Source organism: Panthera tigris, chromosome C1 (genome assembly GCF_018350195.1).
Source record: "Panthera tigris isolate Pti1 chromosome C1, P.tigris_Pti1_mat1.1, whole genome shotgun sequence".
NCBI lineage: Eukaryota > Metazoa > Chordata > Mammalia > Carnivora > Felidae > Panthera > Panthera tigris.
The window spans coordinates 163,874,364-163,994,024 of NC_056667.1; the positions used below are offsets into that span (position 1 = coordinate 163,874,364).

Consider the following 119,661-nt stretch of genomic DNA (forward strand, 5'->3'; position numbering starts at 1 on the left):
CTGTTAGATGCCTCAAAATCAGCCCAGCCAAACAACTCTCTTTATAGCTTTCTTTATCCCTTCTGACTCCTACCTTACCCTTATAGCCTGAGGAGTTAGTGGTACTGTCATCATCCACTCAGTTTAAGAAACTCAACTCTTACCTTATTCTTTTTTTTTTTTTTAATGTTTATTTTTGAGAGAGTGAATAGAGAGTAAGTGGGGGAGGGGCAGAGAGAGAATCCCAAATAGGTTCCATACTGTCAACGCAGAGCCTGACACGGCACTTGATCTCACAAACCAAGAGATCATGACCTGAGCCGAAACTAAGAGTCAGATGCTTAACTGACTGAACCACCCAGATGTCCCCCTACTTTCTTTCTTTAAGCAGTTACTAAATCTTGTAAACTTCCTCAGAAGGTGTTTGTTTTCCTTACATATATCCAACAACTCTGCCCCATCACTCCTGACTAGTCTATCCCCTCCTCTGCCTTATTCACCCCTAATAACAATACAGTTAGCTGAAATGAAATAATTGATGCATTAAAAACAAAAATCCAATTGAGTAAATGTGAGATCTAATTGGCTTTCTTAAATGATTCATAAATCAGGCAGCATCCCATCTAACAAGTACAAAGGAGCTCTGAAGAGCTATACAAAAAGGAAGGTTTTTATAGGAATGAGGGTGGGGCAAGAAAGTTATCAAGCCAAAAAAAAAAGAAATGATTGTTTCAAGCAAGGTCACTTTTCCTTATGGGGAAGGGGAGTGGGGGGGGGGGTCTTATTATACAGATTACCTCATCTTCCTTTGGGGTATGGAGAGAGCCCATGTGACAGATTACCTCCCTGGTGCTGATCAGAAAATTCCTGACTGACTTTCCTGACTGACTGGTTAAGACTGCATTTCTGGGAAGGTTACAATTAGGCTAAGTATTATGCCCCAGTTTGTTGATGTGGCCTAGTATAATATATGACTCCATTTTGGGCCTGTGGTGTGTTTTTGTTGTTGTTTTTTTAATGTTTATTTTTGAGAGACAGAGACAGAGCATGAGCAGGAGAGGAACAGAGAGAAGGGGACACAGAATCCAAAGCAGGCTCCAGGCTCTGAGCTGCCAGCACAGAGCCTGACGTGGGGCTTGAACTCACAAACCGTGAGATCATGACCTGAGCCAAAGTCGGACACTTAAACAACTGAGACACCAGGTGTCCCTTGGTCTATGGTTTTCTTTTTGACAACGTATATTTATAAACACCTTGAAAAAGAGGAAAAAAATTTAGATTTAATTCCCGCCATTGGGCACCTGGGTGGCTCAGTTGGTTAATCCAACTTTGACTCAGGTCATGATCTCACAGTTCGTGAGTTTGAGCCCCACATCTGGCTCTCTTCTGTCAGCCTGCTTAGGAGCCTCTGTCCCCCTCCCTCTGCCTGTCCCCCACTTGTGCTTTCTCTCCCTCTCTCTCAAAAATAAACATTTTTAAAACAATTTTTAAGATTTAATTCATCAATTGTCATCTGCTGAAAATACATGGATTTTATAAAATAATTCATATTATAAAAATTACAAATACATAGGAGAGAAAGCATAATGAAGCTTGATGACCTGTCACCTCTCATTGTTCCTCCTGTCTGCTCTTCTCCCAACTTTTTTTCTCCTGGAATATTTTGAAGCAAATTTGTTCATCATATTGGCTCACCAGTATGTATTTCATATACTGAATTTTTGAAATTTAAGTATCACTCAAAGAAAGAGAGAGGAGAAATTTGTGGCTAACAGTCGAGAACATAATCTGTCCCCTTAACAAGGGTTTTTCTTTAGGAATTTTTCCTAATTATCTATCTTCCTTTCCTTCATAAATTGCTCTTTAAGTTTAACAATTATATTGAATTCAATTATTTAAATTTAAGTAGGAGTTTTTATGCTGAATTGTGAGTTCTCAACTAACAAACTGTCCTCAAGTAAAATTAAATTCTTGAATTTTACTCCCAGATCAACAACACTTTATAGGTCACATACTTGAATGTTAAATATGGGCCTAGATAATCAATTGTCAATGAGATTAAGTCACTTATTTCCAGGATATCCCATAATTCAATATTAAAGTGAAGTATTATCTATTTTCACTCTTGTATAAACAATCCTATATTCTGACTATTCTATTTAATATGCATGAATTTCTTTTCTTTTTAAAAAATTTTTAATTGAGGGGTGGCTGGGTGGCTCAGTGGGTTAAGCATCCCACTCTTGATCTCAGCTCAGATCTTGATCTCAGGATCATGAGTTCAAGCCCCACATTGGGCTCCATGCAGGGCATAGAGGCTACTTAACATAAAATAACAAAATTTTTAATCAAAGTATAGTTGACATATGTTACGTTAGATTCAGGTATATGACATAGTGATTCAACCTTTATGTACACAGATAAATGCTCACCACAATAAGTATAGTTGCCATCTGTCATCATACACAGTTATTAATTTACCTACTCTTAAACATCTAAGTTATCAGTAAGGGACCCTTCATCAAGAGTGCTTATTTTTATCAACAAAATTGAGAGGGCCCTTTTGAGAATTTGCTTGAAGACCCAGATTTGAAGTTTATTTTATTATTAATTAAAGATTTTATTTTTATGTAATCTCTACACCTGACATGGGGCTCGAACTCACAACTCTGAGATAAAAATCACATGCTCTACCTACTGAGCCAGCCAGGCACCCTCAGATTTGAGGTTTAGACTCAGCTTTGTTTTGTTTGTTGTTGTTTTGAGAAAATTGTCAAACCATTAATTTTTTTATATTATGGATGAATGTGTGTTTCACTGGTAAGATTCAAGCAGTCTACAACGCCCTGGGGTGTTAAAAAGAATGCAGGGATAGTGAGTGCACCCAGAAGCACCTTTCTTTCTCCTCTCTACCCATTCAGATATTATTCATCCTTAACAATGCCATTCAGTGGGGCACCTGGGTGGCTCAGTCAGTTGAGTGTCCAATTCTTTTTTTTAAATGTTTATTTTTATTTGTGAGAGAGAGAGAGAGAGACAGTACACAAGTGGAAGAGAGGCAGAGAGAGACAGAGAAAGAAACAGAGAACCTGAAGCAGGCTCCAGGCTCCAAGCAGTCAGCACAGAGCCCAACACAGGGCTTGAACCTGCAAACTGTGAAATCATGACCTGAGCTGAAGTCGGAGGCTTAACCGACTGAGCCAGGTGCCCCAAGTGTCCAATTCTTGATTTCGGTTCAGGTCATGATTTCAAGGTTCATGAATTCAAGCCTCACATAGGGCTCTGCACTGGCAGCACAGAGCCTGCCTGGGATTCTCTCTCTGCACCTCCCCTGCTTGTTCTCTCTCTCTCTCTCAAAATAAATATTTTTTAAAAATACCATTCAAAAGTTTCATCTTGTGATGTTGTTATTTATCACTAGAGATGTATATTTGGCCTTCATCCCTGTTTCTGTTACACAGATCCTCAAACCCTGGGAATTTCCTAAGTGATGAAAGCAATAAAGATGTCTTATATTAATGAGGTGACTTTTGGAAAGCACTGAAGAATGGGGGCAGGTTGCCAGGAGAGCAACCTTGTGATTAGAGAGTTGGAACTTTCAGTCCCTGACCCTGCCTCTGTGGAGGGGAGAGGGTCTGGAGATTGAGTAAATGGCCAGTGATATAATCAATCATGCCTAATGAAGCCTCCATAAAAACCCGAAAAGATGGGGTTCAGAGAACCTCCATGTTGGTGAACCCATGGAGGTACTGGGAAAACAGCACACCCAGAGGGGGCTTGGAAGCTCCTTAACCTTTCCCCTTTCCCCATGTCTTGCCCTATGCATCTCTTCCATCTGGCTGTTCCTGAGTTTCATCATTTTATAATAAACCACTAATCTGGTAAGCAAAATGTTTCCCTGGGCTCTGGAACCTCTCCGATCTGTAGTTGGCCCATCAGAAGCACAAGTGACAATTTGGGCCTGCAACTCATGTCTAAAGGGAGTGGGAGGCAGTCTTGCAAGACTGAGCTTTTAATCTGTGGAATCTGATGCTGTCTCAGAGTAGATAGTGTCAGCATTGAATTGAATTGTAGCGCAGCTGGTGCCCAAGAATTGCCTGTTGGTGTGGGGAAACCCCTCTTCCACGTTGGAATTGGATGCAGAACCCTTACATCTCCATCATGAAATTTTCCAAGATCCTTGAGACCATCAACAATTTCCTCACTTCTCTGAGGCACTTTAGGCCACACAAATCAGTACTTCTACATTGTCTCCCTGTTCTAACTATATTATGAGGACAAAGAAGGTGTCTTGGGCCCTTTTTAGCATTTCCAAAGCTTTACATAGTGCTGCACATATACATGATTTTCAATAAATTCTTAATTAACTAGGATATAACAAAGAATCTCAGGACTCTGAAAGATGAAATTTACATCCAAGCACTAGAATGCCTCTAAATTCATATTGTAACAATGATTTATTATGTATGCAATTTGAAGATATTAGCATAAAAATAGGTTTTTATCAGTTATTCCTAGAGCCACTTGCTTTTGTACCTTACATACATCCAGAATTTTATTTTTTCTGGTTCATATAGTGGGCTTATGTGTAAGCCCAATTTACTAGACAACAAAGTGTAAAGGAGACTAAGTGCTCTTGCTTTATGTGGTAGGTAGAAACCCAGGGCAGTGAGATGGAGGAGAGGCAGGGAGGAATGGGAAGCAACGTACACGTGGGCTGTATGGGAAAGCAGTGCCACAAGGTAGTCAGCCAATGAGAAGGAATGGTGAGAGTCAGTGTGGGTCGCCCCACACTGCCACTTTGACATATTGATTATTTTTTTAAACTTTATTGTGTTTTTTTTATAATACACAAGTGAGGGAGGAACGGAAAGAAAGGGAAAGAGAGAGAATCCCAGGCAGGCTCTGCACGGCCTGTACAATGTCCGATCGGGGGCTCGAACTCACAAACCATGAGACCATGACCTGAGCTGAAATCAAGAGGTGGACGCTTACCAGACTGAGCCACCTAGGTGCCTCAACATATTATTTTGAACTAAAGTTACTTAAGAAACAGCTGGTACAGGAAGGACCCTTTGTCCCCCTGAAAGTAGGAAATAAAAACTCCAGTGAAGGCTACCCTCCCTGCACCTGAAGGGTAGAAAGCATCCTTATCACCAGAGACAGAGAATTCAGGGCCAAGAAGGCTATATATTGCCCCTCATTTATTTGCCACCCCAAGCCCAAATCCTTTTGTCAGTTCTTCACAAATAATTATTCCTTTGCTTAAAAAGTATAAAGTTTACCTGCTTTGGTCACTTCAGGGAGTCTCATATTTTTATGGGCTCCTTAATGTTTGAAATTAAATCCCTCTCCTGTTCATCTGTCCTGTCAATTTAATTATTAGACCAACCAAAGAACCTAGTGGGGACACCGCAGGCTCTGATGTGTGCTCCAAGCTGTTTGCACAAGCTGTTTCCTGGGAGTCCCAGGAAGCCATAACATGGTCCAGAAGGGGGAGTTGTCCCAAGAAAATCATGAAGGTGCAGATTTTTCTGTAGGTAGTTGAGAGCAGGAGACTGGTTCTGCTGGATTTAGGCCTGGAGGCCATTCCCAAATGTTCCTGTCTGCCATGTCAGCACTGCTCGTTATCTGCAGATGACATACAGGCATTTGGCACAAGTGGCCAAATGAGAGATCAAAGGCTTTGTTTGTTAGGCAGCAATTTTTTGTTTTGTTATTCTATTATGTAATCTACCAAGGAATTGATTATTGACATTCAACAGTTGATACTGCAGCCATTTACTTTGAGCAGAGAATTATCAAAGCAGGATGGTGTGGAGATGTTAGGAATTCTATGATGAGAGATTACTAGGTGATAATTATAGCTTCACTTTAAATTGTGTATTGCAAAATACCTGCTTTGTTTGTCTTGTGGATGAAGAAGTAGGGAGGAGGGGAGGAGTCGAGGATTGAGCCTGTCTCTGAACCTAATTTCTCAGGAGAGTTCTTACAAATCATTCATTTTTCTTGCATGAAAAGGTATCATACACTTTTTTCTTTTTGTTTTTTTCTATTTTTAATTTATATCCAAGTTAGTTGGCATACAGTACAATAATGATTTCAGGAGTAGAATCCAGTGATTCATCCCCTACACATAACACCCAGTACTCATCCCAACAAGTATCCTCCTTAATGCCCCTTGCCCATTTAGCCCATCCCCCCATCCCCAACCTATCCAGCAACCCTCAGTTTGTTCTCTATATTTAAGCGTCTCTTATATATTATCCCCCTCCCTGTTTTTATATTATTTTTGCTTCTCTTCCCTTCTATTCATCTGTTTTGTATCTTAAATTCCACATGAGTGAAGTCATACAGTTGTTTTCCCCTAATTTCACTTAGCATAATACACTCTAGTTCCATCCACATTGTTGCAAATGGCAAAATTTCATTCTTTTTGATTGCTGAGTAATACTCCATTGCATATATATACCACATGTTCTTTATCCATTCATCTGTCGATGGACACTTGGGCTCTTACCATACTTTGGCTATTGTTGATAGTGCTGCTACAAATACTGGGGTGTATGTGCCCCTTTGAAACATCACACTTGTCATACACTAATTTTTTTAAGTAAACTCTACACCCAACATGGGGCTCAAACTCACAACCTGGAGATCAAGAGTTTCATGCTTTACCAACTGAGCCAGCCAGGCACCCCAATATCATACACTATTCTGATTACAATTTATTCTATTTTGCTCTTCAATCTGAGAGATTTATTATATCTTTTGAGAAAGTAGTTAGTGACTTATTTTAACCCCTTAACTCACACATCAAATTAAATAAAACATAATTAGCATCTAAATTTCACACCACTTTGGAAAGCCAATTCTGAGTTTTAAGAAATGAATTGCCTGTAAGTTGAAAGAATCAAATGAGGAAAGATTTGAAAGCACAAAAAATAAGCCTGTAAGGCTTGAGGCCACCAGAAGAGAAAGCTCTGGTACAGGTGTCCCACATCACCATGCATGGTGAGCTGTACTGACTCCTCATGGAGAATTTTCACTACAAAACTGCTAATAAAGGAAGCAACTCAATATTATACCTTCAATGTTTAAGGCATCTTACTACAAATATACTTGGCAGGTTATGGCCTTTATTTCAGAAATTTAAAGCTTCAGGGCCACCAGGGTGGCTCACTCAGTTAAACCTCTGATTTCAGCTCAGGGCATGATCTTGTGGTTTGTGAGTTCAAGACCCTCATTGGGTGAACTCGAGCCCTGCATTGGGTGAACTTGAGCCTCACTTTGGGTGAGCCCCACTTCTCTCTCCCCGTCTTTCTCTCTCTCTCTCTCTGGCCCCTCATGGGATTCTCTCCCCCCCCCTTCCCCGCCCCCCCCCGCCCCTCACTCACTTGCACACTCTTTCTCTCAAAAATTAATTAATTAAAATATAATTTTTGTCACATTAGCTAACATATAGTGTATACAGTGTAGTCTTGGCTTCAGGAGTAGATTCCCATGATTTATCACTTACATACAACACCCAGTGTTCATCCCAACAAGTGCCCTCCTCAATGCCCCTCACCTATTTCCCTGCTCCCCAAGCCCCCACCCCCATCAACCCTTAGTTTGTTCTTTGTATTTAAGAGTCTCTTATGGTTTGCCTCCCTCTCTGTTTGAACTTCTTTTTTCTTCCCTTCCCCTATGGTCTTCTGTTAAGTTTCTCTAAAAAATATTAGAAATTTAAAGCTTCCATGGGATGGCATCTAAATTCTGCACAGAGGCCCAGGGCAGCCAAAGCTATTACTACTTCTACTGTCTGTGCAGAAGAGCCATGAAGAGAGATGAGGGTGAGTGGCTCACCAAATGAGATGTTTATCTCACTCTATCTCTGTTTCTGTTCAGATTCAGAGTCCTCTTCCAGTCTTACTATTAGCCATATGACCTTAGGAAAATTACTTAGCTTCTCTGACCCACAGTGTCCTACTCTCTAAAATGGAGATAATAGACCTACCTATGACCAATAAAAAAGATTAACTGAAACAATTTGCAAACATTTTTGGCAACTAGTGGGCTCTTTAAGCAAGTTTCTAGCCACCTCCTACCTTTTAAATATAGGTGGAAAGGAGAAGTCACACTGCTTCCTATCTTGTTATCTTTGTTGCCTAGAAATTCAAACTCACAGCAGAGGAAATAGAGCAAAATCTAATGTTGAAATCGACAGAGAGCCAAGAATGGAGGAAATGGCTGTATTGTTCTGACCTGAGAATTATTTAACTCCAGTAAAACAGATTCTCAAAGGAATAAGCAAGAATTCTTAAAATGTTTAGATTTTTAAATTTTTTTACTATTTAAGAATTTGACTTTGTGGGGGCACCTGGGTGGCTCAGTCGATTAAGCATCAGAATCCTGCTCAGGTCATGATCTCATGGTTTGTGGGTTCAAGTCCCACATTGGGCTCTGCACTGACAGCTTGGAGCCTGCTTTGGATCCTCTGTCTCTGTCTCTGTCTCTCACAAAAATAAATAAACATAAAAAAAAAAAAAGAATTGGACTTTGTGAATGCTTTTTATTTTATGTTTTTTTAATCCCCCAACCTGCAAAGGTTGAGAGAGCTCTATAAGACTTTTTAAAAAATGTTTATTTATTTATTTAAAAAATTTTTTTTAACGTTTATTTATTTTTGAGACAGAGAGAGACAGAGCATGAACAGGGGAGGGCCAGAGAGAGAGGGAGACACAGAATCTGAAGCAGGCTCCAGGCTCTGAGCTGTCAGCACAGAGCCTGACGCGGGGCTGGAACTCACAGAGCGTGAGATCATGACCTGAGCCAAAGTCGGACACTTAACCGACTGAGCCACCCAGGCGCCCCAAAAATGTTTATTTATTTTGAGAGAGAGAGAGAAAGAGAGAGCGCGCGCACAAGCAGAGGACAGGCAAAGAGAGAGAGGGAGACACAGAATCCAAATCAGGCTCCAGGCTCTGAGCTGTCAGCACAGATGACAGCTATGGCCTTGAACCCACAAACAATGAGATCATGACCTGAGCCGAAGTCAGATGCTCAACCAACCAAGGGACCTAGGAGCCCCCTATGAATGCTTTTTAGAAACAATCGTTGCTCCACATTTTAAGGGATACTTTAATGACACCCTTGGACTTGGCTCACACTACCATGTAAAAAAATGTATTGGCTAGAATGTGTTATTCTTGGCAACTAAAAATAGCCTGCTGTCTGTCCTTTCCATCTCTATGTTGAAAGACTCCTTCCAGTTCTGAAAGGTGTGTGGTCATTAAAGCATGAACAAAACTGAAATGTTTGGGCCTAAGGACTTTAGCTTGAGGACTTCAGAACACATGTTTCTTATAGCTGAGATGGCGCCTTGTCCATCATGGCATTGCAAATATTAATAAATATAGAAATAAGCTTTTTGTTATCAAATAGCATACTGTTCAAAACTTAATTATAAGACTAAAGGAAGTTTTTCAAATTTGTCTCCATAGAAAATCTCAACATTAGTGATGTATTTAATGTCTATTTATATTTTTGAGCCACAACTAATTATGAATATAGGAGAATCACTTAAAAGTTGTTTTTCCTATAACAGAAACCATAAACATGGTCACTTCTTATTTCATATCTGTGAATACTGTGATTCAGATAATACAAATTTAAAAAATCTATCAGGTAATAATTATGGGGTAAATGAACAAAGCTTTATTGATAAAGGTGAGGCCTCATTTGAGTTTTGTTTCCTCTCTAAAAAGTGCTTCATTTTATGTAGTCCCAGATTTTTCTTATTCCTTTTTGTTACCTCAATAGTGTTTTATATCAATAATTAGAAGGGTAAAATATGGTATAAATTAATGAGGGAGTTGGACTACATAATTTCTAATATTTCCTCCAGGTCTAATATTCTATGTTCTATTATAAGAATATTTCACAAAGAAAGTTAGAGGTGAATAACATCATCATAGAAACATGAACTAAGTGAAATGCCTGAGGGGTAGAATCCTTTCTCAAATCCAATCAGGCAATTTCTTTTTGATGGGTTTGAATATATATTTGGAACTTCATTATTATAGATTATAGTAACTCAAAAGAAATGAGGTCCCTAGAGAGTAAGCAACATACTCACAGTTACAAGTCAACTCAGTGCAGTGTTAAAATGATCAAATATGAAAAGAAAAATATTTCAATAACATTTTTAGATTTTATCTGCCTGTCTTCATTTTGGCTACTGCAACAAATACTACACAGTAGGTGACTTGAACAACAACCATTCATTTCTTACAGTTCTGGAGACTGGGGAGTCCAAGATCAAGGTGCCAGCAGATCTGGTATCTGGTGAGAGCCCTCTTCCTCGTTTGCAGATGGCAGCAATATTGCCAGATCCTCACATGGCAGAGAAGAAATCATCTTTTTCATACCAGTATTGCTCCTACAAAGTGTTGAAGCTCCAACTGAACATCATAAAATCTAGCTCGCATACAAAGAGAAAATGTCAAGGAGTATGAAAATGTAGTAATTGTTACTATTTTCAAATGTCATTGATCTCCGGTTTGCTTCACTTGTCATCTCCCATTTTCTTTGCTGTGATGAATAAGACTGATCTTTAACATCCAGGAGCCCTAAGGCCAAGGTTGATGGATCAAAGATAGCTACCTGAGGTAAAATAGTCCACTGGCCTCCCTGTATCACATCATATTCTGTCTCTCTCCCCTCATTCTTACCCCTCTCAAATATTTTGATCAGACACCTAAAGCCTGAAGGTAGCTATGCTGATTAGGTCATACAAACTTGGAGGCTGTCTGCTATTTTGGGAACATGTGCATTAATGTGCTGGCTACATGAAAGAGGAAAATGGAGTAGATGGGCTAAGAGAAAGGTAGAGGAGACACCGCTTGGCCCCAGCGAGACAGAAAAAGGAAGAATATGGATTTCTTGGTTCCTGATAGCTTCAGTTATAGTCTGATTTCCCATGAAGCCTGACTATGATTTTGTGAGGTCTTTACTATTACATGTCCCCACCCCTTTTATTTGAATTAATTAGAGTAGATTTCTCTTCCTTACTTACAAAAAAGAAGCTGAAACAACTGAGGATATACCCCCAGTGACTGCCTGTAGGGCTGGCTTGACCTGGGATAGGGAGTTAAACAGAAAGCAACACTTGGAAGGACTTCATGGACCATCTAAGGTCTTGGTTTACAAAGTTTAATATTGCTAGTTTCCTGGGAACAATGGTATGAGTGCCCCGCCTGGAATTAACTAACCTGAAGTGCTTCCTGAAGGCAGACTGGGTGACCCAGGAAGACTGAGGAAGCAGAGAGCACCCACCAGCTGGAGCTTACCCACCCTATCAGCTACACCATGCTAACAATATTTTACCTTTCAGTAAACAGCAGTACTCACTGAAGGAGAGTCAGTTTTCTAAATTTAGGGATTTAACCCTAATTATCGACAGTTCTAACTTTAACGGTTACACCAGTATGTGGCCAGTTTGTCTTTGTTACGTATTATAAGGTCTAGACTAAGAAATGTGTAATTCCAAAACTGGGAAATCAAGGTCATTTTTTTGGAAAAGAAGAAAAAGCTCAAAATTATTTCAAATTGAGGAATCAAAATATGTGACAATTCTTCCTCAGATACATGGAAGTAAGTGTTCTGAACATGTTAGCACATTCTGAGGTGCTTCATGCCAAATGGTTTATTAAGCTGCTTGGGTCACTGCTTAGGTGTTTTGAACCTTCCTTTCTCCCTTCCCCCAAAATATTTTTATTGCTCTATTATCTAATAACAATAAGTTTCTGATTTTCTTTTTTTTCAGTGTTGATTTATTCTGAGAGAGAGAGACAGCGGGCGAATGTGGCAGAGAGACAGGAAGAGAGGACCCAAAGCAGATCCACACTGACAGCAGACAGCCCACCGTGGGGCTCCAACTCACCAACCATGAGATCATGACCTGAGCTGAAGTTGGATGCTTAACTGATTAACAATCTAGTACATCTGAGAGTATTTAAAATATTATAACTACAGCTTCAAAAGACCACGGTAGTATTTGGACTGAGCAGTATTCACAGTCAATATTGCAAGCCTGAAGTAAACACACAGCATATGTTGGTTAGCACGCTCTGTGAATAAGCTATATGGTATGTAAACAAATCCAGAGCTGTATTATCAGTAGAAAGTCAAAATGGTTAGTCCTACCAGAAGGAGTTTGCTTATGCCTTGCAAAAAGGAAAGGGGGGGGGGGGGCGGGGAAGAAGACGTTCAGGGTTGTATTTACTTTCTCCCTACAAAACTTTGTCCCTAGTGTATTTCTTATAATGTCCAATTTCTTACTTGTGGTCCTGTTTGTTCTCTTATGCTCACTCCCAAAAGCAATCTGAATTGCACCTTGTTTTCTTCTTACAGTTTTGTGACTGTCATAATTGCTACAAGGGACTAACTGAAAGCACAGATCTGTCATATACACTGCAGAATAACATTGTTTGGATTTAATGTTGCTCAACTGTAAACATAACTCATTAACTCAACCTTCATCCCATTTGTGCCTGTCATTTGGTATGGATTTAAGGTCATTTCCATTGCGTGAACTGATAACACAACCGAAAGCATATTTATTCGCCTGCTAACTTTTGAAAGGATTGTAGGTTACCACCATCTAAATCATGCTAGATCAATGCTGATGAAGAATCAATAAATACCTATTTCCTTAGCCTAAGTCAATTCCTTATAGCTCCATTTTTTTAGCAATTTTCTCCATTTTGTTCTGAGACATAATAATAACATCAATATATAATAGCTAACTTTGAGTTTTTCTATATAACATGTTTTAATTAAATTAATCCTTACAAGAAACTTATAAAAACCTTGTAAAAACCCAAAATAGGATCACTTGTAAGAACTCTGAAATAATAGGAGAGACACTAACAGAGCAGTAGGGATTAAGTAGATAGCATCTCAAATGTCGTTGTTGTTATTTGTAAACACAGGCAAATAATCTCAATTTGGTAGGACTAACCATATTGAACTTTACAATGATTACATATCTCTGGTCTTGTTTACATCCTGTAATCTTGTAATATGAAGAAGGTTCTAGTATTTAGTACCTCCTTTCATATAGGAAAGTTACAGAGATAGGAAGGGGTAGTGCTGAGGTTCAAAACTACATAGTCTGGCTCCCAAATCCTTGCTGTAAATCACAAATTAAATGGCAGATCAAAGCAGAGTTCCCTTACAAATTGAAGGGATCATCCATACTTTCTCCTGCTGCTGCTCACCAGAGCCCATTCCCTCAGCGGGCCAGAGGTCCAGGTCCTATATTAGAGGTTCTGATTAAGGTCTTTCCTATTCCCCTTAATCCTACCTCTAGACTCTTGAGGCAGCATGATGAAGAAGGGTATCCACCAGGCTCCCTTCCCTCCTGGGACTCATTTTCTGAAGAAGCCATTTCACATACAATTTACGGTGAAGATGGGACAGGACTAGTCTTAGCCAAAATGCTAAGATAGAGAACTTTTGGTACCTTCTCAGCCAACAAAACCCATTTGCCAGCCTCTCGGTTATTGGAACTATCCTATTTTGACACTCAGTTCCCTCACAAGCGCTGCCTTTGGGCTGCTCAGAGCCCTCACAAAGGCCCTCCACTCAGCACTGCCCTCCATCTTGGAAGTCTCATTCTTCAAACTACCTCTCTTTCTGTTGTAGAAAGTTCTAGTTATTCCTCAATATCTGTGTCTTCCTTCTTCCATAATGACAGAGCTCCTGATTCCTGGCTCCCTTGCAGTTAGTTATGGCCATGTGAGTTTTGCCCAGTAGGGTAAGAACATACATTGTATGTGCAGTTTACAGGAAATGTCCTTAAAGGAAGGTGAAGTACCCTTCATTCCCCCTTTCATTTTGCTGCAAATGAAATTGGCTGCAACGTAGATTAAATTTCTAGGGTGAAGTATAGCAGATAACAAGACTGAAGGAGCCTACATCTCCTAGTCTTATTGAATGCCATGACAGATTTGGACTGACAACCTTGAGAACTAAAAAAAGACTTCTGGAATATGATGGAAAAACAAATTTCTACCTCACTTACTCTTATCTGGAGTATTTTTGTTACTTGCAGGCAACCTTAACATAACTATTCCCCTTTTTTACTACTGAGTACAAAGACTTGTGGCTTTGTTAATATAAACACAAGAGTAGCCTCTCTATACACCACAGAACTTTAGGTGCTGGTTCCTTCCGATTCAGCCAGCGAATACTAAAAGGATTTGGAAAAATCCTTTCTTGAGATAAAAACTCAGCATGCAAGCCTACTGACATGCATACTACTATTTTGCTTTTAGAAGTTGAATATCATGTAGCTTTTTCTTTTGTGTCCTTTCCATCTCAAATCCTAATTTCCCAGTTCTGCCAGCTAGATCCACACTTCTGCCAACTAGAGCAAAGATTGCATTCTAAGGAAAGCAAAAGAGAAGGGCACTATAAATGGTTTTCAAAGTGTTATCCCTTTTAAGTTACTTGAAGGAAAAGAGTTAAGTCTTGTTCCTTTGCATTCCTCATGCCATATTTCCCATCCACATAGCCACCAGAGTTCATCTTTTAAAAATGACATAGGGCACCTGGGTGGCTCAGTTGGTTAATTGTCCCACTCTTAATTTCAGCTCAGGTCATGATCTCACAGTCCTGAGACAGAGCCCCGCGAAGGGCTCCACACTGAGCACGGAGTCTGCTTGGGATTCTCTCTCCCCCTGTCCCTCCTTTGCTCATGCACACAGTGCGCTCTCTCAAAATAAGTAAATGAACTTTTTTTTTTTTTTTTAATGACAGACAAGCTCATAGAGACAGAAAGTAGATTTGAGATTATCAGGGCTGGGAGGAGGGTACAACAGGAAGGGGAGTTATGGTTTAATGGTTCCAGAGTTCCTCTTTACAGTAGTAGATAAATTTTGGAAATAGCAGTGATGGTTATACAACATTGTGAATGTAATTAATGTCACTGAATTGTACACTTAAAAATAGCTAAAATGGGTAGGGGGGGAGTGCCTGGGTGGCTCAGTTGGTTAAGCATCCAACTATAGCTCAGGTCATGATCTCACAATTCTTGAGTTTGAACCCCACATTGGGCTCTGTGCTGATAGCTCAGAGCCTGGAGCCTGCTTCAGATTCTGTGTCTCCCTCTCTCTCTGCTCCCCCACCACTCGCATCCTGTCTTTCTCTCTCTCTCAAAAATAAACATTTTAGAAAATAGCTAAAATGGTATATTTTATGTTGTATATATTTTACTACAGTGAAAATAAAGTGCCAGAAAAAAATGTCTATTAAGGGAATAAAGAGAATGATGCCCACCCTTAAGCCTTATAATAATCTGCCTCTTCCCATACCTACTTCTTTTTATTCTATTTTCTAATTTTTATGTATACTTCTGGAGGTTAAGGAATGTAAGATACACTGCCATGGTAACCAGCATATTTTGTTTGCTTAGCTGAATAATTGTAAATAAAATCACTTCTCTTGGTACATGGTTTTATCTATATTCAATGATGTGGGCACAAGGAGAAGTAACTTTTTTATTAATTTAAATTTTAGTTAGTCAACATACATTGCAATATTGGTTTCAGGAGCAGAATTCAGTGATTCATCACTTACATACGACATAAGTGCCCTCCTTAAGGAGAAGTGACTTCTTAGTAGCCCATACCAAGATTCCGTTTACAGAGAGAGACTTTGAGCAGAACTCTAAGGTGAAAGAGAACCAGAGATTGGGACCAACACCACTTTAGCTACTCCATGTAACAAAGCAGAGAGAGAACACCTGAATTACATGTAAGCCTGTGAAACCTACATCCTTGTTTAGCTTACATATTATTTGTTCTCTAAGAGTATGTATAATTTATATAGTGTATAGGATTAGCAGAATCCCTTTCATATTTTGTCTCCAGGAAATAATTTAACTAAATGAAGAAATCCCAAAGCTCCATTTTAGGAAAACTGAAGTATGAAAATGTTCTTGGTGGGAAGCACATGACACTAGATCCCAGGATATTAACTAAGGCAATGATAGTAAATGGACCAGATGAACCAGAAGAAAGGGAAATACAGGGAAATGAAAATGAGCACATAAAACAAAAGGATTTAAATGCATGTGGGAATCTAAGTAAATAAAATGAAAAGAGATAGGGGGATGACTGAAAAGACTGGCAGTCTTAAGTGTCTTCCATTCTTCAATCCCTCACAGAGAGTTATTTAAATGTCCTCCATCAAATATGTCTTGAGCATTACTACATTTGCAGAAACATGAAAGCATTTTTCCATTCTTCTATAAGACAGGAGATTGCATAACTCAGGGTAATTTAATCTTCTCTACCTTCTACGTGTTCACAGCCGTATACTGATAAGATTGTAGCCAGGGCCAGAGAGATAGGTAGCAGAATAGGAAGTAGCTATTATGGTGGTGACTTATGAAAAGAGCCTCTGTCCAAAACCAATTCCTCCACTGACTTGCCTCCATGACTCAAATTCCCACCCTTGGAAAATGTTTGCTTTAGGTTAAGTATTATTGTCACAAGAAATTTTCTTAAGACGTAGCTTTCCCTTGGGATAGTTACAACAACCCCACACTGTGGGATTTGTTGTCAGCGGGAGCTCAGAAGACCATGGAAGGAACGAGGTGCAGGACAGCTGGATTTCCAAATGTATGCTCTCTCAACATCTCACACAGAAGTCTCTTGTCACTATACATATTACAAGGCATATTTAAAAAAAATTTTTTAGAGATTTATTTTCTTTATGTTTATTTATTTATTTATTGTGAGACAGAGAGAGAGTGTGTGTATGTGTGTGTGTGTGTGCGCACCTGCACACTCATGAGCTGGGGAGGGGCAGAGAGAGAGGGAGAGAATCCCAAGCAGGCTCCACACTGTCAGCACAGGGGCCCAACACGGGGCTAGATCTCATGAACTGTGAGATCATGACCTGAGCCGAAATCAAGAATCGGATGCTTAACACACCAAGCCACCCAGGCACTCCAAGGCATATTAAAATTTTCGTATTTTGAGCAAAAGTCTATTCAAATGGGACAGTGTCCAATCTAGCAAAAAGAAAGGTGCTCCAAAGAGCTGTACAAAATGAAAGACTTTTATATTGGCAGGAGGGAGCAGACATGAGGAAGTTATACCAGGCAAAAGAATGGGTTGGTTATCACAAGGTTACCTTCCTTTAACGGATGGCAGGGGCCTATGTTACCTAAATAGTGCTGATCAGATGATTCCTGATCGACTGGTTTAGGAGTCCATTTCTGCTTGAGTGAAACTGCGATCAAGTCTTGGATTGGTGGGAGAATTTAGCCTAAACAACTCCATTTCAGGTCTATTGTCTTATTTTTAACAACATACTTTCCTCATTTAATGTCCCATATTGCTACTGATAACTATTTCCCTTTAAATTTTTTTAAATTAGTGTTTGTTTGTTTATTTATTCATGTGATCTCTACACTCAATGTGGGGCTTCAATTCACGACCCAGGCGAGATCAAGAGTTGCACGGTCTATTTACTAAGCCAGTCAGGTGCCCCGCACATTTAATTTTAATTAATTATATTTGGGTTATATTCTCTTGACTCTTCCTACACAAACACATAGACAACTCTTAATTTACAAACAAGTAAAACACTCACATACTAATTTCAGCCTCCTGATGCAGATAAATTCTGAAAAGCAATAGAGCTTTTGGTGAATCTTGGGCTGTGAATGTGAAAGAAGGGATGATTCCCCAGTTCAGGATGAGCCTAGGCTGGCTGACTTTAAGGACAATCTTGCTGGCTCACATACATATCAGCCACTTTCTCCCTTTCCTCGTCCCCCAATCTTTCCACATATTGCCTAAAATTCCACCCTCTCCAGTTTGTTTTGATTAATACAATTCAAATGCACCTAAGAGAGAATTCAAGTTAACTCTTTAAGATTAGTGCCAGCCTGGGGCACCTGGCTGGCTCAGTCAATAGAGCATGTGACTTGATTTTGAGGTTGTGAGTTCGAGCCCCAAGTTGGGTATAGAGATTACTTAAAAATAAAAAATCTTTTTTTTAAATGTTTGTTTATATTTGAGAGGGGGAAAGGCAGACAGAAAGGGAGATGGAGGGTCCAAAGCAAGCTCCATAATGACAGCAGAGAGCCATGAGATCATGACCTGAGCTGAAGTTAGACACCCAACTAACTGAGCCACAAGACGCCCCCCAAAATAAAAAATCTTAAGGGAAAAAAAAAAAAAAGACTAGTGGGGCATGACACAAAGGACATAGAAGCCAACTTTGGGGCAATTTACATATCAAAAGGAATAATGACTGCAACTGATTATAAAACATTTAATAAAAAAAAACCAAGGTAATGTGACTATAGAAGAGAATTTCCTTATTTCTAGCTCATGCAGGCTAAAGTACTAAGGGAAAAGTATCATGTTTGTAATCTATTTCCATACAAAAACAAAAAATTATGGCACATGGTCAATTGTTGAATATAGTTGGTAGGTATAAAAGGTGATTTTTGTACGGTTCTTTTGACTTTTCTGTATTTTTTTTAAATTTCTGTAGGAGCACCTGGGTGGCTCAGTCAGTTAAGCATCTGACTTCGGCTCAGATCATAATCTCTCAATTTCCTGAGTTCGAGATCTACATCGGACTCTGCACTGACAGTGTGGAGCCTGCTTGGGATTCTTTCCCTCTCTTTCTGCCCCTCCCCAACCCCCCATTCTCTCTCACACACAAAATAAATAAATAAACTTTCTTTTTGGAAAAGAAGGTGAGAGAGAGAGCACGAGCACGAGCAGCACCTGATATGAGGCTTGAACTCACTAACTGTGAAATCAAGACCTGAGCAGAAACCAAGAGCCGGATGCTTAACCAACTAAGCTATTCAGGCGCCCCCCAAAAGCCTTTAAAAAAATAAATAAAATTTCTATAATAAAAAGATACATAATAAATATATATAAACTCTACCCCCAGTTTATTTCAGTTCATGCTGGGTGGAATGTGAATTGCAGCTGGGTTGTCTCCCTTAAAGACCTGAGGCTTTCCAAATCCCTCCCATGCAGTGGAGTGCCAAATAGGCACTGTGTTCTTTTGTAAGTACACTTGTGCATTTTATCTCATTTAATGCTATCTCATTTAACCCTTTAAAGAATATATCACTATTTCCACAGCTACTAAGTATTAGAAGCTGGATCTGCTGCCTCAAAAGCTCACCTTCCATCTTCTTTCAACTACCTAGCATCAAATCCCACAAAAAGTCTCCTATTTTCTATATTTTATTTCTAGCCAAGGTGTTTTCTCACTTTCCTGTATTAATGTAAGATGTGGCATCTACCACAGTTTCCTTCTTTACGCCAAGTCCTACTGTCATCATGGATAAATCCAGTGTTCATGCCTAACTAACCTAATAGTCTGGTGTCACATTTCCCTGACTGTAACATTTGGCTTCCATTTGGACAATCACAAAGACTTGAAAGACAACCAAGAGCCAGGGCAGGGCTGAATGATAAGGTTCATCTCCTATGTAAGACTATTCCCTCAAGACTGGGAGAGGTGACAAGAGTTAAGAAAACTGAAGAAACAAAAATATGTTAAAAAAAAAAAAAAAAAGGACAAGATAAAACTCCCAAAACAGACCTTAATTAACAAAGGTAAGTGCTTTACCTGACAGAGTTCAGAGCAATCCTGTAAAAATTGAAGCCTCAAAACTATCAAATGGTTTCTCCTGTCACAGTAAAAACCAAAATTCTTAACAATTTCCTACAAGTCCTTCATGATCACATCTCTTACTACCTCTGATCTTACTCCAGTTCTCTTCTCCACACTCACTCTGCTTCTACCCAAGAGCTTCCTTGCTCAAATACTCCAGACAAGAAAGAGAAAACCAGGGGCTCAAGATGGAGTCACTTGCCCCAGGACAGCAAATCAAGACTTAATTGCAGTTTCAACTTCTCCAGGAGTGGAATTTTAAGCCAATCAATCTGGAAATTTTCTGGTAGGCACCAGAGACTGTCACATGGGTCCTCTCCATCTCCCCCTAAAGGAAGATATGGTACTTTACCTAATAAAACACCTTCCCCCATATCCCCAGTCCTTCCTCCTAGGGGAAGGTTACCTTGCCAGAAACAACTCTTTTCTTTTGCTAATAACTTCTTGCCCCATCCTCCTTCCTATAAAAGCCTTCCAGTTTGTACAACTCCTCAAAAGAGGCTCCTCTACTTGCTAGGTGAGAGGCTCCCCAATTCGACCTTTAAAATTTACTCAGTTGAATTTTTCTTTTTAACAAGGGTCTCTGCACTTGCTATTTTCTATTCCTATATAATTTATTTTGTTTGTTGTCTGCTCCCCTCAGTTTGAATGTAAGCTCCATAAATGTTGTCTTCTCTCTCTCTCTCTCTCTCTCTCTTTCGTGTGAGGTATCCCTAGCACCTAAAATATTTTCAGGCATATGGCTGGTGCTCAATAAATATTTGTTGAGTGAACAAATGAACCAATGAAAAGCTCACTTGTCCAATCTTAAACCAATAAATATAGCTTAGAGGTGTCATCAGCAAGACCCCCAATGACCCCCACTACTTCACAAGAACGTTAACCTTATCTTTTACAGGCAAACAACAGGAAGAGCTCCTGCTGGCCCAGACAAGTTTGAGTTCAACCAATGACTCACCTGCACAGATGGACCTCTGCAGAAGAGCCATGGAGTGTTGAACAGTTACTTCTACTTCATTAGCGGAGATAAGTGTTAAAATGTCCACCTAAGGAGGAGCACAAACCTTACATCACATACCATGCATGTATAGTCATGTTTCCTAAGTATGTATGCATGACCTTAGGCTCACCTCTACATAGGATGACAAAACTCTTCTTTCTGAATATTTACCCTAATCCTAAATAAAAGGAACACACTCACCCTTGCTTGGGGAGCACACTTTGGAAGTTATTCCCTGTGATCTCCTTATTTGTTGCAAATAAAGTTTCTTTTGTGTGACAACACCATTTGGTGTAGTCTTTGTAACTCACCAAGGAGCAAACTCCTTAGTTCAGTGACAAAGGGATACAATGTTCCAATTGGCCAGGCCTAAATTACATGCTGCCCCTGTGGTCAGGGATGGTATCAGTTCTTGCTGAACCATGTAGTCTGAGAATGAGAAGTGGGTAGTTCCACAGGAAAATCAGAGTGCTATTACTAGAAGGGAACTGGATGCTAGATAGGTGAAATCACAGATATTCATTCCAGAAGATGTGACAAGGGAAACACAGGGAAGTCGTTTGTGAAAAACCTATTACAAAGATTTTAGCTTTTTCAAATTTCCAAGTTGGGACCTGAGAAAGAACATAATCACTGTGCATGATTCATTAATACTTCTAGTATCAAATTACCTCCTCATACTTTAAATCACCCACCTATGGGGTGTGCCTGGTGTATGTGTGTGTATGTGCGTGTGTGTTGGGGAAGAGGGTGTGATCTATCCTATCATCTCAACACACTCATCAGAACTGGCCACTGGGAGAAGATATTGTCAAATGAGAGATAGGGTAAAGGGTTAGTATCCCAAAATCTATAAAGAACTTATGAAAACTCAACACCCAAAAAACAAATCATCCAGTGAAGAAATGTGCAAAAGACATGAACGGACACTTTCCCAAAGAAGACATCCAGATGGCTAACAGACACATGACAAGATGCTCAACATCGCTCATCATCGGGGAACTACAGATCAAAACCACAATGAGATACACCTCACACCTGTCAGAATGGCTAAAATTAACAACTCAGGAAATAACAGATATTGGCAAGGATGCAGAAAAAGGGGAACAGTTTTGCACTGCTGATGGGAATTGCACTGATGCTGGTGCAGCCATTCTGGAAAACAGTATAGAGGTTCCTCAAAAAACCTGGGTGGCTCAGTCAGTTAAGCATCTGACTTCAGCTCAGGTCATGATCTCACCATTCATGAGTTTTAGCCCCATTTTGGGTGAACTCAAGCCCTACTTCAGATGAGTTTGAGACCCACTTCAAGTAAGCACAAGCCCTGCTTCAGGTGAGTCACACTTTTCTCTCTCTCCCTCTCTCTCTGTGTCTGTCTGCCCCTCATAGGAATCTCTTTCTCTCTCCCTCTCTCTCTGCCCCTTGGTCACTTGTGCCCTCTCTCTCAAAAAAAATTTTTTTTGTTTTAAAATAGAGCTACCCTACAACACAGCAATTGCACTACTAGGTATTTTCCAAAGGATATCAAAAATACTGATGCAAAGGGGCACATGCATCCCAATGTTTATAGCAGCACTATCAACAACAGCCAAATTATGTAAAGAGCCCAAATGTCCATCAACTGACTAATGGATAAAGAAGATGTGGTATATACACAATGGAATATTACTCAGCAATCAAAAATAATGAAATCTTGCCATTTGTAACAACGTGGATGGAACTAGACTGCATTATGCTAAGGAAAATAAGTCAGTGAGAGAAAGATAAATATCATATGATTTCACTCATATGTGGAATTTAAGAAACAAAACAGATGAATAGAGGGGAAGGGAAGGAAAAATAAGATAAAAACAGAGGGAGGCAAACCATAAGAGACTCTTAAATACAGAGAACAAACTGAGGGTTGCTGGAGGGTTGGGTGGGGGGATGGGCTAAATGGGTGATGGGCATTAAGGAGGGCACTTGTTGGGATGAGCACTGGGTGTTATATGTAAGTGATAAATCACTAAATTCTATTCCTGAAATCATTATTACACTATATGTTAACTAACTTGAATTTCAATAAAAATTTAAAAAATTAAAAATTAAAAAAAATTGCTAAATAACAATCATTCCCCCCTCCCCCCACAAAAAAACTAAAAAACCAAAATTGACCACTACTTTAACCTCCCTGGGAAGTATATGCAAATTCCCTGAGGGTTCTCAGTATTACAAATCTTGTGTAAACAGAGGGAGAAGACAATGGAGGAAAGGACCAGAGAGGAGCTGAGAGAACCCTTAAGGGGAGAATCAACGTCCTAAATAAAGACAAGGTAGGAGAACACCAAAAAGGAGGGATAGACAGTAATACCAGTCCCTGGGTTAGGGAGGTATGCTATGGATTGAATGTTTGTGTTGCTTCCAAATTCATATGTTGGAACCCTAATCTCCAATGTGTTGGTAACCCCCAATGTGTTGGGAGATGGGGCCTTTAGGAGACAGTTAAGTCATTAAGGTATAGTCCTCGTGATGGGATGAATGTTCTTATAAAGAAGAAACGCAAGAGCTAGCTCTCTCTCTCTTCCAAGTGAGGACACAGCAAGAAGGCAGCCATCTGCAATCAGCAAGAGGGCTCTTACAAGAACCCACCCATACTGGCAGTCTGATAGACTTCCCAGTCTAAAACTGTGAAAAATAAATGTTTTTAATTCACTCAGTCTGTGGTATTTTGTTAAGCAGCCTAAATTAAGTCAAAGTTATGGTTATCCATACACGTTCATATATTTTTAAGGCATCGATTAAGCCTAGAAGAAAATATAAATGGAGAGACACTAAGTTGTTGACTGTGGTTAAATCTATGTAATAGGATTTGTAGGGGAGAGAATTTTGTTTTGTGTTTTACTTTAAATACTCCTTATTTAAAAACCAAGATTTTAGAGAAATAAAACTATTATCATATTCTGAATATAGTGGTGGATGATAAAGCTTATAGTATGTTACACTTCCTCCTTTCTCAGAATTACATGTCCAAAATATTTTCATTCAATTTCCATTCTCTTTCTGTTCTGACTTTGTCATCATTTCCTGTTAATCTTGGAAAAAATCAATTCCTTGATCTGCATAATAGTTTTCTCATTCACAAAATGAGGCATGCAATCTAGGTAGGGCTTCCCAACTACTGCACTTTGGCCTGCTGGTGTCCTGGATGTGGGTTAAGAAACTGACTTCTCCTGCAACTGGGCAATTAAGAAGGGCCAGGGAGAGCCAGAGTCCTCTGGGCCAGTACTTCTGGCTGTGAGCAGCCTTGTTTAGGTCTCTTTAGGGCAGCCTGTGCAAAGCAGTCTGGGGTGTATCCTAAAGCAGCAGCAAGCACAGTGGACAACAACCAGCACTTACAGTTCTGTCGGATGTGCATGGCCAAGGAGATGCCTATCACTTGGGCATCCATATGCAAAGGCCCTCACTGCCCATCAGTGACTGGAGATTTTGGAGCCAGTGCTCATATTTGTGATCCAGATATCCAAGGGTCACAACACACAGCCTCAGGGGTGGTCTGTTAGAGGGTGAAAGAGGACAGAGTGGGGTTTCTAGTGGGCTCAACTCCAGGCAATGCCCTTCATATCTGTCTTAACATATAGTGGTTATTTCTATCCCTTTGTAACAATGTACTCTTTTTCTGGTGCCCAGGCTAGCTGTTGACAATGCATGCATGTTCTGAAAGCTAGAGTTTCAATATGGAAATCCTGATATAAAAATATATTATTGGGTTCCAAATCCATTTTCATTATCTTATGAAATTGCAATATGACATTTGTCAGTAAAAGGGTTGTTATTCTTTGCATATAATTATAATTGTAAATTTTGAATGGTTGTATAAAATGGTTTTAAACATTCTATCACCCACTTATGTGATCAGAGTCCCTCACTGATAATTACTATTTGGAATATGAGAAGTTTATTATTAAGAAGTCTGGATCAGAAACTGCATAAAGCCACTTTGACCATAAAACCTAATGTCAAAATGTATTCACAGGATGATCTTTAATGATCAAGTTGATCATTAAAAAATGTGGAAAATTTTTATTTGAAAGATTTATTCTAATTTAATTTTTAATATATTCTCTAATGCATTATTACTTATTTTATAATTATATAAAGATAATGCTATGACTTTTTTTTACCATCAGTTAGATGCCTCCAAATCTCTTCTTTTATGTTACTAGTTTGCTGTGCAAAAATTATCCTTTTCTGTGTTATGATATGAAAGATGTTGAGAATCCCTGATATAATTTCTTTATAAAGTGTGTCTGCCATCTCATCTTACCCTAGGACCTTGTCCCCTGCTTCCCACACCATATAGTTTCTTTCTCTCTTTCTCACATTTCAAAGAGTGCCAGGGCTACAGTGTACAGTGGCCAAGGTTTAAGTCTGTATCCAACAGGGTCAAGTACTCCAGCATGGATATTTGTATGAGATACTATGTGGCTCCAGGGCTGGAGGGTAAACTTAGACACAAGCATAACAAATAGCTAATGTCGAAAAATCACTTAACAGCAAACCTGGATAAATCCAAAGAGAGGAATCCATATTTACTCAAGGACAAAAGACGTGAATGAATGTACTGACATATATTCTTGGATGGAAGTACTTAATACCCCATCCCCCATAATTTCTCATATGAATATAAGAATTTAATACAATTAAAAAAAGAATAATAGCAAATTATGATTATCATTACTAATTAGAAGTAACTTGGTTAGCAAACACCTAGACAAACATGCCCTATGGTAAAGCCAAGTGATCAGTTTTTTTTTTTGTTTTTTTCCTAAGTAAGCTCAATGCCCAATGTGGGGCTTGAACTCGTGACCCTGAGATCAATAATCACATGCTGTACCCACTGAGCAGGCCAGGCGCCCCAAGTGATCAGTCTTCTTGATGACCTTTGCAGTGGCTCTTAGGTATCTTGGTGTAGACACTACCTTCCTAAGTGAAGAAGTCTTTAACTTTGTGTTTTTCTTTTTTTTAATTTTTTTTTTTAACGTTTTATTTATTTTTGAGACAGGGAGAGACAGAGCATGAACAGGGGAGGGTCAGAGAGAGGGAGACACAGAATCGGAAACAGGCTCCAGGCTCTGAGCTGTCAGCACAGAGCCCCACGCGGGGCTCGAACTCACAGACCTTGGAGATCATGACCTGAGCCGAAGTTGGCCCCTTAACTGACTGAGCCACCCAGGCGCCCCTGTGTTTTTCTAAGTACTCAGAATTGTCCAAGTTATTCATGACTATTTCACAATAATCAAACTCACAAAGCCTGATGTATTAACCAGACACTAAGGGTATATATTTTCTGAATGTCTTAACTACTTTTGTTGGCTATCAAGAGTACCTGGTAAAAATACATAATGGTTTGCTTGTGATGTGGAGTCATAATAGGAAGAGGCTACTTTGGAGGGTTATTTCATCCAAGTTACATTAAGGCCTGGTGACTGGGTTCTGCCTCAGAACAGAGTACTTTTTGTTCATGCCTCCTAAATAAAACACCTGTTCCACTTGGCAGCGCTAGATAAACATCAACAAACTCTTACTCTTTGTGCTCCCTTTTCCAAACTCCAAGCCCACCATTCCCTATTTAACACAAACTGTTTTTCAAGCGATTTATGTATTTGATTAGATTTCTAATCTTTCCAAAGGAGCGCTTGCTCAATTCTAAAGTGGCTGGCTGCTTCTTTACGGATCGTTACATTAAAATACCGGGCATTTCTTAGCAGGGTAGGAGACTTGCCAATTGTGGCCACTTTTATCAGTACCTTCGTTTAGACACGGATCGGTAGATTATTAATTTACAGCTCCCATAGGTGTTGGAGACTCACCTCCATTTTTCATTTAAAAAACTAAAACTAGAGCTCAGTAAGGTCGAATGATTTAAAATCACTTCACTACATAAAGGATTATTAGATCGGTTTTCTATCTGTCTCGTTCGTTATACTTCAAAATCGAGTTGGAAACATTAAGATAAAGATCACTCGCGTAAAAGAAGCCTAACTGACCACCCTTTTAGAAATCTTGTAAATCATTCCTGAAATTACGTCCACGAGAACAGCTGTTTCAGCTTTCCACGTTAACCTGAAGTTAGAAATCTGTGGCGATAGATTTAAGTTCAGTGAGTACCTAATGAACTGACCTCGACCAGTCCTGCCTCAGCTCATTAAGGGTGAAATTTCACTAGGTCAGCCGCGTTTTGAGGCCTTTCCAAGGTGCCTATGAATCACACATGCCGGGGTCGCAGGGATACCTCACAGTGGGCATCGCAGTCACAGAATCTGGTCTCTGGCATGTGGAAACGTGCGAGATGCCGAGGGGCCCACAGGGCTTTCTTGCAACCTTAAAGCACAGGTGAGAAAGGTGCGGTTTTATTCAGGCACGGGAATGAAATGAATTCGTAAGAGCAAACCGAGAAGCCTACGTGGGGGAGGGGAAAAAAGCGCGAGAAGAAAGAGAAAAGCCTTTTCTCCGGTGACGCGCGGTCACGAGGCATTCTCCCGACGTGGGCGCTCGCTATTGGCTGAGTCCCAGCTGACGTCCCCGCCTGAGCCCCGGCGCGAACGTCGGAAAAGGCGGCACCGCACTGGAAGTTGGCGAGGCGCGCGCGCTCCCGCGAACCGGCCCGCCCCCGCTCCCCGCCCGCCAACCCGCTCGTCCATTCCCTCTTCGCGCCTAGTTGCCCACGCCCCCTTCCGAACTTGCCCCTCCCCCACAGGCCGGTGGCGCGCGGAAAGCGCGTCACGTGATGACTAGCCCCGCCTCTTCCTCTCGGTCCCATATTGAACTCGAGTTGGAAGAGGCGAGTCCGGTCTCAAAATGGAGGTAAAACCGCCGCCCGGTCGCCCCCAGCCCGACTCCGGCCGTCGCCGCCGCCGCCGGGGGGAGGAGGTATTAGGGGGAGAGCGGGGGGTTGACGGGTAGTGGCCGGCGTGGGGGGCCTAGCTCGGTGGGAGCGGGGAGGCCGGGTGGACCGTGTCGACCGTCCCGCGCTCTGCGTTGAGACGGGCGGTGGGAGGGGGAGGGGAGCGGGCCTCGGAGGCCTTCTGGGGGCCCTTCGCTCCCCTTGCCTTCTCCTTCGGCTGCACAGGTGGCCCCTCGGAGGCGTTGCGTGGCTGGGGAGATCTCGGGAGAGGAGCTGGCCGGCAGGCCGCGCGGCCTCGGATCCAAGGCCGAGGGCGGCATGGCGGGCCTCGGCGGGAGCGGTTGGGAGGAGGCGGTGGGGGAGGGGAGGGGACGAGCAGTCACATCCGGGCGAGCGAGCAGCCGGGCGGCGGCCACATTGACATTGATCCGCTGCCGCGTTACGAAATGGCGCATTGGGCCGCAATGGCCGCCGCCTCGCTCCGCCGCCGGGAAAGAGCGCGGGATTGGAAGGAAGCGGGAGGAGGCGGCCCGGCAGAAAATGCCACAAACGTTCTTGGGTCTTGGGGCCTAGTGCTTTCGCTGAAGTTCTGCCCGCGCGTTTCTCGTCCTTTCAGATCTTTTTAAGGCGACGAGAATTTAATTCTCCTGTTTTTTTCTTCGCAGCACCCAGTTGACAATAATGAAATTTTTAAAAAGTTTGCTGCTTTAGAATACTTCCTGATTTACTATTCTTGCTAAAGTACTTAGAATTATACGTATTTTCGCGCCTTGTGGGTTGGCTGTAATGGTTTCTTTGATTTTTGTTGTTGAGGACTGCAACCACAGTTGAATTTTTCCTGTGTTTGAGATAATTTTATGCGGTTTTAAGTTTTTTTTTGGTCATCTTTGTGTTTTGTCGATTAAATGCTGTTAACCAAGATTTGAAAAGATTACGTGAATGGTGCTTTAGGCTATTAATCATTTAACATTTTTTTCTAGCATGTGACAGTCTTTTCATATTAAATGCCTTAACATCTCTACTTTGGAAGACACACGAAGACATTAGAATGTAAATGTGAGCCCCTTTATTTAAGGACTTTGGATGAATTAATTTTAATGCATGCATTAAATGGCAGTTCATGTAACTTTATTAAGGAACCAGTTAAATTGCAAAACAATTCAGTCCATATCACATCTTAATTTTTTTAAATCTCATTTTGTTTTGTTGTGCTCCATTCTTGTCGAACATTACATACTATATTTAATGTAACTTGTCCTTTTTGTGATCCTATGTTTTTGAAATTTTTGCCATGTGATACAAGTGCAAATACAGATTGGTTATAGAAAGCGATCAAGATAAATGGTGGGTTTCTTTTTGTAATTTTTGGAGGAAGAATGCTGGTTTAGCCTGGTATTGAGGAATACCTGTTTTAACATCTTGATTTTCTTGAAATTGATGAATTTTTAAAAGTTTACCACTAAGAACCTTTAAGTTTTTCTTCACGGTTTTGTGGTTTAAAATTAAATGCTTGAAACGTAGACTGAGGAGGGAAGACATGAAAATAAATGGCATGGATGGAATACTGCTTCTACAACACATTGGTTTCTTAAAGAATAGTTTGCCAGTAGCAACTTCTAAACTCTGTCCCCAGATACTTTTAGTTGAAGTCTAAAGTTAAGGGACTTTTGATTCTGAAGTTTTCTTGGACTTCAATGTAGTTGAAGTGATGTTGGCATTTGAAAGACTGACTACAGAATTTTTTGGTGTTGGTACCTTTAATCAGTTGATGCGTGATCTTACTCCAATTTTTAATTGGACAAAGTGTTAATGGTACAGGAATTTGATGTGAGTTTATCATTTGTAGCAGATTAAAGCTTTGTGCACCTTAGCAATTCATCCGCTCAAAAAAATAATTAACATGTATTTGTTTTCTCAGGGCCATGATCCAAAGGAACCAGAGCAGTTGAGAAAACTGTTTATTGGTGGTTTGAGCTTTGAAACTACAGATGATAGTTTAAGAGAACATTTTGAAAAATGGGGCACACTTACAGATTGTGTGGTAAGTTAACTAAAAGAGCAAAAAAAGGTTGTTAAGGGGTGTGGGACCTGTACAGATGTATTTCAGTACTTTAAAACTTCTGTTTTATAGGTGATGAGAGACCCCCAAACAAAACGTTCCAGGGGTTTTGGTTTTGTGACTTACTCTTGTGTGGAGGAGGTGGATGCAGCAATGTGTGCTCGACCACACAAGGTTGATGGGCGTGTAGTGGAACCAAAGAGAGCTGTTTCTAGAGAGGTATTTTGATATTATGCTGCATAATGTGCGGAATTGTTGAAGAATTTGAATTTGGTTTTTGACATGTATTTTTTATACGTAGGATTCTGTAAAGCCTGGTGCCCATCTAACTGTGAAGAAAATTTTTGTCGGTGGTATTAAAGAAGATACAGAAGAATATAATTTGAGAGACTACTTTGAAAAATATGGCAAGATTGAAACCATAGAAGTTATGGAGGACAGGCAGAGTGGAAAAAAGAGAGGATTTGCTTTTGTAACTTTTGATGATCATGATACAGTTGATAAAATTGTTGGTAAGTAGGAATTTATTGGAGCTTGAATGAGAAAACAGAAAAGGTTCCTTTGTGCTATGCTAGATTTGCCAGACTGCTTATCATTTTGTATTGTGTTTCATAGCATATAAAGCATATGGTTCAGTTTTCATAAATGACTACACCTGTGTAACCAGCATCCGGATCAAGAAATAAACCTTATTTATTGTTCCAGAACACTCCCTCATTCCCATTCAGTCACTACCTTCTTGATGATATTTTAATGAGTTTTTAAAAGGCTATCATTTATATGTGCTTTTCCAAACATCAAATAACTTCTGTTTGTTTGTTTGATTAAAAAAAAATTTAGTTCAGAAATACCACACTATTAATGGGCATAATTGTGAAGTGAAAAAGGCCCTTTCTAAACAAGAAATGCAGTCTGCTGGATCTCAAAGAGGTGAGTAGAACAATGTATATATACACAATAGAAGTGAGTGGTGTTTGTAAGGTTTTTAAAGATCTTCCTTGCCCGTGTTAAAGGTCGTGGAGGTGGATCTGGCAACTTTATGGGTCGTGGAGGAAACTTTGGAGGTGGTGGTAACTTTGGCCGCGGTGGAAACTTTGGTGGAAGAGGTAAGATAGTTATCTTGTAATGTGTTTATCTAAAATTCATTGCTAAGTTGAGTATTTATTTTTAATTCATAACCTTTTCCTCAGGAGGCTATGGTGGTGGAGGTGGTGGCAGCAGAGGTAGTTATGGAGGAGGTGATGGTGGATATAATGGATTTGGAGGTGATGGTAAGTTTTTAACTGTTTGATGTTTTGACTTTATGTACTTTATTGGTAGTTAAGCATTTGTTTATATTGTGGATTTTAGTGAAAACTTCCATGGCTTATTACAAAGTGTGATTTTTTTTTAACTAATGACATGAAAGACCAGGATAATGTTTATTGTACTAGCAGTGGAGCCAGACTGTGTCAGTGGATACTGTTCACTATTTTCTTCAGTGAACTTTAACTTCAAAAAAGTAGAACAATTTTTTTTTTAGTATGAAAAGATATTTAAGCTTTCATCTTAATTCTCAGTAGCCCAGGTTTCTGATGCTGTGTTAATGAGGTATTACCAGCCTTTAGAGTGTTAAGTCATTGGTTTATTTTTCAGTTGGTTGGTGGTGATACAAATATAGTTCAATAATTTGACTATATTTGTAGGGTTTTTGTGACTTTTTTTTTTTTTTTTTTTAGGTGGCAACTATGGTGGTGGTCCTGGTTATAGTAGCAGAGGAGGCTATGGTGGAGGTGGACCAGGATATGGAAACCAAGGAGGTGGATATGGTGGCGGTGGTGGAGGATATGATGGTTACAATGAAGGAGGAAATTTTGGAGGTGGTAAGCTTTTACTTGTTTTAAATATTCCATATCATTTATAGGTCGTTACAGATGTTTTAAAAAATGTTAAAATGTAGCATTTAGTCAAATCATAATATTAGAAAATAATACTCAAATGATGGGTGATGAAACCTAATTTTTTTGCTGGCTACTTAGCAAATTGGTAAAATGTGTTCAACTGTTATGTAATCAAAATGGACATATTTTTAGTAATTGTTGCCAGAATTAACTTAATTCTAGGCACTTTAAAATTGGACAAATGGGAACTTCAAATTAAATGCAGACACGTTGAAAAATCAGTTGTCATCTGGGGTTTAGGTGACAGGAGTATTTTGAATTTTGATGTCAGGTACATTTCAGATAATCCAGTTTCATCATTATTCCATGATACTGTAGATGAAGAGCTTTGTTACGAATACATTGAGTTTTGTTGGGATGTTAATGTGTCAACAACAGAAGGTTTTTAAGTTTTTGTCATTTTAAATTATTTAATTTTTAAGTAAGCTCTGTGCCCAGTGTGGGGCTTGGACTCAAAACCCCAAGATCAAGGGTTGCATGCTCTACCCACTGGGCCAGCTAGGTGCCCCTTGAAGATTTTTTTTTTTTTTTTTTTAACTTTAGAGAGTGGGGGAGTGGCAGAGAGCAAGGGAGAGAATCTCCATGCTGAAAGCGTAGAACCCATGTGGGGCTCTGTCTCAGGACCATAAGATCATGGCCTGAGCTGAGATCAAGAGTCAGACACTTACCTGATTGAGCCACCCTTCTTTTTTGAGTAGCTCATTTAGAGTATGTTTTTTGTCATTGATATAAAAGTTGTACTACATTAGAATTAGAGTGAATCAAGCACATTTCTGATGGTGTTAGTAGTATGAAGGCAAGAAAATGAACTGGGGCATAACATCTGAGGCGGACATAGGAGCTCTTCTGGACCATCTTCACTCTGATGCCTCCTCTCCTACTTATGCCTGAGGTCTGCTAGTGGGCCTCTGTTGGTAGAGTTGGTAGCTCTATAAACTGCAAATGGGTTGCATTTTAAGTGTTCCCAAGTGTGCTGTCACAAGAATGGGTACATATGTTAAAAGAGGAAAATAATTGTATAGGTCAACCACAAACAAAACTTTTGTGATTTCAGGTAACTATGGTGGTGGTGGGAACTATAATGATTTTGGAAATTATAGTGGACAACAGCAATCAAATTATGGACCCATGAAGGGGGGCAGTTTTGGTGGAAGAAGCTCGGGCAGTCCCTATGGTGGTAAGTACTGTTTTTATTTTTCTGGTTAAGTTTTCCATAGACTTCTTAATTTAAAAACATACACAGATTTTTAAAACAAAACAACTTGTGTATTTCTAGGTGGTTATGGATCTGGTGGTGGAAGTGGTGGATATGGTAGCAGAAGGTTCTAAAAATTTTCAGAAGAAAAGGGTAGGTATCTTTAAATTTTTATCATGATGATAAAGAATATGTGGAACTGTTCACTGAGTGTAATAATTTTTTTATCCTGTATTATTCAACAGGCTACAGTTCTTAGCAGGAGAGAGAGCGAGGAGTTGTCAGGAAAGCTGCAGGTTACTTTGAGACAGTCGTCCCAAATGCATTAGAGGAACTGTAAAAATCTGCCACAGAAGGAACGATGATCCATAGTCAGAAAAGTTACTGCAGCTTAAACAGGAAACCCTTCTTGTTCAGGACTGTCATAGCCACAGTTTGCAAAAAGTGCAGCTATTGATTAATGCAATGTAGTGTCAATTAGATGTACATTCCTGAGGTCTTTTATCTGTTGTAGCTTTGTCTTTTTCTTTTTCTTTTCATTACATCAGGTATATTGCCCTGTAAATTGTGGTAGTGGTACCAGGAATAAAAAATTAAGGAATTTTTAACTTTTCAATATTTGTGTAGTTCAGTTTTTCTACATTTTAGTACAGAAACTTTAACAAAATGCAGTTTTGAAGGTGTTTCCTTGTGAGTTAACAAGTAAAGAAGATCATTGTTAATTACTATTTTGTATGAATTTTGCTAAAGTTAACTGTAAAGAAACACCTGCTGACTTGCAGTTTAAGGGGAATCTATTCTCCGCATTTCCAAACCATGAAATGAATGGGCTCTGACATGTGGAGAGAATAGATATTTGTATGTTTGCAATGTGTGTTTTAGATAAATAGAATTGGGTATTTAAATTAGCATATTTGTGAATTTAATAGCATTAAGATTTACCTTCAAATGAAAAATCTCAAAATTCCTATTTGGTTTTTGTGCATTTTATTTCAAAATGTAATCATATGATTTTAGTGTGTTAGCTTTGCTGAGAGTCCTAGCTGTGTTTAGAACATCTCCATTCTACATTCACCATGGTCACATGTGAACTGCCATAGTTTTATTTGGGTGTAAAGAATGTCTACTGCCCTCTGTTTAAATTCTGGAAAGGGGTAGTGGATGTTTTCCCTTTCCCTTAAAAACCATTCTTAAAAACTTTTCAAAATAACAGGACCACTAAGCCTGCTGTATCTGAGCAAATTAGTGGCTACTCTTCCTTTCCCTTTTTAAAGCACAAGAGGCCCATAAGTCTTCAGTTATTTTCCTTGGTTTAATATATATCTATTTTTTTGATACAAGCTTTCAGAAGCAAGAGAATAAAAATCATGCATTGTTGAACCCTTAACTGGCTGGCATGCTTTCCTGTGTGTACCCTCTGTATTCTGCTGGATAAAACCAAGGACAGTCTAGATAAAATCATCCCAAATGACTTCCTACAGTAGAAGTGTAGCATAGTTGCTTAGTACAAGCTTCTCACTTCCCAGAGACCCAAATTCAAATTTGAATAGTGTGAGTTTTTGCTCACTTAAAAATCCAGAAGAACACACTGTTATTCCATATGTATGTTTGAACATCTAAATCATGTTGGTATGAGTTAACAGTTTGGTTTGGAAGACCCTGGTTGAGAAGAGTTTTAGATAAGGTCGTAAATATAAAAACCAATGTCTACTGTTGTGCGCCAGCTAGTGCTTACAATTTCATTCGAGCCCTGAGTATGTGCTCTGCTGTTACTCTTTCTTTGGCAGTTGAACGTTGAATTCGAGATTATTTTTGTTTTCAGAAGTACTAAGCAAAACAAGCAATAAAAAGGGGAATGGGGCGTGCTAGTGTTTGAATATGCTCTCTTGTTGCTCTAATTCTGTGCCTCTGTGCATTATTAATATTTGGATGCATGCAATGCCAGCATGGAACTCGGTCTTCACAGATACTGCAGTTTTCCAGAAAACACTCACAAACCAATAAATGTAACAGACAACATTCCATTTGTTAACGGACATATGTGAATAAGCAGCGTAGAAAATAGGCTAATATTAGAAAATGGTTAAGTCTTTAACAACTTCAAATGTGGTTATATAAATGGACACTGTCAATGTTCATAATTTAAACCTGGGTACCTGGTCAAAGTAATGCTTGGGAAACATTTTATTAAAATTGAGCTAAATTGTCTCAAGTTCTTTTATTCATATAATAAAGGTTGAAGGAATGGGGGAGATTGACATTTCCTGTTTCTATGTTTGTGAAAATGTTTGACACAACCTTGACAGTATCCTTTAATGGCATATGAGGTTAATTGTACTGTTAACAAACTTTCTGTGTTCTGGAACTAGTTTAATAGTGAAAATATTTTCAGTAAGTTGATGTTTGCAACCTATAAGCAGGTGAAATCTGTGTATGTGACCTGTTTATAAGTTGTATTAGCTTAGTTCTTGTGAACAGTGTGGAAAAGTAAGCCATGAGGAGAGCGATTTAACCAGCTTTAAAGGACCTAAGATGTGCATTTTAAGCACAGTGTGGATCAAAGGAGACTCACTAAGACAGGACTTCAGCAGCCTTTTGAGTATGGACAAGTCAGCATAAATAAAGAATGACAAGGCAGCAGCAAGAGCTTCAACTACAGAGAAGTGAAGGCATAAGATACTATGGTGATAGTGAGCAACTTTCCAAAAGCTAGTTAAATCTGCTTATTACAACTGAAATATCGAAGAAAGTCTAGCAGGAAGGAGCTCTTCGCCTTTTGGAACATCACAATGAGAGATAGTTGCCACAGTCACTAGGTCTAGCATTTAGACCTGCAAGGAAGGGCAATAAGCATTAGGTAAGGCTTGAATTTGAATTTTTTCACTAATTAAAGAGTAATTTTTTGTAAAGCAAGGTAAGAGTAATCTTTTTGATTTGCAGGTTGAATGAGAACCCTACTTGCCTAAATGAGGAATGTCTTTCCTACCATCTTATATACGAAGGTTTCTGGCTGGGTAAGGTTTGTAGCTCACAGTAAAAGCTCATGACACCATTTGTTTCCCTACAAACTTATATGACATATTTTGAAACTATTAGGTACATTGGCAAAATTACTCAGCTGAATACTTTATTTCAGAACCAGGTCCAACATTTTAGAACCACATCCAACACATTTTAAACAGTTTCAGGCCCTGCAACAGCCATGAATATTTATCTTGAGTCAGATGTGGCCCCATATATACAATTCATTGTTGGTGTGTTTAGGGTAAAGTTGGTTTTTGATGAGTAACCTTAAATTTTGTGAAGTTTTTGTAATAAGCATGACACTTGGAACAGAAGCATTAAGCTGCTAATCCTTATTCCATGAAAAACACCTTAGAATGAACTTTCAAAATTGTCAGGTGATAGAAGAATGGTCTTCATTCAAGTGGCCTCATAAAGTTCTCTTGCATATAAATCCAGGGAATTACTTGAACTAATAGGATACATTTTGGTTCTTTTGTGTTTTAATCAGTTAACCAGAAGTAGTGGGGGACCTAATTATGCTAATACTCCCTTAAAAGATTTCCCAAAGAGTAATTAAAATATTAATTACTATTTAAATCAGTTGCTGATCATTCATAAGGGCTATTATCACTGTCCCAAAGGGCTTATTAAAAATTTGAGAATTTGAGGGGTGCTTGGCTGGCTCAGTTTGTATGGCATGCAACTCTTGATCATGGGGTCATGGGTGAGTTCAAGCCTCATGTTGGACTTAACTTCAGAAAATGAGATATGATGTTTATGTACTTTGAAAAAAACTTGGGGGACAGGCTTTTAAAACAGTTTCTAAATTACAAAGTTAATACATAGGTGTGGTTTTAGTTTATTCTCAGAAAATGGTTGGCTCTGTTTTCTCCAACTAAATCAGGACTAAATTTCCACACATCATAAAAATGAAGTTGAAGAAGATAATAGTCTTTTAATGATAAATTTTCTTTTAGCGTGAAGCAAATTAACCAAGATAGGTAATATTCTTTATAGTCCATCTCCTTTCTTCTGAAATAAAATGATTTTATTTAAATGTAGTTCCACTGTCATTTCTGAAAAATGTGCTCTTTAGTCATAGCACCAGTAAGCCAAATAAGGAAGTTCTAGAAGGGGGAAAATGGTTGAGCCAGGCTTTTTAACAGATTCTGTCAAACCAACTTATAGGTTATTGCTTCCCACACTACATTAAAAAAAAAAAAAATGCCTGATAGACACTCAAGTTCTAAAAAAGAAAATTTGGTACTAAAGATCATTTGTTAAGGAACTGAATGGTTGGAATAGGCTTGGTTTTAAGAGTTCTGGTATGTCACAACTTGAAACATTTCTAATTAAGGGACAGTATCGGAGTTCCAATAATTGAATGTCACAAATAGTTGAATAAGCAAGTTAATGGCAGGGGTAATGAAAGGATTGTTAGCCTATATAATACTCAAGATTACTTTTAAATTTCAATGTTTTATCCTGATTTTTAAGACTTAAGAGGTGGTCTGTAATGGATTCAAATGTTTCATTTGTAGTATTAATGAAATGTTTACAGAAAGATAACTTTTTCATTAAAATATTTTTAGAAATGTGTGTGTTGTTTTGTTGCTTTCCAGTGTTTGTGTGATTTAAACACTCTAGGTGAAAATTACATACTTTATTAATAATAAAATAATGGGAAACTTGAAATGAGCCTTTACATAGCAGTTCAAGGTTATGGATTCTATTCAGTGGGAAACATACATGACACTGGAAATGGGGACAGAAAATGAACTGAAAGCCTGTTGCTTAAGGATTTAAGTCTTGAATACCAGTGTATGAGATGCTTGGGTGGTAAGTGAGGAATCTGAACTTAAAAAACGCAGTTAAGGATACTTAAATGACTGAAAAGATAGGAAAGAGGAAGGGGTTTCAGCTGTTGGATGAATTGGGTTTCAGTGGATTGGTTGAGTATTCTGTGGTGTGAGGGTGGACTGGGAGAAAACGAAATTCAGCCAGACTGAAATACTGCATTTTTATCCAAATAAAGGTGGTAATAGTCCTCTGTAAAAGCAAGAACTTTGTTGGGTAGAGTTTTAAGAATTGTGACTTTTAGGGAAACTTTGTAGCACAAATATTTGCATTCTTAGCATTAGTAGCTATTAAGAACATGTTGAATAGGAGTTGTAGCCATGTAAGGAATTCTAGCTGTTAGGATTGCAACGCATTTTGCTTGGGTTTGGTTTCAACACTGGTTTCGTGGTATGTGCAGTGGTCTTACTCTGCAGCAGTAAGTACCTTATAATTCCAGTAGAACACTTTATATAAAGACTGGTAATGGCAAGGGTGCATTGAACTGCATTCTAGAGGTTAAGTGGGTACTATGCTGAAAGCTAGGAAATAGGAATTTGCCCAGGATACTCAACTTCTAAGATTTATTGGTAAGTGTTAAATACAACGGTATTGGCAGCTTTAAAATACTTGGAAATAGGAAATGGTTAGGTTTTACCATATCCATGTATATAGCCATAATATGTTAAAAGGGCCTATAATGACAAAAGATGAATTCTATCAAATGTTAACTAGTTTGGAAGTTAAAATACAGGTAATCTTCACTTTAAAATACACTGTTAGTCCTTACATTGTTGATAGAAATGTTGAGTAAACTATAGGTACTTATTGAAAAGAACTCTGATAGGTGGTCTATTTGGATTTAATCTTTTGTCTCCTCTTTAATAGGTATTAGAATAATGCAATTAGATTTCTGTTTATATCAAGTTTAAGTCAGTACAATATTTAAATACAGAACTTAAGCTGTTTTGTGAGCTTGGGAAAGTTACTTGGGGTTTCTTTATGCATGCTACCCATTGGCAGTTTGATGTCAACACAGACCCTAGGAATCTTGGTTTCATATACACTAAGTACGTAGAGTTAAACATTACATTGAAAATAGTAATCAAAGTTTTATTTAATAATACATGCTTTAAGTATCAAATGAGGCTAGGAGGGTCTGACTTCTGACTTTGAAGTTATGTATGAATGGCATTTAGAAATAACAGTAACCTGATAATGTTTAACTGACAGTTTACTGTTAATGGTATTGTGGATTGTCGTCTGTAGTGTTGAAGGAAATACTAAATTCATTAACTGTTAGTGAAAAGAAGTAACTTTCTCCATGAAAACTCAAACTTAAATTCTATCCAGATTAGGAGCTGTTTTTACCTAATAACTTGTGTAAAGCGGAGATGATACCCACCCTCTTTCTCATTGAGTCTGGAGGTTGAATCTGATGTTGGGTTTAAAGAACTTAAGCTAGCATCTGGTCCACGGTCTCTAAAGATATTTGGGGTAATTATGGGTGCTTTCTTACTATCCTGAAGAATACTTAATATTTTAACGGTTACAATAAAGTTAATTATGCCAATGTCTTACAAGTTTTTCTCTCCACACAGTTTTTGTGGCCTTTAAATATTTCTCAGTTCTCTTGGGGTGTGGTGCCTTGGGTGGCTCAGTCGGTTAAGTGTCCAACTCTTGGTTTTGGCTCCGGTCATGACTCCATTTCGTGAGTTCGAGCCCTGCATCAGGGTCCATCCTGACAGTGCAGAGCGTGCTTGGGATTCAGTCTCCCTCCTCCCTCTCTATGCCCCTTTCCCACTCATCGCTGTTTCTGCCTCTAAACCTTAACAAAAAAACAAAACTATTTTAAAGAAATTTTTCCAGTTCTCAAAAAATATAAAAAGCAACTGAAAACAACCTGTTCCTGATAAGTGTCTGTAAAATAGGAATGGCAATTACTTTGTGTATGTTCTGAGGCTTAAAAACAAGTATGGGTAGGGTAAGTGTAAGTTAATGTGAGTAGCCACTCCTTCCCTAAACATGGGCTTGAGAAATCTCAGCAAGAAAATGTTTCTTTACGTAATAAATGCAGTACCGTTCAGTTAAGATTCCTAAGAATGCTTGCTATAAATCAATGTAAAAGGCATAGATACACTTTTTTTTTTGAAAAAATGTTTAAGGTTCAGTTTTCAGAGTGGGAGCGGGGCGAGGGGCTAAGAGGGAGCTAGAAGATCTGAAGCAGGTTTTAGGCTCCCTATCAGCAACAGCCTGATGTGGGGCCTGAACCCACAAACCTTGAGATCATGATATAAGCTGAAATTTGGATGCTTAATTGAGCCACCCAGGTATCCTGCATAGGTACACATTTTAAAACTAGGAACTTGGGTTTAGTGTTTGAATAATTGGATAGCCAAAATTAAACTGAGGACAGTATAAAGCTCAAACTCAAGTCTAGATCAAAAGATGAAAACTTGGCTTTATTTTTTGTCATAAGTAGGTTTTGTTATATTTAAACATTAAGTTTTGCACAATGCCGTATTTTTAAAAATTGCAAGAGAGTGGGGGAGGGGCAGAGAATCCAAAGCAGGCTCCACTCAGCAGAGCCTGACTTGGGCAGGAGGAGTGTATCACAACTGAGATCATGACCTGAGTTGGACACTTAACCTGAGTCACTCAGATGCCTATTTATTGTTTTCAGAGAACTAGAGAGAATGTTTTGTACTTACAAGTTATTTTTTCAGATCCTGTAAAAAAAAAAAAAAGTCACCACAGTGAACTCAACTGTTATCAGGCTAGAAGTCTGTTCCAGTCTGCCCAGCAGTGCTTCTCACCCCTTGTAGGTGCGCCAATCCCAGGTGTTCAGGTGGGGCTGCAGGTAATGGATTCATGCCACATACCCCCATAATGCCTAAGGGTGGAGCACTTCAGTCTTTTGTCTTGAGGTTGGAAAAATGTCTCATCACCACCAGTTACAGAAGACATTCTTGACTGTGCCAGAGAGGCCAGCAGCAGAATCTGAATGCCTGCTACATTCACTAGTCTCTGAAGTCGTGTTCAACCCCAAGCTGAGCTTTGTCATTCAGGCCAGGTTTTCTTACTGGCTAATTTCACTTTAGTTTCTTTCACTAGCAACTAAAAGGCATCCCAATACAAGGCTAAGGAAAATGGAAAATATGCTTGTTGAGTGCTTAGTGAGCTAGGCACAACACTTTTTGCATAGTAACTCAATACTTCCTCTACAGATGAGGAAATGAGCCTGAGTGTCTTCAGTTATTGGAGGTCATTTAGCAAAATGGCAGCAGAAAGCCCAGCGCCTCTAGGGCCTGTGGGCCTCTGCATTGTAGTACTTATTCTAAATGTGTTTTAATCCTCAAGATGAATCTCCCATTACCCCACTTTTTTTTTTTTAAGCTTGCTTTTGAGAGCATGAGTGGACAGAGGAGAGGGACCAAGCAAGTTCCATACTGCCAGGAGAGTGCGACAGTGGGCTTGAACTCGTGAGCCATGAAATCATGACCTGAGCCAAAAATCAAGAGATGCTTGACTGAGCCACCCAGATGCCCCTCAGTTCTTAAAGATATTACAAGTCCTTGACTCCCATCTTCACCCAACATCTATCAGAAAGTTCTTTTAGTTCTACCTTTGAAACCTGCAGAATCCAGTGCCTTCTCACTGTTCCTACTATCCCCACCCTAGACCAAAACACTATCCCATCTATTTCAGAACTTTCCCAGTGGTCTTCCTGCTCCCACCTTAACCTTCTAGACTATCTTCGATACACAGGCTAAGGAAACTTAAAAATCAGATGTTACTCCTTAACACCTATGGTTCCCCACTTTCCTAGGGAAAAGCCAAAGTCCTCATGAAGGTGTAACAAGGTTCTATGCCGTATTCCACTTCTACCTGCTTTGCTTCTCCCTCCATTTTCAGCTGTATACTTTTTTTGAGCAGCAGTCAAAAGTCTATTAGAATATAAGATGAGAAAGCAAGAATATAAGGAAGCTCTCTTTACAGAGGGGACATTTGAAAGTGAATGCTGGTCAGCCGTATAGTCCTTGTTTCTAGAGTTCAGAGCCTTTGAACATCCTGTATCATGGCTGTTATACTCTTTAGTTAATAGAATGGGTCACCTTCAAACCTTGCCATCTCAATAGGCTTTTACTGTTTGCAACCCTATTTTTTTTTTAAACTTATTTTGAGAGGGAGGGGCAGAGAAAGAGAATCCCAAGCAGGCTCTGCACTGTCAGCACAGAGCCCAAAGAGGGGCTTGAACTCCTGAACTGCAACATCATGAGCCGAGCTGAAATCAAGAGTTGGACGCTTAACTGAGCCACCCAGGAGTCCCTGCAACCCTAGTTTAAATTGCAATGTTTCCTTTCTACTGGTCTTCCCAATCCCGGTGTGTGTGGGTTTGCTGTCTTCCTTCAGTTCCGGGAGTACTGGGATTTTCATGTCCTGTTCTTCAAAAAATACCTAGTACATGGTAGGCATACATGTATTGATGTAAGTAAACTGAATGTTTCCATGTCCACATATTTTCCTTGGTTGAGCTGTGTTTGCTATTGAAGAGATAAAACATCTTCTGGATATACTTTCTTTAGGTCTCTGGGACCAGAAGTTCAGTATAAAATGCTTTTCATATTTATAATGAATGGAAATGTTCTGAATGTTAAGAATGTTTCTAAATATGTTAAGTGTGTTATGGAAAATACTGTGAATAAACGCAAATGAATTCCAAAGATAATTTAACAGTCATAATACTCCTTTATTAGTACCAGCTTTTCAACTAAATTGGTTTTTGCCATAGCTAAACAATTTAATATAAAAAAAATGCCTTTTTTTGTTCATACAGTATTTATAAAAAAGTACATAGTGGTTAGTTTTGCAATTTGCTTTTAGCCAGATGTATCATATAAATCTATGAATGTAACAAATGAGATAAGAACAGTATAAATAAGTTTTTGTAGTATTTACACTTATACAGGAACTAGCCCAAATGGTGTTCTAAGAAATTAAGTTCGCAGTTAAAGTGAAACTACTGATTCAGCATACTGATGACTTACTTTAATGCTTTTTTAAAGTTTATATTATTTCCTATACTAGGTTTTTACTATAATTTTGCATAGAATTACTTATAAAGTATGTTTTTGCATTTCACATCACAGTAGGAGCTTTTAGTATAACAGTACAAAAAAAAAAAAAAAAACCCACTAGCTCAGAAAAGGTCAGATCCTTCCAAATCTAGTTTTTCTTCACATCTGGCTTCTTACTCTTGGGCACAAGGAACACATTGCCATCTCTTGTTTGCTGCAGGGAGTATTCACTAGGAGAGTAAGGTTTTCCATCTTCATCACGTAACATGCTGAAGACTTCAAGATACAGGGTGCTAAGCTGTTTTTTCAGTAGATGCAGGCTTTTGTCATTCTCGCCCTTTTCTCTGAGCAATTTTTCTTTTTCATCTTTCAAATGATCCAAATCTTGTTCCAGTTCCACTATATTTTCCAGTTTTCTTTTTCTGCAGTTCTGAGCAGCCACTTTATTCTTACCCCGCCTGCGTATATCTCGAATTAATGCCAGTTGAGCTTCGTTGAATTGTTCCTTGGACATCATCTCATTGAAGTCATCAACAGGGAGGTTAATGATCTTTTCAACAGGGAATGGGATGTGGAGAGCTTTGGCCCTTAACTCATCTCTTGTGAGATGAGCCTCCAAGCGGCTTGAATGTTTGTCTTTTGTGAATGGGGTTTTTCGATGACCGGGACTTACAGGCAATTCTTTCTTGGGCGTGTTTTCACACTGGGCATCACGCACTGGAGCACTGTGCCCTGGGGATGGTGACAGAGGTCGGACTGTATCTCCAGAAGACTGTACGGGTTGTGTTTTAGGACCATTCTGTTTGACACTCCCAGGGGCACTATCTATCTCTTCCATTTCAGAATCACTGAAGCCAAGCGGTGTGTCTCCATAGACAGAAGACTCCACTGAGTGTTCTGGTGATGCCAGGCCAGGACTCGTGTTCAGCGAAATGCCAGAGTCAGAGTCATTGAATTCTGTGCTTTCAGGGTGGTTTTGGTTGAAGGCTTTACAAAGTGATAGATCAGAAACATCAATGGGCCCATTAAGAAGTTCAGAGAGTGACTGGCTTAAAGTAGCCGAGGAGGGCATGCTATTGCTGCTACTGGGTTCTGCTATGAAAGCAGAATAAAATTCATCACCAAAATCAGTGTTTATTGTGGCATCTGAATTTAATGAGTTCACGGTCAACTGGCTGGAATCTTCTGTGGAGAGGATGCTGCTGAAGGAATCCTCAAAAGCACTGAGAAAATGTGGACTGCAGTTACCTACTTCCTTTTCCAGTGAGGGCATCGATGAGTAGAAATGATAATTGTTGTCAATTTCTGTCATTTTGGTTTCTGGACTTGGGACCGTGCTAGTCTCAACCAACTTGTCATTTTGAATATTAAGACACTGCACAGAAAAGAAATTTTTACCAAATGTAAGTCAAGTTAAGTATTTTTAATAGCTGATAATCTGTATCTGATGGCACATATTTTTACTTATTTTGAAAGATTTTATTTTTAAGTGATCTCTACACCCAATGTGGGGCTTGGACTCAAAACCCTGAGGTCAAGAGTCACACACTCCAGCTCCACAGACTGAGCCAGCCAGGTGCCCCTGAATGCAAATGTTTTTAATAGCTGATAATCTATATTTGATGGTAAACTCTCTCCCCACCCTCATTCTTCCCAAGGTCTTCTATAATTCAGGTAATTCCTATTTCTAACAAATATTTATGTCTAAGCATATGTATTATTTTCACAGTTCTTAGATCAGACTTCAGGTTTACAACTTGATCTTTCCTCAAGACATCCAGGTCCATTTAATTAACAAAAGCATACTTAAGTGAGCATGGGCAGCTCTCATGACTAATTTCATTTACTTAAGTAATGTCTACATCCAATGTGGGGCTTGAACTCACGACCCTGAGGTCAAGAGTCACATGCTCTTCTGACTGAACCAGCCAGGCGCCCCTCTCGTGACTAATTTAAAAGCACCCTCCAATCCTTCCTAGAAGTAGGTGGCATATAAAGAGTAAGTGGAATAAATAATTTAAAGGCACTGAATATGAAAGTGTTTTTGGCACTTACTGTTATTAGATCTTAGTTACCTGTAATTCTGGAATGGACAGTAGCTCCTCCCAAACTTGCTCAAAGTCCTGCTGCATATTGTCTAAATCAGCAATGACTGACTGAGTGACAAGAGTCTGAGGTGACTGAGCCTGATTAGGAGCAATGAAGACGGGGTTCTCGATTTGGCTGGGAATATCAGGAACAAGTGACTGAAACGCAGCTGAAGAAACCTAAAATTGATAAAGCATTTATCTGTGTGAGTCTGCCAGCAACAGTGGAGAAAGAAGCACATGCCGGGGCACCATCACAACACTTTAAACTGGAATTAGCCAACAGTTCTGTGGCCCCTATTTCTATATAATGAAACAAATCTTCCCCCCCCCCCCCCGACAAAATAACTCCACATTTATTCATTTACTGGCTTGTTTTAGCCTATGCATTTGAAGGTAAATTTCAAGGAAAGTGATACGCTTTTGGATTTAATTTGCATCTCCCAGTATAATAGCTAGTATAGTGCTTCAAACACAAACGAATTGTTAACTGAGCAAGTCTTGGTTTGTTACCCAGCTTGCTTTTTACTCACCCAAATTTATTTCTAAGTACCTGTATGTATCAAATGAGTTACCTGTTTTCATGGTTATGCAGATCCATGCTTCTGGCTATGCAAGGATAAGAGGATTTGGTCTTGCATGGTGTAGGGACCTTTTCTTTTTTTTTTTTTTTTTTTGAATTGTAACGTTATCTATAGGCTAAGATTTCTTTGACAAAATTTCCCCCTAAAATACTTCTTTAATGAAGGCACACTCATAGGATGTATGAGATATATATAGTTGGGGAGTTTTGCTGTTAACCAAATGTTGTACCTCATTGTCATCTACAAATGGGAATGTCTCTGCCAAAAGCTGCATGCAGTCATCGAAGTACAGAGCATCTGGTTTGGGAATGTGGGCAACCTGGATAAAAAGGAAAGACATAGAAGAAGAGAAATATTGTTCAGTGTCCTACAATGATTACAACGTTTGGTTACTCAAACGTTTCTCTTCTCCTGAAATCAGTTTAGTGTAGTATAGCACACAGAATCAAACAGACCAGACCATCTGGGTTCAAATCTTGGCTTCCCTGATTTCTTGTGTGCTCTGGGCAAGTTACTGAATCTCTGAGCTTCAACTGCCCATCTGGAAATAAAACGCTAGTACTCTTGTACTACAGTTTCTACTATGACTACTGCTGCTGCTCGCTCGATCCTTACAGGACGTTTCCACAGCTTCCAAAGCACTTTCATGTAATTTATGTCCTCTCAATCCTTACAACGACTCTGTGAGGAAAGTCAGGTTTTGAACTCAGGAAGCTGGGGCTGGGAAGTTGACTTGATATGGTCATGAAGACAGTAAAAAGGCAAATCTGGAACTCCAATGCAGATATTTTAAACTCACCGGTCAGTATCGGTTCCTTAAACCCTGCCACACACCTTCCCAAGAACTGAGAATTCTATACCTGGGAGTAGTTGGCAGATCCACTGGTTTCTGATGGGATGTGTTGGGCAGGCTGAATTGGGAGGAATTCACCTGTCTCTTCATCTAGTTGTAACTGAGCAAAGAAGGCTTTCTCTTGCTCCTTTTGGAGTTGTTCTTGTCTTTCCTTTTCAAGTTTTTTCTGTTTTTCCAGCTCATGTTCCTTCCGTCGTTGACTGAAGTCAAATACCTCTCGACTTACCCCGAGATCTATATCTTGCCTCCAAAGTATGTCAATCAAATCCATGTCCTATGTTAAAAAAAAAAAAAGGAAAGAGAGACCATGGTTAAGATGGTTTTTAAAATGGCAGAGATCCTAAAATTTATATTATGCCATTATTGATGTTGCGGGATAGGGAAATTAGAAACAATCTGAATGGGAACACAGATCCAATGTTCTGGAAGGGCACAGTTAATTCCATTCAATGAATCTATTCATTAAAAGAAAAAACAACCTAAAAACACAGGCATCCATTCTAATCACTTATTACTTGGATTATTAACGACTGGGTGATAGTAGAGGTCACTAAAGAGCAAAGTAACATGTTGCACACTACAGCTCTTGAATTAAAAGAAATCTCACACTTGTTTAGTGGAATATAGAAATTGGAGCAAACACTCCAAGCCACTGGTATTATGAGACATGGAAAACATGATCAAATATGTAGAATTTTTTCTAAACCTCAGCAAATACACAGTTTACAGAGAAAAGGGGAAAAACCCTGGTTAAATGTCAATCTAGCAGTTGTGAAATATCACCAATCTTTTGGTATTTCCTACATTGGATTACTTTCCCCCATCATTTCTTGCTACTCTAATCCCTGTGGCTCACTTATTAAAATAATTTCCTCTTGATTTGAGTTTTAGCTCCTGAGGTATGAACAAACTGGTAAAGAAAAGTCCTAGCTAATGGTAATCTTGTGACCCATGGGTGAAGCAAGAGGCTGGCCCTGGAAAAGGGGTAGTAACCACTAGTTTCACTTCTGAGAAATCACAGATAACCCTCTTAAACACACACACACACACACACACACACACACACACACACACAGGAGAAAAAAAAAAAAAAACATGGTTCCATAGAAGGATGGAAGGTACTGAAAGTTTAAGACATGGGGAGATCTTACAATGAATGAAGGAATGGTTATTTTGATCTCTATAACAAAACTAGGCCTAGGTACCATGTCCAGATTTTCCTAACCACAACTATGTCAAAAGCAATTTTTTGACTTAGAACTTTAGTTTTTGGAAAAGTCTTCACAGGTAGGAAATTTAAATCACTTTCCATTTAAGAAATCATCTATACTGAAAATAAGAAAATGAGATTGAGACTGGAAAAATCAAGACATGGGGGAAGGCAATTGGGGCCTGAAAGCCAGTAGACACTATGCACAAACATCACATGTATTTTGGTTCTGATGATGGCTGGCAGCACAGGGTTGCCCAGTGCGTCTAGACTCTACTTTCTGCCTCCAAGGACAAAAATAACATGGCTGTTGCTTCACTGAGCAGTCAGGCTATTTTTACCCAACAAAGGAGGGGGCAGGCCACCCAGCCTAAAGACAGCACAGCTACATGGACAGCAGAGGCTATGGCATTCGAGCCCTGGTGGTAGAATCTTAAATGCTGTGAAACCCTTCCTGACCATGGGGTTTATCAGTATTCTAGCCTTGAGCAGTGTTAAAGAGTCTACAGCAAACAGAGTAGGTATAATTATAACACCGTCTGTAGCTCTTTAGAACTGGCTAACGTGTATCTTTTTAAGCCAACGTTTATTAAAGGCTTTCTACATGCCAAGCATTGTTAAAAGTACTTTATATATGTACAAATTAATCTGCAAACAACCATAAGAAGATAACATACATCCTATTTTTTACAGATAAAAATACTGAGGTTTAGAAAGAAGGGATACTTCTAGGAAGTATACAGGGATATGTCCTGGGTAGTCTCAATCCTGGACTCATGCTTTTTTAACCACAAGCTACACTAAAAAAAAATAAAATCTGATCATTGGCCAGTGGTTCCCAAACCGGGCAGGATATAAAATCCATTGTCGTATATATACTCTGCTTTAACATCTTGGGGATGTGAAAAAGTGGCCAGGTTACAGAAGGCTGGACTGAGCACATCACCTCATTCGCTTTCCTGGCCATGACACAGAATAGCAACCACAGAGCATTTATTCATACATGGCTATCTCCACAGGGAACTCCCCACTAACACAAAACATGAAAATAATTTCCATTTTAAAAATGATGTGTTTCCATGCTAATGGACATGTTTATCCAAAGGTGTTGAATGAGAAAGGTCCAAGGTATTAGAGAAACCTACTTTAAAATTCTAATTAGATTGGGCCATATCTTCTTAGTGAATTTAGAACAGTGGGGTATCCTATCTAGGCTTTCTCCAAGCTGGAGTTAAAGGAGCCAGGTACTAAGGAGGTATTCGGTATATTCACACCCACTAAATGCTAGCACTAGGATTTAAAGGCATGCATGATCACACAGTCTCAGTTGAACTCCAGTTTCTCTCTATAAGACCGGCAGTACCTGTTCCTACCGCCCCCCCCCCACCCCCCAAAAAAACTGATGTGGACAGTGTGCTGAGCTCTTCAGAAGATGAATCAAAGAGAAACCCAAACACTTGCCCCTGCACCTAGGGGCCACTCTGACACATCCCTTCCTTAATTTCCCCAGAATGCCTAGGCGGGGCCTTCTCCTTGTTAAGAGATCTCAGGATAAAAACCAACATCCAGCTTTGACTTTTTCATAAAAGAACTGAAAGAACGCTGAAGCAGTTCATGTTGCCAACACCTGCTCACAAATCAGACTATTCCAGAGGATCCCCAGAACCCAGCCCTATGGGCTGAAAGAAAATGTCTAATGTAATTTACTCTAAAATTAACAGAGGCAAGTACACCAAAAGTTGATACAAGTCTATTCTTTCCTTTCTCCCCCTTCCCTCCCCACCAGATGAGATGCTTGAGTGGGTTCAGATGGTTTAGCTATAAATTTAGTATATAACTGGGGCGCCTGGGTGGCGCAGTCGGTTAAGCGTCCGACTTCAGCCAGGTCACGATCTCGCGGTCCGTGAGTTCGAGCCCCGCGTCAGGCTCTGGGCTGATGGCTCGGAGCCTGGAGCCTGTTTCCGATTCTGTGTCTCCCTCTCTCTCTGCCCCTCCCCCGTTCATACTCTGTCTCTCTCTGTCCCAAAAATAAATAAAAAACGTTGAAAAAAAAAAAAAATTAAAAAAAAAAAAAAATTTAGTATATAACTGTTCTGTCCTACTCCTGCCATACAGATGTTGGCTGATCAAGTGAGATGTGAAAGAAACCTCTCTATATGTAAAGTATATGCAAATGTTGCTATGCATGTTGACAGTGATGGTTCTAATACCTGCTGTAATATAAGCAAGATCAAACTCAAGCCCAATGGATAATAAAGAAGCTGTGGACCTAACTGTAGTGGGAGCCTGAAAAACATTCAGCAGGGAGGCTACTCGGTTCTTCCTCAGGGAGGGTCTGAAATTGACTCCCTGGCTTGTGCAACATGGGTTGAAAACAAAAACAGTAACCTATACTTTGATGTAAGCATGGATAGCACATATATACCCATTCAACAGCCATTCAACTTCTGATATGACTACCCTTCAATGCACAGCCAAACTAATTCAATTTCTTAAAATTTCCCGTAACAGGATCAGAAAAGGGCACCTTAATGGATCCTCATCCACAAACAGGAAAAATAAAACCTGAATCGTTTGGATCAGCTCTTGAGCATCCTATTCTTCTCTGATCTGAAACAATGCTGGACCCTAGGGGGCAGAGCAGCTCCTACCGCTCTAGCTTACTGTCTCCACCAGTAATGCCACCAAAAGATGTTTCATGTGACAACATCTAATTGTTCTTAGTGCAGGCCGGGCAGCCTTCAGTGAGATCACAGGGGACAAAGCAGGTTTCAAAGTGTTCCCGGAGGTTTTCCTCTGTATTTTTTTTAAGTTTATTCATTTTGAGAGAGAGCACGCATGTATGCACATAGAGGAGGGGCAGAGAAAGAGGGAGAGAGAGAATCTCAAGCAGGCTCTGAGCTGTCAGTGCATGGGGCTCAATCCCACAAACCATGAGATTGTGACCTGAGCCAAAATCAAGAACTGGATACACTTAACTGACTGAGCCACCCAGGCACCCCTCCTCTGTATTTAAAGTTTATTATTTTTTGAATTTTTAAAATTGTATATATATATTTTTGAGAGAGAGAGAGAGCGAGCACATCAGGTGAGGGGCAGAGGGAGAGAGAATCTTAAGCAGGTTCCACACCCAGTGCAGAGCCTGACACTGGGCTCTATCTCATGATCCTGGGATCATGACCTGAGCTGAAATCAAGAGGACACTCAACCGACTGAGCCACCCAGGCGCCCCTTTTAAAGTTTATTTTTATTATTATTTTTTTAATGTTTATTTTTGAGAAAGGGAGAGACAGAGTGCTAGTGGGAGAGGGACAGAGAGAGACAGACACACAAAATCCAAAGCAGGCTCCAGGCTCTGAGCTGTCAGTACAGAGGCCGACATGGGGCTTGAACTCACAAGCAGTGAGATCATGACCTGAGCCGAAGTTGGACTCTTAACCGACTGAGCCACCCAGGCACCCCAAAGTTTATTTTATGTAATATTTACTGTTGCTATGAGAAGTCTCTAAAAGAAAACTTATGCTTGAAAATAAAAGCAATGGTAGTTTTAACTACCCTGAATTCCTTAAAACAAATGTTCTGATCAAATTTTGAATAAAGCAACAATGGGTTTCTTGTCATGGCCTTAACATATTATACTCTGTTACTCAAATTTTCACTTCAACTTCAGAAGAAAAAAACCTGCAGAGATTTGATGGTGTATGAAACAAAGCTTTATGCTGAAAATGAGAACAGCAGAAATGTGTCCACCTAAGACTTGCTGTTGGGGAACCCCACGGGCTTGGGACTGTTCTGTGCTACCCTCACAGGCAGTGAGCATTTCCTGCAAGGAACCCTGTGACTAGGCACATGACTTACTCCACAAATGACCCACCTCTGCAAGGCTCGTGAACCGTCTAAGAGGAAGTAGTCCGGGTGGAGCCTATAACAAACAAGAACAGGACGCAGGACAGCGGGGAAGGGAAATGCCTAAGGAAAAGCTAAAACTGCTCTTTGGCACATAAACCTGAGGCCCTGAGAAAGAAGAGCTTCTTATCCTCTCCAGGCCCCCAAAAAGGCAGGCCACCAGGTAAAATGGCAGATCGGTAGAGTCTGGGGATGGAGAGGAAAGCAGGGGGATGGTTTCCACGGCATTCCAACAGGTATTTTTCCTGAAGACCTGGGAAAAACTTCCCAGAGCAACTGAGGCGCTGGATGGGAGCCTTCACAGGCCATATGGAGCCACTTAGCATCTGACTTTTTTGTTGTTGTCCTTTAGTGATTCCTGAGTGTGTTGCAAATTATGCTGCTAGCTTGGCTTACACAAAAGATGACAATTTAATAAGAAACATAAATGTTTGACAATTCGCATTAAATCACCATCTGGTCCAACGGAAATATTCATATTTAAAATGTATATATCATCATTTGCCATCTGTGTAATCTATTACATGTTTTATGGGGAATCTGAAGTTGGTTTATTAACTCATACCACTTAGAAACAAGTATCTTTGTTCTAGGATAAAGAAAGAAGAGAGGCCTTGAACACTGAATCCCACATTAAATATGTCTTCAGGGGTGCCTGGGTGGCTCAGTCGGTTAAGCATCCGACTTTTGATTTTGGCTCAGGTCATGATCTCATGGTTCACGAGCTCGAGCTCTGTATCAGGCTTTGTACTGACAACTTGGAGCCTGCTTACAATTCTCTTTCTCCCTCTCTCTGCCCCTACCCTGCTCTCGCTCTCAAAATAAGGTTTTGTACCTTGAACAAACCAGCATTTTTCATGCTCAGATGATCCAAAAAATCAGAAAAGATAAGGCAAGATAGCATAATCTTCTCTTAAGGTAATTCTGTAAACTGAGGCTTTGGGGAAGTATTTGAAATGAAAAATAAGATGGTTTCTATAATATATTCACACGTATCAATGAGGCTTGCACCTCCCAACCCAGTGTCCTCCCCTCCCTCATCCTTTATTTTGTCTTTAGGATGGGAAGGTGGTAGGAGGTTTGTTTATAAAAATAAATTTCACCAATAAACTTAAAAAAAAACTGCACAGACTACTAAAAATGTAAGTAGAAAATAAAAGCTGCTCATTTCCAAATTAAAAAAAAAATTTTTTTAAGTTTTTTTTGAGAGAGAGAGAGAAAGCCCGTGCCTGTGCAAGGGGGGAGGGGCAGAGAGAGAATCCCAAGCAGGCCTCCCACTGTCAGTGCAGAGCCCAACTCGGGGCTTGAACTCTGAACGGTGAGATCAAGACCTGAGCCTAAATCAAGTGTCGGATGCTCAACCACCTGAGCCACCTCCGTGCCCCTCCTCATTTCCAACTTAACTGTGTAAGAGCAAATTGATGTCAAGCTACCCCTTAAAATCATGTACTTCCAGCATGAAAATAGTGTCTTTTAAATTTTATTCCCCTGCGATCTCTTTCAAATATTAATTACTTCATTCAAATATTAATTACTGACATTCAGAGTCTATGGGGTTTTTTTTTGGTAGTTTTTTCCCCATACACTTCAGTCTTTAGATTGATTATGCCCTGGTGGTTATATTATTCACGTAAAAAGTAAATCTGGTTTAATATTTTCTCCATTGAAGCTGCTCAAATAGTTTTGAGCAAAACCAGATGGAACATGAATCATATCAAATGAAAGCAACCAGTGGTTACAAAAACAACCAAGTGCATGTGAATTTTGAAGAATTGATCAAATAACAAGTTACTCCTTAGTTCACAAGTCACAATCCTTGCTAAACAAAGTAAAATGACACCGAGCAGGTGTATTTTTAAAATACATCTCACTGATGATGATTATATTTCATAAATAGTTATCTGCCTATTTACTTCTCTTTGCATCTCTCCCACTGCTTCATTACAGGAAGATACACAAACAATGCCCATTGTTTTTACAGTGAGCATTCTAGAGAAGACAGAGGACAGGTTATTCTTTTTAGTTTGCCCACAGTCAAGTATTTTTAGTTCTACTGGGTTGATGTGCTAACTTTTAAATATATTGCTATAATAATTACGAAGTAGGTAATTAAAATGAATCACAAAGCGTGCGTGTGTGTGTGTGTGTAAATATATAAAATCACAGAATGTTAGAGATGGAAGGGGTCATAAAGCCATCTAGGCCAAGTGTAAATGTCACTGAGTTAATTTCTGTGTAACTACAACTCCATTTTTAAAAATAACTGGCCTAGTAAGCAGTTATGTGTCAGCAGAGATCCTAGTAGGTAGTAATAGTTACCAATAGTCCAAGTTTTCCTTCTAGAGAAATCTTACTAAGGATTATTTCCTCAATCTCTAACAACCAGCCATTTCTGACAGAATAAACATTTTCAAACATACACCGAGAGATGAATTATTCAACAAGTTAAAACCCGAGATCACAAGTTTGCTATTCCCCGAGTAGTGGACCCATCCTTCCACACTTTTGTCTTTCAACTAGAGAACAGTCCAGTTTCTTCAGTCTGGCATGTTACTATGTACAGACATTTTCATGGGCTGCTTCCTGTTCACAAGCAAGTTTCTCAGCAATGACTCAATCTAAGAAATACAATCCAGCCAGTTTACTGGAACTCTCACCCATTATGCTTGTCTGCAAGCTGCAAAAATTGTGCAAAGATAAAGCAAAACTGGTAAGTGAACTGAATAGGAACTTGGGACTGCTGATTTTCTCAAGAGATATATAGCTGTTTAGCCAAAAAGAAATCAGAAAGGGCAGTTAATTTCCAATAAGGGTAGGTGATCCCACCTGCTATAAAAAGTGCACTGGCTCCAGCTTTTCCATGAGAACTTTCACACCTGGACCCCAAAAGACTTCTTTTTTTGGCGGTCTGTATTTGAGCAGATGATGCTGCCATGCCTGGAAGGGCTTCTATAAGGGTTATGAGGAGTTTGCCAAGAGAATGGCTTGGTTTGGTAAGCAAACTTCAGAATACATTTTTCTAATCCCTTCCCCATTTTTTTTTTTTCAACGTTTTTTATTTATTTTTGGGACAGAGAGAGACAGAGCATGAACGGGGGAGGGGCAGAGAGAGAGGGAGACACAGAATCGGAAACAGGCTCCAGGCTCCGAGCCATCAGCCCAGAGCCTGACGCGGGGCTCGAACTCACGGACCGCGAGATCGTGACCTGGCTGAAGTCGGACGCTTAACCGACTGCGCCACCCAGGCGCCCCTCCCTTCCCCATTTTTTAACAAGCATGTATATATTCAGTTCTGGATGCTGTCCTCCACACATGAAAGGAACTTTGTGAGTACGTCTTCCATCACTATTAGAATGATTCTACTGGAAAACACACACACACACACACACACACACACACACACAGAGGCGCGGCACGAGAGAACCTTCTGGAGCACTGGGTCTAACTCCTCAACCGACTTTACCTAATGTACCCTGAAATTCACTGGGTGTGGTCTCCCTACACGGCTCAGCTATCCCCCTGGAGGTCGAACAGCCCCGCCTGCTCATCCTGATGGCCCTCCCTCCTACGGGGAGGCCACGGTGAGGGAGAACAGTGCTCCATCCAGCACGACCCAACTGCCACGACCCAACTGGTGGGGCTCTTTACAGCCACTTCCGCTACTTCTAAATGCCCTGTGTGATACTTTTCCCTCCTTGGGTCCTGCGTTTTTAAAAAGAAATTATTTATTTCAATCTTAAAGCTTCTTTTCAGATTTCACTGTGTACCGTTAGCTTTAGAAAGTAAGAATCAGGGTAGTCACCCAGGTTTTCAGGCTGAGTAAGTACTTTATACTGTTTATTACACAAGCCAAAGACCTTGTATGCTGTGGTGGGGGTGGTGTTGAATATTAGATACACATGTATTATATACTATATATAAATTGCCTAAAACCCTTAGCCTTTTTTTAAACTGTAGATTCTGTTAAAATACATTCTTACGGGGTCTGTTTAAGCTTTTTTAGCATGCACTCTTTTGCGAGTATGAAATATTTCTAGAAATAATAAGCCACTAAAGGCTAAAACCTCATTTTACTCGAAGGGTGGTGGTAGCTATAATAATGGTAGTGGTAGTCAAGATCAACAAGATTCGTGTACATACTGCCCTCCAATAGATCATCAGTCCATCTACCCATCTAATAATACATGTGTACAGATCACCTCTCAGGTGCCAGGAACCATGCTAGTTGCTGGGGACACAAAGATAAATAAGATAGTCTCTGATCTAATTTCCGACATGATGAGAAGTGTATAGGAGCAAGGCAGCACGAAGGCAAGTGTCACTAAATGCACAAAGACCACACTGCGGTCACAACTGTATGAATGTCCTACTCAATAAACAAGGGTTAAGCCTGGTTTCCAAAGGTCTAATCTAAGGAAACATTCGAAAGCAAAGGAGGTTATGGAGATAGAGAGAACAGAGAACAATGAATACATTGCCACTCGCTTTATGCATTCTTGGTCTCCCCTCCTTTTTATTTTTACATTTTTTTTTAACGTTTATTCATTAAGAGACAGAGCACAAAAGGGGGAGGGGCAGAGAGGGAGACATAGAATCTGAAGCAGGCTCCAGGCTCCAGGCTCCGAGCTGTCAGCACAGAGCCCGACGCGGGGCTTGAACTCCCAAACAGTGAGATCATGACTTGAGCCAAAAGTCAGATGCTTAACCGACCGAGCCACCCAGGCACCCCTCTCAGTCTCCCCTCTTGATGGCGGCAGTGTCTCACCCCCCTCTCCCCAGAGACTCAGATCCTCCAGCATGAGGAAAATTCTCACCACCCAGAGACTTCCTCCTCCCATTTGGACTTTTCAGTCAGTGTGACTCATCTCAGCTGAGCTGCGTATCACTGCTAATGCCACAATGTCTGTCACAAAATGTTACAACTGGAAGGGACCACAGGACTCACACAGACAGCCCCTTTCATTTTTCCAATAGGGAAACGGGCCAGAGGATGAAACGACTTGGCCCAAGGTGACAGGTCAAGGATGCCAAAACCACCTAACCTCTACTTTACAGCTCATGTCAAGTTATTTGACAGAGGGAAAAAGATACATTTTTGCTTCAATTTCATTTTTAAATTAGCATCTCTTGCTGTACGTTGCCAGCCTGCAGGTACCCAACAGCTTCTATTACAGCTGGCGTTTGCCAGGCACTTCATGGTTTACAGGGTGTTCGCAGGTGGCATCTCATTCCAGCCTCACTGTGGTGGCCTGAGGGAGGTGGTTCGTCTTCGTTTAGGGATGAGCACATTTAGGCTTTGGGCACCGACCAGCACTGCCCCAAATCACATGTTTGGCAGGTGGCAGAGCCAGGACTCCAACCCAGAAATGATTCCGGGCCTGCCAGGCTCTTCCCAAGCCGTGGTGCCGCTCCTTGGCGCTCATGCCGCACCAGGACAAGGTCTGGAAACTGCTTTAGCCCCAGTACCCTCCCCTCAGGCAGGACATGAAGACCTGGAAGCTGTCCCTCCTGACACTCGGACCTGCCTGTCCTGATGACTCATGGGTAAATCAGGTCAACTTAGCTGCACCAGGAGAGGTCAGCATTTAAATCTATCTTCCCATAAAGACAATATTGACCCTGTACTCGATATGTCTTATCTGGGCTTTCTTATAATGGTCTGGCTAAACTGTAAACTCCTGCAGGGCATGACAGTGTCTTTTTTTTTTTTTTTTTTAACGTTTATTTATTTTTGAGACAGAGAGAGACAGAGCATGAACAGGGGAGGGGCAGAGAGAGAGGGAGACACAGAATCTGAAACAGGCTCCAGGCTCTGAGCTGTCAGCACAGAGCCCGATGCGGGGCTCGAACTCACGGACCATGAGATCATGACCTGAGCCGAAGTCGGACGCTTAACCGACCAAGCCACCCAGGCGCCCCGACAATGTCTTTTTTAACATAGATAACACATGTATATGTGGAAAAAAATTTAAAAGTTGCGAAAGTAATATCCCAAGTTACCTTTCCCCAAGGCAACTGCTGGCATCATTTTTTTGTGTTTTCTTGGGAAGATATTCTATTAAACACACACATACAAACAGCATATAATCATAGTGTTTCACCCTTACTAATGTATTTTAGAGACTGTTCTAAATCAGGGCATAGAGTTGTTCCATTATTTTTTTAAAAAAGATTTTATTTTTAAGTCATCTCTACACCCAGCGAGGCACTTGAACTTACAATCCTGTGATCAACAGTCACATACTCCACCAACTGAGCTGGCCAGGTGCCCTTGTTCCACTTTTTTTTTTTTTTAATGTTTTTTTACTTTTGAAGGAGAGAGAGAGACAGAGCATCGAGCGGGGGAGGGGCAGAGAGAGGGAGACACAGAATCCGAAACAGGCTACAGGCTCTGAGCTGTCAACACAGAGCCCAACACAAAGGCTTGAACTCACGAACCGCGAGATCATAACCTGAGCCAAAGTTGGAGGCTTAACTGACTGAGCCACCCAGGCCTCCCCCAACCCTGCTTCCATTATTTTTAATGGCTGAGCAGTGCTTCATCATAAAGGTGCACTAGAATAATATATTATTTAATAATATAATTATTTAATCAGTCCCTCATTGGGCTTTTAAGATATTTTGAATCTTTTGCTATTACAAATTAATGCTACAACAAATATCCTTGTGCACAAATCATTTCATAAAAATGTGTGGAGACATCTACGGAATAAATAATCATAAGTGGAACTGCTGGCTCAAACAGTACAGTTGAGCCTTAAACAATGTGGGAATTACTGGCACTGACCTCCCCTCCCCCAGTCAAAAATCCATGTTCAAAAACCAGAAGCCTTACTGGTAACAAATGGTAGATTAACACCTACTTTGTATGTTATATGCATTATATACCATATTCTTACAATATAGTAAGCTAGAGAAAAGAAAATGTTATTATGAAAATCAGAAGAAAGAGAAAATACACTTATCCAAAAAACGTGTGTATAAGTGGACCTGCACAGTTCAAAGTTGTGTTGTTCAAGGGTCAACTGCATCTGCATTTATAATCATGACAGATACTGCTCAACAGTTCTACACGGAGGTTGTAGCCACATGTGGGACTGCCCATTTCCCCACTCGTGTGTCCTTCACAGCTTGCATCACGGGCACACAGTACCCACACAACAAATACATACTAACTGTACAAGGTCCCCTATGTTAATTCTGGAATCACTTCAAGCCAGCCCCTCCCTCTATCTTCACTGTGAAACTAAGGCTACAGAGGAGAATGAATATTACACAGTTGGTTGGCTAGCAAGCATCATTTCTTTAAACACCAGTCTATGTCTGGCCTTGCTCTAGCCAACTTAACCTTGGATGGTACCTGAGGAGCCAGCAGAACATCTGCAGTAGCAAAAAAAAGGAAAGGGTATGGCACAGACAGGTAAGACAGAGGCTGGGCAAGGTCTCAATAGCTGAAATACAAAGCATGTCAGGCAAAGTCAGTGACTCCGCCTTTCTCAGACAAGGTAAACTACAAAGGGAAAAAGGAAAGCTGACAGTGATCTTGGAGACCATAGTCTAAACCCCAGGTTTATAAATGAGGTTCCTGAGGCCAAGAGATGCTAAATGAGTATCCGACCTGTCTCTCATTTGATGAAGCAGCCCCGAAGAGGTCATATGGTCAAACCTAACACAAATTAGATTTTAAAGTAGACTTTCTATTGCAATTTCTCTTAAGAATCAAAAAGTATTAGGAATTAGTTTGAAAACAGACCTTTACAAACTGTTGTATGGCATTGAACCCTGTGGCCAAACTAATGGCCTATAAAACCCTGCTACGTGACGAATGTCTAATGTGCATTTTTCTTTTTTTTTAAATTTTTTTTTTCAACGTTTTTTATTTATTTTTGGGACAGAGAGAGACAGAGCATGAACGGGGGAGGGGCAGAGAGAGAGGGAGACACAGAATTGGAAGCAGGCTCCAGGCTCCGAGCCATCAGCCCAGAGCCTGACGCGGGGCTCGAACTCACGGACCGCGAGATCGTGACCTGGCTGAAGTCGGACGCTTAACCGACTGCGCCACCCAGGCGCCCCTAATGTGCATTTTTCTGTATAAAACTTTCCTTCCCTCACAGCCGAGCTCTAAATACCATGTAGTTTCCTAAAGACTGTGTCCCTGATCAATATAATAGAACTAAGCCCCCTTCAGGCAGATCATCTCTGCTACAACAAAAGCAACTCAGAACCAGTGTGGACCCCCAAGAATCTCCAAATCACAGAGTCAAGGTCATATACCCACCAAATGCACATTCCAAATTTGAAAGAATCATCCAAGCGTTCACCGAGAGCAAGCGTGACCCAAGAAATAGTTCTGCATTGCGGCGGCGAAGACCCTGCAGACACCCGCCCGCACATCTGTAGTACTTTAAGATCACAAAACACTTTTACTTGCATTCTTATGTCATGTAATCCTCACACTAAGTGTGAAGATCAGTGAGATGAGGAAATGGAGGTTGAGAAAGGCTAAATGTTAAATCAAAGGTCGCCCACTTGTCACCTGCACTTTAGGCACAAGCAGCCTCCTCTAATCTGACGGACATACTCATAAATCAAATCGCCATTTAGTAAATCATAATGCCTTCCCTTCTTCTTCCACTCCTCAAAACACAAATACAATTCGGGTTTGCTCAAAGGGTGTTCCTTTTAGTTTGTTGGTGGCTTCTTCCTTTAAATCTCTTTTGCTACACTTGTAAAGAAACAATACCATAAAGCAGGCCTAGACTTTTACCAAGTGACCGCAGACGACCTGCCTAAATGATAAACACGTGAAGTCAAGAGCTCTTCCTCTGTTTTTCCAGGACAAAAGCTGTGGGTCTGGTTTAAAATCTCTGGCTTTGGGAAAAGGATTTCTTTCTTTTTTTTTTTCAATTAAAAAAATTTTTTTAATGTTTATTTTTGACAGAGAAAGAGAGCGAGCGAGCATGAGCAGGGGAGGGGCAGAGAGAGAAGGAGACACAGAATTCCAAGCAGGCTCCAGGCTCTGAGCTGCCAGCATAGAGCCCTGACACGGGGCTTGAGATCATGATCCGAGCCAAAGTCGGACGCTCAACCGACTGAGCCACACAGGCGTCCCAAGAATTTCTTAAATTAAAACATGAAAGCCAGATGTATGGAGGCTCCCAAAGTAAATGTTCACACAAAGAGTGGGAATTATTTTTACCTTATTACTATTCCCCATGACTGTATCATTCATTATTCTGCCCAACAAAAATACATGTCAAACACGGAATTGACTCTCTTGTCCATCCACTAGTAGGCAAAGCAAAAAAATTATTTTTCCTTACCACTCAAAATAATTTTTTCTTAAAGGCCTTTTCTTCAGTCTGGATCTGGGAGGAGTTTTCAGATTTTTTGCAGCCCTGATGCCCACCAGGTTCCAAGGCCAAGCAAACCGTGGACCCAAAGGAGGAGGCCATCAAGAACATCAGGTTCCAGTCCCCACCTAATCATGCCATTTTACCTTATCTTTTAGCCTCGGTTTCTTCCTCTGCCAAAGGACAGGGCTGGGTTAGGGAACTCCTGAGATCCCTTCCTCTAAATACCTCTGGTTCTATGATATCCAAAATGCAAGTCTCAAATCTAATTTTGAATTTTACTTATTTCTTTTTTTAAGCTTTTATTTTTTTTAAGTAATCTCTACACCCAATGTGGGGCTCGAACTCACACCCCCAAGATCAAGAGTCACATGCTCTACTGACTGAGCCAGCCAGGCGCCCCTAATTTTGAATTTTAAAACAAGCTAATTTTAGCTACCTGTAATAGATGCTCTAAAGTAGTACTGTCCAATAGAAATATAACGCAAGCCACAGGTGTCATTTAAAAAATTTTAGTAGCCTTACTAAAAAGACAAAAAAGAAACAAGTGAATTTAATTTTAGCAATATGTGTAATACAACATATCAAAAAATATTTTAACATTTAACCAAAAACTTAAAATTATTAATGAGGTATCAGAAGTGATGAACACAATATACATTACAACACATCTCACGGATATGATCACATGAAATGTAGCTGCCTTCCAGAATAAAGAATTAACGAAAGATCTTAACAATGTTTCTGGTTTTACATTTACTTATTTTTCCTGTTTTAAAATGTAAGTCAAAATTAATTAAAATTAAAAATTCAGTTCCTCAGCTGCACTAGCTCCGTTGCTTAGTGACAGTGCAGTTGCAAGGGGGTGGGGGGGGCTCAGATTCTATTGAACCAAACTCTTCTGTTTTGCAAATTAGTTCTTCAGGATACAGTGAGAACATGAACCCTCCCAAACTTCACCAGGTAGTACTTACACTGTTAGCAATTATTTGTAAAAAGCTCCTACAGTGACCTGCAAGTGCCAGTGTGAGTCTGAATGACTAAAGGGGCTCGTAATGACAGAACGGACCATTTGGATGTTACTCAGGGTGGTGTGGTCCAGACGCCACACAATTACAAATTATCGCAAAGGTCATCTGAAGAATGGGGAGAAATAAGGGGCTTAGGTGACAGGAAAGCACTGTCTATTCCAACTAAGGATATGAATGAAGCTGAGTTTGGAAATTCTATCTCAGCTGCTTTCAGATGCATATGTTTGAAAACACACAGTACCCACTGTTGTTGCCAACCTCCAGGTGGCAACTTGGACCTCTTATAGAAAATTATAATTAGTGTCTATATTGTATCTCATGCTCTTAAGATCAGTACAGAAATCTTTTCTTTTCCTTAATGTCAATCTTTTCAATTAACTTGCTAAATAAATATGTAAGGACACTGGTTAGCGGGTGAGCCTTCACATTAAGACTTGAGAATGAAAGATCATAGTACGGCACTCTAAATCCAGATTAAGAGTGGTATGACATAATGTAAGTAATAATGTTAATAATAACGGCTACCATTTGTAGTTCACTTTCTCTGACTCAACATGACTGCAAGCACTTGTATCTAGCATCTCCTTTACTCACACCAATCTGCAAGGCAGGTAGTATTATCACCATCGCGCTTTTGGAGCAAAGAAACTGAACCACAAAGAGGTTCAGTAATTTTGCCTGAAGACCCACATCTACTAACTGGGAACAGTGAGCTCCAACCCAGGTGTAGGTCACAGAGTCACTCAAATAACCTAGGCCTCTTCAGAGAGAAACCGCCCAATGTGGCACCAGTTAGGGCTCTGCTGCTAACCAGCTGCACAGGGGAGCGTGGACCTCGCCACCCAACCTCACTGTGCCATTCCTACCAGGACTAACCAAGACACTAAGCCTAGCCTCACAGAGCTTTTTTTTCATATGAAAAAAAAAAGTACATAATGCCCCTTAAAAATATAAAGGACAACCAGGGGTGAAGTATTAAAACCATTAATAAATTCAACTGCCATTGCCAATGTCAAATGAACACAAGAAGAATCTAAATTTTAAGCTTCTGGGTCTAACCACTATATAAGAAGTAGAAGGTGAGGTCATAATTTATGCACGCATCAGACATCATGGCAATACCAAAGGGTAGTGAATGGAAGAAGTTTTCAGCTAGGTTACCTCTCCTCAAGGGTTTTATAGAAGGTCTTCTTTCCCTTCACCACTCTACCCTTTACTTTTTATCCTTTTTAAAGTTCATTTATTTGAGAGAAAAAGACAGCGTGAGCCGGGGAGGGTAGGGAGAGGGTGAGAGAGAGAGAGAGAGAGAGAGAGAGAGAGAGATTGAGGGAGAGAGAATCCCAAGCAGGCTCCATACCCAGCAGCACAGTGCCATGCTCGAACTCACGAAACCATGAGATTATGACCTAAGCCAAAACCACGAGTCAGACGCTTGGTCCACTGAGCCACCCAGGCTCCCCAACTGCCCCCCTCCTTTTTTTAAGGTGTGAGTTACTCAGGGGTAGCATTACAAAAGGACCATTTCAGACCTTGAAGACTAAATGATGTAGGGCAGGGCTGGGAAGAGGACAAGGCTGCAGGGGTCAGCTCAGCTCACGTTTGGATTTATACTTCCACTAATGCGCTTCCATTCCCCAAACTCTGCTGCTTTTCTAGGCCCAGAACCCCAGAGTAAGAAATTCTGCCCCAAGTGAAGGAGTGTGTCTGGGAAGAAGCTCAAAGAGATGGCAGCTTATCAATCCACATTAGTACAGGGAATCCAGCAGACAGGCTGGAGGGTCCCACAGGGGAGACTGGGCCAGCAGGTAGCCCTCTGCTGCCACAGGGCACATGTAAGGTCTTGCCACGGATTGGTTTTCTGTCTCTAGAGACTTCAGTCCCCACGTGAAAGACACGCATAGGGAAGACCACAGGAGAATAAGTTTACGGCAAAGAGCAAAAAGAGTATGTGTTTATGCCACTACACAGAATTCAAGAAAGGACTTTTTCAAGTGTGCCTAAGAAATCTCAGCTCCCCACACATCAAACATCCCCGACAGAGAAGAAATACAGTTATTAAGAAAAATTTTTTTACATTTATTTATTTTTGAGAGACAGAGAGAGACAGAGCGTGAGCAGGAGAGGGGCAGAGAGGGGGAGACACAGAATCGGAAGCAGGCTCCAGGCTCTGTCAGCACAGAGCCCGATGCGAGGCTCGAACCTACGAACCGTGAGATCCTGACCTGAGCTGAAGTCGGACGCTTAACCAACCGAGCCACCCGTGCCAAAGAAATACAGTTATGGTAACAACACCACAGCCACCATTTGCTGAATGTGTGCTGTGCGCTAGACCTTATGCCCAGCTCTTTTGTTACTCAGTTCTAAGAGCACCGTGGCAGGTGTCATACACATTCCAATGTTGATGGAACTGAAGCACATGCCACTGTAACATCCATCGACTTAACCTCTCTGGGCCTCAGCCCTTGGCCTGCAACACTGGGATAATGCCTGCCTCACAGGGTGAATAAGGAGCGCAAACAACAAATTCAGTGTGTTGAAGCATTAGCACCCTGGCCAGCACTGAGAAGAGCCCGAGAGACTGTGGCTGCTATCACCAATATGGTTAGATGCCTACCTCTGTTAGCTCGGGGCTTATGAAAAAGAGAGGATACCGTCTGTTCTTTCTTTTCTTTGGTGAATACTGCTAATCACTGGGCTTGGAAGCCAAGGATAAGACTGTTACAGTTGAAAATAGGCAGTAAGAGTAAATCGATCTTAGAGAAGGGCACAAAGAGACAAACTCCCTGTATGTCACCTTGGAGAAAAAACAATCCATCCCTCAAGCAAAGCAGCAATTTCTGGGTTGTTTCCCTCCCCTTTCATCAGGAAAATGAACACACCGGTGGATGAATTTCTGTTAAAACGTAGAAACAGCTTGAGCACAAATGGTATCATGATGGGGCCAACAGAAAGAGGAAATCTACTCCTCTCCCATGAAAAGGGGGCTTAAAAAATTCTTCTTAAATGGCTAACAAAGGTAGTTACAGATTAGAGTTACAAGACAGATCCTCAGTACATGTGCTGATGCCAAACCACACCCACACCTCTCCACTCTCCCCCCCCCCCCAACCATCCTTCTGTCTCCAACCTCTCCATTTTCTGATGCATGGGCCATAATAACTTCCTGTCCACATTCAGCTCATGTGTTTTGCTCTTTCCAAAGCCTTCTGTGTTTCAAGATACTTACAGAAAACTTGAAATGCCACACATGGGCAGTGAAAGGCTCTCTACAACCAGCCCCAAATTAACCTTCTCATCCCTAGTGACCCAATCTGTTGCCAGAAGTCTGGCTTGTGCCTGCACCCTTCTTCAGGGTTCCAAATGAAGTCTGAGCCAAAGAAATCCTATGGACTTAAAAAACAAAAACAAAAACCTGTAGTTAAAATGCTACCTCCTCCAGGATGTCCTCCGAGCACCCCAGTTAGAAGTGACACTTTCTCTTCTGCACTGTCATGGAGCTGTCACGTGTCACAGATGAGCCTGTGTAAATACCGAGCACCTGGAGGGCAGTAAGACTCACCCTCAGTTTAGGGAGCAACTACTATTATGTAAAGTCTAGGCATGATGCCAGACACCAGAGTTATAAAAAAGAAATAAAATACAGTCTCTTCCCTAGAGGAAGACCTTAAGCAGAGAAAACAGAGATATAAAGTAAATTATGCTCAATGATATGAAACATGCCCTATAATCCAGGTGTACAAAGAGCAAAGCGTTTGATTAGGAGGAGGGAAAACTTGAAAAGCAAATGTCTTTCAAGGAAGACAACACATTTGCCACATTATCTTGGAAGATTAAAACAACTTCATGCCCTGAAAGTTCCTAGGGTGTGTAAATTCCTAATAAATTTTTGTGGAATGAGTAGGTGCACATTTAGGCTCAGAATTCAGTATTTTCACTGTGTACATAAGGTGTCTGGGTTCAAAGAATTCTAATTACTTACATAACAAAGGTACCATGTTTCCTATCACTTATGACCCAACTACCAATCGTAGAAAAATTATTTAAAATTATCGAAGTTATTTCATAGTAATAATACTTCAAATTATTCTTTGGGTGCTCTACTAAAAATAAAGTATTATACGTTAAATCTATAAACACATATTCCTTCAAGTTAACAATAAAATTGATTTTTTGAGAGAATCAAATATCCAGGGGGCACCTGGGTGACACAGGTGGTTAAGCGTCCGACTTTGGCTCAGGTCATGATCTCGCGGTTCCTGAGATTGAGCCCTGCATCGGGCCCTGTGCTGACAGCTCAGAGCCTGGAGCTTGCTTCGGATTCTGTGTCTCCCTCTCTCTCTGCCCCTCCCCCACTCACGCTCTGTCTCTTTCTCTCAAAAATCAACATTAAAAAAAAAAAAACAAAACACCTTGCAACCTGAACACATCAGTCAACATAAATGCTAAATATATTTCCTTAGAGGCCCCTAGTTATGTCCCTCAGACTGACGATGGAACATGGTAACCTCACTTTGCCCCCATATTCTAGACTTTTTTTTTTTCCAAAGCATCAATCTATTACCATAATTAACCTCTTCAGCTATTCTATACTCAGGACTCAGCCTTCTTCACAAAGTACCCAGTAGAAAAGGCAGTAAAGATCCAGAGAGGTATGGTACATGGCTTTTAACTTCATCTTGAAATTTTAAAATAATGTTTAGCTTATCTTTTGAGGAAAGCTTCCTTGTAGCTGTAGGCCTGAGAAATGGTGAACATCAGCAATGACGATATTACCATATCAAATGACAATGACCTCTGTGTTAAGTGAACTGGACTAGACACTCTACCTGAGTAAATGAAATGTTCTTGGTCCCTCTGGTTTCTAGAACTTTCGTGGCTCTCTCTCTCTGTTACTCCCTTCAGGTTTAGGATAAAAGGTGTGAACAGGCTGCCATCTGAGGAGATGGGGCCTTCCTACAAAGAACCAGGAAGTACACATGGAGTCCCCTGTTATTCCACCAGTTTCAGTTACCTGTAGTCAACCGAGGTCCAGAAGCAGACGATCCTCCTGATGTATTGTCAGAAGGTCAACAGCAGCCTAATTTATGTCGCAAGGCCTATGTCGCTCACTTCATCTCAACACATAGGCATTTTATCACCTCACATCATCACAAGGAGAGTAGTATTTTGGGAGACCACATTTATAACTTTTATTACATTACATTGTTATAATTGGTCTATTTTATCATGTTGTTGTTCACCTCTTACTGTGCCTAATTTAGAAATTAAACTTTGTCATAGGTATGCAGGTATAGGAAAAAACATCGTGTATATAGGGTTTAGTACTATCTGCGGTTTCAGGCAACCATTGGGCGTCTTGGATCATGAGGGACTCCTGTAATGCCCTGAGCTTTCCTGGGAACAGTAATATCCTGGCTTCATCAGTCTCTAGAAGACCGTGCAGGACAGCGGTTCCACTGGGGCTGGCACCACCACTGAGCAGCAACCGAAACTGGATGGAAATGGGGGGTGGGGGGGTTTTCCTAGCTGTCACAATAGTGCTGAATATCCTGTAATGTGGGACAGTCCTCCACTCCAAAGAGAGAAGTCCAGCCCATGTGTCAGCAGCACTCCCTTTGGAAAACACTGAGTAAAGCTCCTTGAGGTAAGGACGCTGCCTTAATTAATCTTTGTAAAGGAGTACCTCATTCCTTAGTTTCTAACAAAATACCCACAGTTATTAGACAAGAAAAGAAATGGAAGGAACAAGGAAAACGGACAGGAGAGCAGGGATTATGGACATGCTAAATCCCTGTTCTGCCATCATGAGTCGACATGGCCCCAAACAAGTCATTTTACCTCTTTGAGTAGGTTTCCTCACCTGTAAAATGGAGGTAATAGCCTTTACCACCACAGATTTATTGTCAAGATCAAGTAAGAGAACATGTCCAAGACCTACTACAGTATTACCAGGTGTTCAGTAAATGTTAGCTTTTTCCCTTTCCTTCCCTATGAAATAGCTGGTTGTCTGTATTCAGATGCCTTGTAACATCAAAAGGCTGATTCTTTCACAACGTTGGAAGGAAGCTGGTTAAACGTGACTGCAAGGGAAGACTAACTGTCCCCTCCGTCACTTCATCATGACCACCTCCACCAGCACAGCCACAACTGCTAAAGCTTTACAGTACCATTATCAACTGGCCTCTGAGCCATGTACTCCAGGAGCCCCAGACTTCCAAGAGTCCCACAGGCACAGAGGAAAGGAAGATGGATGAGTTCTCTAGGGGTGTCATTCTTACTCCCATCTCTCTGGGGGAGAAAAGGCTTTATTTCTCAGGATCGTTGAGAAAAGACGTGAGGTTCCCCAGCTTTTAAGATATTTTCCCTCCTTTCTGAACCTCCCCAGAAGTTTAAGACCCAGAGGCCCAAGTCCTTCAGCAACATCAAAAACATGGCTACACAGAATCAATCCTGCCCTGGCATCCCAGGGGCACCTCACAGGGAAAGGGAGGCACTTGACCTACCAACAATGGGAATACTCACCCAAACTGGGAACTCGTCGAATGGAGACTCCATCTGTACTCTATAGGGATTTCTAAGATGACATTATTGAATTACCCAGTGGTCACATATTTGCACTCCATCAACTAGAAGGGGCACAGGAGAGGGGCTGGAGGGTGGGAGGGAGAACCCCTCTCAGTGCTGCCAGCTCCTGATGCGGTGCCAGCTTTTGAGTGGCTTCCTGAGGCTGCTAACCTGTGGGTTGTCTGTCCAATCAGTTATACATTAATTTCCTGTATTAAATTCCCTGTCTGAAACATCTCGTGTGGTTTCTGGTTTCCTAAACTGAACTCTGGGCTGTTTTTTAACCTCTCCAAAGAGTCTTCTCAGGAAAAGACAAAGCCTACATTAACAGGGTTGTTGAAAGAACTAAAGACAACGAGTGTCAACACCACAAGTAAATAACTCAAAATTGCTTTCTCTTTCCTCACATGGAGAACGTAAGTGCCGGCTGCACACTGAAGAGCAAATCCAAGTATTAAACATTTAGGAGATCTTCAGGTACAAATTCCAAGTCCATCTGATGCTTTCCTCAGGAAAAGTCCAAAAAGTCTGTATTCCTCCTGGGTCCCTGAAAAGAAGTCCCTTAAGCTAGTTTTCTTTTTCCTCCCAATCTCTCTCCCTTTCATGCTAGCACCTTTTTTTCCAAGTCAAATAGAACCCAGAATTTGCCCTCTTGAAGTCACCATCCTTACTCTCAATCCAATGCCCCAAGGTTCTCCCAAACATTCAGCCTTAAGTAAAGAAGTTTCCAGCAGAGGGTGAGCCTCTGTCTTTGGAGAAGAAAGAGCCTGAACTCACAGAATGGTTCTCATTCCTGGTCCTGGTCTCAGCAGAACATACAGGGCAGGGACCGCAGTTAGCATAAAGTGAACCAGCCCTGGTCCTGTCCTTGGGGGTTGGTTCCTCAAAGCATGTTTTACTTCTGTTTCACTGAGAATTACCAAGAACAAAAACAACTTCTTCAAAATTGGCAATTTCCCCTATGGCAATTAAAAAATCTAGTTTTAATTTTTGGTGGTTTTTATTACCAGGATTTTAACATTAAAAAATTTTTGATTTATTTTTTTGCTATGTCAAAAAATTCAGGGCTCTTCCAGTCTCCAGACACAGCAATAAGACTCCCTAGATCCAATACAAAAAAAACCAAAGCAACAGAAAGGACAGGTTCTGTAGTCAGCCCTCAAGCACCTGAAAAAGTAGAGTAATTCTACCATGTGTCACCCTTCTGTTTCAGTTCCGTTCACAGAAAGCAACAGAACAGGATAATCACTTTCCCCTGTATTCTAATCCCTTAGACTGAGAACTGGTTGAGTTCTACATCCATGTGCATTATACTTTTGTGCTGAAGCAGAGCAGACAAAAGGCTGTCAAGTCTGGAGTACAGCAAAGTTCCATACTCTTTATCAGCAGGCCACCCACACAGGCAGTCAGTATTGTCCCTGATCTTACACAGACATGGGGTGGGGGGAGAGACGGGCACTAACCCACTCTGGATGATGGCTACATCCCAGCAAAGAAGGAAAACAGCCTTTACCGGGGCAAGTCATTCACTGAAATACAAGTATGCGTTGCATACAGCCTAAATGTTAACACTGAAATCCCACTGTTTGAAGGTACTTTAAACACACATTACACCTATCCTCAGGACAAAACTCTTAGGAACAAATGAAAGAATAAGATATTGTTTTTTAAATCTTAAAGCAAAAAGGAAGAATGGGTTAAAAGAATTTCGAACTACTGATGGCTACAGAAAGGCTGGAGGTGGGCTGCCAAAGTTTTACCTGGCCATACTAGAGAGAGGCTGTGGCTGGAACCGTGTGCCTGCTCCCTTCTGGGCCCGATCCCAGTATGGGACCATACTTTCAGGTCTCTTGAGTGGTACTGCAGTGCTGTAGCTCACACACATGCGCACGCACACGCACGCACACACACACACACACACACACACACACACACACACACTCACTCGTAAAAGATTCAGAAGTTAGCCCCAGTTTCCAAAGATGTAAACCAGAAAGCCATTTGGGTAAGTACAAATGGCAGCTACCGCAGTCAGAATATAAAGTATACTTCACTAGGCAGATTACAGGGAGCCAAAAAATTGAATTGCTAAAAGTTGCCTTGCAGATGTAAGGTTTTTGTTCTCTTCAAATGGAGAGGATAACAAGGCCGAAAAACTCAGAGCACGGAATTTCCTAGAGGAAGGCAAAGTGTGTCCTAGCCTCCAGGCTCTCCAACACTTAGCCCAAGCATTCTGTCCCCACTGCCTTTCCTAGGCTCACCCTAAATGATTGAGACTGCATGTCCTCACAGGTCACATTCCTGACCAAACACAGAGGAATTCTGACCCCCTTGGGGAAAACCTCTTGATAACAAAATTATCACCCAAATCCCCATGAGGGATTAAAGAGCTCAAGTTATATTTACTGAATTTCCAACATTCGCCAGGCACCTTAAAACAGATCCCAGATTTGGGTGTTAACCTTAGGTTGTGAAGGTCAGTGATCAAATACAAAGACACTTCTTTTCATGATTTTCGGCAAATACCCTAACCAGATTTTCTAAATCACTATAAATACCTTCAGTGGGTACCAAGCACTGAGCTAGGTGCTCTAAGGCACTGGTTCATAAACCTGACTGCACACTGGAAAATCCCTTTTCAGAAGCTTAAAAAGAGAGAGAGAGACAGGAGAGAAAGAGATTGAGCAGGGGAGAGCAGAGAGAGGGAGACAGAATCCAAAGCAGGCTCCAGGCTCTGAGCTATCAGCACAGAGCCCGATGCAGGGCTCAAACCCACAAACTGAGATCATGACCCAAGCCAAAGTCAGATGCTAAACCGACTGAGCCACCTAGGCACCCCTGGACCAGGCATTTAAATACCCTGGGTTTACCCACACTAACTTTCAGGCAAATCATCCACCGGGTCCTAAAAATCATGCACCATCTTTAATGCATACAAATAAGACAATAATTCTGAAAACAACTTGTTTAACAATAAAGACTAAGAAATAATATATTTGATTTTGAAATATTCAAAACCCTAAATAAGCTTCATTGAGATAACTTGAGCCCTTATGCTTGCTTCAATTCAGAAATGCCCTAAACAAGAGACTGGTGTTTAATTTGAGCCAACAAATTTCTCCTAGCCATTTTCCATTCAAATTCTCCCCATTCTACCCAGTGACTTTCAACCTGGCCTAACCCTGTCAATCCCACTTTTCACTATATATATACATACATATACATATATTATCAAACTTATTTTTGACTGCTTCAAAGCAAAAAAAGTCAATGAACAGGAGAATGTACCAACTAACAAGGCAAATAAAGGTAAGCAAAGGGGGTTCTAGCAGCTAACAGATTTAATTAAGAAAAAGGAAAAATGGTCCCTGAAAAATGTACTGCCCCAACCCTAACATAACCCTAACCTTAATCTTGAACACTGCTGAGATCCCATGAATTTTTAAAAGTATTATTATATTGAGAAGTGGCCCTGGGGCGCCTGGCTGGCTCAGTCAGCAGAGTGTGTGACTCCTGATCTCAGGGTTGTGAGTTTGAGCCCCATGTGGAGATTACTTAAGAAAGAAAGAAAGAAAGAAAGAAAGAAAGAAAGAAAGAAAGAAAGAAAGAAAGAAAGAAAGAGAGAGAGAGAGAGAGAGAGAGAGAGAGAGAGAAAGGAAGGAAGGAAGGAAGGAAGGAAGGAAGGAAGGAAGGAAGGAAGGAAGGAAGGAAAGAAATGGTCCTGCCCCTCCAAATGAAACCCCTCTAGGTCTCAGTGTCTTCCTTAAAAAGCCCCCATGTGGTAATTAATCACCAGGTTGTATTTACTTTCACTGAATTTAAGAGGGCCTGCCTCCTCCAATACATACAAAGTTAATGAATTTCTTGTTAAGTGGAAAAGGTGCAGAAGTTAATCTTTTTAATTCCTGCCTCTCTTTCCCCTAGTTCTTCTCAATTAATCCACTTTTTAAAATGTGAGCTATTCCTCCTGTTTAAAGTTTAAGCAGTCCTGGTCTAGTCTGGAAGTGGTGATTTAAAGCCATTGGAGTCAGACTATCTAGGTTTGAATCCCATCTCCACCAGTCAATAGTTGGGGCATTTCAGGCGCCTGGCTGGCTCAGTAGGTGGAATGTGAGACTCTTGATCTCCAGGTAGTGAGTTTAAGCTCCATGTTGGGTGCAGAGATTACTTATGTAAATAAAGTAATTAATAAAAAATAGTTGGGGGCACTTTAAGCAGGAATCTTGGCCTCTTTGTGCCTCTATTCTCCCCCTGGAAACTGGAGATAATAGTATTTCCCACGGGGTTAGTGTGGAATTATGCATGTGAAGCAATTATTGCAGCTCCTGGCACTCAAGGAAGTGCCCAATAACTCATCTATTATCATCTTAGTGCCAAATTCTTCCTGCACCCAAGAGTTTGCACTGAAAAGTTAACCCCAGGTCAAAGAAAAATTCAAGAGAAAATATTTTTTATGCAAAACCCACTTTAAATTATGTTCAGCCAGTAGGTAGGAAATTCTCAACAACAACAAAAAAATGTGCTTATAGTCCACAGAGGCTTCCTTTTCTCATCTAGCTCTGAAGAATATTCATCCTGAATGAAAATAAATATTAAGAAAAACTGTATTTGGTTTTCAACTGATCCTGGTAATCCTAAAGAAAGACAGGAGTTCTTTTTTATCCAGCATTGTTTATAAAAACCCAAGTTAACAACAAAGATTCCAGAATGACCCATTATTTTTAAAGCAGAAAGACTGATATGAATTGTGTATTTATTCTCCTACATGCAGCTTCCATAATCTCTCAAGTCTAAAAAGTCGTATCTAAAAAGTCAAGTTGTTCTTTGCTTAACATTCATTCAGATGAGAGGCCTGTCTTATGTTCCTTTAAAAATAATCTTAATCAGTCTAGTCCAAGATCAACTCCATCCCTCATATATAAAAGTACTTTATCTGAGACACCACTGAAAGGGGTAATGGATGGTTCCTTCAGCTAACAGAAATACAGAATCTCAGGCTCTGCTTTCTACCCTGTTTATCAATACCTCCTCTGCCCACAGGATGAAAAACTGAATCCTAGTACCACCTCATACCTGGAATTTATTTGACAAAGTTCAGAATCCATTCTTGACTTTTTGTTGAAATCTTTCCAGACTACCACTATTATTTAATATGATTAACAGTTACACACATGAACTTGATTTCAAATTTTACTCCATTTCCTTTTTTCATAGTCTTCAAATATGAAAACTGTGTCTGATTACAAAGGAGGAAAAGTAGTTACCTTATCAAATATAACTGAAAATTCACATTTAAAAGAGAAAGCAATACACATGCTTAATGAACTTTTGTATATATAGAATGTTAAATTACACAGGGAAAAAAATTAAAAATAATAGAGAACTCTAGAACACAGTTTAGAAAAACAAAAGTCCATTAGCCTTTTATATCCTTTGGTTATATAGATTACTGTATAAATAGCTAGATGGTTATATAAATTCTGTTGAACAGCAGTTAAATCGGAAAGTACAATATACTTCATAGTAGCGCGAACTGAGGGAATACAATCCTAATCATTAAGGGGGGAGGGGTTAAGACAAACAGCTTTAAATAACAAAAAAGCACAATATATTATCAATAACTTAAAATCTTAAATCTTCAAGATTAATGTAAAACTTCACATTTAACAGTATAAACATATGCTCTTACTTATACCTATTACGCTACACATTTCCTTGAACCAAGTATTAAGTATTTTTCCTAAAAACCCAATTACCAAAAACATTTGGAAATATAAATATCTACTTCTTTGAAAGTCCCTACAAAGTATGAACAGTAACTTGTTTTCACTTTTATAACAATTTACAAAACTCGCTAGCAAAATACTATGAAACCCAAGTGTCCCACCTTCTGCCCTAGCAAAAGAAACATGCTAAGAAATCGAAGCAAATTCTCAACTAGAAAAAAACGAAAGCATCCAAGGAAGAAATAATATAGGACAGCAAAAAATTTACTAACAGCCTAAAATCAACAGAAATTCTAATCCACTCTCGAAACTCTTACCCTTGACAGCACAGCACAGAATATCCTGCCTTACACATTTTGGAACTGCAATTCTGAAACGTTAAATCCAAAGACAAAGCCGCCCTGGGGAAAATAACAATTGCGCAACAGATCAACAGCTCCAACTTGTCCCTTGGCCCCGGCGCGGCAAGGTTTGCACGCTATAAAGCAGGAAAGGGCCAACCGAGGGCCGCCGTGACAGCCAACGGGCCACTGTCTTGGAGGCCGAGTCCACGCATTCGGCGTGCGCCACTGGGAGGCACCACGCGGGTATCGGAAAGCCGCGTCCGACCTCAGTTCGCTGCCCCGCCGGCATTTACCCGCCGGTTGCCAGAGGCCGACCCCGGATCTCCGAGGCCGAACATTTCCCACCACGCGAGGGAGCGCCTGGTCCCGCCGCCGCACGTCGGGGCATCGCAGAGCGCTGGGCACTTAGTGACCTCCTCCCTCCCCCACCCTGGGGGCTGGGCTTTCTCGCCAAGCTGCCTACGAGCGATCTGATGGATGGACTGACTGATTACTTTGCCAAGGGGTGCCCTTAGACGGGCCAGCAGGGTGAGCGCGCAGAGCCACCGCCCGCGCCCGCGGAGAACGTGGATGGGGGCGGCGGTAGGGCAGGGCTCCGGGTCCCAGTCCGGAGGAGACCTCAACTCCCCCGAGAGCGGCCCCGTGACTAGGCACATTTTTGCCGGCTCCGAGGCGGGGGAGCAGCGCAGCCCCGGAAGGGCCGGGCCGCGCCGGCTCAGACCGCCAGCGTCCGCCCCCTCCTGCCCTGCCACCTCTGGGGCTGCTCAAACTCCAGCTGGAGCTCCCGAGTCCCAGCTCCGGAAGCCGGGGACGCGGCTAGAGAGGCCCCTTCGCCCTACGCACACGGAAGTAGCTTCCAGACCTCCACATAGTCGCCCTCGGGGGTCGCACTCCCACTCTCCTCGCGTCCCATAGGATCCTCGCAGCCCTTTGGGTCCCTACTCCTCCTCCCCGCCCGGGCCCCAGCGCAAGCGCAGCGGCTCTAGTGCGCGGCCACAGCAGTCCGGACTCAGGCCGTAGACGGGAGAAGCCGGCTGCGGTTGTCCCGCCCAGTCCGCAGCTCCCTGAGCCCCTGTCCCCGTCCTGGCACCACCGCTGGGCTCCAAGGGCCGGGGCAGCACCTGCTGGGACGGCAGTCCGGGCGGCGGCAGCTCCAAGTCCATCATGATGAGCTGGGGACCGTGGTGTGGCGCTCCCCGACGGCAGCCTTGTCCCAGGTGCCGAGGCGCAGCGCGGACTGGGCGGCACAGGCGACGGCTGCTCCTCCGGTCACCGCAGCACTCCCGCGACACGGCCCGAGTGGCCCGCTGGGCTGTTGCCCCGCTCCGCCTCCCGCCCCCCCAGAGGGCGGGGCAAGAGCCCGGGCCAGTCGTTCCCGGGCTGGCTGCGCAGGCAGAGCTTCCGAAAATCCCCCACCCCCGCCCCAGCTGACGCAAGAAGCTCGTGGGCCCTGGGCAGGGAAGGGCCGCGGGCGGGGGTCCCCGCGGACAGGCGAGCGGGGTGCCGGGAGGAGGGCTGCATTGGCTTCCTGGTCCCCGCGCTCAATCCCTCCCTCTCCCCGCAAATAAAACCTAAACTCTCGGCCCGCGAGATTAAGAGTTGTTTGCAGAAGGTCGTTTGGGTTCAGGCGCTTTGAAACAGTTTAAACAGTTGGAACAAACACTACTGGAGACCCCGCGGAGGCGCCGGTGTCGGAGCTGCGCCTCCCTGATCTGGAGTTGCAGAACCTTGCCCGGCTTTATCTCACTCCACCGCCCGAGAGTGGCGCCAGCCCTGGGGGTGGGGGTTAAATGTTTAGACCCAGGCCGTGCGCGACGCGAACTGCCCTCTCGCCCTCCGTCCATACCTGGGCCGGGGCCAGTGGGACTTGCCCAGGGCAGCCGTGGACCGCGCGAGTAGCTCGTGCTCTCGGTCACCCTGAACGCCCTCCGCTTACTCCCACGCGCTGGCACTCTAGCTGGCCCATCCCTGTGGGCAAACGGGGAGGTCTCTTTTGGTTGGAGAATGGTCAGTATTGCCCACCAGGAGTCTTCTCTTCCCACCAAAGCGCACACGTCACACCACAGATGGCGCCTTTTAAGACTGCAATACTACAACATGCCATAATCTTCACAAGTTTCTTTTCACGTACCCAGCATATGATGTAAACAATAAAAATAAAAAAGGCCAAGCTATAAAATAGTTTGTGTAGTATGGACCCGTCTTGTAAAAACAGGTGGTGTCTAGGAAAAAAATTAAACAACTTTAATGTTTACTAAAATCGTAGCTGTAAGCTCACGAATGATTTTTACCTTTCTCGTTGTTACTTTCAGTATATTTTAAATCTACAATATATATTGCCTTTTACATTAAAAGCAATTATTTAAAAATTAAGCATTGTCCACAGAAAACTTCAAGTACTTGAAAACAGGAATATTGTGAAATCTTTTCAGATTTAAGAGAGAAGAGATAAATAGTTTTGGGTTTTTTTTCTCTCTTATGTGTTAACAATCTTTCTAACTCTTTAGTAATCCTTGTTTTTAGTTTCTAGTTTCTTGGAATTATGCAAAGCCAGGTGAAGTAGATAGTGCTGGCAGAGGTTTTACTATTTCATTCAAAAACCTGACAGGAGAAAAAAAAAAAAGAAAAGAAAAAAAAGCCTGACTGTAGCAGATCAACGCCCAAAAAACTGCAAAGAACTTACTTTCTCTTGGTTGCATAATTTGACACTGCCAAGATTTATCTGTAAAGTCATGTGTTCAAATATTCCTTGAGCTAAGTGAAGCCTAACTAAATTAATTGCTTGTAATTGAAGCAAGCTTCTTCAACTTGAATTAAACCTTTTCAGCTGTTATTTGAAAAGCCTGCAAAATGATCTGCACACTGAAAACAAGCTTAGGTGGAATTATTTACAATGAACCTGATTATTTACAATGAAACATGCAGAGACATAATGAAATGACACTTCTGCGTCAAAGGGCACAAGAGCATATTGCCTAACAATTCAAGTTACTTATTAAAACTACTACATCTGAGAAAGTAGACAGTGAACCCAGGGGGTAGGAGATACTAAAGTCATATATGACACAGTAGTTGCCCTCAAGGAGTTTATAAGGCGTTTGTTATTTCCTTGTTAAGCAACAAATTTCCATTGAATTTAATGAATGAAATAACCTTTATTTTTCAAAACTGCAATTGCTGGGAGTGTATTATTTTAGGCACCTCCAGAGTACATATTTTTAGAGGGAGGAGAAAAATATGATAACAGTCTAAACATGTCAAAGAAAAATAAACATTAACAAAAAGCTGCTTGGTGTTAAATGGTGGTTCAGCACAAGAAAAGGGAACCCCAGTCTCAGACCATCTATGTCAAGGAGGTTCCTAGTCTTTGCAGACACTCTGCAGAATTAGATAGTCTTCATGTGAGAACCTGGGTCCTTCCTTGCCCTCTAAACTTACCTACTGTGCTGTGAGGGCACAGATACTATGCACTGAGAAGCTCCAGAGGAACAGGAAAGAGGATGCTGGTTTTCCTCTCCTGTTCTGGTACCATGGGAATCTTTACTGCCGGCTCTCCTAGCTACTATTTTATTTTTCCCCCTATCTGTTTTGCATTCTACTAACCCTTGCACATTTCCACTGCTGTCTGAATTTTTTGCTGTGTTTGGAAAGACAACCCTGCGTATATGCTTCAAATGTGTCAGAACTGTAATACTTGGTTATAGAGTTCTCACAAAAAAATAAAAATCATTAATTAAGCCTTCTGAGTACACAAAATTTGGATAATGGGGATGCAATGGCCAGTTTATTTCACGTTCCTCTCTCTGATCTAATCTGCCAGGTTTGCAAGGACAAGGAAACACCTACTGTTTCAAAATCCTTCATCACCTTGAGACTTCTTATCTCTTCTTTTCATTCCTTTAATTGTACTCTGAGCCAGAAAATATCCAGATTTTTGGAATTATAGTTGGAATTCTAAATTTGTCCTGTTTATAGTTGGAGAATATTGGGTTACTAGTTTCCAAAAATGGCACCCAATGAACCACTGCTCCTCAAACTGATGTGCTTGTATAGTCCCCCCACATTGAATCAAGGCTAGCCCTGAGTTGTTTTACCCTATGGAAAGAGGCTGAAAGTGATACTATGCCAGGCCTCTGCCTCTGCCTTAAAAAGGCAGGCCTCTGACTTAAAAAGTCCTGGGAGCTTTTAATTTTACACTCATAGAGGTCAGTCATGTAAGAAGTCTATCTTCATGGGAAGAGAGGTCATGGAGAAACCCTGGGGGAAGAGGCTCCAGGTGGAGAGGGAGGCTATGTGAACCAAAGCACCGGACATGTGAGTGAAGAAAACACCTTGGAACCTTCCAGTCCACCTAGTCAAGCCCCCAGAGAATTCTAGCCCCAGCTGCTATCTAACACCATCAATGAGAGACTCCAAGCAAGACAGGTAGAAGACTACCTGGCTGTGTCTAATCAGCCCAAAGAATTGCAAGAGATTATAATCAATTGTTTTCAGGCACTAAATTTTGGGGGTGGCTTGTTTCTCAGCAATAGATAACAAAGACAAGGTTTCTCCTGGCTGCTTTTTGTTTGTTAACCATCATTGGGGGGGTACATATAGGGATGATATTTTGCAATGTAATAGTCTCAAACCCTTAGAGGCATATTGACTTCCCTGTGAGTGAGGAAGGTATCTTTCCTATAACATATATATATATATATATATATATATATATATATATATATTTTTTTTTTTTTTTGCTACATACAAAATAAGTCACCTTATCACAGCATGCACCAGTATCATACCATTAGATAGATGATGTTATATGATGAGATATTCTTGTCAAAATACACTGAAGGAACACAGACATTTCATCAATTATGTAGATGCAGATAAAATTCGTATCGAAATTCTAGCCGTGACATGACTTCATTTATACTAGTTATGTAAGATACTTGCTGAATATCTGCTGAGGGAATTTAAACTTCAGGAGCAGCATACCCAGTGGATAAACTGAACTCCCATACATCAGTGTTCAAAGTAATTTGTGTATTAATTTCAAAACACACCCATAACCTTGGGTCCTTGGTGTGCATACGTCACTATGCAAACTACTGATACAAAGAAGTGTATGTCTCCAAAGCCAGTTTTAACTTGTATGGTTTCTGCTCATAATAGAAATAACGCTCTGCAGAAACTGCAGTGCAGTGAGCAAAGAAAAAAACCCAGAAGTTTAAGAGTGCTTTTGAATTATGTGTTTATACTTCCATAAATATATATGCATTGAAAGAAAAGACTGAACATATATGCTCCAAAATATTAATCATAATCATTCTGATTAGATTGCTTATGATTTTATTTTTCTCATTTTTGCCTGTGTTTTCCTAAATAAACATATATTACTTTATATTATAATAATAAGCAAAAAAAAAGTGGGGGTGAGGTATGGGGTAAAGGAGGAACATTTGCTTTCTCCCAAGCCACTGGGTCCATTTCATTTTCAAACTGAATTTTAACCACAAGCTTTGCAAATTGTTCCATTCTGTATTTACTAGAGTGGAGCCTGGAGAATTCAACCATATCTTTAAGTGCAGTTGTGGTAAGGGTCTAAAGATCCTTTGCGCTTTCAATCTACTGCTATATTTGCAATGTTCACTCAGCCGAATAGGAGCCCCCAGTCAAAGATGGAATTTTTTGCGTACATTGAGTAGAGACTAAGAATCACAGCTTCAGAATGATACTCAAAGTTGCCTATACATAACATTGCAATATAAAGAAAATAAACAGAGTACAGAAACATGCACCTAGAGCTATGTCTGCAAGGCCAGTTACCAAATATTAATAATGGGTGTTGAATATCAGATAATTTTCACTTTTATTTGTACTTTTCTGTACTGTTCAAATTTTTATAGTAAGCATTTTTAGAATTAGGGGGAAAATCGATTAAACTATTTTCATTTTGAAAAAACAAAAAGCTGAATGCAATCACGGAAGAGCAAAGTATCCTCATGGACAGGCCTTGCAGACAGAGTCTTTAATACTCTCAGAGGTTGGAATGTGAAAAGAGAAGAATTGCCAAGGTATTTATCTTTTGACATTTGCTATTCCATGGACTCTCATTTTGGCCTCTGCATAATATGAGAATTAAAAGAATCTTTAAAGATTTACTGACCCAAAGATGGCCAGAAAGTTTTATTTTGATTGCCAACTCTACAATGCTTTGTTGAGAATTCAGAAGCAGCTTCCCAATTTGGTAGAAAAATTTCAGCGATTGATTAATAATGTCTGCCATGGACACAGAATAGTAGGAGTAGTGGCACATATCATGTGTTTTCCCTTCCTGATCTAGTCCAACTCTCTACTTTTACATTTGAGGAAACTGAGGGGTGAAGTGGTTACCACTGATCACAGAGCTAGCTATTGGCACAGCGAGGAGTAGAACAACATTTCCTGATCCTGGTATTATGTTCTTCCCACACAACAAATTGACCAGGGCTTTGGAAGGCAAATTAAGTACTGGACCAGATCTAAAGGGTTAGTTATAAATTTTACTTACATGCCAGCACCTTATTTTTGGAGGAGATTAATAACCCAGTTTATTAATGATGACAATTATTTCATATATTTTATAAATATTCCTACAAATCATAGAGACGTGGTTAGGCCCAATATTATAAATCAGAAGACGACAAAACAATGACTTGAGTTGCTCAAAACTCAAGAAAATTATTCTCTGAAACTGTCCAGTTCTAAAGCCCAGGCTCGGTCCACTCTAGGTCAGGTCTCTGTAGAGTCCCTTGGTTGTGCTGTATTTACTGAGGGAACTGACAGCAAGGCACCCTGGAGATTACATTTTTCCACATTCTGTTTAATTAATTCCCCACAGACAGAATGATAAAGTAGTTTTCACTAGAGAGAAAACTTGCAAACAAATATGAGAACAGGATTTCTACATGTAAGAACCTCAAAGTAAAGGGCAGGAAAAAACTAAATGGACTGTTTGCAATTTCAGCCTCTCTACCTAATGGTAGAGTTTTTATTTTTCTGTTTTAATGAAAAGGTCTAAGAGCCTTGGTATAAAATACACTGACAAGATTATAAGCTATTATAACCGTTGCATTTCTTCCAATAAACTAAATTCCTCTCGTTGTGTGGTTCTAAAAAGCCTAACATGTAGGTAACTTTATTTTATTTTATTTTTTTTAATTTACATCCAAGTTAGTTAGCATATAGTGCAACAATGATTTCAGGAGTAGATTCCTTAATGCCCCTTACCCTTTTAGCCCATCCCCCCTCCCACACCTCTCCAGTAACCCTTGTTTGTTCTCCATACTTAAGAGTCTCTTATGTTCTGTCCCCCTCCCTGTTTTTGTATTATTTTTGCTTCCCTTCCCTGATGTTCATCTATTCTGTGTCTTAAAGTCCTCATATGAGTGAAGTCATATGATATTTGTCTTTCTGTGACTAATTTCGCTTAGCATAATACCCTCTAGTTCCATCCACGTAGTTGCAAATGTAATGCCAGTTTAAAAAAAAATGTTTATTTATTAACTATTTGGAGAGAGAGAGAGAAACCAACCAACCAAACATTTAAAAAAAAAAGCTATCTTTCCTGGTGAGGTTTAGGTACCTGTTCATCACATTTCTTTCTCCTGATGAAAGATGAAATATTTCAATCTTTGAGGTTCATAAACTTTGAAAGGCTTTGTGATAGTAAATGTATGAATTCATTTGCATTTTAAAAATTGAGTTTTGACTATGGACCATGCACTTTACATGGATTATTTTATCTAATCCTCTCAGAAAACCAATGACATAAGTATATTATAATCTCCTTTAACAATGAGGAAACAGGGCACTTGGCTGGCTCAGACAGTGGAGCATGATGGGACTCTTGATCTCGGGGTTGTGGGTTCAAGCCCCACATTGGGTGTAGAGATGACTTAAAAATCAAATATTTATGGCACAAAAACAGACACTCAGATCAATGGAACAGAATAGAGAACTCAGAAATGGACCCACAAACATATGGCCAACTAATCTTTGACAAAGCGGTTAAGGATATCCAATAGAATAAAGACAGTCTCTTCATCAAGTGGTGCTGGGAAAACTGGACAGTGACATGCAGAAAAATAACCTGGACCACTTTCTTTCACCATACACAAAAATAAACTCAAAATGGGTACATAAACTCAAAATAATAAACTCCAAAAAATAAACTCAAAATAAACTCAAAGCAGACCTAACTGTAAGACAGGAAGCCATCAAAATCCTCGAGGAGAAAGCAGACAAAAACCTCTTTGACCTCGGCTGCAGCAACTTCTTACTCAACACGTCTCCAGAGGCAAGGGAAACCAAAGCAAAAATGAACTATTGGGACCTCATCAAAATAAAAAGCTTCTGCACAGCAAAGGAAACAATAAGCAAAACTAAAAGGCAACAGATGAAATGGGAGAAGATATTTGCAAACAACAAATCAGACAAAGGGTTAGTATCCAAAATCTATAAAGAACTTATCAGACTCAACACCCAAAAAACAAATCATCCAGTGAAGAAATGGGCAAAAGCCGTGAATAGACACTTCTCCAAAAAAGACCTCCAGATGGCCAACCAACGCATGAAAAAATGCTCAACATCACTCATCATCAGGGAAATACAAATCAAAACCACACTGAGATACCACCTCACACCTGTCAGAATGGCTAACATTAACAACTCAGGCAACAACAGATGTTGGTGAGGATGCAGAGAGACAGGATCTCTTTTCCACTGCTGGTGGGAATGCAAACTGGTGCAGCCACTCTGGAAAACAGTATAAAGGTTCCTCAAAAAATTAAAAATAGAACTACCCTATGACCCAGCAATTGTACTACTAGGTATTTATCTAAGGGATACATGTATGCTGTTCTGAAGGGACACATGCACCCCAATGTTTATAGCAGCACTATCAACAATAGCCAAAGTATGGAAAGAGCCCAAATGTCCATCGATGGATGAATGGATAAAGGAGATGTGGTATACACACACACACACACACACACACACACACACACACACACACAAATGGAGTATTACTCAGCAATCAAAAAGAATGAAATCTTGCCATTTGCAACTACGTGGATGGAACTAGAGGATATTATGCTAAGTGAAATTAGTCAGTCAGAGAAATACACATATCGACTTCACTCATATGAGGACTTTAAGACACAGAATAGATGAACATCAGGGAAGGGAAGCAAAAATAATACAAAAACAGGGAGGGGGACAGAACATAAGAGACTCTTAAATATGGAGAACAAACAAGGATTACTGGAGGGGTGTGGGAGGGGGGATGGGCTAAAAGGGTAAGGGGCATTAAGGAATCTACTCCTGAAATCATTGTTGCACTATATGCTAACTAACTTGGATGTAAATTACAAATTAATTCATTAATTAAAATAAAATATTTAAATAATAATAAATAAATAAAAATGAGGAAAGAGAGGCCTGGAGTGGCTAGCTGATTCTAACTATGGCTGAGTAGTTAGTAGGTAGCTGATCAGTTTACTCTGGCACTAAAGTTCTTAAGCATGAAGATTTGCTGCCTCACTTGGATGTTAAAAAAATAGCAAGAGTTAGTTAGGGAATTTGGGTAGAACAGTTTCCTGAAATGTTTTGCCAAAAAGTATCCAGGTAATTTATTCATTTAAAAAATAACAGTTGATGAGGGTTACCATGCTGGGCATTTGAAGGAAGGCCAAAATGAATTAAACATGGATTCTACCCTTAAGGTCAATGTCCAGTAGTAAAACATCACCATTGCCCAGAGCCAGGAAATGGTGGATGCCACAGAAAAGAGGCAGTGGATCCAGCCAACCTGATGGCACAAGGTCAGGGTTGTCTCTTCATTTTTATGAAAAATTGACACAATGTTTGTTTGTTTTTCTAAAACAGCTTTAGGTATAGCTGACATACAATAATTGAATAAGTTTTGATGTTTTTGTGTGAAGCCATCAAAACGATAAAGATAATAAATATGTCCATCACTCCCAGAAGTTTGCCTGTGTCTCATTTTAATTCTGCTTCTCCCTATCCCCTATCCCATCCCCTAGGATGGGCAACTAGTGATCTACTTTCCCCTATCCCCTATCCCCTAGGTAACTAGTGATCTACTTTCTGGAACTATGGATTCGTTTGCATGTTCTAGAATATTATAAATGGAATCATTCAATGTATACTCTTTTTAAATCTGGCTTCTTTCACTCCACATAATTGAGATTCATATATGTTTTTGCAAGTATCACTAGTTAATTGTTTTTTATTGTTGAGTAGTATTCACTGTGTGGATATACCACAACTTATTTATTCATTCACATGTTGATAGACATTGGGTTGTTTCCATTTTTTAGCTATGAATAACGCTGCTGGACATTCACATATAAGTCTTTGTAAGAATATACATTTCATTTCTCTTGGGTAAATACCTAGGAGTAGAATGCATGGGTCATATGGTAGGAGTATGCTTTAACTTCATAAGAATCAGCTAGATATTTTCATAAGTGGCCATACCATTTTATATTCCCACTAGCAATCTATTAGAGTTCCTTCACATTCTTGCCAAGACTGCTTGGTATAGCCATTCGTGTGTGTGTGTGTGTGACTGTGGTTTTAATTTGCATTTAATTTGAATTCCTCTAATGACTAAAGATGTGGATTATCTTTTCAGAGCTCAGCAGTTTTAATGTGTGATATAATGTTTTCTATACATTGACTGAAAGGAAGGGGATATATCTCTACACTATGCTTCATTGTTAGAAACTTTGCTGTTAGATAATCAAAGAGAAATTATGGGAAACCAATATCATTAACTATTGATTTAAATGACATAAAATTCCAAAAAATATAAAATATGCATCTTAATGCAAATTTGAGTTTGTAAAAAAAGATACTACAAAATACTACATATACTATGCATTGATGGACCTACTTACTTGTACTTCCTGAACTGTGCTGAGAAGCAACAGCTATTACCTGTTTCTTTTATCTCCTTGATTCCTCTCTCTTTGAAACCCTAGTTGTTACCATAAACAATTTGAACCAAGTTGGTTAAAATCATTTATTAAGTACCCTAACAAGGTCACTGCAGATTTATTAATAACAACATCAACAAGCCCTAAACACTGAGTAAACAGATATTTTGTGACAATACTTATTTATAAGATAAAGGAAGTTTTTGTGTATACTATAGACTTCTCCATAAAGGAACATTATGGGGACATTTTTTGCTAAAGTTAGTCTGTTCTAGTCTCCTGGGGAAGTAAGTACTGCATTGTCAGCAGCAAGAAATACGCCCTTTCAATTTCAATTGTCCATTCCAGGAGGAAGGTCACATAATACGAACACTTAATTTCCTTGCAATCAATTCGATAAAAAATTGTTGTGTAATTATTCAATAAAAAATTATTACTTCGTGAAATATCCCATGTGAGACTTGAGTTTATTGAGTGCCTACTATGTAAGAACCTCTACTTCCAAACCTTTTATCAGTCATTACTAATCCTCACAACAACCATTTTACACATGATAAAGCTTAGTTCAATCCAATACAGTAACTTGGCCAAGGTCACAACTCTATGATTCAGTAACTTAGCCAAGCTTCCACGGCAGAGTTCACATGATATCCTAGGGTTAGCTCATTCCAAAACCTTTGCCTTTTCACTGGGCCAAGCTAGGTCCCAACATACCACCCAGTTATTATTTACAATAATTTATTCATAATAAATTAATTATTTGTGAATAATTAAACAAAGTAGGGACTATGATCTGTACCATAACTTTTGCCATGGATCCCATTTAAGCGTATGACACACTTTGAAGGGTGTAGTGTAATTTTATGCTATCGGCATATAATAAAGCCATATAAACTATGCTATAATTTTCATGTTGAAATTCAGTTTCAGATTTCCAAATATTTGTTTTTCTCTCTTGATTGCTGCTTGCCAGCTCTTTACTATTGACCCTAATCTGTAAATACATAAGAAGAAAGAAAGAAAGAAAGAAAGAAAGAAAGAAAGAAAGAAAGATTACAAGGGCCCCTAGAAACCTGTATCTGATTGCTAGTTGCTCACAGGTGAATTTGAAGAATATCACTCCAAAGAACATGGTTCAGATTTTATGGTCTGATTCCAAGGTCCAAGGTCTTCAAAGCTAACTGCCAATCAGTGCCAGATTCAATCATGAGATTTTACCCAAATTATTTCTTTTACTATATAGATCACCTTCATTGCAAAAATCCAAACCCTGCTCTGAGCGAGCTGTGCATCAACAATTTATTGTAGGGGCACCTGGGTGGCTCAGTCGGTTAAGCGTCCGACTTCAACTCAGGTCACGATCTCGCGGTCTGTGAGTTCGAGCCCCGCGTCAGGCTTTGGGCTGATGGCTCAGAGCCTGGAGCCTGCTTCGGATTCTGTGTCTCCCTCTCTCTCTGACCCTCCCCCGTTCATGCTCTGTCTCTCTCTGTCTCAAAAATAAATAAACGTTAAAAAAAAAAAAATTAAAAAAAAAAACAAAAAACAACAACAATTTATTGTAAAGTGAATGTCCTGCTCCTTGAAGACTTAAAAGTAGAGAAGCATGTATGTTAGGAGGTGAGTCACACCAGTGTGGTTAAAAGAAGAAAAATCAGGCACCTTTTAAAAAACATAATAATAATAATAATAATAATAATAATAATATAATGTAAAAATATTATAGTAACTTAAAAAATATAATAGACTCGATGTGGATATTCAAAAGACGTAGAGCAAAGCAGTTCAAATGAACAAAAGATAAGGCTACAGGCAGGTTTATGGATAAAAAGGTAAAGGAATATGTGGGGAAAAAACAGTAATTTCATTTATACACTGATCATTTTAATGCAGAGTATTGTAATGATTGAAACAAATAGTTATCCAATGTCATTTCATGTTCTTCTTGAAACGACATTACGGCGCTCACAAATACATTGTTTAGTTATAGTGTGCTTTTCCGTAAGAAATTCTCTGTGACGGGCGCCTGTGTGGTTCAGGTGGTTAAGTGTCCAACTCTTGATTTTGGCTTAGGTCATGATCTCACAGTTTGTGAGTTCAAGCTCCGCATCAGGATCTGTGCTCACAGTGCAGAGCCTGCTTAGTATTCTCTGTTTTTTCCCTCTCTCTCTGCCCTTCTCTCTCTCTCTTTTGAAAATAAACAAACATTAAAAAAAGAAAATCTCTGTAAAGCAGCAGCAGATTTATCAATCAAATTACAATCATATACTCTGCAAGTATTAATATTAATTACAATTTCTGCAGCTTACATTTTGACAAATCCTGCTGGATACTACAGTAGAGAGAATATAAATGCTAGAGACAGATCTGGATTCACTTACTAGCTGTGTGATGCAGGGAAAGTTGATTAATCTCACTGACATCAGTTTCCTCATCTGTGAAATGAAAGTTTTGTGAGGTAACTGTCATAATGTATGTAAAATTACTTGTGAAGACAAAGAGAAGTGAGATCCTCTAAATGGTAATCCAAAAATTACTATGTGAAAAGCATTAATAATAGATAATTGCCATTCTTTTAGATTTAGTTCTTTTCATAAATGCTTGATGTTTGGTGTAATCAAAAGAAGCACTGGTCTGAACTTGAGAGGCCTGGAGATTCTTCAAAATAAAAATAAAGGAGTTAGCTGAGGTAAGCTTCTCAAGGGCCAGGAACTGTGTTATTCATCTTCTTATGCTATTGCTTTTTACTTTGCCTGAGACATGGGGACACTTGATAACTATTTGTTAAATGAATGAATGATTGCATGAGAGGACTTGTTGATTTCTAAGGTTTCTTCCAACATCAACACACTACTTTTATAAGAAGAGAGGAAAGAGAGTGTATTGTATAAACATTGTTTTGTTGTGTTGTATTAAGGCACATGTATTAAAAATATCAACTGCTGGTTTGGCTAGAGACACTGCAATTTATTTTGAAACAGGGAGGCGATATGTATGTTTTTTGTCACAGGTATTTATAACATTCATTTCCTACTCATCAAGGAATTTTTTTGAATCAAAGGAACATGATTTCGAGGGGGGGGCCTTGTAACATGATATTTGCTTCATTGCATAGTGGAATGTCAGATTCCAGTTAGAAAATATTTTAAAATAATTTTTAATAATGGCAGTGGAAAATTAGGAATAATTTTTAGTGTTCTTTGCAACTCTTTTACATTTGTAATTTAGATGCCCTTGCTAGCTGAATTCTGTGGTTCCAGTGCCAAGAATTTTCAGACTACATAAACATTTTCATTTGCTGAAATGTTAATGTCTTAATTTCACATACACATGATACTTAGCCCATTAGAGCTAATGGTCTCTACCATTCACTTTTACATTGCTACCTAATTCAGAATTATTTTCTAGTTCTAATTTTACATATACCTGAACTCACATAGGATTGAATGTGCTATGTAAGTCCAGTGGCTCACTCTGAGCATGCAGAAAGAGGTCAATATTTATTTCAGCTGTTTATCTTTGGTCTAAGCAGATTTGGCAACGCCACAACATTTCAGAGACTCAGAAAATAATGTCTTCCTTGCCTAATACATAATTTTTAAAAAAGTATCCTATCTCCTTCTCAATGACTAAATCTCTTAAGGTCAATGGCCGTCTGTTGGCATTGGTTTTCTCTGAGTGGTAGGTTTAGAGGTAGGGGACCATTCATTTCCTACCTTAGGCATTTCTGTATTGTTTGATCTTTTTTACAAGCACTTTAAAAATATTTAATATTTTAATAAGCAATATATGCCCATGACTCAAATATTTACAAAATATGAAAGGCGAAAATTTCTCTCCCTTCCTATCTCCCATTCACTAGATCTCCTCCTAATTCATGGTTACTGGTTTCTTGGATATCATTTCAGAGTAGTTTATGGGTATACAAGCAAATACATACATACATACATACATACATACATACATACATTACATTATATATACATTACATAATATATATGTGTGTGTGTGTGTGTGTGTGTGTGTGTATTACATTTTTTCTTTTATCACACAGAAGATAGTGCATACTGCATTTTTCATTAAAAATATCTTGGAGGGGCACCTGAGTGGCTCAGTCTGTTGAGTGCCCAACTCTTGATTTTGGTTCGGGTTATGATCCCAGGGTTGTGCGATTGAGCCCCACGCCATACAGCATACCCTTTCTTTTTTATGTATTTCTTATGTTTATGGCTGCATAATATTCCATTATATGGATACATTATGATTTACTTAACCAGTTTCGTATTGATGGACATTGGGTTGTTTCCAATTTTGCTATTACAAGTAATGCTACAAGGAATAAACTTGTACCTAGGTCATTTTATATGTCAAATGTATTTAAAGGATATATTTGATTAGAAGGAATTGTTGGCTCAAAGGATATGTGCATGTGTAAGATTGATGGATTTTGCAAAATTGCCCTCCATGGAATTGTACCAATTTACAATCCCACAAAGATAATCAAATTTTTAAATATTTGAAAATCTGATATATGAAAAATGATATATCAGCATAGCTTTAATTTGCATTTCTCTTATGAGTGAAGTTGAATATCTTTTCATATATTTATGAAATTTTCTGTGAGTTGTGACTTTGTGATTTATAATAAGAAATATGTATTTGGCCTCCTTAAGTTTATGGCAGAGCTCCTAAAACTCTTGGAATTCTTAAGTGATAGGCACAATAAAGATATCTTTTGTTATGTCAATGAGGTGACTTTTGGAAAGGACTTAAGGATGGGGGTGGGTTGCTAGGGGAGCCAACCTTTTGATTAGAGGCTTGGAACTTTCAGTCACACCCCCCTGACCTCCTGGGGTGTGAGAGGAACTGGATATTGCATTCAATCACCAATGGCCAATGATGGAATCAATCATGCCCAGGAAATGAAGCCTCCAAAAAAAACAGAGGGATTCAGAGAACTTCCCGGTTGGTGAACGTGTGGAGACTGGAGCTGTCAGAGAGCATGGAAACTCCGTAACTTTCTTCATACCTTGCCCTATGCATCTCTTCCATCTAGCTGTTCCTGAGTTATATCCTTTTATAATAAAAAGGTAATCTAGGAAATAAAATGTTTCTTTGAGTTCTGTGGGCTGCTCTAGCAAATTAATCAAACCCAAGAAGGGGATTGTTGGAACCTCTAATCTATAATCCACCCAGGTGACGACCTGGACTTGCTGTTGGCATCTGAAGTGGAGAACAGGCAGTGTTGTACGACTGAGTCCTTAACTTATGGGATCTGGGCCAATCTCCAGGTTAAATAGTTTCAGAATGGAGTACAATTGTAGGACACCCAGCTTGGTCTGAGAATTGCTTGTTAGAACTGGTACCAGAAGCCATTGGTTGCTTATTCATTTCCATTGCCCATTTCTCTCTTGGGATGTCAACTTTTTGTCTTACTTATTTCTAGTAGTGCTTTGTATATAAGGAGTAATAGTACTTTTTATATAAGTTGAAAATGCTTTTCCCAGCTTGTGATATGTCTTTTAACTTTAATTATGGTGAAAGAATTTTTTTTTACATAATCAACTTTATCAATTTTTAAATGGCTTTTGGATTTTCAGTCACATTTACAAAGACCTTCCAAAGTTATAAAGAAATCCTCCCATTGTTTTCTTCTAGTGATTTTATTATTATCATTATTATTATTATTATTATTTAAATACCATAAATTCTTTTTTTAAAGTTTATTTATTTTTAGCAATGTCTACAACCAATGTGGGGCTCAAACTCATGACCCTGAGATCAAGTGTCACTTGTTCTTCCCACTAAGCTATCCAGGTGCCCCTCTTTAGTGATTTTAGTTATAATTTTTTACATTTAAATACTTATCTTTGATGAGCACTGGGTGTTGTATGGAAACCAATTTGACAATAAACTTCATATATTGAAAAAAAATACTTATATCTTTGTAATTTACTTTATTGAATAGTGTGAAATATGGACCTACTTTCATTCCAGATGGCTATTTAAGTTATACCAACGCTATTTATTCAATATTCTCTTTCTCCTGGTGATTTGCAACATCCCCTTTATCATATACTAATTCCTGCATCTATTTGGGTCTGTATCAGGACATTCTCATTTATTCCACTCATTTGTATGTTCCTTTATGGACTAGGTCCACATTATTTTAATTACTGAGGCTTTATTATGTGTTCTAATATCTAGTAGGGCTAACCATTCCACCTTCTGCCACACACAGACATACATATTTCTCTTCTTTTTAGACTTTCCTGGCTATTCTCTTCCTGTCCCCAGTACAAATCTGAGAAATTTTTGTCATGTAGAAAGAATAAGAGTTGGTATTTTTATTGGGATTGTGCTAAAATTTTAAATGAAGTTAGGGAAAGTGACATTATAACAATTTAGAATTTTCCTCCAGGTATGTCTTTCCACTCGTTCAAATCTTTTTTAGGTCCTCTGGTTTTGTTTTGAATTTTCTACATATAGAGCTTGTACATTTCTTATTAAATTTATTCCTAGGTACTTCCTCTTTTTTGTTGCTACATTAAATAAGGTCTCTCATCCTTCTATCTTCTTTTTTTCTAGTTTTTATTTTTATTTTTTAATTTATTTTGAGAGAGAGATAGAGAGCAAGTGGGGGAAGGGCAGAGAGAGAAGGACAGAGAGAATCCCAGGTAGGCTCCAGGCTGTCAGCACAGAGCCCAATGCAGGGCTCAAACTCATGAACCATGAGATCATGACCTGAGCTAAAATTAAGAGTCGGATGCTTAATTGACTGGGCCATCCAGGTGCCACCCCCCTAATCCTTCTATTTTCTAATAAGATATTGCTTGTATATGTTAGATTGATTGGTTTGTGTATATTAATTTTGCATCCTTCTACTTTACTGAATTTTCTCATTGTTTATAGTAATTTATCACTTGAATTTCTAGGGTTTAAAGGCATACAATCATATCAACTGCAAATAGTGAGTATTTTTCTTCCTTTCCCATTTTTATACTTGAAATCTTTATCATGTCTAATTGTGACTGTCAGTGCAATCAGTAAAATTTTAAATAATAATGGTGGCAGTGAGCACTCCTGTCTTATTCCTAACTTTAGTGGGGCTGCCCCTAATGTTTCTCTATCAAGCAGAATGCTGGGCTTTGTGATGACGTAGGTTTAATCGTATTAAAGTATTCAGCTATTTCGATTTCAAGTGCTTTTTATCAGATTGTTGAAACCAGGAGCATTTTAATAAGCCCTACCCACAATAAAGCTATTCTTCTGACCATTTGTCCTCCCAACCTCCAATCTCTTGCTGATATCTCCTGTTGGCTGGTCCTAACCAGAAGACAGAGGAGAAGTGAGTCTCTAAGTGTTTTCCCAGAAAATGGAGCAGGGTAGAGAAGAAGGACTGTAGGTAGATCTGGAAGAGCAGACAGGGTATACCCAGTGCAGAAATCAAAACCAGATAACAAAACAGTTATCACTCTTCAATAGTTGGAAAGACAAAAGATTATTACAGATGGTAAGAGGAATTTTCTTGAAGCTAGTAGCATCACCTTTGTTTACAAGAGAAGTGTGGAGTCTCAGTCTTAGTCATTTTTACATGGAAAGCTGCTGGTACCAATCTTTTCCAGGTCTAGTGCTAGCAGGCCCATGGCCTGCATTTCCTGGTCAGGATTAAGGTTCTCAAATAAATTCTCCCTACATCTAGTACTTTATTTTTAAAACCCTGCCACTCCTTCCTCAGATCTAAAAATAATGTCTTAGTGTGATGGATATCAGATGGGCTAGTTGTCAGCACCGGAAGCAGACACAGTATCTTCTGCGAAGGATCCAGTGGACCTTGCCCTTTTCACTGACACCTTGGCCAGTCTCCAGGGGTTTTTGGTTCGGGCCTACTTCAGATTCCCCCATATGTCACCAGGCTTGGCTTTGAGGGCGGAGAGTTCACCTAACTGTACCACGTGATGCTCTCTCAGATGGACTGGTTCTCTTCTGCCAGACATTTGGAAAGTGTTCCAAACTCCGTAGCAGTCCTGCCCTTCTACTTCACAGGCTGCGTATTTGGGCGACATCATGGGTCACAGGGTTGCCAGATAAAATATAGGATACTGAGTTAAATTTGAATTTCAGATAAACAACGAATAATTTTTAGTATAAATATATCACAAATATTGCAAGGGATACCCTTATACTAAAAAATTATGTATTGTTTTATGGGCAATTCAAATTCAACTGGGCATCTTGAATTTTTCTTTGCTGAATCTGGCAACCCTTACCACAGAACTCTTCCCCAAATAATCCTCCACTATGCTGACACTTCCTCCCCCAATTTCAAATCCCTTCACGGGAATTAGGTTCACTAAAGTGTCAAGACAACCTAGAAGGAGTATTAACTGTACAGGTCACAGTTAAGATTTACTTTTCAGGCCTTGACCTCTGACTTCAAATCCCATTAATAGCAATTAGTTTATCCGATCAATAAGTTTGTTGGGCACTAAGAAGGACATTTTATGAGTGGCTGAGGACATGACAAATTTAGAATCCAGCAGGTGTGAATGGGGGTGGGGGTGTTGGGGCATAGCTTCAAGGAATGCTTGCAGAGAAAAGAATATTAAAGAGAACTTGTTTTGGGGCACCTGGGTGGCTCAGTTGGCTAAGTGTCCCATTTTTGGCTCAGGTCATAATCTCGAGGGTCATGATGTCAAGGGTCATGAGTCTAAGCCCGGCGTTGGGCTCTGTGCTGTCAGGGCAGAGCCAGCCTCAGATCCTCTGTCCTCATCTCTCTGCCCCACCCCTGCTCGCATTCCCCCCACCTCTCAAAAATAAACATAAAAAAAAAAAAAAATAAGAGAGAACTTGTATTGTCTGACAATTTTGCCTGACTAGGATCCTCGCATTGTTCCTTCCTTTCTTCCCCCTTTCCATCTCTTCTCTATTCAATACATACTTGCTCCCACATACAGGGCATGAACTAGAGGCTGGGTGCCGGCAGAACAGAAAGCAGGAGACCTAGTGGGGGAGACAACCGCCAAGCAACCAAGGGCTGGGGACAAAATAGACCAGGAGGAGAAGTAAAACCAAGATCTATTTAAAAATTAGGTGCATGACATCTGAGGAAAAAAGTCCAAAGTTAGCCAAGAACGTCTGCTTATTGCAGGATTCAAAACCTCTGAGTGACAAAACTTCTGAAAAAGGAAGCGATGGTAGCATGGGGCACCCTGCTGACCCTTCTCCCTGCCTGAGTACTTCTCCATTCCCTTCTCCCTGCAGCTGCAGGGAGCAGACGGACCAGAGCAGCCCTCTCCTCGCGAGCTCTGTACACTGCGTGGCTGCAGCTCACACAGCAGCTCATCTCTATGAAGCGAATAAACCAGACCGCAGCCTAATTTTCAGAGACTGACTCCATCAACAGCTTTCCCAAATGCGATGGCCCCGGAGCGTGAGGGTTCGGTCACGAGGCAGATACAACCTTACCTCGCATGGCTGTTTCCTTGGGGCATCCAAGTTCATGCCTAGAGACTGACCACTTAGCTAGCCTTGATTCAACCGTGCCATGTGAATACGGGTTTGCTGTCATCTCCTACCTGGAGTTGTTGAGCTCTACCAAGCAGCTCTGGAGCCCTTGCTGCAAGGCTCTGCTCAAGTCTGACCTCTCCAGAAAAGCAGTAGAGTTTGAAGCTCCTAAAGGAGTAGAGTGGCCAACTGCTCCTGGTTTGTCTTAGAATTTCCCAGTCTGAGCACTGAAAGTGCAGGAAATCTCTCAGTCCCAGGCAAACTGGGGTGATTCGTCACCGTAAAAATTAAGATGCCAAGGCTCTGGCACTGGACTATGTTTCTGCAGCTATAAAATGTTGGGACTGGCCGATATAGCTTCTAAAGTTACTGCCACATCTAACAGCCCATGATTCATCTTCATGCTCCTGACCTTACCCGTCAGCTCCCAAATCAAATTCACTTGATCCAAGTCCTTGAGTTCATGTAATCTGATGATAAACTGATCATTGGTATGTTAACAGGAAAGGGTGATAGGGTTCCCAGAGGGATTTTAACAATGGCTCTGGGAGGAAGGCGTGCAGCTGTAGCTAAGTGGCTTGAACGGTAGGAGCTCAGCTGGGGAGATGGGGTATGTGGCTCTGTGCCATCCTGCAAGGAAAATGTTTTTAGACAGGCATTTCAAGGCAGCCAGCCTGAGAGAGCTGGTTTGATGGGCTGATTTCAGCTGCACGGCAGGAACGGTAGCCACGGGCAGGGCATTCTTATCTGACTTGAGCCAACTTTCACAGTATGACATGAATAAAGTCAGTAGCTGAAACCAGAGGCTGCAGAAGAAAGGAAGTACAGCACTGATCACACCATTCATTTATTTTTAAATGAATTTGCCCTGAGCCCTGGTCTGTCATCTGAAATACAGATACGCAGCTATCATTTTGGGGTACTTGAGAGTTCAAACTCCGAAATCACCACCTACTAACTGTAATATCGGGCAAGTATTAGGTTGAGTCATATGAACTTGCCACTATTAGACCCTCTTGGGCCTGCGAAAACAGGAATTCCACATGGTTAAGCCTAATAACTTACTCTCTTTTCCTGGCTCCTCATGTGTGAAAGGCAGACAGGCATTCACCTCGAGAGCATGCAGAGAGGACTAGGTGAGAGAAGCCGCATGTGCTCAGAATGGTCCCTGTCACACCCCCGATCAGTGGTGTCCATTATACCGCTGCCTCCTCTGCCACTGTTGGCAAGGAAGCACAGAGGGCCCACGAGCATGGGGATGCCCACACTGCTTCGGGATGTGGAGCACTGACAAGCCAACAAGGATCGGCCACCTTAACTGAATGGAGAACTTCATTCTCATCCCAGGGTTAGGAAAGGAGAATCAGGTTTACACCTCAGATTTTTCAGTTGTTCTGAGAACTGAGGTTCTCTCAGGACAGAACAACCAATTCTAAAGCATAGCAAAAGGCTTTTATAATGGGGTCTTGCTCTTGCAAAACTGGGCCCCATTTGTAGCCTTACATCTGTGTTTGTAGCAACCACACAAAGTGGCCACCTTATTCAATTGGATTACATACACGCAAACACATATATCGTGAAGCAGGAACAAAACAAATGAGAGAGCCTCATCATTAGCAGAGTGCAAAAAAGTTACGATGGATTTCTTCTCTCAATAACTAACAGGAAGCAATAAAAAGAGAGGAAACACAACATTTTGCTGCAGTACTGTCATTATATAATTAAATAAAATTTATTAACTTAAGCAAATTCACTTGGTTTTTTATAGCTCAAGGAATCCAGGAAATGGTTTCCTTACGTATAATGAGGAAGTGCATCATTAGGTCTCTTAATACACTTCTTCCCTATAACACTTCTGTGTTTTGTCTGTTTTCTGCGCTTTCATTCCCTTGACACTAAAGTGATCTGTTCACAGAACTGGAAATACTACCATTCTTAGGTCAAATGATAGCTGGAGGAGCCCTTGGACTCCGAAGCCAACACTTCCCTACCCTACACATCCCATAGATATGTCATCAGAAATCTAAAAAAACAAAACAAAACAAAACAAAACAAAAAACAACCTTGAACCGAGCTTGTCTAAATTCTCTCTCAAGTAGACCTCTTTCAAATGTGAGAAAGTTTAGCTCTCAAGATGTATTAAGAATAAGGTGTTTACAACAAAATGCCTGGTTGTGCCTATTAACGGTTTTGCTCTTTGAATGAATTCCTTCCTGGTGACAAAGGCTGAGCTTTTGAACTTCTGGGTATGGCTAGGCAGGGCATTTTTGCTTGGCCTGGCTCTCTTAAGTGGGTAGAAAGACTTGTTTGAACACCTGGTATTTTGTGGCCAGTAATTATACTACAATTGTTACTGTGATTACTGAACTTCATTTTTTGACCCAAAGCCAACTGTACTCTTTGAAACAAACATCTCTTGAAAGCCTAGTGTGCTTTGAAATGATTTTAAAATCCACTTCACAAATAGAATTTGGTACAAATCAGATTTTTTTAAATGATGTTTTGCTTTGACGCAGCCATCTCTTTGCCTGTTGTTTGGTCTGAGTTCTTCAGCTCTCACTAGGAGTAGGTGATCTTTCCACTTACATGGTCTTAACACTTTCTTATCCCTTCAGCACTGTCTACTGTACAGTGACCTGTCCCCTGGCAGCAGATTTCCTCTAGGGTGTGTGCTCATAACTGAGGTAGGGGAAGGGATAAACACTAAACACTCAGAGAAACAAATCACCTTTTCCACACTGAGAACACTAGTAAATCATCCACAGACAGGCTTTCACAGCTGTGAGTCTTCCTTTGGGAAGACCAGGTTCCCAATTTTGTTTTGTTTTGTTTTGTCTTGTTTTGAGAGAGAGAGAAAGAGAGAGAGAGAAGTCTTAAGCAGGTTCCACACCCAGTGCCCATCTAGATTTCACAACCGACCATGAGATCATGACCTGAGCCGAAATCAAGAGTCGACACTTAATGGACTGAGCCACCCAGGGGCCCCCAGTTCTTAAGTGAAAACTTGATTGCCAAGATTGTAGGATCAAACCGTCAAGGATGCAGCCATTGGGGTTGAAGTGGGAGACAGAGACTAATACATTCAATGACCAGTCAGGCAGAAAGGGACTTAATTTGCTAGTTCCCCCTGATAGAAGAGCTCCTATCAATGCCTCTTTGCCTCACTGTTAGTTTTTTTTTTTTTTAATGTTTATTTATTTTTGAGAAAGAGAGAGAGAGTCAGAGTGTGAGCCGGAGAAGGGCAGAGAGAGAGGAAAACACAGAATCTAAAGCAGGCTCCAGGCTCCCAGATATCAGAACACAGCCCGATGCAGAGCTCAAACTTGTGAACCGCAAGATCATGACCTGAGCCAAAATCGGACTCTTAACCAACTGAGCCACCCAGGCACCCCTCCTCACTGTTAGTTTTGGGAAAATGACACTTCACCTCACAAGGACTTGATGAAGCTAAATGTTATACACATGTGATCAAGAAATGTTTTTTTTTTCCTTTGGTATTCCCCTATCCCCACCTCCATGCCTTGGACAGCATGCCCTTGTCTCATTGCCTTATGGTGCAGGAATGATGTGACAGGGTAACAAGCAAAACAAGAACAAAACTTCTGTGAATTATGTTTTGTGTTATAAAAGCCCTCAGAGGACTGGAGAGATTTGGAGTACAGCCAGAGTTTGGAAGAAAAATATTTGAGGAGAGTGGGGCTTTCTTGGAAGACTAGAAACACTTCCCTTCACTAGGGTGGGAGGAGAGATGGATGAAAAGTGAGATAGCAAAGGCATGAATGGTTCCTTCCTTCCTACCTTACCCTTCTACCTCAGGAAGGCAACAAGCCCGGGGAGAAGAATGGCTGTGTGGTGTGGGCCTACAGAACTTCCCAGATCCTGGAGTGGCTCCAAAGTAGCAGGGAGCTGCTGGATACAAATGGGCCATGTGAACAGGAAGGAGGCACAGATGTATGAGTATCAGCAGGAAGACTAGAAGGAACTGTAGACATCTTGGTTGGTGCCTCCTCAAACACTTGACTCGAGGAATGAATGGATCTCCCAATACCTTACACTAATCTGCGCACCCCTGCCATGTCCCACTCCAAACTAAGACATACCCTCAAAGATAGAAAAAATACCAAAATGATGGAAGTCGATGCTGACACCTTCCAACATAGAACCGTAGCTTAAAAGATAAACTAGGTTGATTATAATGGAGTAAAGATACACTTCTTACATACTTGCATTTGTATACTGAGGTCTGTGCCTCATCTAGTTTGAGTTTTTGTGGAAGACAGTGTGGTATAGTGGAGAGGCACTAACCTGAGAGAGAGAGAGAGAGAGAGAGAGAGAGAGCTCTGTCACTTAGTAGTGACTTTAGACAAGTCATGTAACTATTCTGGGCCTCAGGGTCCTCAGTCTATAAAATGCATATAAGAACACCTGTCCTCACAACTCATAGTGCTATTGTGAGGAATGGGATGCTACATGTGGATGTCATTACATATAGCACAAGGCAAGGAGTCAGCCTAAATCGTATCAAGTGCAAATCATATAATTAGAAGAAAAATCTAGAAACATACATACGTTTGCAGCTTAACTTCTGCTCAAGCCTCCAGAGCAACTGGTACTATTGACTGTGCTCAGAGACCAAAACCTCACTGCAGTCCTGGAGGCCATCCAACTCTGCACAGAAGGACAGTATGTTTTCCCCAAAAACTACACTCTCTTTGTCCAGGACTGGCAAGAGAGCCCAGTTATCTTCAAGGCCCTGGGCTTTAAATTTCCTCTGCCACATGCCTGGTCATGACTGGTCACCACCTTCTCTCTGGGTAAACCTTTATTCTTTTTTTTTTTTTTTTAATTTTTTTAATGTTTGTTTATTTTTGAGAGAGAGACAGAGCTTGAGCAGGGGAGAGGTAGAGAGAGGGAGACAGAGACTCTGAAGCAGGCTCCAAGCTCCTAGCTGTCAGCACAGAGCCCGATGTGGGGCTTGAACTCACAAACCGAGAGATCATGACCTGAGCCGAAGTCAACACTTAACCGACTGAGCCACCCAGGTGCCCCTAAATCTTTATTCTTAATGCTTTGGACCATTGGGAAGGATCCCAAAGGAGGCCTGGTCATTTCATTCTATATCAAAGACTACCCTCTTTTGGACCAGTTGGCTGGCTTTGATCCGTGGTAGAGAATCCTGCCCAGTGGGCATACAGACTTGAGCCACTGGTCACACAGGGTGAATGAGAAACCATGAATACAGTGAGAAATCTGTCAGCAAAAATGAATTAAATCTCAAAGTCCTTGTCTTTCTGAAGGCCACAAGTGCAATTGTACCATCATCCTTGAATGAATGTTACTGACCTTCAAAAAAAAAAAAGCATTAATATACTTTTGTTAGATATTATTACTATTTTTTTTTTAAGTAAGCTCTATACCCAACATGGGGCTTGAAATCATGATCCTGAGATCAAGAGTCACATGCTCTTTGACTGAGTCAGCCAGCACCCCTATTATTATTGTTATACTGAGAATTGATCAACTGAGGAGTAAAGATACTTTAAATGTTTTCATTGTTGCTTTCTAAAATAAATGCTTTTAGAATCATAAAAGTAATTTTTGCTTACTGTGATAAATTTGCCAAGTACAGAAAAGTATATAAAATGTTTTAATAACATCTATCTGCTTCTGTTTTGTGATATAGTTGGTATACTCCCCTCTACATTATATGTTTCTTGAGAAAAGAAATAGCAGCATTTCTTCATCCTTGTGTAACCCATAACACTGAGGCAGAAAGCCTTTAATACAGTAGGGTAGAATCACTGTTTGTAGAATGAACACCATTCAATGAATTTAGCAAAGTTGGTATTTTCACCTACCTTTGTGGACCAGGGTTTCCAAAGGCTGAAAACAAAATTTAAAAAGATACCTGCAATAAAGACTGGGTAGAGTGGTGCATGACTACGGACCCTGAACTCAGACGGATGTGGTCTGAAATCCATCCCTGATCTTACTCACTAAATGTGTCTGTGGGTAAGTTATTTCAGCGTTCCTAGTCTCTGGTTTGATAGGGCTCTGCTTCAAACTGCTCCCACCCCTGGACTGGACCCAAGTTGGTGGAATGATTTCTGCCTGAAATGTTGATGCCTGGAACTGTCCTGATTTTAGCACTAAAAATCCCACATCTCAGGAAATTCTTCAATCTCAAGCAAACCAGAAAGTTTGGTCACCCTACAGAGAAGGAAGACAGATCACACGCTGGCTCTTAAAGCAAAGAAAGGACAACACTTCAGATGTTTTCAGTGACCCCAGCAAGTCACATGGCCACAGAGACCTCTGAGGGATGGTGCAAAGGAAAAACTCAAGTTTTTTCTTTCCTGAGTAGGAAAAAAAAGCCCAGTTCTTCCCTATTCTTTCTTCCCTGCTTATGTCCTTTACTCTCAGAGGACACTTCTGACACTTCTGGTCACCAAATGTGTGGACGTGTTTTCCCCACCAACAAATTCTCTGATGCCAGATGGATATCCTACAATTTAATTCAATCCTTACCCTGTCTACCTGGAGATAGTGTCAGATCCCAAAGGCTCAGTCCCATAAAACTGCCTCCCCACTTCAGACTCTAGTTGCAAACCCAGGTTGCTGCCTGTGCTTCTGACCAACCAGCTATAGAATGGAGGTTCCAACGACCCCCTCCTTGGGTTCAATTAATTTGCTAGAGTGGCTCACAGAACTGAGGGAAACATTTACTTACGTTTGCCAGCTTATAATAATAGGATATGATAAGGGATACAGATGTAATCCAAATGGAAGAGATGCATAGGGCAAGGTCTGTGGGAAGGGGGGTGGCTTCCATGCCCTCTCCAGGTATGCCACTCTCCCAGTACCCCCACGTGTTTATTAACCTGAACCCAGTTCTTTTTGGGTTTTTATGAAGGATTCATTACATAGGCATGACTGATTACATCATTGGCCATTGGAGATGGATTCAACTTCCTGGCTTTGTCCTCTCCTCAGAGGTTGGGGGCAGGGGAAGTGGAACTGAAAGTTCCAACCCTCCAATCACAGGGTTGGCTTTCCTGTCAACCAGCCCCCAACTATACAGTAAGGTCCAAAAATCACTTCATTAACATAACAAGAGACACCTCTGTAGCTTGCATCACTTAGCAAATTCCAAGGGTTTTGGGAGCTGTGAGTCAGGAACTGTGGACAAAGATCAGATACATGAGAAATATATTTTAGGCATCTGAATGACCAAATATATATTACTTATAAATCCCAATATCACAGGTGGGGATGTGCCATCCCCCCTATATCAGGGGGAGAAAACCTAGACATATTTGGTTGCCAGCTCTTAGGACCACCATACCTGCTTCGCCCTTTCCTCCGCTATCTGGGTTTACAGTCTTCCTCGAGTGACATTCAGCTCTCTCACCTGATCCTAGCCCATTTATTGTCAATGACTTTTGTTTCCCATGTTCCACTCCCAGAACAGTATTGGTAGTAACTTGGGCAGTAGATGTCAAAGACGGAATCAGCCTCTCCTTCAACTGTAAGCATTCATTCATTTATTAATTAGTGGATTCATTTATTAGACAAATGCCAATTGAACGCCTAGTGTGCTGGAGATATACTATGTGATATGATGTGACCTTCAGTACAAAATAGTTAAGTCCAAGAAATAGTGAGCTGCTATATTAGGCTTTTACTATGCCATATAGATAGATAGATAGATAGATAGATAGATAGATAGATAGATAGATGATAGATAGATCTCATTTCCTCTATTCAATTATTTTGTGGACAATTTGATATTTTCTCTCCTGCCTCTTTTCAACATTCACTAAAGACTGCATTTATATAGGGTCAAAGTAAATAACATTACTAAAGTACTCACACTAAGCTCATATCTGCTTAGCCAAACAGCACTGCCCACCTATGGCTCTGTCTCCTGGGTTAGGTGCTGGGTTTGGAGAAGGGAATAGGACTTAAAGTGGGGAAGTTGTGATGCTCTTACGTATTTGCAAATCCCTGCAGCTTGATTTTTATGCTGTAAGTGTGCCATCAGCCATTCCCAGATGCCAGTGGCTGCTTCAAATGTCTAGGTCACAGTAGTTTCCCATCATCCAGGAGACTTGGAAAAACCCGTGTTCAGGCCACATGGTGAATCAATTAGGTCATAATCTCTGGGGTAGGGTAAGACTCAGACATTGGTTATTTTTTACATTTGCCAGGTGAAGCCCTAGGCCTAGGACTGTGGTTTTCACATTCTAATCTATATCAGAATCACCTGGAGGGCTCAGATTCCTGGGTCCCACCTCTGGAGTTTTGTGATTTAATAGGTCTGGGGCAGGCCCTGAGAATTTGCATTTCTAACAAGTTCCCAGATAACCATGCTGCTGGTCTGGAGACCACAATTTGAGAATCACTGGTCTAGGAGACCCTCCGTATCCCTAACAACTGAGTAGAATGGGGATGGGATAGAGGTGAGGAGGCCTACTCAAGATTTTTATTACCTCTGGAGGATCTGTTCAGGGTGCATGGCAGACTCAGATCTGCTTGAGAGTAATCTGTATGACGGTGGTAAAATAAAATGACCTGTATAGTCGTGTGGTTTCACTGCAAAAAGGCACACAAAGCCCTTAGCACAAAAGTGGCCACAAAGTGAACCCACAAACAATGCTAGTCCACAATGCTAAACTATGTTTCACCAGAAAACCAGAAATGAACTGGAACCTCAGAGAAGGGGGTGAAACCTCCATACCTCAGAGTCTTTCTTCTTTTTTTGCGCCCTCTCAAATAATTATTGAAATAATTATTGAAAAGGCAATAAACATTTAGGATTTAAAATATGTATTTGTACAAAAGGGTGAGAAGTAATTTTGCCTCTCCCAGGAGATCTCCAGTCCTGTTCTGCTCATCAGAGACGAGCCCTAGCTCCAATTTCTTATAGATGCCTCTAGAGATATTTGTTGTAGATACAACTGCAATTGTGTGTGTATATGTATGTGTGTGTCCATCTCTTTTTCAAAAGTAAAAATGATAGCATGCTACATATACTGTTTTACAATCTTTTTAAAATATACATAATTGTGCAAATTATGGGTTTTTTTCCACTCAAGATTGTATCTTGTGGATAATTTCATATTAATGCATACAGAGCTGCATTACTTTTTTTCATGAGTCTGCATCACCCTATTGCAGTTAGGTAGCATAAATTACTTAACAAGTTTCCTATAAATAGATGTTTACTTTTCCTTTTGTTATTATAGGCATTCAAACAACAAGTCAAACCAATCTATCAGATAAATTCGTTAAGGTTAAATGGCTGGGTTAAAGATCATGGCCAGGGGCGCCTGGGAGGTCAGACGGTTGAGAGTCCGACTTCAGCTCAGGGCATGATCTTACGGTTTGTGAGTTCGAGCCCTGCGTCAGGCTCTGTGCTGAGAGCTCAGAGCCTGGAGCCTGCTTTGTGAGTTTGAGCCCTGCGTCAGGCTCTGTGCTGAGAGCTCAGAGCCTGGAGCCTGCTTTCGGATTCTGTGTCTCTCTCTCACTCTCTCTGCCCCTCCCCCACTTGTGCGTGTGAGCTCTCTTTCTCAAAAATAAACATTAAAAAAAAAAAAAAGATCACGTCCAGTTTTCATTTTGACCCAAACTGCCAAACTCCCTAAGAATTATTAAGAGGCTGTACAGAAGCCGGGTTCTGCTGCAGTCTGCTTGGGATCAGCTACTAGATTAGCCACTTAACTAGCTGTGTAACCTGGGGTAAATTACTCAAAATCACTGTGCCTTATTTTCCTCATCCACAAAATGGTAAGGAGGACAGTTCACAGTGTTGTTAAAAAGACTAAATGAGAGAATACATGTGAAGTAGTACCTGACACAAAGCAAGTCTGGGGTAACTCTGACACAAAATAGAAAATACAAAGTCAGAACAAGATAAGTAGAATCCCTGAGACAAGGGTGGGTGACCCAGATTATCCCATCTCGATTGGGCCTCTGTTTCCATGTAACACCGACAGTTCCCAATGACCCCATATTTGGGCGACACATTGTAGGCTGCATTGATGGGGTTTGTGTTATAGGGCACGGATGCCTAAGGGGCCTGGCAAAGTCACCAAGGTGACTTCCTTGAGGGTCTTGGCTTTCGGTCCTGTCACAATAATTAACATGAACTAAGAGTGGGGGTTCCAAAGGAGCCTCCAAAGGAGTGATGGGCCAAGAGTGAGATTTAATGCTGGTGGCAGGTATGGGAAGCTTGTTTGGGGAGGCTGGCACTGAAATAAGTGACTTGCCTAATATTACACAAACGGAAATGCTGGAGGTAGAATTAGTATAAGAGAAAGCATTGTCTTTTCATTGTGGAAAACCATCTCTAGCTATCTCTCTTACTAAACGAATGGTGTTGGCCATGTAAGGAAATGATGGTGATGAGAATTAGGATGACTATGGGCCGGATGTTGTGCTAAGCACTTCATATGGATTATTTTACTTAATTCTCACATTCCTTGATCCCTAGTACCCTCTCCTCATCAGTCTCTGCAAGGCCCTCGTTGTTTTTATCTATCTATCTAATAATAGAAAAATGAGATTTTTATTTGAACCTCATTTTATTTAAACCTCCTCCCATTCTCCTCCCTCTGCCTAGAAGCAACCATTCTAGTATACTTAATTTAACGTATATCTTGTTTTCATAAGATGTTGCAAATATGTGTTGTAACACAGGTTGTGTTGTTATGTTCTGTACAGTTTTTCATCCACTTTCCAAGGGTAGCAAGGCCTGTGTCACCATTATGCAAGACTGCGGCTGTTACAGGCTGTCCCACGATGCTTGAACTACTGTACTAGAAAAGTTAACTCACACAGTGCTCTCTCTCTCTCTGTTGATGTGCAAGGACCCAGCAAGAGAGTCTGAGAATATGAAAATCATGTAGTCTTGGTTCCATTTCCAACTAACAGATTTGGGTTCATTTAGTTACAATAGATCTTGAAAGGTCAGCAAAACGAAAGGATAAACTAGAGATCAGTGGAAGTCCGCAGGTTGGCTGGAAGTATGGTCCGCTTTCCCTCCATCAGCTCTTCTAACCCCAGGTCACCTCAAATAACAACAAACTATGTAGATATGACCCATTTGCCATAAAACATAGCTTTAAGACAAGTCTCCTAGCCTCCCGCTTCCAACCAGAGTAGCATCCCAAGCTTCTGCAGAGGACCAGGTCCAGGTACACTGGTAATTTGCTAAAGCACCTAATTCACATATCCAAGTCAATTCCTGGTGGTTAAAAAAGTGATGCTCTTTTTATTTTCATTTTTTGTTTTTTTCTTTATTTTAAAGAAAGAGAGAGAAAGCATGAGTGGGGAGAGGGGCAGAGGGAGAGAGAGAGAGAGAGAGAGAGAGAGGGAGGGAGAGAGAGGATCTCAAGCAGGATCGATGCTCAGTGTGGAGCCCAATGTGGGGCTGAATCCCATGACCTTGGGATCATGACCTTAGCCAAAATCAAGAGTTGGACACTCAACTGACTAAGCCATGCAGGCACCCCTAAAAAATGATATTCTAAAGCTAGAGGTAGAATTAAAACTGTATAAACCAATATAGTCATACCAAACTAAAGACCCATTTGAGGCCAAAAGCCCCTCCATCATCCCCTAGTGTTTAAAAATTCTACCTGTACCTCTGTCCCACACTAGGCCCCATTCTCCCCCTCACCCCTACCTCACATTATTCTTCTTTCCCAGGTTGAACTGTGTCCCCTCAAAAAGATATGTTGAAGTCCTAATCCCTAGTACCTCAGAAGGTGACCTTATTCATAAAATAGGACAATTGCAGATGTAATCAGTTAAGATGAGGTCATACTAGAGTACGGTGGGACCTTAATCCAACATGACTAGTGTCTTTACACAAAGGCCATGTGTAGACAGAGAGACGTACATGAAGGTGGAGGCAGAGATTGGAGTGATGCATCTACAAGCCAAAGAACACCAAGGAATGCAAGCCATCACCAGAAGCTGGGAGAAATGCATGAACAGATTCCTCCTCACAGTCCTCAGAAGGAACTAACCCTTCCAACACCTTGATTTGGGACTTCAGCCTCCAGAACTGGAGGAGTATAAGCTTCCATTGTTTTAAGCCATCTATCCTATGGCAGTCCTATCAAACCAGTACAAGTCTGGACGATGCTTTCTGGGCTTCATAGGGAGACATTTTAACAAGGCTTTGACCAACATCTCTCATTCCATCACCCCTGCCCTCCCTGTATAGCCAATCCTGCCAATCCCAACTCTGATAGATCGCATCATCTAATTTCTCTGCTCTTGTTCACAGGCTAATAAGGTGATAGTGAAATTTGATGACTCGGTTATGTTGCAAATTCATTGTCTCCAACAATAACTTGCCCCTCTCTGAGCCTGAGCAATCTTTCATCACACTGAACTAAGCACCATAGAGATTCTCCACTGGACAAGGGAGGAGTGGTGGTTAGAGCTCATAGTTTGAAATAAAAACTTTGCCTCATTGCTTTACTTCATTTCAAATTTATTTTAGGGGTGCCTGGGTGGCTCAGTTGAGCATCTGACTCTTGATTTTGGCTTGGGTCATGGGTCATGGGATTGAGCCCCGCACTAGGCTCGGTGCTGAGCGTGGAGTCTGCTTAAGATTCTCTCTCTCTCTCTCTCTCTCTCTCTCTCTCTCTCTCTCTCTCTCTCCCCCTCTGCCCCTCTCCCCTGCTTGCACATGCTCTTTATATCTAAAATAAAAATAAACAAATAAACAAATAATAAACAAACAAACAAACAAACAAATAAACAAATAAAATGTATTTTAAATTTCTTGGAGCACCTGGCTGGCTCAGGAGGTAAACAATGCAACTCTTGATCTTGGGGTCTTGAGTCCAAGCTCCACGCTGGACATAGAGCTTACTTTAAAAAAATAAATAACACAGGGCGCCTGGGTGGCTCAGTCGATTGAGCATCCGACTTTGGCTGAGGTCATGATCTCACGGTCCGTGAGTTCGAGCCCCGCGTCAGACTCTGTGTTGACAGCTCAGAGCCTGGAGCCTGCTTCAGATTCTGTGTCTCCCTCTCTCTCTGACCCTCCCCCATTCATGCTCTGTCTCTCTCTGTCTCAAAAATAAATAAATATTAATAAATAAATAAATAAATAAATAACATGATTAAAAACTGTATTTTAAATTTCTAAAAACATTACAGGAGGTAGGTGATTTTTTATGTTTTGCAAAGGATTGTAAAGGTCTGTAGCATTTCCCTTTGTGCAGTGTCACCTGTTTGAGGTTAATAAGTAGGAAAACCTGGGGTGCCTGGGTGGCTCAGTCAGTTGAATGTCTGACTTTGGCTCAGGTCATGATCTTGCGGGTTCGTGAGTTTGAGCCCCACATCGGGCTCACTGCTGTCATCCTGTCAGCTCAGAGCCTGCTTCAGATCCTCTGTCTCCCTATCTTTGCCCCTCCCCCCCGCCCCCCCGCTTGTATTCTCCCCACAAATAAAAACAAAACAAAATAAGTAGGAAAACTTGGATTTGAATCCAGGTCTGCCTGATTCTACCCTACTCTACAACCCAGCTGCTTTTCTCTCTACTCCAATAAAATTGTTCACTGAAAGATCACCAGTAGCCATTTGGTTGCCAAATCTAAATATCTTTTTTCTCATTCTTTGTTCTTAGCTTCTCTGTAGCATTTGAAACTGGTGACTTCCTCCTCTCTCTTGAAATGATCTGTTCTGCATCTGCTTCTCTTCTAGAACTTTCATCTCTCAACAACTGTCTCTCCTCCGGCTCTACTTCCTTCTCTCTTTCCCCAACAGGAGTGTACCCCAAGCACTCACCTAGGTCACCTTTTGCCCCTGGGTCTACCCCCTCTTGGTAATTTGATCCAATCTCCTGTTTTGCCATCTACTGGCATAACCTTGCAAGGCATCTGAAAATCTTTCCAGACCTGGCCTTTTCTCTCAAGGTCCACATTTCTAGCAGCTTCCTGGACACACTGCCTGTCTCTCTACTTTAAACTCAATACGACAACAAACGAACTCACTAAGCTTCTCCCTCCAGACCTGCTAGGTCCTTACTTTTACTTTCCCAAGCCAAACACTTCTCTCTGACTTGTCTTCCACATGCAATACATGTCAAATTTAGCAAATTCTAACTGCTCCAATATCTCCTATCTCTTTTCTCTCTCAGTTCCCAACCACCTTTGGCTTCCTTACTATCAGTAAGGATTAGCACTTTATGGATTGTACATTAGCACTCAGCAGATGTCAACTATTGCCACACACCCATCTCTCTTCCTTCCAAGGCACGTCAAGCATGGTTGCCAACTCAGTTGTGAATGCACGGTTGTGAGCATGCCACTTTTCTGCTCAAAAAAGCTTCAGTGGCTTCCTATGGCCCAAAGTATAAAGTCCAGCCTCCCCTGCCTGACATATGCACTGCACATGACTCCAACCTATCATCACAGCTAACTTTTTCACCATTCACTTTTCTTTCATGTGCCCTCCCACCAGCTAAACTGAACTACTATTTCTGTTATGAACACTTCCCTTTCTCACCTCCTTTCCCTACCATCTTTGTCTATAGTCCGTCTTCTGGGACCCTCCTTTCTCCCAACTCTTCATTGGCAAATACTACTTATTTTTCGACGCTCAGTTACAATGCCACTTTCATAAAGCCATCAATGAATGCTTTGCTCTGCTTTGGCCCCTGAAAACTTATTGCTCCAGCCTCTGAGGTTTTGTAGCTCTTTATTTAGACCTCTGACACTTAACGTTTCCTTTTGTATTGAAGTTACTTGTATTAACAACAGGCATCCCTTGTTAAAATCTTAATGCATTATTTCATTTAATCCTCCTAATGGCTCTATGAGGTAACTACATTATCTCCGCTTTGCAGGTTGGGAAAACGGAGGGATGGAGGGACTAAATGATTTACTCAACAATGCATAAGTGGGGAAGCCAGGGTTCAAATGAATAGAGCCCCAGAGCCTACTTCTCACCGCTGCTATACAAGACACTATTGTGGTTTGCTGGACAAGGAGCTCTTGGATGGCAAAAATCCTTGTGTGCCCTATCTTTGCATCTCCCAATGTAGCTAATGACATTCACCGCACTTTAAAGAAGTTTAGCGAAAAGAGGAACAGACTTGGTCAAATGTTCCCTTTCTCTCATCTATAGGGGGGTAAATTAGTGACTATGATAATGGTGTTTCATACAAAGACTGCAGTTCCAAATACTGCATTTCCCTGCTGAGCCCTCCTCCTTGTTTCTTTTTGCTCCTTTTCTGTGTTCAGACTGTGGACAAGGCAATGTTTTGGGGAGAGCGTAAGGGACCTGTTTCTACTCTGAGACAACCTTACACGAGTTCTCTGGGGACTAGAGACTCCCTGAGCAGTTCTCAGGCAGCAGCCCTCTCTAGCTGGCATATGGCTACAGTTTGCAACCTCAGGCAATTCCAGAGAATGAACCTTTTGAAATGAAATAAACAGAGAGGAATGGGACCTTTTATTATCTCCAGATGGGACTGTGCTGCCTTGGAAGCTGTAGAAATAATTCTGTAATGCCTGGATCATACTTCTCTTATCTCCCAAAAGGAAAGAAAAGTTCCTTTCACTGAGAAGTGGTAAATTGTGTTAATTAAAAAGCCAAGATGGATTAAATGCTGCAGATTGAATCCCCATACCCCCCCATCCAGATTTTTCTGGTTTGCTTTATAGTTACCTTTGCATTACTCTCCCTCGTTTTAAATAAGATATTAGGTTGAGTTGGAACACACACACACACACACAATTGTAAAACTGTTGTTTATGAGTCATTACCCAAGACTTAGATGTTATTTTTAAAATGAGGATGAAATCTGGCAGTGAAATATCAGAAAAGGAAATATGAAAAGTGTATCTATAGTGGTTTTTGTTTTTGTTTTTACTGTTGGTGGTGGCCAGCTGGGCAGCCTACTCATAGAAGGTGCCAATAAACATTTACTGAATGAATTCCATACTTAAGAATTTGGGGCTATAACGAGATAAAATGTAACTTTAAAATTGATGGTGCCACCTATTGGTGAAGATATAAAATGTAAAATGATCACTTACATAAGAAATTAATGTTTCCCAGTCTTTTGTTACTTATTCCCACAGAGATTCTAAGAGATATCGAGGAGCTGGAAGGAATAGTTTGCTTGATCTGTGCAGACAAGAGGCACTAACGTTTTCAATTAGTTTGCTCTCTGCTGGCACCTACTAAAAGCTCAATATTTTGGAAGGTGCCAGAGAAGTAAAGACATGGCCCTTGACTTCAAGGAGCATCTTATCTAGCTGGAAAGAGAAGACCTACCTCCTGAAAACAATCAACAAATACAAAAAAACAATAAATACCCTGACATTAAAATGCACGATGTTCATTCCATGCCTATGGTTATATCTTGTATATTATAGAAGTATGGTAGTCAGACTTTTTGGACAGTCCAGGAAGAAATCTGTTTTGCTTACCACTTACTCCAGGCCTAGCATACCACTCCCTGGCACTTAATAGACAACGATAAACACTATAAATACACATCACTTATAGAATATTTTAAATGCAGACTGGCAAACAGATCAGAAAATACATGTGAACACAGGAAGTCCTATGGAGGAAGTGGGGTTTGAGTTGTGTTCTGGAAAAGTCCTCAAGGGATTTATAACCTAATACAGATGAAGCCATCTGTGCAGGCAGCCCTCTTGTAGTCATGGATTTGTGTTTGCACTTGAGATTTCTGTAGTTTGCTGTGCCAACCCACATTTTTTCCTGAGTCAGTGACTAGGTTTTTACTCAATATTGGTGAAGTCCAAAAGCAAAGGAGAAGAGGGCAGATGGTGGGTAGTTGCAAGACTGTAAACACACATTTTACTCCTGAAATCTTATGGGCAGGAGTAGTTCCTGGAATACACAGGTAGCCTAGTTAGGTTCCTCCAACTATGTGTTCCAAAGTATTTCTATAATATTCGACAATATGTATCAAGCGTCTTAAGATGATGAATCTTTTGATCTAGTACTTTTTCTTCTAAGAAAGCATGCTAAGGAAATAACCAGAAATGTGAACAAATACTTTCTGGAACTAAGGAAAAATATGTCCTCAAAATGGAAACAGTTAAGTAAGTTTGTTTGTTTGTTTGTTTGTTTGTTTTTAGTTAGGTTAAGTTTGCTACAGATATAAGACAATTCTCACATGATCTTAAAAAATATGGCACAAAATTTGTATATGTTATCCCTGACTAGAAGGAATATAGGTTGTTTTGGTTTTACTGTATTGTAAGAAAATCTTTGAAATTTAGTGAGTGAAATTTAGTTCATCCATTCTGGTTATTTCTGCTTTCATTGTTCTTGGCTAGATTATTTTACAACTTTGTAGAGAAAGAAATTAACATGTAGAAAATAGATAGTAATGCAAATATATCCTGTTGTAGCTGTGTAAATGATTCTTATTAATGTAATGCAAATGAATTTTGTCTGGTAGATAATATAAATCTCCATAAATCAAATCCATTTGAACTTGTTATAACATCTTATTGGTTGTAACACATTAATTAATGTGTTAAATAAAATCTTTGATGTGGGCTCATTTTATATTGATATGAGTCATGATTTTACCTTTCTTGAAAGCTATATTTAACATTATATATTTTCTATATTCTAGATTTTATACAGTAAATGTGTGTTGCTAATTTTTAAATAAACTTTTAACACATGCTATACTTACATTTAAGTATAACATGTATGCATACTAAATTAAAACATGCATGTTTAATTTACATATGTATTCGTGCATACATAGATTTATAGCTCAGTGAATCACAAAATCTATACAACTATGTAACCAATCCTTAGATCAAGCAACAGAACATCATTACCATGAACACCGTTACCACCTCAGAAGTTTACCTTGTGTCTCCTGCCTAGTCACTATCACCTCCCCACGAAATGGGTGAACAGTCCTGAATTCTAACATCAGAGATTCCTTTTGTCTCACCTTTTAACTTTATATAAATGCAATCATGTGGTGTGTACTCATCTGTGCCTGGCTTCCTTTACTCACTATCATGCTTGTAAGATTTGTCCACGTTGCTGTGTAAAGTTTTAGTTCCTTCATTTTCATTGCTATGTTGTATTCCATTCTGTGACTCAATTACGTGTTATCTGTTCTGCTGATGAGCATTCAGGCTGTTTCTGGTTTGGGCTATTGTGAATAATGTGCCTGTGAACATTTTTGCACATATTTTTTGGTGAAAATATGAATATGTTTCTGCTGACTAGTGCATGTATTAATTTAAAATCTGAAAAAATAAACCTAAACTACATAAAAAGTCATGTTCTCTTTTTTCCTCTACAGACTATTCCAACAATATGAAATTCTTTCAATTAACAAATTCTTTTAATATATAAATATATTCCAGAAGAATTAATCCTCATTCATGCCTTATTGTGAATTTCTATAATTCACAATAGTGAATTAGTGGAGCTAGTGGAGAAGTCTCCCCTGGTGCTGGAGGGTGGGTGGAAACTTGCGTGAGGAAAAAGGAGTGGGAGATTTGGGTGTGACAGAAGGCAGTGAGTGTTGGAACTTGATGAGTGCGGCCAGGGAGAAGGAGGCAGGAGAGGGGAGATGTACTGACTTTTCCTCAAGGAAAAGATGTACTTGACTTTTCACTCAAGGTCTTGGCTGTTTCCCTTTGAAAAGAATCACTACAATTATTAATGTGATTTATCTGTTTCAAATAGTTTAGTTGGCAAAGTGCTTTCATATCCATGACCTTGTTTGATCTCGCTCTCACAAGAAGGCTAGTAATTTCACAACTGTTCTTGCTTTAGATGCTTAAAGCTTAAAATTGGATATCACAGCTGGAGGGGTAGGTTAGGATTCCATGTCCTTTCATGGAGGCCAGGCTCCATAAGCTGAGCATATCTAGTTCATCCTCTCCAGATCAATTTGGTATCTCCCTAGTCAGTCCCCATCTCAGAAGTAGGGGAAGAAGGAGGAATTAAAGATCAGGAGGCGTAGAAACTATGCCTCCGGCATCTCTTTTATTATCAAGTATTGTAGACGCTAAGGGACACGCCGGAGGTCTATCATATGTGATTAAGGGGAAAGAAGAGTGGTATAGACTCGCAGAGTTTACACTCTGGCCTCCTTCAAGTGGGCACTGACTGGATGAAGCCAGTGGGGTAGGGAGAAGTGGCTGATGGGGGAGCATGGAGATCCAGGATAGGCTCATCCCAGTAGGCTTGGTAGTGATGGGACACGGGACTAGTGGTGAGAATGGCAGTGGAGCTGCTGAGCACGGTCTGAGCTGGAAAGAAATTTTAGCATATCTTAAGTTTTAGGTGAAATGGTGCAATAGATGGTATGTCCTAGACAGGATGTATTGAGTATGGGGGTGTGGGTGGGTACTAGGTAAGTGGTTTAGCAGCAAGTCTGAGATCTTGAAGGTGACGAACAAAGAGGCCCAGGTTGGGGTGTGGTCAGGAATCTCAGTAAATCTGAGGAGAGAGACTTTTGTCTCAAGAAGGATTTTCAGAACTTTTATTTGGACTTGTAGCTGTTTGAGATTCCTAGAATATGGTTCAGTTGAGCTTACTGTAAAGCACTCCCCATAGTCCTAACATCAGATGACAGGGGAGGTGGCTGTGGTGCAGGCCTCCTGTGGACCGTCAGGCAGAATGGGATTCACCTGCACACCCCTGACAGCTACTCCCCTGTGTCTTTTGCTTCAATGCCCTGAGAAAGAATTAAGGCTGATCCGTACCAACACTGTCAATGGGTTCACTCTACCTGGTAAGCAAATCGTTGTTGACAGTTTCTAGGTGTACGTTTTCTTAGAGATGGATTCTATGCAAGAAAAATGAGATTGTTGTTGCCAAGGTATTAATTTAACAAGCAAACAAGTTGCAAAATGCTAAAGAGGAACATGAAAATGTTTCCAGGCTTGCTTCCCACTGGGCTCATCAGGAACTGCTTGTCTGCTACCTCCCACACTACAAAAGCCCAATAACTTTGCTATAGAGTGTTCTATCCTTTTTCTAAAATATGTATTTTAAAGCTTATGGTACCTTGGGACTCCAGCACTATATACCCATAAGGAGCCTCTCAATATGCAAAATAAGTAAAGAGTACGCTTTCCATTTTAAATCTATAAAAATAAAGGGAGTCTGGGAGATTAAAGCAAAGTGTTTTGCATCACAGAATAAGGATTAAAACTGGATCCTTGATTTGCGATTAGGTACCTATCCAAGTACCTATCCTCCACAGAGAACATGCAGTCTTGGAGTCTTGCTTTCTACAGACCCGAACCATTAACCCTGAAGCCTGGCCAGGCTATCAGTTTGGACAGATTTCATCAGGGCTTGGCCCCCCAAAAGAGCAGACAGTGCTCAGCTGCTTCTTCCTCTCTAACTTCTAAAGTATCCAAAGGATTTGGCAATCCCATAGGCCTCTGAGATAAGTGCTTGATTGCCCTTCCAGGATTTCAAAGTTGTTCTTTGGGGACAGCCCAACCCTGATTGCTCAATGTTGTAGGCAGAAGCAACAGATTAATCATCGGTATGTGAGTTCCTCTTCTATGCTATCTGAAGTTTCTTGGATGACTTTTTAACTTATAAAATAAAGTAGTAGCCTCTTGAATGTTTCTGCTAAAAATGCCGTTCTCTATGTTTTTTTTCAAATTCCCCCCCAAAAACAATTTTCCTACTGATGAATATAAATTTGAGTTTCTTAGAATTTCATGAAGCACTTTATATAAGGAAAAAGAAATTGAGGGACTAGTTACATATACCATTGATGCAGATTGCAGTTGAGTGAGTTTTGTAAGGCATAAAATTAGTATGTTATAGCATCTTATTACTAAAAAAGGGCTCCATTTGGGGCAGCAGGAGGAAAGGAGATAGCTCTTCAAGTTGGGTCATGAAACCTGTTGCCTTTGGGAAAGAGGAGCCACTGGATGCCCACCAGCCAGGTGAGGGTGGGATGAGAGCGCTAGGTACTGTTACAATTTTTTTCAAATACAGTTTCCTTATTAAAAAGGAAGACTTTCTCATATTTCAAATAGAAAATATTACAAAAGAGGGGGAGAAAACAAAATACACCTTACTACCACCACTGATTACTAATTTCTGCAGTAGCTTTCCATAGTTTTGGGAATTGACTTCTAAATTCAGGGAGGAATGATAATTATCCTTGAAAAATACCCTAAGTCGTTCAGTGATGGAACAGAATGTTGCTTCCTCAGCTGAGCAGCTAATGAAGTAGTTGTGTTTATAAGCCATGTTATTTAAATGCAAACAAACAAATATAAAAGGTTCTGTTAACACTAGAATCACACTCAGCATGACTAGATCCTCAATGCATGAAAAGCACATGAGACCAGAAATGGATCAAATTCATATTACTTCCTTCATATTTACTTTGGGTTAAGTTTGAGCTAACTGAAAGGAAGGTAAGGCAGAAATCACCGTACCACTTAAAAGGTTCTCACTTACTCTCCCCTCCTCTTTTCCTTCTCTCCTTTCCCCCTTTCCTTTATTCTTTCTCTTTTACCACCAACTCTACTAAGTTTAGGTGAATCCTAGCTGAGGTAAATGCTAAATGTGATGCTACTGTATTAATACATTTGCATCTATCCTTCAGTAATTTTGAGTTATAAAAATACACACATATTAATGAAAACATTCAAATAGTACAGAAAGTATGAAATGAAAAGTAAGAATCTTTTTCAATCTTCTCGTCTCATTGCTTGGATTCTTTCCACTTTGAGAGAAGGAGTAAGCCCATTGGAAATGAAGCTGGGGGCAGGGGGTACTTTTTGCACTCTTATAAACTGTGTTCTTTGTGAATGTGTGTTTTAAAATTATTTTAATGGGGTGCGCGCTCTCTCTCTCTCAAAATACATAAATAAACTTAAAAAAAAAAGTGCACCTGGGTGGCTCAGTTGGTTAAGCATCCAACTTCAACTCAGGTCATGATCTTGCCGTTTGTAAATTTAAGCCCCTCAAGGAGAGAGGGATTCTCTCTCCCCCTCTCCTTCTGCCCCTCCCCTACTTGTACACATGCTCTTTCTCTCTCAAAATAAATAAATAAGCTTAAAATAAAATAAAATAATTTTAGTGGGATTTGGAGAGCAAAAGGGGATTAAATGCATATTCTCAGTCTACTATCTTGAGCCAGAAGCCCTTTAAGAGCTTTTAAAACCATACTCATATTCACACATTATTTATTTTATAAAATTGGAACCATTGAGTACATATTGGTTGTCACTTGTGTTTGTCTTTAAAAAATTTTAGAAATCTTTATCACATTAATAAATATTTATCTATAACATTACATTAAATACAAATAGTACACATCATCTGGATGTATTTAACTAAACTCTTATTATTGGATATGTAGTTGCTTTTACTATTCCTGTATGATGCATATTGCTTCGATGTGTTCCAGGTAGTTTCACTATAAACATCTTTGCTGGAGACATCTTTGCATTACCACAAACATTTTCACTGCATAACTAATTGACTATAAGGCAATTCTGTCATAAAATATAAAATAATGAAAAAGAAAAAAGGGATATTGAAAAGGACATAATGAAACATGAAAAAACTAATAAAATTATGTATTAATTTCTTCCTTCTTTAAGAGAGATATCGGTTTTCCAAATACTAAGATGTATATTTGTAACTGACCTTTGTATTGGGTTGTGAAAGCCTTCTACATGGATGTTCATTCTTCACCTATTGTCACACGTCCCTTGATGGATGTTCCAAAGTTCCATGGGAAATGTGGAAGAAATGCTAACTCTGGGATGCATTTGTAACTGAACTTTGTTATCATTGTAACTGATATGTAATCATTTCCTAGTAGTGTAGTGTGCAGTCTGGCTTTATACTCTCTTATTTCACACTTCTAGTAAGTTTTGTTACCATATTTTCTAATAAGGCGATGTATGTATTTATCATCTACTATCTTAAGACCACTATGTCTACTCATCACTCTTCAGACCATTATGAGAGCTAGCCAAGATTTATATAATATAAAAATGGAAACTTTGCCAATGGAGAAATGAAACCAAACTGTCAACCAGTTATTTTATTTTTCATGGCAAAATTGCCTTATAGCCAATTATTACAGGGCAAAAATGTTGGTGGCAAAGATGTCTTTGGCAAAGATGCTTATGGCAAAAAATACTGGACATAATTGAGATGATCTGCCTGGTAGTTCAATCTTTGCATATATACTTAATTATTTCTTTTTCTTTTCTTTTCTTTTCTTTTCTTTCTTTCTTTCTTTCTTTCTTTCTTTCTTTCTTTCTTTCTTTCTTTCTTTCTTTCTTCTGAAAGAGAGAGAGAGGGCACGTGTGCGTGTGTGGGTGGGGAAGGAGCAAAGACAGAAGGAGAGAGAATCTTAAGCAGGCTCTAGGCCCAGTGCTGAGCCCAATGCAGGGCTCAAACTCACCAATGGTGAGATCATGACCTGAGCCGAAATCAAGAATCTGACATTTAACCGACTGAGCCCCCCAGCACCCCAATTTCTAAAGATAGAGTTCTGAAACTTAAATTGCTCCCCAAGAGATATGTGCATTTCTAAAGCCTTTGACTGTGCTAGGTATTTACTGTTTTTACATCTTAACTGTGTACTCTAAGAAGTTAATTTAGCTTATTTTCTAGGGTGGGACACTACTTCAAACTTTTTTCATGTCAAGATCTGCCTCATCTTCCAAAATGGGGAGTTCCCAACACTAGCCTTGTGGGAGTGGAAGCATGATCTACCTCCTTCCAAAAACTGGAGGGAGTGATTTATCAGCTTTCTTTTCTCCACCTTTATATCCCCTCCTTTTTTTTTTTTTTTTTTTTAAGAGGTAGAATTCAGCCTAAGGGTTCCATTGGATTGGAATTGGAAAGATGTATCTGTTCTAGGTCACTCTTGGTTCCAGATTGGAACTTATCTCATCTCTTAAAACAGCATTCTTAAGGTAAACTCTTATCTAACGGCTAATTTAAGATATCTTAACCAATTTAACAAAGCAAAATGAAATCTCCACAAGTCTATGCAACTATTAGCAATAAAAATGGCTATTTCAGAAAATAATAATGACCCTTTCTCACTCCCAGCCATCTTGGCTGCTGCTCTCGGTTGGGGCCATCCCACACCTAAAGCAGGAAGATGGTGGCCACCAAGAAGACAAAAAGTCAGTGGAGGTGATTAACTCTAGGCTTCAACTCATTATGGAAAGTGGAAAGTATGTGCTGGGGTACAAGCAGACTCTGAATAGTCAGACATGGCAAAGCGAAACTAGTCATCCTCACTAACAACTGCCCGGCCTTGAGGAAATCTGAAATAGAATATTATGCCATGTTGGCCACAAATACAGTAGGAATAATGTTGAATTGGGCACAACATGTGGGAAATACTACAGAGTATGCACACTGGCTATCATTGATCCAGGTGATTGTATTATCATTAGAAGCATGCCAGAACAGTCTGGTGGAAAGTAAATCCTGTAAAATTTTTCTTTAATAAAACCAGCCAGAGCTTGTTTTTTTCAAAAAAAAAAAAAAAAAAAAGTGAACTGAACTTGCAATGGACAGTTATTTTTGTGGTAAGATTAATGTGAATTCTGATAGCTGAGTAGATTGCCCATCTAATTTGTGTTCATTTCCCTTTGAACACAGGACAGCTTTCACAGAAAGTCTTGCGACACAAAGAAAATCCAGCACAGGGGACAGCACACACACATACCCCACCACTCATACTCCTCTTTCTGTTTTTCTTGCTATTGCTACTATCATCCCACCATCATCAAAGTCTAGCAATGCTTTTAAAAT

General features: G+C 40.4%; 2 protein-coding genes, 1 long non-coding RNA gene and 1 pseudogene across 7 annotated transcripts; 2 read left to right on the forward strand and 2 right to left on the reverse strand.

Annotated features, from left to right (window-relative positions):
• Positions 1–10,262: 10,262 nt before the first annotated feature.
• LOC122240964 lies at positions 10,263–27,285 on the reverse strand. Its single transcript, XR_006220809.1, has 3 exons — positions 26,850–27,285; positions 20,648–20,735; positions 10,263–10,440 (listed from the first exon to the last, which is right to left on the reverse strand). It is a non-coding gene; the product is annotated as an uncharacterized LOC122240964 (long non-coding RNA).
• Positions 27,286–27,397: 112 nt separating this feature from the next.
• Positions 27,398–37,371, forward strand: HNRNPA3 (heterogeneous nuclear ribonucleoprotein A3). Of its 4 annotated transcripts, none has more exons than XM_042994758.1 (11): positions 27,398–27,598; positions 29,491–29,613; positions 29,704–29,850; positions 29,933–30,143; positions 30,472–30,561; positions 30,645–30,737; positions 30,822–30,902; positions 31,350–31,493; positions 32,626–32,748; positions 32,848–32,919; positions 35,707–37,371. In XM_042994758.1, the coding sequence occupies exons 1-10, from the start codon at positions 27,527–27,529 to the stop codon at positions 32,898–32,900; spliced, it is 1,137 nt and encodes a 378-aa protein (XP_042850692.1). In that variant the 5' UTR covers positions 27,398–27,526; the 3' UTR covers positions 32,901–32,919; positions 35,707–37,371. The 4 variants fall into 4 exon arrangements, with proteins under 4 accessions (XP_042850692.1, XP_042850691.1, XP_042850693.1 ...); XM_042994757.1 differs by lacking the exon at positions 35,707–37,371 and adding an exon at positions 33,012–35,035 and having other exon boundaries at positions 27,404–27,598; XM_042994759.1 differs by lacking the exon at positions 35,707–37,371 and adding an exon at positions 33,012–35,035 and having other exon boundaries at positions 27,407–27,598; positions 31,350–31,490.
• A 4,966-nt stretch (positions 37,372–42,337) lies between these two features.
• Positions 42,338–75,756, reverse strand: NFE2L2 (nuclear factor, erythroid 2 like 2). Of its 2 annotated transcripts, none has more exons than XM_042994762.1 (5): positions 75,466–75,756; positions 46,218–46,484; positions 45,587–45,676; positions 44,762–44,953; positions 42,338–44,061 (listed from the first exon to the last, which is right to left on the reverse strand). In XM_042994762.1, the coding sequence occupies exons 1-5, from the start codon at positions 75,508–75,510 to the stop codon at positions 42,835–42,837; spliced, it is 1,821 nt and encodes a 606-aa protein (XP_042850696.1). In that variant the 5' UTR covers positions 75,511–75,756; the 3' UTR covers positions 42,338–42,834. The 2 variants fall into 2 exon arrangements, with proteins under 2 accessions (XP_042850696.1, XP_042850697.1); XM_042994763.1 differs by lacking the exon at positions 75,466–75,756 and adding an exon at positions 74,318–74,462.
• A 43,170-nt stretch (positions 75,757–118,926) lies between these two features.
• LOC102967604 lies at positions 118,927–119,331 on the forward strand (annotated as a pseudogene).
• The last annotated feature ends 330 nt before the right edge of the window (positions 119,332–119,661 follow it).

Bases quoted from the DNA above. Each gene is read 5' to 3' on its own strand.
- HNRNPA3 (XM_042994758.1), top strand. From the start codon at position 27,527: ATGGAGGTAAAACCGCCGCCCGGTCGCCCCCAGCCCGACTCCGGCCGT. The intron at 30,144-30,471 runs GTAAGTAGGAAT...AAAAAAATTTAG, and splicing joins TACAGTTGATAAAATTGTTG to TTCAGAAATACCACACTATT. The intron at 30,562-30,644 runs GTGAGTAGAACA...CCCGTGTTAAAG, and splicing joins GTCTGCTGGATCTCAAAGAG to GTCGTGGAGGTGGATCTGGC.
- NFE2L2 (XM_042994762.1), bottom strand. From the start codon at position 75,510: ATGATGGACTTGGAGCTGCCGCCGCCCGGACTGCCGTCCCAGCAG. The intron at 46,485-75,465 runs GTGCTGCCCCGG...TTTTTAACATAG, and splicing joins CCGGACTGCCGTCCCAGCAG to GACATGGATTTGATTGACAT. The intron at 44,954-45,586 runs GTACAACATTTG...TATCAATTTTAG, and splicing joins CATTTGTAGATGACAATGAG to GTTTCTTCAGCTGCGTTTCA.